Genomic DNA, 144,179 nt, shown 5'->3' with positions numbered 1-144,179 from the left:
GCCTTGTTTACAAGTTGGAACACTGGGATGTGAGATGTAATCTACACCTCCATTAGGCTGATATATGTAATCTACACCTCCATTAGGCTGATAGATGTAATCTACACCTCCATTAGGCTGATAGATGTAATCTACACCTCCATTAGGCTGATAGATGTAATCTACATTTCCATTAGGCTGATAGATGTAATCTACACTTCCATTAGGCTGATAGATGTAATCTACACCTCCATTAGGCTGATAGATGTAATCTACACTTCCATTAGGCTGATAGATGTAATCTACACCTCCATTAGGCTGATAGATGTAATGTACACCTCCATTAGGCTGATAGATGTAATGTACACCTCCATTAGGCTGATAGATGTAATCTACACATCCATTAGGCTGATAGATGTAATCTACACCTCCATTAGGCTGATAGATGTAATCTACACTTCCATTAGGCTGATATATGTAATCTACACCTCCATTAGGCTGATAGATGTAATCTACACCTCCATTAGGCTGATAGATGTAATCTACACTTCCATTAGGCTGATAGATGTAATCTACACCTCCATTAGGCTGATAGATGTAATCTACACCTCCATTAGGCTGATAGATGTAATCTACACTTCCATTAGGCTGATAGATGTAATCTACACCTCCATTAGGCTGATAGATGTAATCTACACCTCCATTAGGCTGATCGAAATCATCATTCTTTTGTTTAAGGATTTTACATTTGAGCGTCATTATTTCTATATAGGATACACTTTCTCGTTCTGAACTTCTAACGCGAGTGAGACGGTTGTGGCTGCATGACAATGATCCCAAGAGCAGCTGCTCAACTCCAATGCATTTCCACCTCCGACACCACCTAAACATCAGCTGGTGCGGGTGTTGGCTATCTTCAGCTACCGCCTGATCTGATTAAATCTAGGCTTTCATTTCTACACCATAGTGTAAAAAAACATGTGGGGTCCAAATCTCATCTCCGTGTACAGCATGGTTGAGCTCTTATTCTAATTACTGTATTTGTTTGGTTTTATCCATTCATTTTCAATAAGGTTGACTTGACCTAACGAACCAAAATAAACACATACGAATGTAATTTCTGCAGAGGTAATTCATGTCATTGAAAGTACAACTTGAAATTAGCCTGTTTGACAAAAATGAATAAGGTTGTGTTTTAGAGTCCATTTACTGCTTTGATTGTGTTAGGTAACATATTGACACACACATTGACTTGATCTTTCACCCCTGCATGCCATGCCACCTGTTAGAGCGTTGGCCGGCGGCCTGGGAGCAGCTCAGGTCATTAGGGCCATTCAGAAGAGTCAATGGAGGTTCCCAGGGGAGACTGTGGAGACTGGCCATTCCTGCACTGCACACTCCACTGTCCGCAAGGCTGATCCCCTACTATAGCGCGGAGCTGGCGGATGCATGCAGAGCCAAACCACTCTTGCATTTTGGAGGCCCTAAATAGGCGAGCAAACATTTTTAGTGGCCCACCTTTTGACTGGGGAGATAAGAATGTACGTTTAAAGTTAATTTCCAATTCCACACATTTTGCCATGGGGTAGAGAAAAGTTTTTGTTGTTGTTGCAGTTTTAAAGCAAGTTTTCTGCAGTTCTACCCATTTTGCCATGGGGTAAAGAGAAATCTTAGCAGATTTAAAGCAAATGTCCTACAATTCTACACATTTTTCCATGTTAATGATACCTGAGTGAGAGTGACTAACAAAATCAGTGGTGGCCCCTTGGAGGTCAGGGTCCCTGGGCACGTGCCTTGCGTGCCCGGTCCCTATTTGGCCATGACTAATACAAGTTTAGATAACTGGCTAGACTAACTTACCAATCTAAAAATGGTTAGCTAATTGAGTGACTGTCAGTGGCCCTAAAACCACTGTTGTGGATCTGCAGTTGACCTGTGTGTGTGTGTGTGTGTGTGTGTGTGTGTGTGTGTGTGTGTGTGTGTGTGTGTGTGTGTGTGTGTGTGTGTGTGTGTGTGTGTGTGTGTGTGTGTGTGTGTGTGTGTGTGTGTGTGTGTGTTTCAAATTATATCCACAGTGTGTCTTTACAGCCAGTTTCACACATGTATACACTCAGGAGAAACACAAACAGTCACAAAAATGGGAAAAGCATTGCTTTATTGTCTATTCTCAACCACACTTTATCCATGAATATGAAAAATAAAAGCAAGGTACCTTTGAAAAGAAGATTGATCAGTGTACTTTGATCAGTAGCAACTTTGAATCTTATGAAAGAACATTAATTATATAACTAGAACATTAGGGGAAGAATATGACCAAATAACGAATTCCTTTTGAAGGTATTTCTTTGTTTTCCTCTTACCAGTAGGCTATTGTCTGTTAAAGGCTAATGTGTATTAAGTCTAAAAGCAACTATCATTCATCTTCCATAATGCTTGGCTGTAAATTACAGCATTATCTCTGTAGACATGGATGAAGAGAAGAGAGTGGGGGTGGAAATAAAGAGAGAGAAGGATATAAAAAAATAAGAAAAGGAAAAATCCTTAGTCTGGGAAAGATTAGGCCCCTTCCAGTAGGGCCTGTCAGATTTATTTCCAACATCAAGGGCTTCTCTTCTCTCTCCAGCCCCATCCATCAGAGGCCTGTCTGGGGTTTATGTGTGGCCAGAGCCCTGGACTGGGGACGCTGGGTGAAGGGATGGAGGGTTGAGGGCTGGGGGAGTGAAGGGTTTAGGGGGTGGAGGTTTGGAGAGTGGAGCTGTAGGCTCCATGAACGGTTGCCAGGGTACCTGGGCTAGAGGCATCCTCCATCGTCTGGTATCCCAGGGTGCAACAGGAGCACCGGCCCCCAGTAAGTCACAAATGGAGGTGAAAAGCGGTGTCACCAAGATAAAAGGGGACTTCCCCACCCTCTGATCTGTGAGAGAAATGAAAGAGAGAGAGAGAGATGGAGGGTGAGAGAGAGAGAGAGAGAGAGAGAGAGAGATATGGAGGGTGAGAGAGAGAGAGAGAGAGAGAGAGAGAGAGAGAGATGGGAATGAGAGAGATGGGGAAAGAGAGAAAGGGTGGAAGGAGGGAGAGAAAGAGAGCACTGTATTACATGTCAATACGTCTAATTTGAAATTATTATTATAGATTGGGTTTGTAAAAAGGGATGTGCGTTCATTGTTTGGGGACAAGTCCCCTCCTCAAACAAACCCCTCCCCATCCCCCACCACTACCACACCCCTCGCCATGTCCCTCTGCCACCACACACCCCTGCCGTCTTGCTCTGTGTAACCTAGCAACTATTTAATTAAAATAGCATCAGCAAGGATAGGGCTTTTTTTCTTCCAAGCCCAGGATTTCCTCCAATCTCAGGGCTTTTCATCACAACGTGAATCAAAACCGTGACACGTCTGCAACTGTATAATATCGTTCATATTCCCTGCCTTCTTTGTTGCTTTGTTTTACCTTTGCCATTCTAACATGGCCACAGTTCGTCTTCTTCCACCATCTCTCTATACTTGCGTCATTGACAGGCCTATCTGATTGAATGCAGATGATGTCATACCCACACCAACAGCACATTAGTGGTGCAGGAGGCTTTAAAGGTGTGTGTAGGACTTTGAGCCACAGAGAACTACAAACAAGGCCTTCACCTCTCTTTCCTTTACTTGCGTATATCAAGAGCAATGAGGCACCTACCCATCCTCTTTTACCTCTATCTCTCTTTCTCTCTCTCTCGCTGTGCCGTCTCACTTGACCCTAAAAAAATGCCATTCACCACCTTCTGCAAATGTGCCAGGCTCGAGTAAGGCGGAGCAAAAAGTAGAAATGTAAAGGAGGTCCTTACATCGCCTGTGATGTCATTCAAACAGCATCCACCACTTCTATTCAGAGAAATAAAACAATGGGGCAAAATGTGGCTCAGGGCTGCCAGTGTGAACATCTCCATCTTTTCCCTTCTCCTCTACAGAGCCCATAGAGCCTACATATATAATGGAGACGCCTATGCATTCCATAGTGATGTAATAACAGCCCAGGCTTTCTCTCTGAATGTACTGTATTGTAAGTGTGCTTTTGTAGGATTTCCACCATTTTCTTCGAAGCACTTGAGAGGAACCTACAGTGTGATTACTAGGGTTTAGGGAAAAGTCATGGTAAATGGCTCTAATGATGCTCCCTCCAAATTGGTATATTATGGGGTTGACCTGCTCTCCAGGTTCACGCCTACCTTCTACCTTCTCCACAGTCTAATCTTCCCTCTTACTGTGTTTCCCACTCTCACCTCCTCCCACACTCACCCTGCTTCCAATTTTACCTCAAAACCTATTCAGACATTTTGATTCAAACACAGACACTTCAGGCCAATGAAAACGGAGAGAGTTTAAGAATTGTAAGGGATAAAGCTATGTAATACTTTTATATCTAGTATGCTCTGTGAAAATCTTTTAAAAACCAAATTCAGAGGTTGAGTCCATGCAAGGACACGTCTATTTAGTGTGATATTTCCGAGAGCTGGTATCAATGGATGAACATCCTGTTAAAGTGAAGCATATTCAAAAAGCAGGGGAGACATGGCTCTGACTTGTGTATGACATATATACTGCTTGTCTCTGGTTGCTTGTATAATTGTACAGTAAGGACAATGAACACGCTTTGTAATTGTGTAGCGATTTTTGTTTACTCCTGATTACCGTTGACATTCTCACTCTGATTCATACACACACACACACACACACACACACACACACACACACACACACACACACACACACACACACACACACACACGCGCACAATTCTGCACACATACACACGCAATCACGTACACACACACACACACACACACACACAATTCTGCACACATACACACGCAATCACGTACACACACACAATCACGCACACACAAACACATAAGCGAGCACAGACAAACACAATCACACACACACACACACACACACACACACACACACACACACACACACACACACACACACACACACACACACACACACACACACACACACATCCATTAATTACGCAATAAAACACTCATTACAGATGTGTAGAAAATCTGTTCTGAGGTAACATTTGAGTTCTTTCCCTCAGAGCATCATAATACATGTAGGCTTTTAATTGATTTGAAAATATCAAAATAGCATCATAGATTATTATTGTTGACCTTTGTCATTAGAATTACACACCAATATACTATTGCTATTTTGACACACAATACAAATACACAATTCAATTGATTTAAAAAATAAATGCATTAAAATACGCAACATCAAGGCAAATGTCATGTGAAATGTTTTTGGCATTTGTCCTTTGTTGTGTCACAGTGTAAATAATTATAGTAGGTCATGATAATGTAACGTCACATATTATGATGTTATATATATTGAGGATGTGTGTCTTATTTTCCCCCAAATACTACAATACATATTGAACATTGATGATGACCAAATTGTATGTGAATTGAGTGTTTTGAGCTTTGAAAGCAAATGCACAGTACTCACTGTATTTCATACATGTATAGACGCCTGTATTTGCTATACGCATGTCTGGTTAGTATCATTGTATCACCATGGCCACAATGCATGTCATCACCAGTTAAATATGTTAATCCTTCACCAGAGTTTATGTTCACAAAACCATTTGGCATAACGGCATGTGGTTTTGACATGAAAGAGGGAAAAGCCCTTAACATTTTATAATGGCACTTTACATTGGAGGACGAGCTAGAACAACATTTAAGTTCCTCAAAATGGGTCCAGAACAGACACCTGTGATAGGTTATGCTATTTTGTATTTTATACTTGCTATTTTGCATTTTATCCTTGCTATTTTGTATTTTTGTTGTTGGGAATACAGGGGGCACTGACTTGCCCTTAAGGTACATGGACAACATGTACAGTAGGTGGAAAAAGCTACCCCTAGCCTGTTTGACCATGGACACAACTGCATGGGTAATACTTAGACCATTTAAGACTATGGGGAAATGTATTTGTGATACATCTGATGTTTGTCTGTATTGAATGGCAAATAAAACATTGACATAAAAATCTCTGTGGTCCAAGAAGGGAGAAGGGGGTGGATGTTTACAGTACCAGTCAAAAGTTTGGACACACTCACTCATTCCAGGGTTTTTCTTTATTTTGACTATTTTCTACATTGTAGAATAATAGTGAAGACATCAAAACTATCAAATAAGTCATTACATTTTTGTAAATGTTTTTTTTTAATTTTTTTTATTTCATTTAACTAGGCAAGTCAGTTAAGAACAAATTCTTATTTACGATGACGGCCTACACCGGCCAAACCCGGACGACGCTGGGCCAATTGTGCGCCGCCCTATAGTACCACCAATCACAGCCGGTTGTGATACAGCCTGGATTCAAACCAGGGTGTTTGTAGTGATGCCTCAAACACTGAGATGCAGAGCCATAGACTGCTGCGCCACTCGGGAGACTTTTTATTAAATTTTATTTCACCTTTATTTAACCAGGTAGGCTAGTTGAGAACAAGTTCTCATTTGCAACTGCGACCTGGCCAAGATAAAGCAAAGCAGTTCGACACATACAACAACACAGAGCTACACATGGAATAAACAAACATACAATCAATAATACAGTAGAAAAATATATGTAGAACATGTGCAAATGAGGTGAGATAAGAGAGATAAGGCAATAAATAGGCCATGGTGGCGAAGTAATTACAATATAGCAATTAAACACTGGAATGGTAGAATGTGCAGAAGATGAATGTTCACGTAGAGATACTGGGGTGCAAAGGAGCAAGATAAATAAATAAATACAGTAAGGGGATGAGGTAGATTGGATGGGCTATTTACAGATGAGCTATGTACAGGTGCAGTGATCTGTGAGCTGCTCTGACAGCTGGTGCTTAAAGCTAGTGAGGGAGGTAAGAGTCTCCAGCTTTAGTGATTTTTGCAGTTCGTTACAGTCATTGGCAGCAGAGAACTGGAAGGAGAGGCGACCAAAGGAAGAATTGGCTTTGGGAGTGACCAGTGAGATATGCCTGCTGGAGAGTGTGCTATGGGTGGGTGCTGCTATGGTGACCAGTGAGCTGAGATAAGGTGGGGCTTTACCTAGCAGAGACTTGTAGATGACCTGGAGTATAAAGTGAGGGCCAGCCAACAAGAACGTACAGGTCGCAGTGGTGGGTAGTATACAGGTATGGGGCTTTGGTGACAAAATGGATGGCACTGTGATAGACTGCATCCAATTTCTTGAGTCGAGTGTTGGAGGCTATTTTGTAAATGACATCACCGAAGTCGAGGATCGGAAGGATGGTCAGTTTTACGAAGGTATGTTTGGCAGCGTGAGTGAAGGATGCTTTGTGCGAAATAGGAAGCATAATGTAGATTTAATTTTGGATTGGAGATGTTTAATGTGAGTCTGGAAGGAGAGTTTACAGTCTAACCAGACACCTAGGTATTTGTAGTTGTCCACATATTCTAAGTCAGAACCTTCCAGAGTAGTGATGCTGGACGAGCGGGCAGGTGATCGATCGGTTGAAGAGCATGCATTTAGTTTTATTTGCATTTAAGAGCAGTTGGAGGCCACGGAAGGAGAGTTGTATGGCATTGAAGCTCATCTGGAGGTTAGTTAAGACAGTGTCCAAAGAATGACCAGAGGTATACAGAATGGTGTCGTCTGCATAGAGGTGGATCAAAGAATCACCCGCAGCCAGAGCGACATCATTGATGTATACAGAGAAGAGAGTCGGCCCGAGAATTGAACCTAGTGGCACACCCATAGAGACTGTCCAGACAACAGGCCCTCCGATTTGACATACTGAACTCTATCAGAGAAGTAGTTGGTAAACCAGGCGACACCAGGCGAACAGGCGGTGATTGACAGAGTTGAAAGCCTTAGCCAGGTCGAAGAATACGGCTGCACAGTAATGTCTCTTATCGAAGGAAGTTATGATATCGTTTAGGACCTTGAGCGTGGCTGAGGTGCACCCATGACCAGCTCTGAAACCAGATTGCATAGCAGAGAAGGTACAGTGGGGTTCGAAATGGTCATAGATCTGTTTGTTAACTTGGCTTTCGAAGACCTTACAAAGGCAGGGTAGAATAGATATAGGTCTGTAGCAGTTTGGTTCTAGAGTGTCTCCCCCTTTGAAGAGGGGGATGACCACAGTAGCTTTCCAATCTATGGGAATCTCAGACGATACGAAAGAGAGGTTGAACAGGCTAGTAATATTGCAACAATTTTGGCAGATAATTTTAGAAAGAGAGGGTACAGATTTTCTAGCCCGGCTGATTTGTAGGGATCCAGATTTTGCAGCTCTTTCAGAACATCAGCTATCTGGATTTGGGTGAAGGAAAAGTGGGGGAGGTTTGGGCGTGTGGCTGTGGGGAGCGCAGGGCTGTTGACCTATGGGTAGCCAGGTGGAAAGCATGGCCAGCCGTAGAAATGTTTTATTGAAATTCTCAATTATAGTGGATTTATCGGTGGTGATAGTGTTTCCTAGCCTCAGTGCAGTGGGCAGCTGGGAGAAGGTGCTCTTATTCTCCATGGACTTTACAGTGTCCCAGAACTTTATTGAGTTTGTGCTACAGGATTCAAATTTCTGTTTGAAAAAAGCTAGCCTTAGCTTTCCTAACTGCCTGTGTATATTTGTTCCTAACTTCCCTGAAAAGTTGCATATCGCGGGGGCTGTTCAATGCTATTGCAAAACGCCACAGGATGTTTTTGTGCTGGTCAAGGGCAGTCAGGTCTGGAAAGAACCAAGGGCTATATCTGTTCCTGGTTCTACATTTTTTGAATGGGGAATGCTTATTTAAGATGGTGAGGAAGGCACTTTTAAAGAATAACCAGGCATCCTCTACTGACGGGATGAGGTCAATGTCCTTCCAGGATACCCGGGCCAGGTCGATAAGAAAGGCCTGCTCGCTGAAGTGTTTTAGGGAGCGTTTGACAGTGATGAGTGGAGGTAATTTGACCGCAGACCCATTACGGATGCAGGCAATGTGGCAGTGATCGCTAAGATCTTGGTTGAAAACAGCAGAGGTGTATTTGGAGGGCAAGTTGGTCAGGATGATATCTATGAGGGTGCCCGTGTTTCTGGATTTGGGGTTATACCTGGTGGGTTCATTGATAATTTGTGTGAGATTGAGGGCATCAAGCTTAGATTGTAGGACGGCCGGGGTGGTAAGCATGTCACAGTTTAGGTCACCTAGCAGCACGACCTCTGAAGATAGATGGGGGGCAATCAATTCACATATGGTGTCCAGGGCACAGCTGGGGGCAGAGGGTGGTCTATAGCAAGCAGCAACAGTGAGAGACTTGTTTCTGGAAAGATGGATTTTTAAAAGTAGAAGTTCAAATTGTTTGGGTACAGACCTGGATAGTAAGACAGAACTCTGCAGGCTATCTCTGCAGTAGATTGCAACACCGCCCCATTTGGCAGTTCTATCTTGTCGGAAAATGTTATAGTTAGGGATGGAAATGTCAGGGTTTTTGGTGGACTTCCTAAGCCAGGATTCAGACACGGCTAGGACATCCGGGTTGGCAGAGTGTGCTAATGCAGTGACTAAAACAAGCTTAGGGAGGAGGCTTCTGATGTTAACATGCATGAAAGCAAGGCTTTTATGGTTACAGAAGTCAACAAATGAGAGCACCTGGGGAGTAGGAGTGGAGCTAGGCACTGCAGGGCCTGGATTAACCTCTACATCACCAAAGGAACAGAGGAGGAGTAGGATGAGGGTACGGCTAAAGGCTATCAGGACTGGTCGTTTAGTGCGTTCAGAGCAGAGAGTAAAAGGAGCAGGTTTTTGGGCATGAGAGAATAGATTCAAGGCATAATGTACAGACAGGGGTATGGTAGGATGTGAGTACATTGGAGGTAAACCTAGGCATTGAGTAATGATGAGAGATATAGCCTTGACAGCTTTGCAGACTTTAGGCATTCCCTCAACCAACTTTACCTGGAATACTTATCCATCATTCTTGAAGAATATATGCTGAGCATTTGTTGGCTGCTTTGCAGCAATTTGACTATGAAGGCCTGATTCACGCACTCTCCTCTGAAAAGGTGATGTTGAGTTGTGTCTGTTACTTGAACTCTGTGAAGCATTTATTTGGGCTGCAATTTCTGAGGCTAGTAACTCTAATGAACTTATCCTCTGTAGTAGAGGTACCTCTGGGTCTTCCTTTCATGTTGTGGTCCTCATGAGAGCCAGTTTCATCATAGCACTTGATGGTTTTTGTGACTGCACATGAACAAATGTTCATAGTTCTTGAAATTTTCCAGATTGATTGACCTTCATGTCTTAAAGTAATGATGGACTGTCGTTTCTCTTTGCTTATTTGAGCTGTTCTTGACATAATATGAACTTGGTCTTTTACCAAATAGGGATATCTTCTGTATACCACCCCTACCTTGTCACAACACAACTGATTGGATCAAACGTATTAAGAAGGAAATAAATTCCAGAAATGTAACTTTTAACAAGGCACACCTTGTCACAATCGTGTGTATATGTGGCAGGGAAGTCAGGCGCAGGAGAATTAAACTTGGTAAAATGGAGTAATTAAAAAATTTAAAAAACATAACTCCAAAACCATAAATACAAAAGAAACAAATTGGGTACGAGGATCCGTCGCGCACCAAATACAAACAACACGAAACTGAACATAAAACAATCTCTGACAAAGACATGATGGGAAACAGAGAGTTAAATACACAACATGTAATGAATGGGATTGAAACCAGGTGTGTAGGAAGAAAAGACAAAACCAATGGAAAATGAAAAATGGATCAATGATGGCCAGAAGACCGGTGACGTCGACCGCCGAGCACCACCCGAACAAGGAGAGGCATCGACTTCGGCAGAAGTTGTGACACACCTGTTAATTGAAATGCATTCCAGGTGACTACCTCATGAAGCTGGTTGAGAGAATACCAATAGTGTGCAAAGCTGTCATCAAGGCAAAGGGTGACTACTTTGAAGAATCTCAAATATAAAAATATTTAGGTTTGTTTAACACTTTTTTGATTACCGTACTACATGAATGTGTTATTTCATAGTTTTGAAATATTATTATTCTACAATGTAGAAGATAGTAAAAATAAAGAATAACCCTTGAAAGAGTACAGTAGGTGTGTCCAAACTTTTGACTGTTACTGTAGGTGATGTCAAAACTAGAAGTAGTGTTTAGTTAATTCTGCAGAGAGCTCTACCAGGTATATTTTTATGGTATGGTTGTTCAGTCTAAATTCGTGACACAATAGGCACAAGTCAGTTTTTCTAAATAGATTGCAACAGTTTCCAGGTATGGACTGCAGAAGAGGAACAGAATTTGTTAGCACAGAACATCAGTACACTGGGTAAGTCTCTGAGAGATAATAATTTTGATATGGAAGAGCTTCAACCTTTAAAAATAATTTCCATTGATCAAAGTCAGCAATTTGAAATTTCAAACAAAATGTCCCATGACAGACCAAAGAACCAAAGCATTTAGCCCAAGTAATTCTACCTATATTTGAACAATGTTAATGGACACTATTTACACTTACTTGATAACCATGATAATGCGATCAATATCAAGCTTTGTAAAAAATATATATGAAATAATAATACCTGTCAATTCTATAGATAAAAACACTCATGTATTTGTGGAGTGGGCATTTACAGGCGACACAGAGGTATGTGGGAGAGAGCTTGGGCAGTTTGGAAGGTCCCGCCCCCCATTGGTCATCTCTTTACTTTGACACACGTCTAGTCTTGAAGACACATGCAACAATACTGTCTCTCCACTCCACAAACCTAACACGACTGGCTCAGACAATGTTGTGGCCTACGGACCATATGCTGTGCTTGCAGCCAGAGATGTGTCCTCTGCCCAAAGGTCAGTGGGAACAGGGAGCAGCCAGACCAGGTCTTGTAGGGTGAGGCCTAGCTCAGAGCTCCAGGGGGAATCTTTCAGAGACCCAGACATAACAGCCTGGTGAGGAGAAAAAAAGGAGAGGAGGAGAGAAGAAAGGAGAGATGGTCAAAAGTTCTGTTTTTGGTGGCAAGTTGTGTCTCGGCTTGTCAACAATTACACAAACAACTGTCACATCAGACAGAAATATTGGTTTATCACCCTGTGCACTTGGGCCACTATTCCCTACCCAATCCTCTCATCCCACTCAGCCCCATGCTTCAAAACCCTTTCACCTCCCCCATACACACACACTCTCATATCCCTCATTAAAATGCAGAACCCCTCACACCCCTGCCGCATACATTAATTAGCACTCTGGTAACAAGCTAGCTCCATTTATTCAAACCCAGAGCCCCTTACCATTCGTCTGACAGTGGTTAACAGCGGCTGAAGGCCCACAGGCTGCAGTGCTCTCTCCTCAGTGCCCCTGATTAAAAGGAGAACCCCTCGGACACAAACCTTTCGACTCCTTTCAACATCTCTGACCCTCAGATGATCCCTTGACCGGACCGTCAAGTGTACCTGTTTCCACGGGCTCCACCCCCATCCCATCTCTGTCCTCTCCAGTCTCCATGCCTCTCACCTCACGCCAGTCTAATCCAGCCCACCACCTCCTGCTCAATCTAATTGTCACTTTATATTCCCCACTAGACCCTTGTGGTTTTTATTTTCAGCTTAAGCCCTAATGTACACCGAACAAAAATATAAATGCAACATCCAACAATTTCAAAGATTTTACTGAGTTACATTTCATACAAGGAAATCAGTCAATTGAAATAAATAAATTAGGCCCTAATCTATAGATTTTACATGACTGGGAATATAGATATGCATCTGTTGGTCAGAGATACGTTTTTTTTAAAGGTAGGGGCATTGATCAGAAAACCAGTCAGTATCTGGTGTGACCACTATTAGCCTCAGGCTATTGATTGTGGCCTGTGGAATGTTGTCCAATCCTCTTCAATGGCTGTGCAAAGTTGCTGGATATTGGCGAGAACTAGAACACGCTGTTGTACACATCAATTCAGAGCATCCCAAACATGCTCAATAGGTGACATGTCTGGTGATTATGCAGTCCATGGAAGAACTGGGACATTTTCAGCTTTCAGGAATTGTGTACAGATCCTTGCGACAATATCATGCTGAAACATGAGGTGATGGCAGAAGATGAATGGAACGACAATGGGCCTCAGTATCTTGTCACAGTATCTCTGTGCATTGAAATTGCCATCGATAAAATGAAAATGTGTTCGTTGTCTGTAGCTTATGCCTGCCCATACCATAACCCCGTTGCACACTGTCTGCCATCTGCCCAGTACAGTTTAAACCGGGGTTCATCCATGAAGAGCACACTTCTCCAGCGTGCCAGTGGCCATCGAAAGGGGAATATTTGCCTACTGAAGTCAATCACAGTCAGTCACAACGCTGAACTGCAGTCAGGCCAAGACCCTGTTGAGGATGATGAGCAAGCAGGTGAGCTTCCCAGAGACGGTTTCTGACATTTTCTGCAGAAATTCTTTGGTTGTGCAAATCCAAAGTTTCATCAGCTGTCCGGGTGTCAGACAATCCCACAGGTGAAGAAGCTGGATGTGGAGGTCCTGGGCCGGCGTGATTACACGTGGGGGGGTGTGGGGGGGAGGTCTACTAAAAATTGTTTTAAGAAATGTTTTAATTGTTTTAAGAAGTTCATAATACAGATCACTTAGCTATTTGATTTGGAATTTTAAGACCCCTTTAAGACGTCCTCTCATTGTCAACTGCGTTTATTTTCAGCAAACAAAGGGGCGGTCAAAATCAAAAGCAACAGTCAGTATCTGGTGTGGCCATCAGCTGCCTTAAGTACTGCAGTGCATCTCCTCCTCATGGACTGCACCAGATTTGCCAGTTCTTGCTGTGAAATGTTACCCCACTCTTCCACCAAGGCACCTGCAAGTTCCCAGACATTTCTGGGGGGAATGGCCCTAGCCCTCACTGGGATTGAGATCCAGGCTCTACTCTGGCCATGGCAGAACACTGACATTCCTGTCTTGCAGGAAATCATGCACGGAATGAGCAGTATGGCTGGTGGCATTGTCATGCTGGAGGGTCATGTCAGGAGGAGCCTGCAGGAAGGGTACCACATGAGGGAGGAGGATGTCTTCCCTGTAATGCACAGCGTTGAGATTGCCTGAAATGACAACAAGCTCAGTCCGATGATGCTGTGACACACCGCCCCAGACCATGATAGACCCTCCACCTCCAAATCGATCCCACTCCAGAGTACAGGCCTCGGTGTAATGCTCATTCCTTCGACGATAAACGCAAATCCAACCATCACCCCTGGTGAGACAAAACTGTGACTCGTCAGTGAAGAGCTCTTTTTGCCAGAGTTGTCTGGTCCAGCAACGGTGGGTTTGTGCCCATAGGCGACATTGTTGCCAGTGATGTCTGGTGAGGACCTGCCTTACAACAGGCCTACAAGCCCTCAGTCCAGCCTCTCTCAGCCTATTGTGGACAGTCTGAGCACTGATGGAGGGATTGGGCGTTCCTGGTGTAACTCGGGCAGTTGTTGTTGCCATCCTGTACCTGGCCCGCAGGTGTGATGTTCAGAGGTACCGATCCTGTGCAGGTGTTGTTACACGTAGTCTGCCACTACAAGGACGATCAGCTCTTCGTCCTGTCTCCCTGTAGAGCTGTCTTAAGCATCTCACAGTACGGACATTGCAATTTATTGCCCTGGCCTCATCTGCAGTCCTCATGCCTCCTTGCAGCATGCCTAAGGCACATTCACGCAGATGAGCAGGGACCCTGGGCATCTTTCTTTTAGTGTTTTTCAAAGTTAGTAGAAAGGCCTCTTTAGTGTCCTAAGTTTCCATAACTGTGACCTTAATTGCCTACCGTCTGTAAGCTGTTCCACAGGTGCATGTTCATGAATTGTTTATGGTTCATTGAACAAGCATGGGAAACAGTGTTTAAACCCTTTACAATGAAGATCTGTGAAGTTATTTGGATTTTTACGAATTATCTTTGAAAGACAGAGAAGGTCTTTTTTTGCTGAGTTTATATATATATATACATATATATTTACAGAATGTTTTTTATTACATGTACAGTATGTCACGAATCCCGCCGAAGGTTGTTCCTCTTCCTGTTCGAGCGGTGCTCGGCGGTCGTCGTCGCCGGCCTACTAGCTGCCACCGATCCCCTTTTCTGTTTCAGTTTGTTTTGTCTGATTAGTCTCACCTGTTTCTTGTTTGGGTTTTGATTTGGGCTATTTAAACCGGGTATGCCCACCTGCTGTTGTGCGGACTTGTTTTTCTGTTCATGTGTGTGTGGATTCTCGTGGACTCTTTCCTCCGGACTGTTTGGTCCTACTTTTGGGCTCGTTAAGTGATGTGCCTTAGTGTTTGGCGTCACCGTTACTTGTTGTCCTGGAATAAACGACCACGATTGAACTACCTCTGCTCTCTGCGCCTGACTCCTCCACCCACTACTCCTTAGCAGCCGTGACAATGTACAATTGAAGTCGGAAGTTTACATACACTTTAACCAAATACATTTAAACTCAGTTTTTCACAATTCCTGACATTTAATCCTAGTAAAAATTCCCTGTCTTAGGCCAGTTAGGACCACCACCTTATTTTAAGAATGTGAAATGTCAGAGTAATAGTAGAGAGGAGGATTTATATCAGCTTTTATTTATTTCATCACAGAAATAGTGGGTCAGAAGTTTGCATACACTCAATTAGTATTCGGTAGCATTGCCTTTAAATTGGGTCAAATGTTTTGGGTAGCCTTCCACAAGCTTCCCACAATAAGTTGGGTGAATTTTGGCCCATTCCTCCTGACAGAGCTGGTGTAACAGAGTCAGGTATGTAGGCCTCCTTGCTCGCACATACTTTTCAGTTCTGCCCACAAATTCTTCTATAGGATTGAGGTCAGGGCTTTGTGATGGCCACTCCAATACCTTGACTTAGTCATCCTTAAGCCATTTTGCCACAACTTTAGAAGTCTGCTTTGGGTCATTGTCCATTTGGAAGACCCATTTGCGACCAAGCTTTAACTTCCTGACTGATGTCTTGAGACGTTGCTTGAATATATCCACATAATTTTTCTCCCTCATGATGCCATCTATTTTGTGAAGTGCACCAGTCCCGCCTGCAGCAAAGCCCCTGCACAGCATGATGCTGCCCTCCCCGGGCTTCACGGTTGGGATGGTGTTCTTCGGCTTGCAAGCCTCCCCATTTAACCTCCAAACACAACGATGGTCATTATGGCTAAACAGTTCTATTTTTGTTTCATCAGACCAGAGGACATTTCTACAAAAAGTACGATCTTTGTCCCCATGTGCAGTTGCAAACCGTAGTCTGGCGTTTTTATGGAGGTTGTGGAGCAGTGGCTTCTTCTTTGCTGAGCGGCCTTTCGGGATATGTCGATATAGGACTCGCTTTACTGTGGATATAGATAATTTTGTACCTGTTTCCTCCAACATCTTCACAAGGTCCTTTGCTGTTATTCTGGGATTGATTTGCACTTTTCGCACCTTTTTTCCGCTCTTTTCTGAGCGCTATGATGACTGCGTGGTCCCATGGTGTTTATACTTGCGTACTATTGTTTGTACAGATGAACGTGGTACCTTCAGGCGTTTGGAAATTGCTCCCGAGGATGAACCAGACTTGTGGAGGTCTACAATTTTTGTTTTTTTGATTTTCCCATGATGTCAAGCAAAGAGGCACTGAGTTTGAAGGTAGGCCTTGAAATACATCCACAGTTACCCCTCCAAATGACTCACATTATGTCAATTAGCCTATCAGAAGCTTCTAAAGCCATGACATAATTTTCTGGAATTTTCCAAGCTGTTTAAAGGCACAGTCAACTTAGTGTATGTAAACGTGGGTTCTACGAAGCTAAATGGAATTGCTTTAAGATGATCATACCAAGGATCGGCTGGCTTGCTGGCTGGCTGACACTCTCTCTCTCTCTCTCTCATTCTCTCTCGTTCTCTTTTTCTCTCAGGATGCATCTGTCTTGGGGATTTGGACAGGTGTACCTGTCCCAGATTCCATCTTTAGGCTCTTCCCAACAGGGTCGTCCCATTCAGAGCAAAACTTCTCATTAGCTGGTGCCCTTGAAAGACGTGGCACTGCATTTCAAATTCAGTTACACATTCTGTTTGAATGGGGGGTAAAGGAGAACGGCAGAGAGAAAGAGAGGGGGAAGAGAGAGACGGACTCGACGCAGAGAAAAAGAGAGAGAGTCTTCTGAGACTACAGTAATTTCATGCCATCATAGTTACCTTGGGCAGGAGACATTCTAATGGGGTTTCTGTGAGGAGCTCCTGTACAATAAAGCTTTTAAGAGATGAAAATGTGGTAGGCTTCCCATGCCACATAGTATTTCTACTTGAAATTGAAAGGTCTAAGCATAGTGAGAAATTGTAATATGTGGTGAATGTTATGGATTGAGTGAATTGAATCCACTATAATTTTAAGCAATTGTCTGTAATGGCTTTAATTGTGTGTGAATTGGAAGGGTGACGTTTTCAGCTAAACTTTCTATCATCTCTACGCACAAAGAGCAAAGCAGAAGACTATGAACAAACAGTTATTGGTCTGACAGTATAATAATCCCTCCTTGTTCTATTCACCCTTCCTGTAGCAGAGAAGCTGCAGATCAATGCTTCATTGATCAATGTACGAGGGCTGTGTCTGGGACCCATGGTACTACCCCGCTCTCTAGCTGGTCAAAACACCATCACAGCCATACACCTCTCTGCCCTGTTTTCACAAGCAGGAAAGTGGAATCGCCTTTACCCACTCAACCTTCCCCCAGCCCCCACAGAGTACTGTGCCCAGACATACTTGATACTAGCTCAGTGCCATAGTGGCACCATAGCTCTGAGCTGATTGGCGTTTGCTTTGGAACAACCTCCAGTCTATGGGCTGGTGGGTAGGTTAGGACCTGTCCCGGTTCATAATTGTCTTCAAGACTGCTGGTCTGAAACTCTCCAGCACATCTCCTAGCCATGAGCAGTGGCATTGTAGCCATGGCAGTCCTTTACCTCTGTCTCTACCTGTCTCTAATGATGCGGACGACTGTGCTATAATACAGCAGGGGGGAACTGGGTCTCTCCTAACGAGCACATTCTCAGAGAGAGGGTGGTCAGAGGTGGGAGGGCCAGGGAGGTCAAACAACACCACAGCAAGAGAGACGTTCCTTATTCTAGCCCTCCAAATGAGCTAATAACTGTGATTAGCTGATGCTACAGAAACCACTGAGGAGAGGGAGTCTTGGTGGCCCGCTGGTTCCATGGTGAATGTCCTACATCTAATAAAGCAGAAGAGGGGGTGTGTTAATAGGATTATTGCCACAGCTGTGATGCAGTCAAAGGAAAGAGGCGTAGCCAGAAGAAGTCCAAATGGTATACCAGTCAATTGTTACAGACCATACAGTGTAAAGACCTCCTGTACTCACAGATGGATTGTGGTAGTGACTGGCCGGCTGTTTGCTCTATGGCCACCCCTCTGTTGTTGAGGTGGATAGGAGTATTTATTGACCACCTGTCACCCCACCACTCCCCCTCAGCAGACCCCTTAATAAACACTTCAGAGGCCCAGGGCTGGTGGTCATGAAACCAAAGGATTAAGACCTTGTCTTTGCCAGACACCGACCTCAGATGAATGGGACCAGACTGTTGAAATGAAATGTTTATGGTGGTGGACAGTCTTGTTTGTAGATTTTCCTTTTCTATCTGACATGTGTTTGTATTTTTTTCATAATCCATTTAGACAAATCCATTTAGAATTTTCAGTCTTCCCATACATTGTGTAGCAGTTTGTTGGAGAGGGGTAGCTATCTCACTTTACCTGTGATGAATCAGTCATTTTAACAGGTAACAGCCTGGAAAATGGTCCTGACATGCTTCGATGTGATTTGATATATATCCTCTCACTGAATAGATGTACGCAAGTATTGCCAGTTATTAAATTCATTAATTGACTTCATTTTGATTGGCAGTCATGGAGATTGATTTCGGTACGTGTAAACTCTACTTTTCTTTTCAATATTTGGGCTATTTCCGATGTCAGTATATGTAACTATATACTTCATCTATTCTGTAACCAAGTACCAATCATGTTTGTCTATGGAGATTGCATGGCGGTGTGATCAATTTTATGCTGAAATAGCCGAATCCACTCATTTGAAGGGGTGTCCACATACTTTTGGAAATGTAGTGTCTGTTTTGTTTTGCTTAATCCATTCTATAACCAAGTGCCTGTCATGATGAACAATGCCTGTCATGATGAACAAATACATGAAGCAGATAATAGAGAAAGAATTCTCTTCAACCTAGACATTGATGTACATTTGTAGACGTATGCATGCTCAACCCTAATGGCAGTCAAAGGCTATTTTCTCCCCTTACGCCACCTCTCGTTGCTGCCAATTGAAAGCTACCTCATGGACACCCTCTACAGTAAGACTGACACAGATGAAAGCTAATAGGTTATAGTATGGAGGAACTGTAGAACATGACCACGGTAGCAGTGCGGGCGGGCAAGTGTTTGTGCCCCACGGCACACTACAAGGGTTGAAAGGTTCCCCCACATCTGCCAAGACACCGGGAGGCAGATACAGGATTAGCATCCTGTGCTCTCGCCGTAGGCAGTTGCTACCAGAGGCACACAGCTGCTCACACACACATACACACACAAAAAGCAGGGAAAACCCACACAGAACTCACTAAGTCTTTCCTCTGTCAGGTTTGGACTGAATTTGAAAGCAAATTGCCGATGGTGATTCCGGGAGGATATGTTGAAGCTGTGTGGGGTAATAATAGTTAGAATCAGCTTTATTAGAGGTACTAATGATTTAGATATATTATGATATAGGCCTACTTTACCTGATGATTTAAAGGTATTGATATATAGGCCAAGTGCATACTATGTCATTATATATACTGTATATGTATGTACTGTAGTTGTTTATATGGTTTAAGAAAAACAACTCAGTGAGCTCCTCCTATCCAACCATATACACACACAGTATACACACACACTGCACGCTCCCCGAGGACGTGAAAGCAGCCCAGCTGCAGTGTCCCTGGCGTTATACAGTAAGACTCAGGGGGTCTCCCAGCAGGAAACAGAAACAGACACAGTACAGTCTGCCTTACAATGAACCCACAAAGGTCATGTCAGTGCACAACAGATGTACAATCTTCATTTGATCACCCTGTAGCAGGAGAACATTACTGCAACAAAGGGAATTTAAAACTTGCAGTATATTTGAGGTTTAAAAAGGCTTCTAATGTTTTTACTTTATTTTCCCTTACGAATTTTTTTGTCAACACCTACAAAAATGTAAATTCATTATAATCCACATAATGATTCACACTTCCTGTTGCTGCGGGATTATTTTCCTGCTGTAGGAGACTGGCTCAAAAACATCTGCAGTTTTCAGGTAGCCCTGTAATAACTATGAAATTCCCTCACTGGGCAATATAACCGGTTATAACATTGTTATGGTAGGGTAGGAGTTAAGACTCAAAGAGGGCCTCCCAGGTGGCGCAGTGGTTAAGGGCGCTGTACTGCAACGCCACCAGAGACTCTAGGTTCGTGCCCAGGCTCTGTCGTAACCGGGAGGTCCGTGGGGCGGCACAATTGGCCTAGCGTCGTCCGGGTTAGGGAGGGGTTGGCCGGTAGGGATATCCTTGTCTCATCACGGCAGGGTAGCCTAGTGGTTAGAGCGTTGGACTAGTAACTGGAAGGTTGCAAGTTCAAACCCCCGAGCTGTCGTTCTGCCCCTGAACAGGCAGTTAACCCACTGTTCCTAGGCCGTTCTTAACTGACTTGCCTGGTTAAATAAAGGTTAAAAATGTTTTTTAAAGAATTGCGCACCAGCGACTCCTGTGGTGTGCCGGGCGCAGTGCGCGCTAACCAAGGTTGCCAGGTGCACAGTGTTCCCGTGACACATTGGTGCGGCTGGCTTCCAGATTGAATTGAGATTGTGTAACGGAGGACTCATGACTTTCGTCTCTCCCGAGCCCGTACGGGAGTTGTAGCGATGAGACAAGATAGTAGCTACTAAAACAATTGGATACCACGAAATTGGGGTAAAATAAAAATAAATAAAAAAAGACTTTTTTTCAAATCTGTGAATACATTTCAAGTCTTAATTGTACTTAACTTTGTATGCCTTGCTTTACTCCTTCTGATGTGTTGTCACTCTTATTCAAAGAGAGATATCAAATAAACGACCGAAACATTTCTCTCACTCTCTTTCCATTTACAGTGAGGGGCTCAGAGTAGCTGTGATTGAAAGTAACCTAGAATCTCTTTTAATGATTGCAATGATCCACAGAGAGAGCACAGGTAAAGTGCTTTTTATGAGGGGCCCCTATTCCAGCAGTCAGAGCAGTGCCGCTTCTATTCCACATCCAGCTTCAAAGCAAGGCTTCAAATCAAGCCAACGAGACTCCATCTCCTCTTATCTCCCACTGTATAGATCCTCCAGGGTGAGAGGGAGCACAGGGAAGGTGGAAATGAATGATGGGGGAGGATGTATTGCACCTACCCGAGGACACAGCGGAAGAGCCAAATTAGCTGAATATTAGGAAGGAGAGTTCCAGTGAGTTGTTAGAGGCCCGACATCACAGCTCTGTGCTTGGCGAGTCGGAGCGTTCAGTTCTACCTACCTCTCTCTGTCCATGTTCTTCCTTCTTCAGACAGACCCGGAGAGAGACTTTATAATGTTATTGTACCGTAGTGGAACCAGGTCCTTTCAGTTGGAGTCTGTACAGTACCAGTTCGATGTTAGATTTAGTTAGATGCTTGGTGTCTTTAGCTGATCCAGTTTCTGCTGTTCTGCCTGCGGCTTCGGAACCCAGACCTGTTCATCGGACCTGCTACCTTATCCCGGACCGGCTGTTTCCACTCTCTCTTTGACATTTACTCCTGAGGTGCTGACCTGTTCCACCCTCTATAACCACTGTGATTATTATTTGACCCTGCTAGTCATCTATGAACGTTTGAACATCTTGAAGAACTATCTACCTTTAATGGCCATGTACTCTTATAATCTCCACCGGCACAGCCAGAACAGCCTAGTTCCTCTCTAGGTGTCTCCCTAAGTTCCTGCCTTTCCAGGGAGTTTTTCCTAGCAAACCATGCTTCTACATCTGCATTGCTTGCTCTTTGGGGTTTTAGGCTGGGTTTCTGAATAAGCACTTTGTGACATCTGCCGATGTAAAAAGAGCTTTAGAAATACATTTGATTGATTGATGTTTTTGATAAGATGCCATTTTTGACAACATCATGGTTTTATGCACTTAAAAAAATAATGGTGACAAGTGCGCTGGAAACCTGTTCCAACAGACTTTAGGTGCAGTAGAGCACAATAGATGCTCGGAACAGGTGGTTTTATCTGCAAATTATGTTGACATTCCTTCTTAATTCGCATGAAAACTTTATGAAAAAAGGGTTTGAGTGAACAACCTTGTGGTGACCTTTGGAGGAAGTCAGGCACACCACTGCGTCCTTTGTGGGGCTTTTAATGCCCTCAGTCATTCGTTTATATTCAGAGTGGAAATTAAACAGCCACCTGAACAACTTTATGTGCCCTCGTAAATAAAGCCTAGGACTTCTAATACTTTTCCACAAAGGAGATTAATGTGTGTGTGTGCGTGTGGTGTGTGTGTGTGTGTGTGTGTGTGTGTGTGTGTGTGTGTGTGTGTGTGTGTGTGTGTGTGTGTGTGTGTGTGTGTGTGTGTGTGTGTGTGTGTGTGTGTGTGTGTGTGTGTGTGTGTGTGTGTGTGTGTGTGTGTGTGTGTGGTGTGCGTGTGTGTGTGTGTGTGGTGTGGTGTGGTGTGTGTGTGTTTGAGCGCGCGTGCTTGTGTGTTTGCATGTGTGTGTGTCTGCGTGTGACACGGGTGTGTGTGCTTGTGTGTGCGTTCTGTGTGTGTGTGTGTGTGTGTGTTTGTGTGATTGAGTGTGTGTGTATGCTTGCGTGTGTGTGTGTGTGTGTGTGTGTGTGTGTGTGTGTGTGTGTGTGTGTGTGTGTGTGTGTGTGTGTGTGTGTGTGTGTGTGTGTGTGTGTGTGTGTGTGTACACTGTAGATATCTGGTTATACTGTGCAAAGATGGGGGTAAAAAGTATATGCTGTTTAGGGTTAGATCCTTACTCAATTCTACTGGTGTTCCATTACTGTGTGATATATATCCTACTGGGTAACTACATCCAACTTCAACAGCCCCTTCTAGCTTACAACAAAGCATCTTGGGCCAGAGAAATCCAGCTGGGATTGGATTGAATGAATGAAAAATGAAAATGTCACCAATTTCATACCCGAAGATCTCAGATGGAGGCAGACAATGAATGTACATCAAAGGGGGATGCAGACCCCACAGTCTTCAAAAGGTACACTAAGAAGCACATTCAGGGTTATTAAATATATGAATATTGACAGGATCTCTCCTATTCGAGGTGAGCGGTAGCTCAGCTATCTCGGCAGATCCAAAGTGGGCAGAGAGGCGATAAGTACAGCCTGACACTCCACCTGTCTGGCTTTCACAACTGCCTTAATTGGCAGGCAAAACTCCAGGATGACTATTCCCCCCCAACATGTTCATTGGACCGAGCTGTTGCTGAGCCAATCACGATAAGTTTTGTTTGCCAAACTTGGAGATGTCCTTCAGCACTCAGACCCTATTCATTTCACCAAACAATCCCCTAAGAATTTAACTGGTGGGAAAACATCAAGCGCTTCAGTAATGGCAGGGGAACCTTGGCTGTCTGTGTGAATATTGACCTGTCATCAAAGAAGGAGCATACATATAAATCTCCACCCGGGTTTGGAGGCTCAGGATCAGGCTTTCGGGAAGGGAGAGGAGAGGAGGGAGGATGGGGGAAAGGATGAACTGGCAATGGCTGTCTATGGAGGAGAGATTACTCTGAGAAGCACAGCCAGCTAGATGGGTGTAGGAGGGAACACTAATCAAATCAAATCAAAATGTTTTGGTCACGTACACAGATTTGCAGATATTATCGCAGGTGAAGCAAAATTATTGTAAGAGATAATATAACAACAATATAGAGCAAATTTGGCTTAAAGCTATAAACTGTCTTATCTTTCATCTTATAATGGGGAAACACAATGATAGGATTGTGCTGATAGATTTGTGCTGTCTATTTACCACCAGAAACTGATTTTGGCACTAAGAACGCACTTAATGAGCTGTAAAGGGCTATATGCAAACAAGAAAATGCTCACCCAGAGGTGACTTTAATGCAAGAAAACTGAAATCCATTTTACCTCATTTCTACCAGAGGGTAGTGCGTACAACCCAGTTCATCACTGGGGCCGAGCTCCCTGCCATCCAGGACCTCTATACCAGGCGGTGTCAGAGGAAGGCCCTAAAAATTGTAGAAAGACTCCAGCCACCTAAAAGACTCCAGCCACCTAAGTCATATGTTCTCTCTGCTACCGCAAGGCAAGCGGTACCGATGCACCAAGTCTGGAACCAACAGGGCCCTGGTTTGGAGATGACATGTCCGTTCTATGAAATACAGTACAGTATATTACAGTACAGTATATTCCCAAATAAATGTATTTTAATTTCTCTGTTACACTGTGTGCACTGAACTGACATGCACGACTGTTGATGACACTCAATGTTCAGATGAAGGGAATTTAATAGTCAGTAATGCGCACCACAGCCAGCAGCACTCAACTCAGACAGAGCTGTGTAGCCAAATGTAGCTGCTGGTAAAGTCATTCAAAACCTCTATTGTATCACTCAGGATGGAACTTCCCAGTGCTACTATTTTTGCCAAGTAATGTTGTTATTAAAATCAGACAACCCCATAGTAGAATAGTTTACCTATTTACCTAGTCGGCTTGTTGTTGTGTTGTCACGCCCTGACCTTAGAGAGCCATTTTATTCCTCTATTTGGTTAGGTCAGGGTGTGATTTGGGGTGGGCATTCTATGTTGTCTATTTCTTTGTTTTTGGCCGAGTATGGTTCCCGATCAGAGGCAGCTGTCTATCGTTGTCTCTGATTGGGGATCATACTTAGGCAGCCCTTTTTCCCACTTTCTGTGTTGGGATCTTGTCTTTTTGTGTTGCATGTGTTTGCACTACTAGCTTTACGTTTGTTGAGTTGTTTCTTGGTGGAACATTTAAAATTAAAGGAAAATGTACGTCTACCACGCTGCACCTTGGTCTTATTCTAAAGACGAACGTGACAGAAGATCCCACCAATAACGGACCAAGCAGCGTGGTCAGGAGGACTGGACCTGGGAGGAAATCTTGGAGGGAGCAGGACCCTGGACAAGGGCCGGGGAGTATCGCCATCCGAAGGAGGAGATGGAGGCAGCGAAAGCAGAACGGCGACATTACGAGGAGTTATACCAACAAAGCAAGCACGAGAGGCAAACATGGGGGGGGGCACCGGGAGATTGGTGGTGTTAGGGTTTAGACCTGAGCCAACTCCCAGTGCTTACTGTGGGGAGCGTGTAACTGGAAGTGGGCATCCAGCAAGGACGGGATGTACCAGCTCTACCCTCGAGACCTCCAGTGCGCCTCCATGGCCCAGTTATGCGGTGATGCGCACGGTGTCTCCAGTGAGCATTCACAGGCCACGCTGCACCTTGGTCTCATTCGAACGACGGACGTACCATGTGTGTTCCATGCGAGATAAATATTCCTCTCTTGCGAGAGCCATAGGAGGAAACGTATTCTGACAAGCAGTCAATGCACAGCTATTAATGCAATCACGGGAAAACACTTTTGAAAAATATTTTGGAAAAAGTATTTTGAAAGCTTTTTTGGACGGCGATCCCAGTTTTACATTACTACCACGTTTGTTTATCTACTCCTTCAATTGTGCCATGCTTTTACAAATGCAGCAGAGCTCTTAATATACTTTGCATATATGTACATTTTATATACATTTATATACAATGATTTATATACATTTTTCTAATAATAATAATAATAACAATCAGGATGTTGTGTGCAATATGATAACCCCATGCTTCAGCCTATGTACATTTTATAGCCACTATGCTTCATCAGTTTGACTATAGGTGATAATGCTCATTGCTAATAGCATATCTGGTCATATAGACCATGCATGGTCTAATATCTTAAAATGATTTGGACATCATTTTTAAGAATATGTTATTGGGCCGATTTCTGGAGGTGGAAATTATATTTTAGAGGGTGTCAGCGTCATTTTATTTTCATACTCTCGCTCCCACGCGTAAGGGAGATAAGGGCAATGGCCGGGGGGGATGGGAGGTTTGAACAGGAAGCCATGGTTTTGAGCAATCTTCTGAACTTAAAATTGAAACAAAGTTTTGTTTTGACTTTTGTAAAAGTTGTGACCTGTTAAGTCGACTCGTTTTACTTTAGACTTTAGCAAGAACACAATTCAGCTGAAGAGAGAGCCAAGTAAATAGCTGCAATAGATCAGCAGATTGAATGTTTTGTCTGTGATTTGGATGAGTGGGAAAATTCTATCAAGTCAGTTCTTTATTGCCTGATACATTGGAAATGTAAAACACATTTTAGGGGTTTATAAAATGACACTCAGAAGTCAGCATGGCCTTAGGGATAAACAAACTGTGGCCTACATCAAAAGTTTCATCAAACTTCAGTCTGATACATCATAGTCCAGTCATTCAAATGAAGATTCCCAATTTCTCCAACCCTCCAACTTTCTATGATTCACTAATACAGTAGCCTGATACATTATACAACATGTTACCAATGAAATAGGACAGCAAAAGGTGATAAAACATGATCGTCCTGGGATACAGAGCGAGATCCTAGTGAGATCCTAGTATCTTTAATGTATAAAAACAAAATGGCTTCCATTCTTCAGTTGAAATAAGCACTACTGCTCTAAAGGGAAATGGCAAGGAACCTCTCCTTACACACATGGGAATGTGTCTCGCCCTCAAGTACTGTAATCCTTTTCCCCTCCATGGGAATGCGAGAGAATGTGGAAGGCAGGAGGGGAGGTTTTCTGCCGGCATCTCTCAATGCTAGCGAGTGCGCTCTGCTCTCAGATCAACAAAGCCCCAGTCACATACTGTATTATGTGTCGGCTCTACGTGGCTCCGCAAACCTGTCAGAAACCCTAAAATGCGAGTAAATTAAAAAAAGGATGACCATATCATGAGGTAGGAAAAAAAACGGTTATATTTTTCTGGTATGTAGACAGATGAAAGGTGATAATAGCAGGATAAAATGTTTTCTTTATTCATTTGTTGATGTATATTCATAATTCAATATCTCACTGTGTTATCTTCAAATGACGTCCTACAAGACTACACGCGGCATAATGCAAATGCCCATCTACTTATCAGGGTTGAATATAACAAAGAAGCAACTCACGGTGTTAATATTTCAAGATCATGATCTTCTGTATAGTAGCCATCGACATATTGCATAATATCTACATAAATATAACTCCACAGCCAAAATAATAGCATAAAACATTGTGAGAATAATCTAACAATGTCCTCTTTTAGTTTGTGGTTTCACCAGAGTCATAGAGCTATGACCGACAGCTTGTAATCAAAATGTCAGACAAAACAACTAAACAGTGTAAGTCTCAGTCATGTTCCTCTTTTCACATCTCAACCACACACTGTATTACTTTCACCAAAATGAAAGACGTGTAACACTTTTGTAACATGGTCTTAACAATGTCAAAATGTATCTTAACATCTGATATAACTTGTCATAATCAGTCATAATATGGTCATTACACTGTCATGACCCATATATTTACACCTGGCATGCTGTATACTGCATTATTTTACAGCTGGTTATGACACCTGTAGGTAGCCTAATGGTTAGATTGTTGGGGCGGCAGGTAGCCTAATGGTTAGATTGTTGGGGCGGCAGGTAGCCTAATGGTTAGATTGTTGGGGCGGCAGGTAGCCTAATGGTTAGATTGTTGGGGCGGCAGGTAGCCTAATGGTTAGATTGTTGGGGCGGCAGGTAGCCTAATGGTTAGATTGTTGGGGCGGCAGGTAGCCTAGTGGTTAGATTGTTGGGGCGGCAGGTAGCCTAATGGTTAGATTGTTGGGGCGGCAGGTAGCCTAATGGTTAGATTGTTGGGGCGGCAGGTAGCCTAGTGGTTAGATTGTTGGGGCGGCAGGTAGCCTAATGGTTAGATTGTTGGGGCGGCAGGTAGCCTAATGGTTAGATTGTTGTGGCGGCAGGTAGCCTAATGGTTAGATTGTTGGGGCGGCAGGTAGCCTAGTGGTTAGATTGTTGGGGTGGCAGGTAGCCTAGTGGTTAGATTGTTGGGGCGGCAGGTAGCCTAATGGTTAGATTGTTGGGGTGGCAGGTAGCCTAGTGGTTAGATTGTTGGGGCGGCAGGTAGCCTAATGGTTAGATTGTTGGGGTGGCAGGTAGCCTAGTGGTTACAGCGTTGGGCCAGTAACCGAAAGGATGCTGGATCGATTCCCTGAGCTGACAATGTAAAAATCTGTCATTCTACCCCTGAACAAGGCAGTTAACCCACTGTTCCCCGGGGCCATCATTGTAATAAGAATTTGTTCTTAACTGACTAGCCTAGTTAAATAAAGGTTCAATAAAAAAAGTGTCAAAACTCACATTTATTCAAATTAGTTTTTTTCTTGCCAAGAAGTTTCCTTTTGTTTGAAAGTCTGTTTCTTAAATCCTTTGTTGTTGTTGTAATGAATTCTTTACAGTCATGTTTTTTTTTTCATCATATTTTAATTAACTTGTAGAAAATACACCTTTACTCGGACTAAGAAAATGCACTTTATGACACTGTGAAGAAGCATTATGACCATCAGAATCATTTAAGCCAGATTGGCCTGTCACGTACACGCCCTTATATCAGTCATCAGTCAAAAAGAGGGCGTCTTGAGATCTGCTCCTGTGTTCATCCCAGTAATCAGCAACAGAGCACTGGGCTAGGTGCATGTCTGACATCAATGTAAGCATAACTACAATGATAATTTAATATGGTCAATTTCACACAAAAATATACAGCATAAACATACTGTTGACATGTAGGCTATGGTGTAATGGAATGTTTTGCCTTGTGTGGTAGGTTTTGACACTCTTATGTAGGTATCATAACCAGCCATAGAATAATGCAATATATGTCACAACAGGTGTAAATATATGTGTTATGATAGTGTTATGACCATATTATAACAGGTTATGACAGGTTATGTCAGCTGTTATGACATATGACATGGTTATGACCGTGTCATAATGTGCTATGACGCTGGGTGTCAAGTAAAGTGTTACCGAAAGTTGTATTTTAATCTACAGCATACCGTAAGTCACAAGTGATTCATTATTATCCAAAAATAAAAAAATACAAAGATCGTGAAACCCTCACTTGGTTTTTGTTGTAATACTATTGGCAAGATTCTTGAATCCAAGAGTCCTCTTCAAAATGGATTTTCCTATGAACATGACCCTCAGTTTTCCATTGGTTACTTGGAGATGTGCCAGACTAATCCGGATCCACGCCTCACAATAGCAATGACATCACCACAGCAGTGTCATCAGCATACATCTCTAGGGCCTTGGCAGTTATTCCACGTTTCTTCACTGGTTTCTCCCCGTTTCTCTCTCTCTCTATCGCCTACACACAACTTATTTATTTTCAGTCATATGTCTGTAGACACACAAACACCCACATACATAAAATAACCATCTGACCACACACAAATACTCTTACTCATACAAACTCAGTCCCCCCACTCCACTAACACACATCCACACACACACATACGCACACATACGCACACACATACGCACACACACACACACACACACACACACACACACACACACACACACACACACACACACACACACACACACACACACACACACACACACACACACACACACACACACACACACACACACAAAGCCCTTTGTGCTCTCTTCAACATCAGCTCTCCTCTTGGGGCCTATCCCATGCTCCAGACCCCTTTAGAGAGGCAGCAAGCCGTAAAATGACCCCATGCTGTCCCTGCTGGGCCGCGCCTGGTTACGCCTGTTTCCCAGGGATCCGCAAAGGGGCCAGCACCCCCCAGGCCCTCCTCTCAAGCCACACCACCTCCCAGGGCCAAATGCTACAGCGAGCTCCCCACCCAGGACAATGGGGGCTGGGGAACGTGGGAAAGAAATGTCATAGGCCTCTCTGACAGCAACGGTGCGACCCCCTGACCCCCAGGCCTGGTCCCATGTGGGTCCTTTATGTAAACAGAGGTTGGCCAAACAAAAGCATGCCTCTGTGTTAATTAGATTCATAACCCTTGTGAGGAGCTGTAGAGCTGAGGAGGTGAGTGAGGCTGTGTATGGACCACCTACTAGCTCATGATAGAGAGCTGTTCTGAATGTACCACAGAATGTCCTTATACCAGTCTGTGGAAGACTCCACTAATTGCAGACCATTTATCGATAAGAGAGTGATCTTGGCAACCCTGAGCCAAATATGTTTCCTATTGACACATAAAAGTTATACACACTAATTTGCTATCAAAAGTAATCAAAACTGAGAAGTCTTCATTTGGGTAAAACAAGGCTTTAGTCAACAGCAGTGATTCAAATGACAAAATTGAAGAAAGTACTATTTAATAGAGGGACAACAGCTCAAAAGCAGTGTGGTGTTTACAATCTAATTTCCTTCTAAACAGTCCTGGTCATTTAACCTCTGACCTTTGGGGATGTCCTCACTAATTCAGACCGCTGCCCTTTCCATATGGGAGATAGAGATGCAGGTCAAATAGGGATGGCCAGACAGTCAGTTGGGTTGGGGAGGAGGAGGAAGAAGATGTAACACCGATAGACATGCCTCCGTGGTGTGGGACGGTTGACCAGTCAACGGAAAGCGCGGTGGTCACTTCCCTCATTGACCTCTGACTTTGTGTCTTGTTGATGGGGTAAGCTCAAGTGAGAGCTTCATATCGGGTCATTTGTATGATGTCATAGTGGTTTTACTGGCGTGTCGTTGGAGCCTTCATACTACTGTGCTGCTTGGCTAGATAAGTCCTACTATTCATATTAACTCAATTGAAAATAAATCTAGCAATGTTTAACTGATTACTTGTACTGTTGGTGGTTTTTGTTGGAATCTTTCAATACACATTTTTTGTGTACTGAAATTTATGAAAAGACTTGATGTAGAAAATTGTAGTTATGGTTAACTGTATTTTATTTAACTAGGCAAGTCAGTTAAGAAAAAATTCTTATTTACAATGACAGCCTAGGAACAGTGGGTTAACTGCCTTGTTCAGGGGCAGAACGACAGATTTTTACCTCGTCAGCTCTGGGATTTGATCTAGCAACCTTTTGGTTAGTGGCCCAACGCTTTAACCACTAGGCTGCCGTGTATCCCACCTCTTGTTGAGCATTTGACAGACAGGCATCTTAACCATTGACCCTTAATGGTGGTATTATCACCAGTAGCGTGGCTTGAGACCCCAATAAAGCAGGCCACGTGTCAGCTACCCAGGTTCAGAGGTCAGCCCATTATGGCGTTGGACAGCGTGACGGTTGGCTGTCCCATTTATACACAATGGCCTTGCCTGTTTGCTCACGGCCCCAGACAACATCCCATTGGTAACCTCATCTGGACATCAGCACATGTCTGGGTCAGGTCACTGTGGTGGCTGAGGGTCAGAGGTCGTGACCTTTCCACCATGACCTGGTTCCCAGGGGGTCACGGCTATGGACTCCATGGTCAGTTAGTGGACATCATTAAACCATTCAGCCCGGACAAGGATGAGGAGAAATCCCCCCAAGGCATTGCTGATGGCTGGTTGTATGATTTCACCATAACATTAATTTTAAAAACATTGTGTAGAGGGAGGGGAATGAAGAGGGTATGGATGGACAGTCATTAACAATACAGTGTATTATTTGGGAATTTTAATACACTTTAATCTCAAAGAAGGTTAAGGTTAAAGATGCCAGGTGTAAATAGGGGCTGAAGGCACTACATTTCAGACCATGTTATATGTTAGGAACCCTATTGTACAGGATTGGATATGGGAATATTTTATATTAAGAGGAACACCCTCTCACATCATCATGTTGAACAAAATCTATATATAATCTATATCAAATCTATATAATAACCCAATTGTGGAGATCATCATAACCATCATCATCATCATCACATGCCCCAAACCACACTATGATGTACCCAGTTAGAACCTCCATGGACATAAATCTATATTTATGGGACTTTACAAGAATTTCACATGAAGATCCATCTTGCAAACAACGCCCTTCATCCAGTCACCCAACCTAAGTGTTCAGGTTAAAGACCAATGTCAGATTATGAGATGTGTGATGTCAGAGTTCGGTTTATAGAAGTAGATGTTCAGACAAATGATCGGATAAAGCAAAGGCTATGCTGCAGGACTGCTTTGCTAGCACTGACTGGAAAATGGAACCTTTATTTAACTAGGCAAGCCAGTTAAGAACAAATTCTTATATACAATGACAGCCTACCCTGGCCAAACCCAGATGAGACTGGGTCAATTTTGCACCACCCTATGGGACTCTCAATCACAGCCAGATGTGATACAGCCTGGATTCAAAACCAGGGACTGCCTCTTGCACTGAGATGCAATTGTCACATTCGTTATAAGGATCGGACCAAGGCGCAGCGTGGTATGCGTACATTCTTATTTATTTAAAGAATGAACACTGAACAAACTAACAAAATAACAAACCAAACCGTGAAGCTATATAAACGAGTGCTGACAGGCAACTACACATAGACAAGATCCCGCAAACACCAAAGGGAAAATGGCTACCTAAATATGATCCCCAATCAGAGACAATGATAAACAGCTGCCTCTGATTGGGAACCATATCAGGCTACCATAGACATACCAATCACCTAGACCTACAAAAACCGTCGACATACAAAAACTAGTGTACCCACCCTAGTCACGCCCTGACCTAACCAAAATATAAAGAAAACAGAGATATCTAAGGTCAGGGCGTGACAGTCCCCCCCGACCGCAAAGCTGAACCTATAGGGGAGGGTCCGAGTGGGCATCTACCCTCGGTGGCGGCTCCGGTTCTGGATGCAGGCCCCCCTCTTTACGCTGATCCCTCCGCCTTTGTAGAACCGGACCGCGGATCATCGCCGGAGGCCCCGGACTGGGGACCGCCGCCGGAGACCAAGGACTGGGGACTGTCGCCAGAGACCCCGGACCGTCGCCGGAGACCCCGGACTGGGGACCGTCGTTGGAGGTTCTGGACTGGGGGTCGTCGTTGGAGGTTCCGGACTGTGGACCGCCGTTGGAGGTTCCGGACTGTGGACCGCCGTTGGAGGTTCCGGACTGTGGACCGTCGTTGGAGGTTCCGGACTGTGGCCCGTCGTTGGAGGTTCCGGACTGTAGCCCGTCGTTGGAGGTTCCGGACTGTGGCCCGTCGTTGGAGGTTCCGGACTGTGGCCCGTCGTTGGAGGTTCCGGACTGTGGCCCGTCGTTGGAGGTTCCGGACTGTAGCCCGTCGTTGGAGGTTCCGGACTGTGGCCCGTCGTTGGAGGTTCCGGACTGTGGCCCGTCGTTGGAGGTTCCGGACTGTGAAACATCGCCGGAAGCTCTGGACTGGGAACTGTCGCCGGAAGCTCTGGACTGTGGAGGCGCAATGGAGGCCTGATGCGTGGGACCGATACTGGAGGTACCGAGCTGATGACACGCACCTCAGGGCGAGTGTGGGGAGGAGGCACAGGACGTACTGGACTGTGGACGTGCACTGGAGGTCTGGAGCGTAGAGCTGGCACAATACGTCTTGGTTGGGTGCTCACTTGAGCCCGGCAAGTGCGGGGCGCTGGCACAGGACGCACTGGGCTGTGCAGACGCACCGGAGACACAGTGCGCAGAGCCGGCGCAGGATATCCTGGTCCAAGGAGGTGTACTGGAGACCAGGAGCGCTGAGCCGGCACCATCCGTCCTGGCTGGATGCCCATTCTAGCCCGGCAAATGCGAGGAGCTGGAATAGAGCGCACCGGGCTATGAATGTGAACTGGAGACACCGTGAGCATCACTGCGTAACACGGTGTCTGACCAGTCACACGCTCCCCACGGTAAGCACGGGGAGTTGGCTCAGGTCTAACCCCTGACTCTGCCCATCTCCCCGTGTGCCTCCCCCCCCCAAAAAAAACACTTCCTGGAGCTGCCTCTCGGGCTTCCGTGCTAGCCGTGTCCCCTCGTATCGTCACCGTTCCTCCTGCGCCATCTCCACCTGCTTCCATGGCAGGGTCTTGTCCCCTGCCATAACCTCCTCCCAGGTCCAGGATGTCGTCCACTCATCTATCTAACGAGCTCAGGATGTCCACTCCTCTTGAACACGCTGCTTGGTCCTTTTGTGGTGGGATCTTCTGTCACGTTCGTTATAAGGATCGGACCAAGGTGCAGCGTGGTATACGTACATTCTTATTTATTTGAAGAATGAACACTGAACAAACTAACAACATAACAAAACGAAACGTTAAGCTATATAAACGAGTGCTGACAGGCAACTACACATAGACAAGATCCCACAAACACCAATGGGAAAATGGATATGATCCCCAATCAGAGACAACGATAAACAGCTGCCTCTGATTGGGAACCATATTAGGCCACCATAGACATACAAATCACCTAGACCTACAAAAACCCTAGACATACAAAAACCCTAGACAATACAAAAACTAGCATACCCACCCTAATCACGCCCTGACCTAACCAAAATATAAAGAAACAGATATCTAAGGTCAGGGCATGACAGCAGTGCCTTACACCACTACACCACTAGGGAGCCCCTACATGATGAGACAGCCTACAGGGAGGAGGGTCAAGAGCTTCAAGTTCCTCGGTGTCCACATCACTGAGGACTAACCATGGTCCTCTCAAACCATCACAGCTGTGAAGAAGGCATACCAGTGCCTCTTCTCCTTCAGGAGGCTGAAACGATTTGGCATGGCCCCTCAGATCCTTAAGAATTTTTACAGCTGCTCCATGGAGAGCATCCTGACTGGTATGGCAACTGCACCGCCATCGACCAGAAGGCCCTGCAGAGGGTGATGCGGACGGGCCAGTCATCTCAGACGTACATCCCATGCAGTGTCTGAGAAAGGCCAGAAAAATGACCAAAGACTCCAGCCACCCGAGACATGGCCTACTCTCCATGCTCTCGTCCGGCAGACGGTACTGGTGCATCAAGGCTCAGACCAACAGACTCCTAAACAGCTTCTATCCCCTTGCCATAAGAGTGTTAAATGGCTAACAACTATTTCTCCTACTCAAACCAACGCTGCTGCTAAAATGATTATTGATTAGATGTACTATTACCAGTATGCTGCTGTTCATTGATTATTGATTGCCATTACCATTAGTATCTATCTATTTATCTTGCTATATATTACCACTAGTATATTAGTTATCATAAGTATTAATATATTCCTACTACCAGTCACTTTTCGGACCTTGTTTACATAATATCCACCTACCACTCCGAAGCTTCCACTCTCTCTCTCACACACACACACACACACACACACACACACACACACACACACACACACACACACACACACACACACACACACACACACACACACACACACACACACACACACACTCACCACTTGTGCTGCTGCCATAATATATTATTATTTATCCTGCTACCAGTCACTCTATCCTAATCCCTCGCCTACATGTACATATCTACCTCAAATTACTCCAGTATCCTGGTGGTACTGAACACTGACCCTGTATACAGCTTCCTCTTTTATTTCTTATTTCTCATCCAAGTTAAGCATTTCACTGTACTTGTGCATGTGACCATAAACTTGAACTTGAACTAGCACACAACTATAAAATGGACTTTAGGTAACATCTATCCCATATGAAAGAGGAGAATGAGGAGAACGAAATACATTACAGTAAGCAACCTATGAGGGAGAGGAGCGGCCAGGGGGGATCCAGAGGTCAAGGCTTAAATGGCTGAGGTCAGATGGTCATGACCCCCTGTCTGGGGATCCCTTAGATCACTGAAAGGGTGTTGAACATGTGTACTCAGAATGGGAGATGAATTGGGATAGAGACAAGTGTAGGTTTTTTTCGGGGGGAGTTTGGCCATCGGGTGAGCTGTGAACGTGGACAATTGCTGTGTTAATCAAACCTGAATATGTTGGAAGTCCTAATTATTGAGTGGTTATTTTGATAAATACAGGACACCCCAACAATATGTTTGTTTTCAGAATTTAATACAATATCATTTAGATGTGGTAATGTCTTGTAGCCACTCCCCTACCTAAGTGTTGTCAGCCCAGACTGGTGTTGGTGCTGCATGGTGCTGGTGCTATGTCAAGGCCCTGTCTGTGTCCAGGCAGGTAGGGGCTCAGGCCCGGCCAGGTTAGCGCAGCGCACCGCTCTCTCAGCAGGCAGATTAGAACACGTCCCCCTGCAGCCCGCTTTCATCTACGGCCAGCTCTCCAGCAGAGCACAGACATGAGACAGATCAGCTTTCTAGATTTTTCCTCACCCCATCCTCCTCCTCCCTCTACCTCTGCTCATACAGAGAGGATAGAGAGCTGAGGCGCGCGGGGACAAACCTGGCGCCGTGAAAAAGGAGGAGGAGGAGGAGGAGAATCAGGGGTGGAGAAGGAGAGAGAAAAGAGAGAAAAGGAGAAGCGTGCATTGTGCTTTTCAAACGGATGGTAAATGATTTGGTGGGATTAGTTGACAATTATACGGTGGGGTTTAATCAATTGGGCCCATTCACAGTGTGGAGAGGGCTGATCCTGCAGTACAAAGGGTCTGGCCGTGGGGGGGGCGGTACCTGAGAAAGCACTGGCCTGGTGTAAGTAGCATGGGGCACACTCCCCTCTCTCACACGGCATAGGAGCATATGGCCCCGCTCTGAATTTATTAGCTGGCGGATTAAAGGCAATCCCAGAGCCCTAAGGGCCCCCCTCCTAAACCCTTGTCACCCCCAGGAGTAGGGTTGACTGACAGGGGACATTGTGTGAGGTACCCAGCTTGTCCCAACCCTTACTTACCCTGTCACATGCTCCTGTTTGATGAGGTTATTTGGAGGAGAAACCTGGTTCTGACCAACCATCTACATCAGTGGTCACCGACCTTTTCCTAGTCAAGATTACTTTCTGAGCCAAAATGCAAGTCGAGAGCTACCGCTCAGATATACTTTTAATGTTAATTAAAAAATGTAAGCCTATGCAACATTAACCTATTCAAAACAGTACTGTAGAAATGAGGTTTGTGTAGTTGGCTATTGGCCCAACACATTATCACTGCATATTGGCTTTGCTTGAATTGCCTTGCCAATGCATTGTTGTTCGGACCAATTAAAAAAATATACATATTCCAAATTTGAGGTAGGGTATATGATCGGATGTGAGCATACATTTAAATAATTCGCTTTTTATTTTAATTTTACTGGGCTGATGGTGCCTGCAACTGATGGTCAGTCTCAGTGGAGGGAGAGAGCAGCAGACTGAGGGTTCGCCTCTCAGAATCCCTCCACTCTCTCTTTCCTCCACTGACATTGACCAAAAAGGGACACCGTCTTCCAGCTGATGGCATTATTTCTGCCTCATGCACAAATTAATGTTGTTACTCATATGAACAGAGAAAGTGAAATATTCCTTGATATAAAAAACGAAACAATCCGCTAACAATAACAAGCCTATAAGCCTATAGATACACTTTCCTACACATGAATTGCTGCTGCAGTGCTTGTCGTAGCACTGAGTGGAAATAGGAAGAACGCGCTTTTTATGGCTTATAAAAGTGGTGAATACAAAGTGTTGACAGTTCTGAGTAAAAACTTAAACTCAGTCATAAAATCAGCAGCTCTTTGCTGTTTTCGTTGACATTCTCTCTAGTCATGGTTTTAAAAGTTTTGAAATCTCACAGTATGAACTTTGCTTTCTTGTACGCCTGCTATGTTACTGCAGACACGGTAATCTAAGACATCTGATTGGCCAGCGGTAGGCTTATAGTGCACTTGATTTGCTCTCCTGCCCCGCCGGGAAGGCAAAGTTTGTACCTCCAGACACATGAAACAGTTCAAAACGGGAACACATCTCCTACCAGTCACACAGGGCAGCTGAATCGGGTGCACCTACCGCCAACAGCGTGAGACAAATAATAAAAGAACAGGAACGCAAAGCTACATCCATCATGTCTGAGGACTTTGTTTTGTGTTCTAAATGTCTCATTTATTCATACAAAACCTAGAGTTTGTACTGTATTTCAACCTTTTTCTTAAAAACATGTTGTACCTAGAGATTTTATGCTGAGAGGACTAAGTGCACCTGAATGTGCCCACTGATTATCCCTCTGGATATGAGGGCTAATTAACATCTCATTGCTGCTCACCAGGCCTGCTCAACATGGGGACTGCAAGTAGAGAAAAGGCCTAGTGGCCATGGGGTTGATTATAGGGCCATTATGCACCGTTGTATTTAGTGACTAGCTGAGTAAGGAATTAAGAGCTTGATGGGAGCAGGGAGGGGCTTGGTGCTGGAGGGAGTGTGGGTCTGTGTAGCAGTGTAGCAGTGTAGGGTCTCTGACAGGAGCTTTAGCTGAGGGAGGTCACCCGGTAGCCCCTGCCTGGCCTGTCTGAGTATTCATGGGGAGATTTGGTGAGAGGGGAGCCTCCTCTCTAAGACCTCATTTGATCTGGAGAGTGGCAGGTGATCCTCCGGCTCTTTTTGTGTGGCACCGCGGGGGTCCTTGACCCTGGCGACCTCCCTTACCTGGTGCCTGTCAGCACACCTCATTAAGGGGGAACAGAGGGGCTAATACAGCCTTCGGTGCCCACCCATAGTGGAGCTACACCCGGTCTCACAGGGTACAGAGTCACTGGGTCAGCTACACACTGTGACAGTGGGGATTCTTGGGACCTACTCTGCTAATCCCCTCACACACTGTGCAGACCCAGAAGTCAAGGCAGAGCAGAGAATGCCATCCTCCTGGTTCTTAAAACAGGATTACAGGCCCAGCAGGGGTGGGTCTTCAGGAGCCAGGACTCACGTCGGAGACCACAGATAGATCATACCTAAGACTACAGAGAGGACCTTAAAAAGGGACAGAGGTGCTCAGCAATCTCCCCCATCTCCTGAGACCACCTGTGACCTCTGACCTCTAATACACTACCCACCACAGCCCCACAAGACTGACGGCCAGTCACACCTTTTTCAAAGCGTCCATTTTGGGGCCGTCTCTGCTAATGTCTAGAATCCTGTGCCTGTGTCTTATGGTTGGTTACCTCCGGGTGTTTGTTCACTTCCAAGAAAAAGGGCTCGTTAGTCGAGCACTGAGCGGTTGATTTTTAATGAGAGGTGAATTTCTCTTCCCCCACCCCCTTTTTCTCAACAGGTGCTTTCTCTATATCTTATCTTTAAAACCCCTCGCTGGTGTTCATGTGTCTCGTCATTGCGAAGTGAGCAACGGCTCCTTAGAGAGGCTGGTGTCTTTGAGCGCCATTGATAAATGCTCTTTGAGGACAGGAGAGAAGCAACAACACTTTACATACAAAGCAAAGAAACCCTGTTTTCTACACAAACAGTAATGCCATGGAAGAAAATTGCCTTGGTGGCAGTTCATATTAATGGACGTAAATGGCCCCCTAATGGTCAAGTCTTTTCTCTCACAATCCACCGCCAACCACCTGGGCTCAATCAGTTGCTTGTGTGTTTTGCATATCACCACCGTCTTTCTTGACACTACCTCACCTTTCCAAACACTTCGGGAATTCAGTATCGTTAAAAGCATTTCTCATGACAAAATTTGCCACGATATGGGTTATGCTAGCTATTTCAAGAATTAATAAAAAATTAATAAACATGGCATGGCAGATGCATTCAAATCATATCTTAAAAGTTATCTTTAAAATGTCAAATGTAGGCTAGATATTTTATTCCTCATTGGAATTGATGGTCAGCAGCATGCCTAATAAGACATAACTGAAAATGGCCTTGGATATGCTTACAATGATTGCAATGCTAAACCAATTGCACACTGTAGTGCATTTAGCTTAATGGGAGTGGATGATCATAATGATAACCATTGGCAGAGTTTGAATACATCCACACACGTTAACATAACAGATTAGCTTAATGCTAAACCTTTGGTTAATTTGGCTGCATTTGCTGCCATCAACGGCTTAAACCTGGCAAGAATCCATCTCTCTCGTCATAGTTCTCTCGCTCTCTCTCTTGCTAACTATCAGAGCCCAGTCAAATCGAGTTAGCTAGTCAAATCTGGTTAACCTCTCTTTAGCGTCGACCACACTTTTAATTCAGAGCCTCATTTCATCAGCACCATGCCCGGACGTGTCGGCATGCCAACACTGACTTTCCTGACCGCGGCACTGATCCGTATCTGGCAGGGTCAGCCCGGATCAGGATAACGGCCCAGTTTTTGGGCCATAGGATGTGGGTATGTGATGAGGAGAGGAGTCACTGACACTCCTGACACTCCTTCACTGTGACATGTGTGTTCAGAGGTCCCCACACCCTGTCGTCCCCCTCTGTGTCACTTCGGCTGTCACTGGGGGTGGATTGTGTGACAGTGTATCCCTGTTTGTGCTCCCATGGAGTGGGGTGGAGGGGGTGGCAGGGGCCATGTCCTGGCTGCCAGTCACTCCATACAGGGTTGGGCCTGATGGAAACACACACACTCCCCCACCTCCACCATATCGTCCTCTCTTCACCACCTCGCCTCCTGCCCCAAGTCACTCTGTGATAGGTCTACTCTCAGGCTCTCCCATTACTCAAAGTCCACCTCAGCTGGTGACCAAATATGTGCATGACCAGACACGTGCCCAAAGACAACAAGGACGGACATACACAAGTGCACGAGTGAGCGCACACACGCACGCACACACACCGTTATCTCACCGAAAGCCTGTTGGCTACCGCACCAGTCCATTTCCATTGGAGAAAAATGTCGTAGTGAGATACATTCAGGGAGCACATGAAGGAGAGATACTTATTCTCTCTGATGTTGATACTCTCTCTACTGTTGCCTTAGGGCACCTTCACCTCAGCAGGGACTAATAGCAAATCAAAGCATAAAGGGACTCATATAGGGCTTTAAGGCTATGCAATAAGCACTGGTTTAACTCACCGTGACACACAACAAGCACGACTACTGTCAAACCTTCAGCCTACAACTCATACAACATTCTTTTGATACAGCCATGGCTTCCATACAGTATGTATATGTATACAAATTAACTTCACATCCACCACAATGGATTTAGAATGAAGAATATCTTGCCTCGGCAGTCTGTAAATTCCTTTGAGACATGACCAATGCAAAAGTCACTCACAACACTAAACCTGAGCTGATTTGGCTGATAATTGTTAAAGCATGGGCATATAGGATGTACACATTGGAGCTTTATTTCATGTATTTCTGATTAATCTAGATTTTCCTGTTTCATATTTAGCTAATTACTGTGATAAAGACACAGGCACAACGGTGTCAGCCAGGTCACCCACGATACAAGTCAGTATTCGACATCCTTCCATGTCTGAGGACGGTGGGAGATGACGTGGAAACGGGTCACTAGGGGCAACAGTGAGCGTTGTTACCTTCAAGTAGGTTTCTGTTTTGCTAGGGCGTTGTGGACGGGCATGGTGGATGGGTGTAAGCATCTGCCTCTGGTTAATGCTTAAACTTAGCCTTAAACATTTCAAAATTTGATGTTTGGAAGAACTTCTAAATGTGAAGTTTGAGAAACATGGATGAACATCTAATTCTGATGTGAGACTGTGTGAGCTAGTTGAATGTATATCTGTCTCTTGTGCGAAAGGTTGCATGTTTGAATCCAGTGACAGAATGTTGTTTTAGAGATTTTTCTTTTAAGCCTAAACTTATCCCTAACCTTAAGATTTGGTAGTTAATGCCTAAACTTAACCCTAACCTTAAAAATTCTGAGTTATTGCCTAAACGTATTAACCTGAAACACTTTGAAATTTGACATTTGTAAGAACACGGATGAAAGTCCAATTTTGACATGAGTGTGAGAGCTAGTTTGATGTGTATCTGTCTCTTAATGCTGTATTGTTCTACTCCTCTTCATAAATACATTGTGGGTGGGTGGATATTTGTATAACACCTATGTGTAAAGATGTGTAAATGTGTACATGCACGTATGTGATCAATGGTGATTAATTCAAGCATACCACCACAAATAATGGGAACTAGGGTTGTAGAATTCGGGGAACATTCAATAAATTCCCTGGTCTTCCCAAAATCCCGGTTGAAGGATTAACAGAATTTATTGAAAAAATTGGGAATTTATTGAAAGTTCCCGGAATTCTACAACCATAATGCAAACACACATTGTCTTACATCCTGTTCATTGAGTTAACAGAAGTAGCTCCAACCTGAATCAATACAAATACCACAATCAATTATAGTCTTTAAAATAACTGGAGGCTACTGAAGCTGCAGGTGTGAGTCATGCATGCAGAGAGACAGCGTAAGGTGGCCTGTGAGTCTCAACAACATGAGTGGGTGGAAGAGGAGCAGAGGGTAGATAGTTACAGTGTCCGGGAGGCTCCAAGGCCTTGGTGTAGGTGTAAGTCTCTGAGCGTGCGCCTGTGTGTGTGTGTGTGTGTGTGTGTGCGCGTATGTGTGTTGAATTAAGCGAGCTGCAGGGTCTGAGTGTAGGTGTGGTACCCTAACTCTTCTCTGATAACTGCGTAGGTTGTGTTAAATACACTTCAGCCACATCCCACAGCCACTTTACCATACAAGATTTAGCCTGAGGGGCCTCTTTCTCTGACTCTCCCCCCATCTCTCTCCCTCCTTCACCTCATTTTCAAACACGTATATTTCCTCTGAAGGAGGATGCCTAACCCCTTTCAATAGTACATCTTTCCTTTCCTCACTTTATTTTGCAATACAGTATGTTGCATTCCTTTGCAGCCTAGTGCCATTGTGAAAAATACATGAATCCACTAAATGGAGGAAACATCCTCTAGTGGGATTGTCTATTATTTACAACATTATCACGCCAAAGGTAAAGCTAGTTAATATCCAATTATCTATAAGATGTCCATCCAAATAATGTCTAGTGAAATGAAACTAACTTCAATGTATTTCCTAACAGCATAATTAAGATGTTGGTTAATAATTAGTAATGATGTGATCAAACTATTACAAAAGCACACACAGACAAATCATAGTCCCATTACATGTATTGATTATAATTCACATTATTCATATTGATTCAGCAATTGAGATGTAGGCCAATGTTAGGCCAATGTTAGGTCAATGCACATGGGCTTCTGTTGTTGGAATAGGGAAGGAGCTATTTAATTGTTGAAAATGTTCACTCGTAGGCTACAGTACAAATTACCAGGTTTTCATAATAGCATTTTAACTCTGCATATTATCAATCCAGATACACATTGTAGTAATGCATGAAATAACTGGTATGATTTTATCATTTTGTAAAAGCTATTTTAGCATTGATGAGTGATGCAACGTAAAATTCAAAAACAAAGATTGTATGCAATAAAGGGAGAGATCTGCTATAGCACAGAATGTGATGGATGTGATCAGCAGATAGAATAAGGTGGTTTTGATCAGGAATTTCCCCGGGATAATTGTCAGGATTCACTGTTTGGAAGATGACTGACAAAAGGAACAATTTGACACTGGTATTTGTTGGGGAAACATGAATATCTGTCAAACCTCCGTCAAACAAAGAAATGTAATATTTATGGATTTTTGAGGAATCTCTCTCTAGACAGACATAAATACACACACACACACACATCCTTGTTAATAGCCACATTATTGTTATTTTATTGTGTATTTGTTTTTCCTTTAGTTTATTTAGCAAATGTGTATTGGTTGGTTAAGAGCTTCTAAGTAAGCATTTGACTGTTTTACTATTGTATTCGGTGCATGTGACAAGTAAAATGTTATTTGATATTGATTCAGATATTCACAAATATGCTAAATGTGAATGTTCTGCATAAATGTATTAACATGTAAAAATGCTTGTTTACATAACAATGACAAGTGTCCTCTAAAGTCATCTCCTCATAACGTGAGTTTCATCAAAGCAACACCATATGGTGTCTAAGATCATCCTAATTCTGATCCTAATAGGAGGCAAATACAAAAATCACACATTTCCCTGAAATTAAATTGAAAGGATGCAGCCACTGAATATAATCTCCAGTATGTATTCAGATCCTTCTCTATTCCCTTTAGTGGCAAAGAGAGAAAAACACACCAGAACCTGAACATTCTTCAGTTGAGTTAGATGAATGACAATTTGCAAATGTTGCTAATTTTACAGTATCAGCCCAACTGGAGAGCTGCTCACTTTCAGAAATCATTCATTACAGAAGCTGATTAAAATGTATAATTTAAATGTGAAATCACTTTTTAGATTTTTGCCTATATATGGCAACCAATGACAACCCCTATGGTAAATCTTATCAAATTAAAGCTCAGCAATCTTTTACCCTTGGCTTCACTTATTCATCGCTATTTCCTAAACTTGCACTTTCTCTTGGTATCCAGCAAACAATGAACGTGTGCATTTGAGAGTGTTGCATAAAAACACAGGATTACAAAAATACTAACTGAGCCGACGGATTCATTTTTTCATTTTTAAAAATGTATTTACAGACAAATTAAAGTCTTCCTGTGAATTTGTTATTTTTCAGGCTATATACACCCCGTTGTCTATAGAAACATTGTGTGTGACATTGGATTGTGAGAAATGATCTACATAATAATGAAAAATATATATATATATAAAAGAAAGAAACTACAGTGAGAAACTACTCTTTTCCTGAGCGGGGGGTGGGGTTCATTCTTGTTTGGGGGTTCTGGCACAGGGTTTTTGTTGGTTTTAGTTTTTCACCCTCAATCAATACCTAACAGGAAGAGCATTAATCCGGTTTTTCATGTGGCGGTACAAGAGGTGGGCCGGAGTATTGTCCACAATTGAAAGGCTGGCCGGAGGACCGTCCTCTGGCGTTTCTTTACATTCACCTGCTGGGCCCTATTCGGAGAGAAAGGGACAGGGGAAATGAATAAAGACCACAGGCAAAAGGGTCCGTTAGACGGGACTGTGGTTTAATGAAGGGCTACTTGTAATCTCCATAGTGGCCCACAGTGCTGGCTGTTTGTACATCTATGAAAGCTTCCCTCTCTCTTTCCCATGGCTATTCAGACCCACAGAGGACCTGAGACAAAACCAACAGGGCTGCCCATAACATAACTATGAGCTAATGATATGCTACTCTAATATATGAGAGAGAGAGCGAGAGAGCGAGAGAGCGAGAGAGTGAGAGAGAGAGAGAGAGAGAGAGAGGGAGAGAGGGAGAGAGAGAGAGAGAGAGGTGGGTGTCTAGGGGGAGTGAGAGATAGATCAATGGTTAATTGACAAGTAGAAAGACATATTTCTGATCAAAAGTGTCAAACCTATTCTTATCATACTGTGATTCTTTAACATAAATATTTGTAGGTTTTCATGACATTCATAGCAGACATATGGATTGATGTAAGCTATAAACTTCCTAATTTCTGCATGGCCATTATTAACTTCTATGTTATCCATAACCATATACACCCCACACTGGAGAAATGTTCCGGTAAAAGTTGACAAATGCGTCCTTGCATTCCTTTACAAAGAGTATTGTCCAAAGCATCAGGCACCCACACAATAGTACTGTGACACCATCTAGTGGTTATGAAATGTAATGTAGTTATCACTAACGCTGGGTGACATCTGCCTTTGTGGAGGTGCATTATCACACATGCACACACAAACAACAGGAGGTTGGTGGCACCTTAATTGGGGAGGACAGGCTTGTGGTAATGGCCGCAGTGGAATGTGGTGGAATGGTATCAAATACATCAAACACATGGTTTCCATCTGTTTGATGTCATTCCATTTGCTCCATTCCAGCCATTATTATGAGCTGTCCTCCCCTCCGCATCCTCCAATGACACAAACACACACACACTTTTAATGAATTACTGACTGGCTGAATACCCGTGGCACGAGGTGGTTGGAGTTGTCAGCAAAGCAGCATGACAGAAATATGATGCCAAGTTTTCAAACTACCGGCAGTTTCTTTGAGAAGATATATAAAGCGATATGTGCATTTGAACAACACCATATATACACCTATTTCAGTTTTGAACAGATTCGTCATGAATGAACTAGTGCACCTGAGAGACGCAACAAGTATGTAGATGCAAGATTTGAAAACACATGATCTAATTATATACAGTGCATTGAAAAAGTATTTGCCCCCATCCTGATTTCTTATTTGTTTTGCACATTTGTCACACTTAAATGTTTCAGATCAAACAAATGTTAATATTACACAAAGATAACCCAAGTAAACACAAAATGCAGTTTTTAAGTGATAATTTTATTTATTAAGGGAAAAAGCTATCCAAACCTTCATGGCCCTATGTGAAAAAGTAATTGCCCCCTAAATCAATAACTGGTTGTGCCACCCTCAGCAGCAACAACTGCAATCAAGCATTTGTGATAACTGGCAATGAGTCTTTCACATTGCTGTGGAAGAATTTTGGCCCACTATTCTTTGCAGAATTGTTTTAATTCAGCCACATTGGAGGGTTTTCGAGCTGATGGCCAGACATTCTCCTTCAGGATGTTTTGGTGGAGAGCAGAATTCATGGTTCCATCAATCACAGCAAGTGGTCCAGGTCCTGAAGCAGCAAACCAGCCCCAGACCATCCCACTACCACCACCATATTTGACTGTTGGTATGTTCTTTTTCTGAAATGCTGTGTTACTTTTACGCCAGATGTAACGGGATGCACACCTTCCAAAAAGTTCAACTTCTGTCTTGTCAGTCCACAGAAGATTTTCCCAAAAGTCTAGGGGATCATCAAAACGTTTTTTTTTTGCCAAAAGTGAGACAAGCCTTTATGTTATTTTTGGTCAGCAGTGGTTTTTGCCTTGGAACTCTGCCATGGATGCCATTTTTCCCCAGTCTCTTTCTTATGGTTGAGTCATGAACACTGACCTTAACTGAGGCAAGTGAGGCCTGCAGTTCTTTAGATGTTGTTGTGGGTTCTTTTGTGACCTCTTGGATGAGTTGTCGCTGCGCTCTTGGGGTAATTTTGGTAGGCCGGCCACTCCTGGAAAGGTTCACCACTATTCCAATGTTCTCCATTTGTGGATAATGGCTCTCACATGGTTTGCTGGAGTCCCAAAGCTTTAGAAATGGCTTTGTAACCCTTTCCAGACTGATAGATGTCAATTACTTTGTTTCTCATCTGTTCCTGAATTTCTTTGGATCGCGGCATGATGTCTTGCTTTTTGAGATCTTTTGGCCTACTTCACTTTGTCAGACAGGTTGTATTTAAGTGATTTCTTGATTCAACAGATCTGGCAGTAATCAGGCCTGGGTGTGGCTAGTGAAATTGAACTCAACTTTCCAAAAAATGTGATTAACCACAGTAAATTCATGATTTAACAAGGGGGGGGGGCAATTACTTTGTCACATAGGGCCATGAAGGTTCAGAAAGCTTTTTCCCTTAATAAATAAAATTATCACTTAACAACTGCATTTTGTGTTTACTTGGGTTATATTTGTGTAATATTAACATTTGTTTGATGATTTGAAGCATTTAAGTGACAAATGTGCAAAAAGAAAAAGAAATCAGGAAGGGGGAAATACTGTTTCACAGCACTGTATATAGCTAGCTAACATAGTGTCACAAAGCATGATGCACAAGCCAGTTAACTTTCATTCTGTAATAACTTCATATTTCTGAGTCAGACACTAGTTTAGAAAGACTTGAAATTGGCATGGGAGCTAACTAGCTAGCAAGCTACCAGCTAGCTATACCTAGTTTCTTATCAAATGTGGATAAATGAATCACTTGACCAAAAAACCTACCAAACTATTTCTCAATGTTTCTCAAAATTACTGTAGCTGGCTAGTTAATTTGATCATGATAAAATTGGCCATGCTTTTTTGTCCTACCAGCTCCCCAAGAAGGTTCTAGCTAGTGTAACCCTCTGTCCTTCGAGTCTTGTTGGGTGTATACTGAACAAAAATATAAACGCAACATGTAAAGTGTTGGTCCCATGTTTCATGAGCTGAAATAAAAGATTCCAGAAATGTTCCATAAGCACAAAAAGCTAATTTCTCTCACATTTACACACAAATTTGTTTACATTCCAGTTAGTGAGCATTTCTCATTTGCCAAGATAATCCATCCACCTGACAGGTGTGGCATATCATGAAGCTGATTAAACAGCATTATCATTACACATGTGCTCCTTGTGCTGGGGACAATAAAAGGCCACTCCAACATGTGCAGTTTTGTCACACAACACAATGCCACAGATGTCTCACGTCTTGAGGGAGCGTAAAATTGGCATGCTGACTCCAGGAAAGTCCACTAGAGCTGTTGCCAGAAAATGTCATGTTAATTTCTCTACCATTTCTCAACGTTGTTTTAGAGAATTTGGCAATATGTCCGACTGGCCTCACAACCGCAGACCACGTGAACCACGACAACCCAGGACTTCCAAATCCGGCTTCCTCACCTGCGGGATCATCTGAGACCAGCCATCTGGACAGCTAATCAAACTGTGAGTTTGCACAACGGAAGAATTGTTCCACAAACATTTAGAAACCGTCTCAGGGAAGCTCATCTACATGCTCATCGTCCTCACCAGGGTCTTAACCTGACTGCAGTTCGGCCTCACAACCGACTTCAGTTGGCAAATGCTCACCTTGATGGCCAAGTGGAGAAGTGTGCTCTTCACGGATGAATCCCGGTTTCAATTGTGCCAGGCAGATGGCAGACAATGTTCATGGCATCGTGTGGGCGAGCGGTTTGCTGATGTCACCATTGTGATCAGAGTGCCCCTTGGTGGTTGTAGGGTTATCACAAGGGCAGGCATGAGCTACAGAAAACGAACACAGTTGCATTTGGTGCAAATTGCGATGGCAAATTGCGATGGCAATTTGAATGCACAGCGATACCATGACGAGATCCATTTATCCGCCATCATCACCTCATGTGTCAGCATGATAATGCACGGCCCAATGTTGCAAGGATCTGTAAACAATTCCTAGAAGCTGAACATTTACCAGGTCTTCCTTGGCTTGCATACTCACCAGGCACGTTACCCATTGAGCATGTGTAGGATGCTCTGGATGAACGTGTGCGACAGCGTGTTCCAGTACCCACCAATATCCAGCAACTTCGCAAGGCCATTGAAGAGGAGTGGGACAACCTTCCACAGGCCACAATCAACAGCCTGATCATCTCTATGCGAAGGAGATGTGTCGCACTATATGGGGCAAATGGTGGTCACAGTTTTCTGATCCATGCCCATACCTTTTTTAAGGTATCCCAAATCAAATCAAAGTGTATTTGTCAAGTGCGCCGAATACAACAGGTGTAGACTTTACAGTGAACTGCTTACTTACAGGCTCTAACCAATAGTGCAAAAAAAGGTGTTAGGTGAACAGTAGGTAAGTAAAGAAATAAAACAACAGTAAAAGGACAGGCTATTTACAGTAACGAGGCTATAAAAGTAGAGAGGCTACATACAGACACCGGTTAGTCAGGCTGATTGAGGAAGTATTTACATGTAGATATGGTTAAAGTGACCATGCATATATGATGAGGGGTTGGCAGGTGGTGGGTGGCTGGACACAATGCAGATAGCCCGGTTAGCCAATGTGCGGGAGCACTGTTTGGTAGGCCCAATTGAGGTAGTATGTACATGAATGTATGGTTAAAGTGACACTGCATATCTGTGACCAACAGATGCATGTCGCTATTCCCAGTCGTGAAATGCATAGATTAGGGCCTAATGAATTTATTTAAATTGACTGATTTCCTTATATGAACTGTAACTCAGTAAAATCTGAAATTGTTGCATGTTGCGTTTATATTTTTGTTCCGTGTAGTTGTCTGGTTTATCAGGTCCCAGACTCCCATGACTGTTATGATTATTTATTTACAAGTTCATTACAATTATGTTTTTGCTTTTACGCCATCTGTACCTAATAGAGCAGATCTGGTCTGACATGCGGAAGTGGCGTCTGGCGCAAGACACTCATTGGGAGGGAGACTAGAGCAGACCCAGAAGTTCTGACTGAATGGACGCACAATTGAGCACCCAAGGATGATCCATTTACTTTGTGCTGTTATAATTTATACTATGAAATCCTGCGATTTCATTGGGGCAGTTCCTCCTCATAGCAAATAGCTGGCAAAACAATCCAAGCAATGTTCGCAAGATATGCTATGCACCCACAGAGGCAGAATTGCTGCTGCTGACTGTCACTGACTGGCAGAGTAGTAACCAAACAGCTTGTTTTGAACAAACAGGAAACAGGAAATTAACAGGAAATTGTACTCATTTACCACACTTTTATGAGCATTTAAAACATAATCTATGAATTACATACATGTAGTAACCAAAAAAGTGTTAAACAAATCTAAATATATTTGTTATTCTTCAAAGTAGCCACCCTTTACCTTGATGACAGCTTTGAACAGTCTTGACATTCTCTCAACCAGCTTCACCTGGAATGCTTTTCCAACAGTCTTGAAGGAGTTCCCACATATGCTGAGCACTTGTTGGCTGCTTTTACTTCCCTCTGCGGTCCAACTCATCCTAAACCATCTCAATTGGGTTAAGGTCGGGTGATTGTGGAGGCCAGGTGATCTGATGCAGCACTTCATCACTCTCCTTCTTCAGCCTGGATGTCTGTGCTGGTTAAGTGTGCTTTGAATTCTAAATAAATCACAAACAGTGTCACCAGCAAACCATCCTCACACCATCAGACCAAAGGACAGACTTCCACCGGTCTAATGTCCATTGCTCGTGTTTCTTGGCCCAAGCAAGTCTCTTCTTCTTATTGGTGTCCTTTAGTAGTGTTTTTTTTGCAGCAAGTCAACCTTGAAGGCCTCATTCACGCAGTCTCTTCTTAAGAGTTGATGTTGAGATGTGTCTGTTACTTGAACTATGTGATGAATTGATTTGGGCTGCAATCTGAGGTGCAGTTAATTCTAATGAACTTATCCTCTGTAGTAGAGGTAACTCTGGGTCTTCCTTTCCCATGGCGGTCCTCAATAGAGAGTTTCATCATAGTGCTTGATGGTTTTTGAGACTGCATTTGAAGAAACTTCCAAAGTTCTTGACATTTTCCGGATTGATTGACCTTCATGTCTTAAAGTAATGCTGGACTGTTGTTTCTCATTGCTTATTTGAGCTGTTCTTGCCATAATATGGACTTGGACTTTTACCAAATAAGGCAATCTTCTGTATACCACCCCTACCTTGTCACAACACAACTGATTGGCTGAAACACATTAAGAAGGAAAGAAATTCCACAAATTAACAAGACACACCTGTCAATTGAAATGCATTCCAGGTGTGTACCTCATGAAGCTGGTTGAGAGAATGCCAAGAGTGTGCAAAGCTGTCATCAAGATAGAGGGTGGCTATTTGAAAGAATCTCAAATATAAAATACATTTAGATTTGTTTAACACTTCTTTGGTTACTACATGATTCCATGTGTTATTCATAGTTTTGATGTCTTCACTGTTATTCTAAAATGTAGAAAATAGTAAAAAATAAAGAAAACCCCTTGAATGAGTAGGTGTGTCCAAACTTTTGATTGGTACTGTATATATATATATATATATATATATATATATATATATTAACCCCCTAGTGTCGATGTCCGCCTCAGAGAAAATCGAATTAGCATAATAAAAAAATCCTCCTTGAAATCAGTCTGTTTAAAATAGAAATACTGTATCCGTAAAGGCTCAATCTCTGGCTGCTCAATCCACCGCATCCGCCAATGTCAGACCATGAGACGAGAAAGTATGTTGTGTCCGAACGGTTTGGCCTACAAACTATGTATGACCACTATATTGAAAGATGAGACTCTCACGAAAACGTACATGCCGGTTGTTTTGATCTAGGACGCTCGCTCAAGCTTCACAAGACCAGCCGGTACCAGTTAAAAAAAAATATGTAAGTATATATGGAAATAGTTTAGTGTGAAAATAATGTGTTCAATATTTGGAAAAAGAATGATAATTATAATTTCCTGATATTTCTTATATATATCTCAGATATAGTACACACTTCAAAACAAACTTCCTATAGGCTAATAGCAGTAAGGCCAAATTCAATATTTCATCAAATAATTAATTTTTTATTTTTTATCCCGTAATGGTGTCTGTCGTAAGATTCTAAATCAAATAGCTAAATGTCTTTGGTATGACCACCTTAAAACAATTCACCAATCACAAGTGTGGCAGTGCCCCAATGGGCGGGCACTACTTACAGAATCAAATAGCATACCATTTAAGGGAAAAACTCTCCTCAATACGCAGAAACACAAAGCCTTTGCTATTGAGCGTGCACGTGGTGTGAGAATGAGTACTGCCTGTATCAATGTAGCCTACAAAATGCAGAAATAATGTGTAACATACATTTTTCTAAATGTAGTAGTAGGCCAAAAACAACTGAATTGTCTCAAATATGGTCAAATCAATCTGTGATACCTTGGAATTGTTTGAACCAAATCAAGCAATTAAGCAGAGCATTGTTGAATTGGACTTTAAGAGGACATTATAGAATTGGTGGACCTATTAGTGTCATAGGTTAAATCAAATTGTCTTTGTAGTTAGTGAAAGGGATAGGCCTACTTTCAAAGCCTACAATAATATGGCATATGCACATACCTTATTTTATTTAAATAATTCATTAATTAATTTATTCCCTCATTCCCAGATGATCGGAACAAAAATGATGACAATTATGCTTCAGTGTGCTCTTTTTGGAAATTAATATCATTCTAAATCCCTGCATGAGCAACAGACCTCAGATAGAAGCATTCAATTAAAAACGGATCTAATAAAATATGCATTGTATTATATGCCAGTTTAATAGACCATATGCTTAACTTGGTCCCAGGATATCATATGTTGTTGTTTAACTTGTCTCAGTCACGTCAAACTCCGATCTTTTTAGGTGTTCACTAAAAGGTTAGGACTTGCATTTGCAACATTTATCAAATAAAATCGCCAAACTTCTAGTGTTTTTAAAACAATTCAAGTGTTCTATAAACGTAGCATTTGTCAGGGAAAACAGGGAACTGGTGACTTTGATGGCTGATTATTTTTGTTGAAGTCCCTGGAAGCCTTCATACGTGTTCAGTGGGGAATCGTCACTGACAATTTAATGCTTTCAGATGTGAGGGAGAAGTTATTTTCAGATGTGAGGGAGGGGTTATTTTCGCATGTGAGGGAGAGGTTATTTTCAGATGTGAGGGAGAGGTTATTTTCGCATGTGAGGGAGAGGTTATTTTCAGATGTGAGTGAAAAACAATTATGTGATTATAGTGCAGCACTTTAGCCAATCAACACCCAGCTTCTAAACCTAGAATAAAAAACGTGACTAGAGACTCAGGGTAGTCTATACCCTCCATATACAATATTATAAAATACTGTAACCTAAATATTGAAAACAAATGCATGTATGTCATGTCTTAGTTTAGCCTAACTATTTAAAACTGATGGTATTAGGACACGCCTAATACTAGTCTTTTATTTTTTGCAAAAATAAATCTAAGCTTCACCACATGGAATACAGCAATTACAATATCAGACAGAAGTACCCTACACTACAGACCAGTGGAGGCTGGTGGGAGGAGCAAAGGAGGACGGGCTCTTTGTAATGGCTGGAATGGAATTAATGGAACGCTATCAAACAGATCAAACATTTGGAAACCACATGTTTGACTCCGTTCCATTAATTACATTCCAGTCATTACAATGAGGCTATTCTCCTATAGCTCCTCCCACCAGCCTCCACTGCTACAGACACATGGAACACATATGGCTTGTTAATTGCCGGGAATTTGAAGTATTGATATGTCATAGCAATAAGGCTACACAAATGATTCTCATGACAATTCAAATAAGGATAACAAAATGTAGCTCTAACAAAAGGTTTTGCTTTATATTAATATGCGTGTAGATATGCAGATAAGGATGTCAGGATAAGCCTGCAGCAGGCCTACTCTACCTGGCATAGGTGGGGGATCAATCATCGCTATGCGTTATTAATAGGCTAATCAGGTACTGTAATTCATCAACCAAACAATCTCTTAACACAGAAACTGCTCTTTTCGAACACTTGCATACCGAGGTTTTCAAATAATATATTTCTGAATAGATTTTCTCTGCACTTGGATATGCCCTTCACGGTTTGGCTTCCTATTGTCTTCAAGCCAAGTAGCCTATATCCCGACTCAATCTCCATTCCAGTACTAGCTACTCATCTACAAGAGGATCCTAATCAAGATGTCTATATTTATTTTGAATCAAAATAGTGAAGAAAACAAAACCACAAGGAAAAGGACATAGGTTGCATAGCCTACCAATACTCTATCTTCATTCAGTCAACCTTGTGGCTCTTCCCAATGGATCCTCTCCATCTCTCCATATCTCACACACACACGCACACACACACACACACACACACACACACACACACACACACACACACACACACACACACACACACACACACACACACACACACACACACAAAGAACACTGCACAAGCAGGTCGTACATTACTCAAGCAGTATGCTTGGGCGGTATACCACCTTTACATTTGTCCACAAACATTATTTTGAGTATGTTTACAAATACCACATGGTGCAAACATGGTGGCGATCCACTGTTGAGCAGCACAGGAGAGATGATTAAGTTACGCTTGAAATTCACGACTAATGTGTGCCAGCTAAATATCTTTGAACTATAAGTTTGCTCCAGCTCAGAGCTTCAGCTATGCATTTGGTTTGCTAACTTGCAGATACCGCCCAATCCTATCAAGCAACAGCCTACATGCATCCATGTTGTGAAATGGGCTGGCTATTTGGAAAGGTGCGGACATGGCACTTTGATATAAAGGGTAATTTGGGAGACTGTAGGGGCTGTGTACTGTGAAGGATTGGACTGTAGGGGCTGTGTACTGTGAAGGATTGGACTGCAGGGGCTGTGTACTGTGAAGGATTGGACTTTAAGGGCTGTGTAATGTGAAGGATTGGACTGTAGGGGCTGTGTACTGTGAAGGATTGGACTGCAGGGGCTGTGTACTGTGAAGGATTGGACTGCAGGGGCTGTGTACTGTGAAGGATTGGACTGCAGGGGCTGTGTACTGTGAAGGATTGGACTGCAGGGGCTGTGTACTGTGAAGGATTGGACTGTAGGGGCTGTGTACTGTGAAGGATTGGACTGCAGGGGCTGTGTACTGTGAATGATTGGACTTTAAGGGCTGTGTAATGTGAAGGATTGGACTGTAGGGGCTGTGTACTGTGAAGGATTGGACTGCAGGGGCTGTGTACTGTGAAGGATTGGACTGCAGGGGCTGTGTACTGTGAAGGATTGGACTGTAGGGGCGGTGTACTGTGAAGGATTGGACTGCAGGGGCTGTGCACTGTGAAGGATTGGACTGCAGGGGCTGTGTACTGTGAATGATTGGACTGCAGGGGATGTGTACTGTGAAGGATTGGACTGTAGGGGCTGTGTACTGTGAATGATCGGACTGTAGGGGCTGTGTACTGTGAAGGATTAATTACAGGGGCTGTGTACTATGAAGGATTGGACTGTAGGGGCTGTGTACTGTGCAGGATGTGACTGCAGGGGCTGTGTACTATAAAGGATTGGACTGCAGGGGCTGTGTACTGTGAAGGATTGGACTGCAGGGGCTGTGCACTGTGAAGGATTGGACTGTAGGGGCTGTGTACTGTGAAGGATTGGACTGTAGGGGCTGTGTACTGTGAAGGATTGGACTGCAGGGGCTGTGTACTGTGAAGGATTGGACTGCAGGGGCTGTGTACTGTGAAGGATTGGACTTTAGGGGCTGTGTAATGTGAAGGATTGGACTGTAGGGGCTGTGTACTGTGAAGGATTGGACTGCAGGGGCTGTGTACTGTGAAGGATTGGACTGTAGGGGCTGTGTACTGTGAATGATTGGACTGTAGGGGCTGTGTACTGTGAAGGATTAATTACAGGGGCTGTGTACTGTGAAGGATTGGACTGTAGGGGCTGTGTACTGTGCAGGATGTGACTGCAGGGGCTGTGTACTATAAAGGATTGGACTGCAGGGGCTGTGTACTGTGAAGGATTGGACTGCAGGGGCTGTGTACTGTGAAGGATTGGACTGCAGGGGCTGTGTACTGTGCAGGATTGGACTGCAGGGGCTGTGTACTGTGAAGGATTGGACTGCAGGGGCTGTGTACTGTGAAGGATTGGACTACATCTTTCTCCACTTTTCACTCGGGATGGAGAAGGTCTGAGTGACAGAACACAATATGGGTCTTCAGCCTGTGTTCACACACACACACACTCACACACACACACACACACACACACACACACACACACAACCTTGAATCACGGTCTCTTACGCAAACATTTCTAGTAGGTCTACAGCTAACATTCACACCCTTATGGCTCCATTCAAGAACAAAATCAGAAACATTGCCATAGCGAATTAGTCTTCCGGGTGAATATGTTGAAAAATTCCATCCAATAAATTCTCCATTTGTATATCTGAGAGGGGATTCTTGAGTGCACACCAAACCATTGTCAACCAAGGATGACTCTATTAGACTTATATTAGACTGTGGCCCATGTGATTTCAGCAAACCCTCAAGTCAGTCTTTTGATTGAATCCTGAAATGAGTTGAAATGTGTGAAATATCCTGCCAATAGGTTGACAAGAAAAGGCTGGCTTAGGGCTTCTTAACATTCCTTTAGGATGTGAAAATAAAAGACTGGCCTTGGGGTTCTTAACATTCCCGTTTGGATGTGAAAATAAAAGACTGGCCTTGAGGTTCTTAACATTCCCTTTAAGGATGTGAAAATAAAAGACTGGCCTTGGGGTTCTTAACATTCCCTTTAAGGATAGGATAGTTAGGGGGTGCATTGAGGTTGTAATTTAATTTAGGACCAGTTAGGTAATAAAGTAATAATTAAAAGCCAGCTATTAATTCTGCTATTTTGGATGGAGGTATGGATGGATGCATGTGTTTCCAGGGGAGAGGAGTAGGGCTGGTCTCCTGCCTGTTTACTATGCACCTCACACAAAGTCGGCCTGTGTTCCTCATTTAGTTACTGTACAGCTGGGGAGATGGCACACAGCGTATGCAAATGTCTCTGGATTTGAATGGAGAGGAGGTAGACACAAAGCTCAATTAGGGAGAGGGGTGGAGGGGGAGTGGTGGCTGTCTGAGGGGGAGGGGAGAGAGGGTGTTTAATGCCAAACTGGCTGGCTGGAGAAACATACACACTCAGGCACAGAGATACACATATGCATTACGCACAAACACACAGATACACACACACACACAGGGAGACACACACACAGGCATACTCACAATGTTGACAATAACTCAAAATTATTCTGATATTCAACATAGTGTGTACATTCTCAGACCAATGAGATTGGAGACAATGTATGTGGAATAACACAACTAAATAAAAAAATGTATTCACGCAAATGGGTTTCATGATTGATCAAGCACAGGTGCTTACACTGTACCAGTGTAATTCCATACAAACACTCTAGTGGTGATCAGTTCTGCTCTTGGGGGTGCTGTATGCCAATAGTCACCTGACACAACGCCTGTCCTTAGGAGAGCTTCTGACATCACCACAGCCACTCATGGTCACCATGGCAACTACTGCATCAATGGTGGGTGTGGAAATTAAAAAGGGGTGGGTATCATGGGGAGCAATAATTAATATTCACATGAAGGGAATTTAAATAAGGAAAATAAGGAATTAACTGAGTGTGTCTAAGGATTAGGAATTGATACATACTATACACAAAGCATAATTTCATACCAATCTCAAACAAAATGGTATATCATATTCTGCCTCAATGACCACTACAAATAATTGAATGGCATCCAATAATTCTGAGGAAAATGAAGGACAACCATGTAAACTACAACAACAAACCCAAAGATAGGAACTCATCCTTTCCGTCTGCACTCTCATCATCATTATCATCATCATCAACCTGCTCAAATCCTGGTCCATAATAAATGCAGAATTCATCACTGCCACCACCACAATCATCACCACCATCATCATCATCACCACCACCATCATCATCACCATAACCATCATCACCACCTCCACCACCACCATCATCATCCTCACCACCTTTACCATCACCATAACCATCATTACCACCACCATCATCACCACAACCATCATCACCATAACCATCATCACCACCACCACCATCATCACCACAACCATCATCACCACAACCATCATCACCACCTCCACCACCCCATCATCATCCTCACCACCTTTACCATCACCATAACCATCATCACCACCTCCACCACCCCATCATCATCCTCACCACCTTTACCATCACCATAACCATTATCACCATAACCATCATCACCACCACCACCATCATCACCACAACCATCATCACCATAACCATCATCACCACCTCCACCACCCCATCATCATCCTCACCACCTTTACCATCACCATAACCATCATTACCACCACCATCATCACCACCACCATCATTCCTGTAAAATGTTTCCTCATAATAACCCTAACACTGACTGGGTCCACAACATGAGGCTGATTGGTCGAGTATAGGTAGCTAGTCGACCCTTTGTACATGGTAACCACCTTACAGAGGACATGTAGCTTGTTTAGAGAACACTTAGAGCTTCTCCATGCATAAAGAATAAAAAACAGTAGGCTAGTTGTTGACGTGCTCATTTCAATCATATAAAACATATATTAAATTTAAATAGATATCCTTTAGGCTCTGGTATTCAGTTTTGTGGTATATATAATGCTAGTAAAATATGTGTGAATCAATAATTCGGATAGCAATATACACTACAATCAAATCACGATGACAAGATCACAAAAAGCAGCATCACACTAAAGTATAGCCAACAAGGCACTACCCATTCCCCACTATCATTGTTATGTCGTCAGTTGACACTCAAATTTGTGCTAAAATAGTATCTCATTCTCTATGTGAGACTCTGGAACCAGCACTGTCACTGCCTCAAGCTTTTTATATGAAGAAATGTTTTTACATCATGCAGCACAGGCTAGAGCAAACGCAGTTCATTTCCCACTAAATGAGAGTAACTCAATCAGGGTATTGCTCAGATCATTTGGCTGATGTGGTGATGCCAAAGCAACCCTGCGTGATTTCCCACCACACAGTCTGTCAGAACACATAGATACTGCCTTTAGTCACACAGACAGTAATATGTAGAAGACTCTCGCTCGCTCTCTGTCTCTCTCACACACAGACACACACAAACACACACACAGTTTTATGGTATAATTCTAGTAAAAATATGTCAATTTATCCCTGTGATAGCTCACACACACACACACACACACCCTCCTGTCAGTCAATGTGTGTATTAATGATTTTGTTGCACAAAAATAAGTTACACACAATTATAATACAAATAGGGAAACTAGGCATCACGATGTTAGCAATAGGAAATTGTATAGATGTATGCTATATGACTTGACACAAAACAGAGAGTAAGCTCATCATTGTTGTTTAGTCTGCTAAAATTTTAAATTCAAATGTTCCTCTAATTTCTCACTGCTGAATCGTGCTTGAATAGGGGTAATGCAACCTAAACGCATAGCTGCATGTTATCAAAAACAGAACAACCACCTAGAAGTGAACACTGACACACGCTTGCGCGGGCGCACACACATGCACGGACATACGCGCAAACACAAAATAGACTATAAAACGCTGCTACGGGCTCATCAATAATGCATTGCACTTCATGTTTATGCAATACACAGTGGGGTGGGTGGGGGGGGGGGGGGGGGGCGAGCAGTGGGTGCAGTAGATACAAGCTCCCTACATATCACGCCATACTAAAACCATATCTGTAAATAAAACGCTCAAACGTTAAAGTTTGAATATTTACCGCCGATTGAGAGCGCGTGCAAGAATGATGAAGACAGAAAAGTGAGTTTCACATAGGCCTACCTTTTAAAGCATTTCCTTTGATGTGGTTTATGCAGGCTTTAAGGCTTCATGATAACACCGCACACAGGATATACAACTGTAGTGCCATGGTGATATGTAAATGATTGGCTCTCGCTGAAGGCAAGTATATTTATTATTCATAAATTACTAATGTTTATGCAAATTATGGTGTACGGAATGACTGAGTAGAGTGGGGGTTGGGTTAACCTTTCATTCTATTATAGTAAACATTTTATTTAAATTTCTGATTTTCCTCTTTCAATGCATACCTTTCTCAGATACAATCAAATGAACCAATTTTGCATATATTGCTTTGACTGACTATAGGCTAATTGATTTCCGTTTTATGTTTAGTCTATAGCCTATAATTTCAGTTGGGAAGGATCTGACAAATAAGCAAATAAAATTGTTCTCCAAAAGAGCAAGACTAGGCATCCTCAAAAGAAAATAAAGTAAAATGGAACATTTATTGGAATAATAAAAACGAATCACTATATGCTGATAGACAGTGCCTAACAACAACTAACCAATCCTCTTAGCTGATGCTAAGTTTTTGCCCAATTGAATAGCCTACCACTGGGTATGTTAACTTCTACTTTAGCCAAGAAGATAGTTTTTGTATGTATCCACACCTACCAATCTTTACATTTTTACCATTCTTCTTGGCTTCTCTCTCTCTCTTTCTGTGTCCTTTACAAAAAAAGATTGCCGTTTTGAAACTACAGTAAAAGTGCAGTCACTGCAGTCGACTGTGGTATTTTGGACGCAGTTATTGCAGAATAACTGCAGTGTACAGCAGGTACACAGCTAAATTACAGCAGGTACACAGCTAAATTACAGCAGGTACACAGCTAAATTACTGCAGGTACACAGCTAAATTACTGCAGGTACACAGCTAAATTACTGCAGGTACACAGGTAAATTACTGAGAGAGAGAGAGACAGGGTAAGGTTTAAGAGGACTGCTCTAGATGTAACATAGTAAATCAGGCACACTCCAATTAGTATGGTACTGTATGTTAAGTTTGGTATGGAATGTATTCATTTGTGGACGTCCATCATCCATTTCGTACGATTTGTTGCAAATTACAATTTGTTTGATATGTTATGAATTACAATTCATATATGTTTAGAATTTGAAAAATGTTGTCGCTAACGTTAGCTGGGGCAAGGTGGCCAGTGGTGGAAAAAGTGCCCAAATGTCATACTTGAGTGAAAGTAAAGATACCTTAATAGAAAATGACTCAAGTAAAAGTCACCCAGTAAAATACTACTTGAGTAAAAGTCTACAAGTATTTGGTTTTAAATATACTTAAGTATCAAAAGTAAATGTAATTGAAAAAATGCACTAAAATATCAAAGGTATACGGGAGGCGAGCACACTGCAACACTCAGACATAATTTACAAACGAAGCATGTGTTTAGTGAGTACGCCAGATCAGAGGCTGTAGGAATTACCAGGGATGTTCTCTTGATAAGTGTGTGAATTTGACCATTTTCCTGTCCTGCTAAACATTCAAAATATAATAAGTACTTTTGGGTGTCAGGGAAAATGTATGGAGTAAAAAGTACATTATTTTCTTTAGGAATGTTGTGAAGTAAAAGTTGACAAAAAAATATAAATAGTAAAGTACAGATACCCCAAAAAACTACTTAAGTAGTACTTTAAAGTAGTTTTACTTAAGTACTTTACACCACTGTGGGTGGCTAACACTTGCGTTAGCAAGGTGGCTAATGTTACCTAAGCAGCTAACATTAGCTAGGCTATGTGTTAGGGCTAAGGGTCAGGGTTAGCTAACATGCTAAGTAGTTGCTAAGTTGCTAATTGGCTAAGATGCGAAAGTTGTCCGTGATGAGATTCGAACACATCTTCCAATGTGGTTGCTCAGTGGGAGGGATGTCCTTTCTTCCAGCTTCTGTCATTCTGTGCGTATTATTTTTGTTTATTCACAATACAAAATGTTCAATAACTTACCTACATTAGACATGTCTAACAAAACAAAACTAAGGTTTAAACAAGAAAATACTTGTAAAGGTCGTTGTTGGTGGAAGAAGGTGAGGACCAAGGTGCAGCGTCGTATGTGTCCATGTTTATTCAATGAACAAATAACAAAACTAACAAAGAGAACGACCGAAAACAGTTCTGGCTGGTGCAGACACAATGGAAAACAGGCTACCTAAATATGGTTCTCAATCAGGGACAACGATTGACAGCTGCCTCTGATTGAGAACCATACCAGGCCAAAACACAGAAATAGCATATCATAGAAAAACTAACATAGACAACCCACCCAACTCACGCCCTGACCATACTAAAACAAAGACATAACAAAAGAACTAAGGTCAGAACGTGACAGTACCCCCCCCCCAAAGGTGCGGACTCCGGCCGCAAAACCTGTACCTATATGGGAGGGTCTGGGTGGGTGTCTGTCCTCGGTGGCGGCTCTGGCGTGGGATGTGGACCCCACTTCACCATAGTCCTTGTCCGCCTCTTAGCCCGCCTCCATGGCCTCTTAAGAACAGCGACCCTCGCCGCCAACCTCGGACTGGGGACCCAAGCCACGGGTCCCGAATGGACGGGAGATTCCGGCAGCATCGGACAGGCGGGAGATTCCGGCAGCATCGGACAGGCGGGAGATTCCGGAAGCTCCGGACTGGAGGGAGACTCCGGCAGATCCAGACTGGAGGGAGCACCTGTAGGAAGGAGACGGAGAGACAGCCTGGTGCGGGGGGCTGCTACCGGAGGGTTGGTGCGTGGAGGTGGCACCGGATAGACCGGACCGTGAAGGCGCACTGGAGCTCTCGAGCACTGAGCCTGCCCAACCTTACCTGGTTGAATGCTCCCCGTAGCCAGGCCAGTGCGGTGAGGTAGAATAGCCCGCACTGGGCTGTGCTGGCGAACCGGGGACACCATGCGTAAGGCTGGTGCCATGTACCCCGGCCCTAGGAGACGCACTGGAGACCAGATGCGCTGAGCCGGTTTCATGGCACCTGGCTCGATGCCCACTTTAGCCCGGCCGATACGAGGTGCTGCTATGTATCGCACCGGGCTACGCCTGCGCACTGGGGACACCGTGCGCCTCATGGCATAACACGGTGCCTGCCCGGTCCCTCTCTCTCCACGGTAAGCACGGGGAGTTGGCTCAGGTCTCCTGACTTAGCCACACTCCCCGTGTGCCCTGCCCCAAGACATTTTTGGGGCTGCCTCTCGGGCTTCCTTGCCAGCCGTGTTCCCTCAAAGCGCTGGCTCCCTTTACCTACTGCCTCCGCTCTCCTGGCTGCCTCTACCTGTTCCCATGGGAGGATATCCCTTCCAGCCAGGATCTCCTCCCATGTGTAGCAACCCTTGCCATCCAGAATGTCCTCCCATGCCCATTCCTCCTTATAGCGCTGCTCCTGCTGCTGCTGCCTGTTACAACGCTGCTTGGTCCTTTGGTGGTGGGTGATTCTGTAACGGTCGTTGTTGGTGGAAGAAGGTGAGGACCGAGGTGCAGCGTGGTATGTGTCCATGCTTATTCAATGAACACGTAAATAACAAAACTAACAAAGAGAACGACCGAAAACAGTTCTGGCTGGTGCAGACACACAACAGAAAACACCAAACAATCACCCACGAAACACAATAGAAAACAGGCTACCTAAATATGGTTCTCAATTAGGGACAACGATTGACAGCTGCCTCTGATTGAGAACCATACCAGGCCAAACACAGAAATAGCAAATCATAGAAAAACGAACATAGACAACCCACCCAACTCACGCCCTGACCATACTAAAACAAAGACAAAAGAACTAAGGTCAGAACGTGACAATACTAAATACATACAAAAAATATTTTTTTAATATAAATAAACAAAAAAATATCTCAAATAAAAATATATTTTTTAAAAAGAATGACAATTCTAGTGTAATTGTATACACTCAGACAAAAATCTCATTATACTGATTCAGGAAGATGTTATTCTTTTTGTTATTTGTAACAAGATGATTAAGTTCAATCAAAAAAAATGTAATTTTGTAATAGAATTCTGGAATTTTTGTTTGTGTATAAAGCAACAATAATAATAAAAGGCACAAGAATTTCAATGGTGTTGTTATCATTGCAATAGTAACATATCCTTCATGTCAAAACCATGGGTAGTGTTCAAAAAGGTAAATAATTCTTCTGCAAGGTTTTCACAAAAATCTATTACAGTTTTTACATTCATAGAACAAGTGAGTCAGATTCTTTTTAGCAGAAAACGCAGATATCATCAATAGCCACAAATTGGGAAACATAGAATTACATGGATATATCTTATGTTGAATCTTAAAGTGCAATTCCTTAAATTGGTTTGGTAAACAATATTTGTATGGCATCAACCAAGCTTTTTTTTCCAGACAATGTCCTGATTGAGTGGTGTCTTACTCTTTAAAATACATTACACAAATTCTTGATATTTGAGAATGTAACTGAATGTACTTGAAAAATATGTATTTATTCTTAAAATACTATACATGCTTTATATACTGTAATTATGTAATATAATTTATGAACAAAAACATATTTTGCAACACATTACTGCAAGATATCCATTTGTCCACCCTGTTACGTGTACATGGATAACAGGGTGGACAATAACAGGGTGGACATTTTGAGAAAAAATGTGCAACTATGCTCCAAGTGATTGTGATGAAGCTAGGATAATGGCTGCCACTTGAAAAGGAATTTGCATTGTTTGACAAATATATTTTGAAATTATGAAATTCGATTAACGTCTTTTGTAATTTTCCTTAACCAGGGTGGACATCTTATGCTTTCCCACATCTTAACACCAAAATATAATGAAAATGTAATAGTATGAAATCTTGATACTCACCAGGTTCACCACAGTTGTTTTCCCGCAAAGGAAGTGACGTAATTTCCTGTTTGTGATCTCATTGTAGAAAATATACAGTGGGGCAAAAAAGTATTTAGTCAGCCACCAATTGTGCAAGTTCTCCCACTTAAAAAGATGAGAGAGGCCTGTAATTTTCATCATAGGTACACTTCAACGATGACAGACCAAATTAGAAGAAAAAAAATCCAGAAAATCACATTGTAGGATTTTTTATGAATTTATTTGCAAATTATGGTGGAAAATAAGTATTTGGTCAATAACAAAAGTTTATCTCAATACCTTGTTATATACCCTTGGTTGGCAATGACAGAGGTCAAACGTTTTCTGTAAGTCTTCACAAGGTTTTCACACACTGTTACTGGTATTTTGGCCCATTCCAACATGCAGATCTCCTCTAGAGCAGTGATGTTTTGGGGCTGTTGCTGGGCAACACGGACTTTCAACTCCCTCCAAAGATTTTCTATGGGGTTGAGATCTGGAGACTGGCTAGGCCACTCCAGGACCTTGAAATTCTTCTTACGAAGCCACTCCTTCGTTGCCCGGGCGGTGTGTTTGGGATCATCGTCATGCTGAAAGACCCAGCCACGTTTCATCTTCAATGCCCTTGCTGATGGAAGGAGGTTTTCACTCAAAATTTCACGATACATGGCCCCATTCATTCTTTCCTTTACACGGATCAGTCGTCCTGGTCCCTTTGCAGAAAAACAGCCCCAAAGCATGATGTTTCCACCCCCATGCTTCACAGTAGGTATGGTGTTCTTTGGATGCAACTCAGCATTCTTTGTCCTCCAAACACGACGGGTTGAGTTTTTACCAAAAAGTTATATTTTGGGTATATAGCAAAGTATTGATATAAACTTTTGTTATTGACCAAATACTTATTTTCCACCATAATTTGCAAATAAATTCATAAAAAATCCGTGATTTTCTGGATTTTTTTTCATTTTTTTTCTGTAATAGTTGACGTGTACCTATGATGAAAATTACTACAGGCCTCTCTCATCTTTTTAAGTGGGAGAACTTGCACAATTGGTGGCTGACTAAATACTTTTTTGCCGCACTGTATTACCCACCACTGCGACCTGTAGGCTCTCCTTGGCTGGCCCTCGCTTCATATTCGTCGCCAAACCCACTGGGAAACAAGACAAGTCGCCCATGGGCATACACTACCCGTAGGTAAACTTTGTTAAATACACTAGTTAGAACTGGGCGGACCACCCACTGTATTTGTTTTGGTTAGTTAGCTGTTGTTGAAATAGGCTAGTCTAGCTTAGGGGTGTTTTTGAATACTTATTATTTATTTCATTGGGTCCAGCTCAGCCCCTTTTCCTGCTCCCCCCATTACCGTGTGTTTTCCAATAAACCCCGAGTTTGACTGCAGATTTCAGTTGTCATGGTTATTTCGTTCTCACTTTTACTTTGTCACTATTATAAATTGCATGAGTTATGTTACGGGTCTCATTACCATCCCCCCCCTAGACTGTCGGACCGAAAGGGATTCGTAACACCTCCCTAATCTTACTTCATTTGCACATACTGTGTATAGACTTTTCTATTGTGTTATTGACTGTACGTTTGTTTATTCAATGTTTAACTCTGTGTTGTTTGTGTCCAACTGCTTTGCTTTATCTTGGCCAGGTCGCAGTTGTAAATGAGAGCTTGTTCTCAACTAGCCTCCCTGGTTAAATAAAGGTGGAAAAAATATATATATACTGTATGTGGCAATGTCTTATTTCTGTCCTACATGTAGTGTTGGTACATGGAATATTCCTCAACTGCATATCATAAATTGCTATTGTAAATAGAAGTATTATGTTCAACAACTGATATTTTCAGATATTATTCTGACAAACACACGTTTGTGCTTACAATTCATTCTCTATTGTCATAGATTTGGTGGGCACTGTCATCTGTGATCTTTGTGATATGACTTTCTTTAAGCACGTACTGATGAAAGCGTCACTTAATATTTTTTTCTTAAGTCTACAACACTACATTTTTTCACTCTGATAGGTTTGGATCCTTTATGCTACTTTTATTATTGTCCTGTAAATGGTTCAGTGCCTATAATTTAGGCTGTTTGTAGAATGGGGCATAAAGGAAATTACCACTATTACTAGATTATAGTGATAAGGAAAACAGCATACAAATTTGGCCTGTGTATCATTTGCCTATAACTAATCAGAATTCCATTATGTTTACATAAAATTTTTAAAAAAAAATACTTCAAAATGAGAAGATCCTGCCATGGAAAAGACAACTGGGTGGACATAAAGTGGAAAGGAGGGGAAATACCTCACACCATGCAGCAGGACACCTTCAGCTGCGGGGTCTTTGTAATGCAGGTTTGATAGTTATATTTTCAATAATGAATGGTTGGCTGTTATGTGACAATTAGGTCAAAAGCTATTTTATTCTTTGGTGTAGATGGCCAAGGAAGTTGCACAGAACTTCCCCAACATCCCCTCCCATGGAGCAACTGCGAAAAGAAATGGCTGAGGATATACTAAATGTCTGGTATGTAATGACATTTAATTCAAAGTAAATGTAAATTCTTTATTTTTATGTAGTTGTAGTATTTTTAACCATATGTTCAGTTCATGCCTATGATTTCAGAGTTCAACAAAGCCAACAACTGCTTCATGTGTGCCACTGATAAAGAACCTGGATGTGGCCCAAAGACTGACTTGGTTAATAAGTTTATTTAACATGTTTATAATCGTTTGACAACAGTGACTGCGTGTAACACATGCAGCTAATTTGTCATTCATCAAACTGCATTGATATTTGATATTATTTATAAGGTGTTACTCTTTGTTTTGATTGAATGTTTTGCATGCCAACGGTGGTTCCATGTGCTGTTCCTAGGAATGAAGACAGAGTAAAGAACAGAAACTGGAAGTGCTGTTTTTGTTGTTGAAATGTATGCTATACCCCATCCACACTAAAGAGGCTCTGAAATGTACATCAAACAGGGATACAGATAAAGTTAACATTGCAAAATGTTTCATACTTATTTGAAGTTAGTGTCTGACATGTTTGAAAAGATTAAAGGTCTACAATTTCTGTTTAATTTGTCAATATAACATTTTTATTCATTGGTTTACTGGCCACCATTACTGTGGTTACATGTTCAGTATATGTATTGACCAGCAAACACACTGCAGCCTACCTCACTAGCTCACTCTCCAGCCCTGCTTTGGACAATTCTTAGCATGACTCCCGTACTTTGCCCTTTTCCTTTATGGTTGATATTAACGACGAAAGGAGATATTATCTGTCTCTCTCCTATTGTGTACCGCTGGAAAATAAGTACTTAGAACTACCAATTATTATAGATAAATATTAAAGAAAAGGGTAAACACAACACTGGACTGAACCCCCTAATTGTCAAACGAATATTAATGTACAACAATATAGAATATACATGACTAGAGGTTAATTCCACTGCACGCTTCTTAGGTGTGTAATTGACATGATCAAGTAGCTTTTGACATCTGAAACGATGAAAAATGTACGATACACCGCATGATTTTACAGTACAACAACAAGAGTGCGCACTATAGAAGGATAGTCAGTGGACATTCTGAACCTTGTTTGAAGTCATTAGGTCACATGACCAAGGAGCTATTACAATTTTAATTCTTGAAAAATTCATGTCAAATCTTGTGAGATGAAAATGGACAAACTAAAGGGTGTGCAATATGGAAGGGTAGTCAGTGGACATTCTGAACCTTGTTTGAATTCATTAAGTCACATGGCCAAAGAGCTATTGAAATTTTACATTTTGAAAAATGTATGTAAAACGTGTGAGATGAAAATAGACAAACTAAAGGGTATGCAATGTTTAGGCCCACTCAGTGGACATTCTGAACAATGTTTGAAGTCACTAGGTCACATGACCAAGGAGCTATTGAAATTCTAAATTTTAAAAATTCATTTAAAATCTTGTGAGATAAAAATTGACAAACTAAAGGGTGTGCAATATAGAAGGGTAGTCAGTGGACATTCTGAACCTGGTTTGAAGTCAGGTCACATGACCAAGGAGCTATTGAAATTTGAATGTAAAAAAAGTTTGTACTTCTAACTAATTCAACGAGGAATACAACATGCTGCTCACATTTCCACATATTTATTAGCTTTGGAAAGCTAATTAATGTCCAAATCGTGAAAATAAGACCTGTGCAATGTTGTGCGCTATTTTTCCAACATCATGACACTTATTTGGAGTCTGTGGCTCAAGTGGTTTGAAAACGCGAATATCCTACTTGAAACTGTTTTTTTTTTACCTCGGTGAATTAAGATTATTTTAGAGCTACCATGCATTTGGGAGACCCAGTCCAGTTTGCTTCATTGAACTATCTAATAACGGTTTCAATTTTACAGGCAATGTACTGTCCCATACTATTTTTGGTGGCTAAAGAATTTGCTAGCTTGCTAGGTAACTTACCTTGAACATGTCATGTCTGGTGTCAGTAGCTTCGATTCAATGACATCCTGACAACCTACATGTTCTGTTATGTGCAGAGCTTTACCATGTTTCACAATAGCTCACAGAGAAAGTTCTGGACATTCGACAATGAAGAAAGTATGAAACTGAGATATGAACCCAACCGGGAAATATTGCAACAAAATGCTCACCAGTGGGAAGGTAAAATGATTTGTAGCATGTTACAGTACATGTGATAATGAGTCACAGTGTCTAGTTTTTTTTTTGCACTACAACTTTATGATTATATTTGCCACCTCCCAACGTTGTCGTCTCTCATCCTTTCCTTTATCCCTTCCTTTAAAAAGCCTGGGGTTAGTGACTCTCATGAGGAGTAGGTCCTCTTCAGGCACTATGAGAAGAGACTGCTTGACTTCTGTAATGCTTTCAAGCCTGTGATGCCCAAGTCTGTTGTGGTATGTGTGGTATGTATTTTGTAAAGGTACACCTAATCACTCATGGAAATATACTGCATGTAAACTGAGAGAATCTGTAGGGACTGAATGGGATGCATAGGATAAGGCAGCAGTCATCACTGGTTATTTGGACTAATCAAGATTTCGCAGTTGTTGGCATCTTTTGAATGTTTAAACAGAAGGAGACATTATGCCCATAACTTGCAAAGAGAGAAGGTCTCCATCTCTTCTCTTAACATGGACCCAGAACTTAATTGAGCAGCTGACCAATTATGTGAGTCATTAGTTCTCAGTTAACAGACATTAGGTTACACCGTAAATCTGACCTAACCAGTTTTATGTAAGAGATTAACATTGCAATCATCAACAGGGTACAGCCATCATGTATTTCCGGAGATTTTACCTGAACAACTCACTAATGGAATACCACCCCAGAACAATCATGCGAGTGAGTAGTCAAGGGCTTGATTTTGACTAGTACTCCTATATTGTTATATTAAGAAATACAGTATATAGGCTCCTCTGATTACTTCTTTTCAGGTAGCTACAGATACACTTGATTTCTGAACTAACCTCCATGTCTCTCTCCTCCTCATGCTCGCTTCACAACTTTTCCTTCCTCTGCTCTATTGTTTTGCTAACTTCCCACTCTTTTCATCCAACCTCTTCCCTGGCTTACCTCTTTTTTTCTCTCTTTCAGGCTGACCTGTGCCTACCTGTCCTGTAGGTGGATGACTTTAACGTGTCCAGCACCCAGTTTGTGGGGGATCTTGTGCAAGAGTGCGGCCGGATAGGAGGGCTCTGGAGCAGATCTTGGAGTATGTGCTCCTTCTCATTCAGCAGCTCAACTTCCACCTGGTGCTACACACCATTTACAGACTGATGGAGGGCCTGCTCATAGACCTCAAGGTGGGTGGATGGAAATGGAGATACTTACCAGGTCATTGAAGCTCAGTAGAGATACAGCAGATGAACATAACCTAATGAAGTGTGTTGCTGAGATTTAATGACCGATTTTGTGGACTTGTAGGTGTGTTAAATCTGTACGAATAGAAAACCAAGCAGGTTAGGCTTCAGATAACAGCCCTGTATTGGTGACCTTTACCTCAGACAAGACACCCTCTTCTGGAGAACCCAGAGTCTCTGAGGAAGAGTGCTGATGACTTCCTGAGTCGGGCCACCCTGACGGACACTGGCCTGCTTTTTCCCCCATCTGAGATCGCCATGACGGCCATCCTGAACAGTGCGTCGCAGGCCGGCCTCAGCATGGAGAGGTAGGCCAGCACCAGGGCTCTGTTCTAGACAAGAGCATGGCCCCGTTTCAGGGGATAAGGGCTGAAATGGAATGAAGCCCTAGCCAACATGGCCTCGAGGACTGCAAGTGGCAACTAACATACTTTCATAGTGTATTGTAAAGCAGGGTAGTATTCTCACGTTTTCATTCAATGCAGTAATCTATTAAGTTTCAAACTAGTTTTGTTTTCCACTTTGTTATAGCTATCTGACAGAATGTATGGGACTGAAGGAGGACAAAGAGACTCTCTTAAAGATGTACGATGCGATGATTCCAATTCCAACCACAAGGTGGAAAGCTTGATCAAAGTTGACTGCAAATCAAAATTATACAAATGCTATTCATGGTGTTTCACAGACAATAATTTTCTTTTTACACAGGGATAAAAACTCATGAAGAAGCATGAATTTCTGAAACAAGAGGTGAACGCTTACAAAATGAAGCTTTATTTATTTATTTTTTTACCTTAGTTTGGTAAATATTTTCTTAACTCTTCTTGAACTGCACTGTTGGTTAAGGGCTTGTAAGTAAGCATTTCATGGTAAGGTCTACACTTGTATTCGGTGCATGTGACAAATAAAGTTTGATTTGGAGAGGGCCCATGCTGACTTTGGCACAAACGCCAAAGTGTATGTTCGTAAACACGGAGTATACAAAACATGCTCTTTCCATGACATAGCCTGACCAGGTGAATCCAACTGAAAGATAGGATCTCTTATTGATGTCACTTGTTGAATCCATTTCAATCAGTGTAGCTGAAGGGTAGGAGACACAGGATTGTGACAGGATTTAACATAAAGATGTTAGAGTTGAGACATGGATTGTGTATGTGTGCCATTCGGAGGGTGAATTGGCAAGACAAAAGATTTAAGTGCCTTTGAACGGAGGTATAGTAGTAGGTGCCAGTCATATCGGTTTGTGTCAAGAACTACAACGCTGCTGGGTTTTTCCACACTCAACAGTTTCTTGTGTGTATCAAGAATGGTCTACCAACCAACCAAAGGACATCCAGCCAACTGTGGGAAGCATTGTAGCCAATATGGGCCAGCAGCCCTGTGGAACGCTTTCGACACCTTGTAGAGTCCATGACCTGACGATTGAGGCTGTTCTGAGGGCAAAAGGGGGTGCAACTCAATATTAGGAAGGTGTTCCTCATGTTTGATATACTCAGTGTATTGAGTTAATGAATTAATCTGTCGGTTACAAACACATGCAATTGTTGCATTGCGCAAAAAGAGTATACTTACATGGGTGCACTACCACAACTGGGGAGGTAGAAATGATCAGCTGACTTGAGTAACATGTTCATTTTGTGTGATAGGAATGGCTGTCAGGTAAGGAGAAGATATTCTGTTAAAGACCACTTCAGAGTAAATAGTCTTGCACAAATGAAGCAATACCTTTTGCCAAACATACTAACAGTTTTATTTAGCCAGGTCAAACAAGAGAAGATGCAAAAGATTCACAGTTCTGTCTATCAGGTAGAAAAATCTAAAATGAACACATCCACTATATGAAATGAAGAGGAAGCAGAACAGTTACATTTGTACATTTTGAAGAGAGGAGTTGTGTCACCCATATCGATAGTCTAGTCTATGAACACTTGAGTCAGGTCTGTGTAATCTTCAGTGCATCTAAACTGAGAAACTACAGGTTATCGGCTCCAAGTCTCTAACTTTGAGCTGTTTGGAAAAGCAGACTATGGTTGAACAAAATCAACCAGTTCTCATCCAAATGACAGGGCGGTAAATCTGGGCTTGGCCTGCACAGAAGTTCTCTGTATGATCTTGGTTAGTGTATCGCCAAGGAAGGTGGGTTAGTGAGGGTTACATTGAAGTTGCAATTATATGAACGCTTCTGTTGATGAGCCCAGGCTTAAAAGGGAAGATTTCTCAGTTCCTTTAGTTTCTCAGGCCCAGACATCAGGTTAGTTTCACAGGTTACAAATAGGTCCTACAAACTGTTAAGCTATGATACAAATATGAACCTATAGTACAACTCCATTTAGCAGTCATACACAAACACTGGTTTTGTCATATAAGCCTAAGTGTATCCTATCAACAGGTAAAGCAGCTTATAAAATATATAGCTAGTAGCTTCAGTGATGTGTATATGTACATATACACTGCTCAAAATAATAAAGGGAACACTTAAACAACACAATGTAACTCCAAGTCAATCCCACTTCTGTGAAATCAAACTGTCCACTTAGGAAGCAACACTGATTGACAATAAATTTCACATGCTGTTGTGCAAATGGAATAGACAACAGGTGGAAATTATAGGCAATTAGCAAGACACCCCCAATAAAGGAGTGGTTCTGCAGGTGGTGACCACAAATCACTTCTCAGTTCCTATGCTTCCTGGCTGATGTTTTGGTCACTTTTGAATGCTGGCAGTGCTTTCACTCTAGTGGTAGCATGAGACGGAGTCTACAACCCACACAAGTGGCTCAGGTAGTGCAGCTCATCCAGGATGACACATCAATGCGAGCTGTGGCAAGAAGGTTTGCTGTGTCTGTCAGCGTAGTGTCCAGAGCATGGAGGTGCTACCAGGAGACAGGCCAGTACATCAGGAGACATGGGGGAGGCCGTAGGAGGGCAATAACCCAGCAGCAGGACCGCTACCTCCGCCTTTGTGCAAGGAGGAGGCACTGCCAGAGCCCTGCAAAATAACCTCCAGCAGGCCATAAATGTGCATGTGTCTGCTCAAACGGTCAGAAACAGACTCCATGAGGGTGGTATGAAGGCCCGACGTCCACAGGTGGGGGGTTGTGCTTACAGCCCAACACCGTGCAGGACGTTTGGCATTTGCCAGAGAACACCAAGATTGGCAAATTCGCCACTGGCGCCCTGTGCTCTTCACAGATGAAAGCAGGTTCACACTGAGCACATGTGACAGACATGACAGAGTCTGGAGACGCCGTGGAGAACGTTCTGCTGCCTGCAACATCCTCCAGCATGACCGGTTTGGCGGTGGGTCAGTCATGGTGTGGGGTGGCATTTCTTTGGTGGGCCGTACAGCCCTCCATGTGCTCGCCAGAGGTAGCCTGACTGCCATTAGGTACCGAGATGAGATCCTCAGACCCCTTGTGAGACCATATGCTGGTGCGGTTGGCCCTGGGTTCCTCCTAATGCAAGACAATGCTAGACCTCATGTGGCTGGAGTGTGTCAGCAGTTCCTGCAAGAGGAAGGCATGTTGCTATGGACTGGCCTGCCCGTTCCCCAGACCTGAATCCAATTGAGCACATCATGTCTCGCTCCATCTACCAACGCCACGTTGCACCACAGACTGTCCAGGAGTTGGCGGATGCTTTAGTCCAGGTCTGGGAGGAGATCCCTCAGGAGACCATCCGCCACCTCATCAGGAGCATGCCCAGGCGTTGTAGGGAGGTCATACAGGCACGTGGAGGCCACACACACTACTGAGCCTCATTTTGACTTGTTTTAAGGACATTACATCAAAGTTGGATTAGCCTGTAGTGTGGTTTTCCACTTTAATTTTGAGTGTGACTCCAAATCCAGACCTCCATGGGTTGATAAATTTGATTTCCATTGATCATTTTTGTGTGATCTTGTTGTCAGCACATTCAACTATGTAAAGAAAAAAGTATTTAATAAGAATATTTCATTCATTCTGATCTAGGATGTTATTTTAGTGTTCCCTTTATTTTTTTGAGCAGTGTATATACACATACAGTACCAGTCAAAAGTTTGGACACACCTACTCATTCCAGGATTTTTCTTTATTTTTCCTGTTTTCTACAATGTAGAATAATAGTGAAGACATTAAAACTATGAAATAACACAAATGGAATCATGTAGTAAGCAAAAATAGTGTTCAACAAATCAAAATATGTTATTCTTCCAAGTAGCCACCCTTTTCCTTGACTCTTGGCATTCTCTCAACCAGCTTCATGAGTTTGTCACCTGGCATGCATTTCAATTAACAGGTGTGCCTTGTAAAACGTTAATTTAAGGAATGTCTTTCCTTCTTAATGCGTTTGAGACAATCAGTTGTGTTGTGACAACGTAGAGATGGTATACAGAAGATGGTATTTTACTAAATAGGGCTAAATCCAAATTATGGCAAGAACATCTCAAATAAGCAAAGAGAAACGACAGTCCTTCATTACTTTGACACATGAAGGTCAGTCAATCCGGAAAATGTCAAGAACTTTGAAAGTTTCATCAACTACAGTCGCAAAAACCATCAAGCTCTATAATGAAATTAGCTCTCATGTGGACCGCCACAGGAAAGGAAAACCCAGAGTTACCTCGGCTACAGAGGATACGTTCATTAGAGTTAACTGCACCTCAGATTGCAGCCCAAATAACTGCTTTACAGAGTTCAAGTAACAGAAACACATCTCAAAATGAACTTTGCAGGAGGAGACTGAGTGAATCAGGCATTCATGGTCGAATTGCTAAAAAGAAACCACTACTAAAGGACACCAATAAGAAGACTTGCTTGGGTCAAGAAACATGAGCAATGGACATTAGATGGGGGAAATCTGTCCTCTGGTTGGATGACTCCAAATTTGAGATTTTTGGTTCCAACCGCTGTGTCTTTGTGAGACACAGAGTAGGTGAACGGATGATCTCCACCGTGAAGCATCGAGGAAGTGGTGTGGGGGTGCATTGCTGGTGACGCTGTCAGTGATTTATTTAGAATTCAAGGCACAATTAACCAGCATGGCTACCACAGCATTCTGCAGTGATACGCCATCCCATCTGGTTTGCACTTAGTGGGACTATAATTTGTTTTTCAACAGAACAATGACCCAACACATCTCCAGGCTGTGTAAGGGCTATTTGACCACGGAGAGTGATGGAGTGCTGCATCAGCCTACCTTGCCTCCAATTGAGATGGTTTGGACCGCAGAGTGAAGGAAAAGCAGCCAACAAGTGCTCAGCGTATGTGGGAACTCCTTCAAGATTGTTGGAAAAGCATTCCAGTTGTAGTTGGTTGAGAGAATGCCAAAGGTGTGCAAAGCAGTCATAAAGGTGACTACTTTGAAAATATTTGTTTAACACTTTAGTTACTACACGATTCCATGTGTTAGTTCATAGTTTAGGTGTCTTCACTATTCAACAATGTAGAAAATAGTAAAAACAAAGAAAACCCTTGAATGAGTAGGTGTCCAAACTTTTGACTGGTACTGTGTGTGTGTGTGTGTGCGCGTGCATATATGCCAGTGTGGACTGTAAGCGGCCATTGTGGAGATAGGAAGAGGTTGGGTTGTAAAATCAAGTGAAGTAGTGGTGTGTAGAAAGGGAGTTAAGGCTTTCTTGGATCGGTGCTACATTAGATTTCCCTGAAGGTCGTTGTTATCTCTACGGTGCTTTGGCTAGCCCCTGACCAAAGGTCCTTCAGGAAGGTTCCACTGTTGACAAGGAGGCTAAATGTGTAGGGACCTCAAGGGTTCAAGTCAGGACAAAGGCCAAGGCAGTCAACATACAGGAGATAGTCCAGTTTATAGTTCTCTGTAAGATATACAACTCTGCCATGTAGGCCAAGTCTTCAAAGTGTCCTCTTGTCTGATTTGGCCCTCAAGCTTGAATATAGTTCAGGTTAGCATTGGGTAAGGAGTTACTCATTATTTCACCAGTGTCTGTTCAAGGGCTTTGGGACTGGCAAGAGATTCCCAGATCCAGTCAGTCACGTTCCCATTGCAGGACTCAGTTGGCCATAATGGATCATAATGTCCAGAAAGCTACATGCTCAATACAAAACCACCTAGCTTTTCGGTCCAGCGCTCCATGCCAGTACATGGCTGACTGACTGACCTCGTCCCATTGGTAAAAATCACATTACCTGGATGATGGCAGCCAATGCCATGATGGTGCACTCAGTCCTGCAAGACAAAGTGCACACTGTTGAGGACTGTACATCAGTTACATCTTAATGCCATTTATTGACCATGCCACCATAACCCCTTACACATCCACCCTGCTATGAACTCTGGTCGGTCACGTCACAGTGTTTACCATGGAGCTGTCATGACAGATGTACACTAGACAACGGCGGGGGGGGGGGGGGGGGGGGAGATGTGCATGACTTGAAGGGATGATCATGAGGTGCAAACAAGGAAAACAGAGGTTCTTAAAAACGTATTCCAGCAGACTTAACTCCATGATTGACATTGCTTCAGTCCAGTCAGTTAAAGCTTACAGCTTACACAGGTCAACAATACTACATATACCACCCGATTGTGCACTAACATCAGAAAAAGTACAAATATATATTTTCAATCTTTTTTACAGGAAAAGAAAGGATACGAGGATGATCATGTAGTGAAAGAGCCCCAGATGACAGAAGTTGTGAGTCAAAACCACTTCACATTTTTGCTACCAGTGCCTCATGATTTACAGGTCATTAAATAGCTCTGTTTAATAGGAGCGGACTGATGAAGATCTGGATGACCTATGAATGACGCAAACAATGTTTTTGTTTTTCACCCAACCCCGTTGTCACTGAAGGACTGTCAGCAATACTGGCCAATAGTCTCACAGGTCTACCCAATGTGTGCAAGATTCAACAACGAGAGAAGATTTAGATATTGTGTTATCTTTGAGGCCATACATGATGCTTTTTCAAAAGGTCTCTTCTTCTGTAAGATACATGTTTTATTGGGTGTCAACTTTGAAATGCAAATGTGTTTTTAAATTACTTATGTAGTAAAAATGTGTATATTCCATGGGCATAACATCACTAGGCTCGGAGCACAGTGAACTTGCCAACATTCATTTGCCATACTTTAATACCCATTTTTGAAAAGTTATGATACAAGGCTGCTCTTAAATCTCAAACCTGGGTTTCTAGGTCATAACACAGAGCAGACAGCCCTGAAGGCACTTTAACAATCACTAATTACCTGGGGAAGAACGACTCCATTATCTACTTAGAAAACAACTTTAATAAGTGCATGCATGTCTGATACAATCTGTACTATTCAAAGATTTACTGCTGTAAACATTAACTTTATTTGTATTTATTCTGCATCTTGTCTGGCATTGAGAAGTTAAGGAAGAGTGAACCAAACAATCAAAATGTGATACAATTGGAATAAAATAAAATAAAAAAAAGTTTCAACTATATACTCATGATTCCAGCAAGATTTTTTTTTTAATAGATAAAATAAAACATACTTTCTGCAAGAATCTCCAGACAAAAATACAGAGAAAGAACCCCCAAATACTGGAGACAAATAGAAACGCTAGTTTCAGCACTTTGTGGACATTGTCACAACCATAACAGTAAAAAGCATTACAGGGTCGACTGTAGCTTCTTCATGTCAGTTGACTTTCCTCATATTGAGCAGGGAGATCGATATACTTTGGCAACCTGTGCTGTGTGGAAAAACATGTCTTGGGCATGTGAAGCTTTACTTTGAAATCAAATCTTTGACCCTCTTGATGAAGGGGAATGATACGCATACATGTACCCAAGTCACAGAATCATGAACACTGTTTTCAGAAGAAAAAAAACACATTCACTGTGCATACAGCAGTCTGGTGCAAGTTGAGTTTTTTTTGTTTTGTTTAGGTACTGCGTTGGTTCGGTTTTCTGCTGCTTTCATTGCATAGCTCTTCTGGCATGGGCAATGTGGTGGGTGGGACTGTTGTAGGAGGAGATGGGAGATGGAGGGGTGCCATGGTAATGATTGGAGCATGCTGGGTCAGGTCCCCTGTGTGTCTCTGTGCAGGGAGACAAAGGGAGAGAGCAAGAGAGAGAGGAGGAGTGCTGTACTACCTGTTGCTGTTGGACATGGCATATTGATCTTGTTTCTGCTGAAGGAGCTCAGTGATGGCCAGCAGTTTTTTCAGCACGTGCTACAAAGAGAGTAAACAAGCGAGACAGAGCCATGGTTTACAAATCACGACGACATGGCATGTTTCTGTTACTACTGTCATATTAAAAGGGGAAATCAGCTGTTGTACCAATAAAGTGTACACCCTGCCCGTTTTGCTAAAAAGCAGAGGGATAGCCTGGAGAAATGTAACCACTAAAATTCAGACACGGATACAAGGAATGACCATCCGTGATAACATGGTTAAAACTATAATGTTGATTTGAGGCTATATAGTGTTTGTTTACATTTGCCTTGTTTACACACATTGGAGTGAAATAAGCTTAAATGTTTTGGGTTCTGATGGGGTATGACAGTTGAACTAAGCTCATGAGGAATGTGTAAGTTACGATTCCGCTCTTGCCGAGGGTGATTCCTTGATCCACCTCTATGTAGATGACACCATTCTGTATACATCTGGCCCTTCTTTGGACACTTAACAAATCTCCAAACGAGCTTCAATGCCATACAACACCACTTCTGTGGCCTCCAACTGCTCTTAAATGCAAGTAAAACTAAATGCATGCTCTTCAACCGATCGTTGCCTGCACCCGCCTGCCCGACTAGCATCACTACTCTGGATGGTTCTGACTTAGAATATGTGGACAACTACAAATACCTAGGTGTCTGGCTAGACTGTAAACTCCCCGTCCGGACTCATATTAAGCATCTCCAATCCAAAATTAAATCTAGAATCGGCTTCCTATTTCACATCAAAGCCTCCTTCACTCACGCTGCCAAACATACCCTCATAAAACTGACTATCCTACCGATCCTCGACTTCGGCCATTTCATTTACAAAATAGCCTCCACTCTACTTAGCAAACTGGATGCAGCCTATTACAGTGCCATCCGTTTTGTCACCAAAGCCACATATACTACCCACCACTATGACCTGTATGCTCTCGCTACATATTCGTCGCCAGACGAGTTCAAACAGGTGCAGTTAATACAGTTAATGAGTGGAGAACAGGAGGGCTTCTTAAAGAAAAACTAACAGGTCTGTGAGAGCCGGAATTCTTACTGGTTGGTAGGTGATCAAATACTTATGTCATGCAATAAAATGCAAATTACTTACTTAAAAATCATACAATGTGATTTTCTGGATTTTTGTTTTAGATTCCGTCTCTCACAGTTGAAGTGTACCTATGATAAATTACAGACCTCTACATGCTTTGTAAGTAGGAAAACCTGCAAAATCGGGAGTGTATCAAACACTTATTCTCCCCACTGTATCTCCCTCACTAATTTTAAGCATCAGCTATCTGTGCAGCTTACCGATCACTGCAGCTGTACACAGCCCATCTGTAAATAGCCCATCCAACTACATACCTCATCCCCATAGTTTTATTTACTTTTTTGCACACCAGTATTTCTACTTGCACATCATCACCTGCACATCTATCACTCCAGTGTTAATTTGCTAAATTGTAATTACTATGGCCTATTTATTGCCTTAACCCCTTACGCCATTTGCACACACTGTACAGACTTAATTTTGTTATTGACTGTACGTTTGTTTATTCCATGTGTAACTCTGTTGTTGGTGTCACACTGCTTTGCTTTATCTTGGCCAGGTTGCAGTTATAAATGAGAACGTGTTCTCAACTGGCCTACCTGGTTAATAAAAGGTTGAGAAAAAAAATTCAAGAATCTATTTAATTGAGAAATCCCAAAATGGGTGAAACAGATTGTCCCTTTAACATAGCCGTTCTAGCCTTTCAATCACTGGTTAAATACACTACATGAGCAAAGGTATGTGGACACCTGTCGAACATCTATTCCAAAATCATGGGCATTAATATGGAGTTGGCCCCCACTTTGCTGCTATTATAGCCTGCACTCTTCTGGGAAGGCTTTCCACTAGATGTTGTGACTTGATTCCATTCAGCCACAAGAGCATTAGTGAGGTTGGGCAGTGATGTTGGGCGATTAGGCTCATCTCAGTCGGCGTTCCAATTCATCCCAAAGGTGTTCGATGGGATTGAGGTCAGGGCTCTGTGCAGGCCAGTCAAGTTCTTCCACACATCTGTTAGATGTCCAGAATGTCATTGTATGCTGTTGCGTTAAGATTTCCTTTCACTGGAACTAAGGGGCCTAGCCCAAACCATGAAAAGCAGCCCCAGACCACCTCCAAACTTTACAGTTGGCACTACGCATACCAGGCAGGCAGCGTGCTCCTGGCATTTGCCAAATCCAGATTAGTCTGTTGGACTGCCTGATGGTGAAGTATGATTCATCATGCCGGAGAACACATTTCCACTGCTCCAGAGTCCAATGGCAGCAAACTTTACCCCACTCCAGCTTGGTATTGCGCATGGTGATCTTAGGCTTGTGTGCAGCTGCTTGGCCATGGAAACCCATTTCACGAAGCTCCCGACGAACAGTTCTTGTGCTGACGTTGTTCCAAAGGCAGTTTGGAACTTGGTAGTGAGTGTTGCAACCGAGAACAGACAATTCTTATGCGCTACGCACTCGGTAGTCCCGTTCTGTAAGCATGTGTGGCCTACCACTTCGCAGCTGAAAAGTTGTTGCTCCTAAACGTCTCCACTTGACAACAGCAGCACTTACAGTTGGCTAACTGACTTGTTGGAAAGGCGGCATTCTATGGCGGTGCCATGTTGAAAGTCACTGAGCTTGAAAGTAAGGCCATTCTACCGCCAATGTCTATGGAGATTGCAAGGCTGTGTGCTCGATTCTATACACCTGCCAGCAATGGGTGTGGTTGAAATAGCCAAATCCACTCATTTGAAGGGGTGTCCACATACTTTTGTATATATAGTGTACATATCTACCTCTATCACTCCAATATCCCTGCACATTGTAAATATGGTATTGGAACTGACCCTGTATATAGCTTCTTCCTTTCTCGTGTTCTTATTTCTATTTCTCGTGTGTTTTTATTCTACCCTGCTATTTGTAGTAATGATGATTAATGATAATGATTACTGCATTGTTGAGTTTTCAGCTTGCAAAAGCTTGCAAGAAAGGCATTTCACTGTTCTAGTGCATGTGACATTAAAACTTTACACACCTGCTGTGCTCCCCTCTCATTGCTCAAGGTGCGGAGGTCGTCTGAGTGTGAGACACAGATCTCATGCAGGGCAGCAAGGTCACGGGACAGGTCTGTCCTAAAGTGCTCTGTAGCTTCAGGGAGGTCAGGGACATTCTAGAAAGGACACAAATGCACACACATTAATGTCGTTCCTAGACATTGGGAGAGAATTGCTATGACGTCTACAAGTACCTAAGAGTTCCAATGATGTCTAAAGGAAATGAAAACAGGTAACCTACACCCAACTCATCCAAAAACATGATCATCCTATGTTTGTTGTTTTTGATGAAGGGGTTCACTCCCTCCATGTAGGGCTCCTGGATTGAAAAGAGGAACACTCCATTACTTTCTGACATACAGATGGTAGAGTTATGAATGGGCGAGTCTGTTTTGCATGGCCCCATGTCCTGGGTAGGTGGAGATTTCACTTGAGCCCAATGGAATGGTCTGAAATGTACAAACTCCAGCCCCCACGCCATGCCTAATAAACTCTCCCAATATTATAACTACTGTTCCGTGAACCAGATACAACACAAAGCTGTGAAGGATTACACTTTGGTTTGCCTGTGCTTAGATGACACATGGATAGAAACGTCCCCACACTGAAAAGCGTAGGAGCTTTAAGGAGGTCTTACCTTAGCACCAAACTCTACCAGGTTAGCCAGGTTCTGGACAGACTTGGCAACCAGAGTGAGGGTACGTCCCGCTGTTGCAGAGGGAGGGTCTACACAAAAAAAACAATTGAACACACACGGATATTAAGTAATGTATGGACATCATACTGTTCATTCCAAGCTAAGCAATAATCCATTTCTGAAATACATCGAAGGGTTAACTTTTTATGGCTGCAGGGGCAGTATTGAGTAGCTTGGATGAAAGGTGCCCATATCAAAACGGCCTGCTCCTCAGTCATAGTAGCTAATATTTGCATATTATTATTAGTATTAGATAGAAAACACTGATGTTTCTAAAACTGTTTGAATGATGTATGTGAGTATAACAGAACTCATACTGGCAGGCAAAATCCTGAGTTGAAATCAAAAACAGGAAGTCAGAAATCTGAGCTTGTATGTATTCAGAGTCCCCAATGAAATCCCCTTGAGATATGAATGATGTTGCACTGTCTAGGGGTTCCACTAGATGTCAACCATCAATAGAAATTATAATGAGGCTTCTATGTTGTTGTGGGAGTGAATGAGAGCAGAATATATCAGATGTCCATCAAGCAGCCATTTTGTGATCGCGCTTTTTCCTCATGGTAGTCACTTGCGTTCCATTGCTCACGAACACAAGAAGGAATACTCCGGTTGGAACTTTATTGAAGCTATATGTTAAAAACATCCTAATGATTGATTCTGTACTTAGTTTGAAATGTTTCTTCGACCGGTAATATCACTTTTTGAAATTTTTGTCCGATATAACGCTGACCAGAATTAGCATTTGGATATGTATACCAAACGCTCTAACAAAAGGTATTTGGACATAAATAATGGACATTTTCGAACAAAACAAATATTTATTGTGGACCTGGGATTCCTGGAGTGCTTTCTGATGTAGATCATCAAAGGTAAGGGAATATTTATCATGTAATTTCTTGTTTATGTTGACGCCATCTTTGCGGCTGTGGTGTTTTTACTTTTGAGCGCCGTCTCAGATTATTGCATGCGTTTCTTTTTCCGTAAAGTTTTTTTAAAATCTGACACAGCGGTTGCATTAAGGAGAGGTATATCTATAATTCCATGTGTATGTATTATCATCTACATTTATGATGAGTATTTCTGTTGAATGATGTGGCTGTGCAAAATCACTTGATGTTTTTGGAACTAGCGAATCTAACACGCCAATGTAAACTCAAAGTTTTTTTTATATAAATATGAACTTTATCAAACAAAACATGCATGTATTGTGTAACGAAGTCCTATGAGTGTCATCTGATGAAGATAATTCAAGGTTAGTGATTAATTTTCTTTGTTTCTGGTTTTTGTGAATGCTATATTTTGCTGGAAAATGGCTGTGCTTATTGTGGTTTGTAGTGCTTTCGCTGAAAAGCCTATTTGAAATTGGACACTTGTGGGATTAACCACGAAAATAGCTTTAAAATGATATAAGACATGTATGTATGTTTTATGAATTTTAATTATGAGATTTCTGTGGTTTGAATTCGGCGCCCTCTATTTTCACTGGTAGTTGTCATATCGATCCCGGGAATCGGGATTGCAGCCATAACAGGTTAAGCTCACCAGTGATGATGTTGAACATTCTTGGGTTGAGGATGGCAGGACAGATCAGTCTCAGGAACACAAAGCCACTGGAATAGCCAAACAAGAAATCAGTACTTCAAATCAAAATTGTATTCATCACATGTAGAACTTTGTTAAAATGTTCCCAATAGAGCTCCCCCTTGACCAAGGGCTTCACCATTCCAATTCTATGCGATGCCTATACATGAGGATTTCAGATCGCAAAGTAGAGTTATGGTGTCTATCGTTAGTTACCTGACCACCCGGGTTCTCATAGTGGTGTTGGGCCATTTCTGCTGCACTGACTTCTGTAGACACCCATAGATATATCGTAGAGTTCTGAAAGGGTCAATGAGAGAGAAAATGTGAATACTGGAATGTGACTTAAATATACTGTATACACATCAAACTACCCTTTGGAGCTACTTTCATGTTTTCAGTTAATTTGTTGGTTTGTCCGATGACATAAATTGATTGTACAACAGAAGAACGTCATGATATAAGGTTCAAACTATGGAAATGGTTTCTTACTGGCAGTGTATATTTTACTGGCAGAAAATTAATGGCGGTGGGTGGTGGTACTCTAACCCAATGTTACTTTTCCCTAACCTCAAACTATACCCAACCTTATTCCAAAACCTAACGTAAGTGATTTCGACCCCTATGCCTAAACTTAAGTTTGTGTTCTGCTGGTCGAATATACACTTCCTTACTTATTAGGGTTGGGCCGATGAACGATGTCATCGGGTGTCGACAATGATTGACAGCCATCATCGATGGGGACGTCATCGTCGATGACAGATGAAAGCCTATTTACACTTGACAAAGCAGAACAGTACAGACACAGTGAAATGTTTTAATTCTAGTCAAATGATCAACTGGGATTGATTAGTCTTTTTGATAGTCCAAATAAACGAGTCACGATATGACTAAAGTTCGTATATCACCCAACCCTTATATCACATGTGGATGGTTCCCGTGTTAGTTTGTTGGTATATGCACCGTGGACGTGGTGTGTGTGCTTACGGGGGCAGGATCTCAGCCGCCATGAAGATCTTCTCCACCAGCTCAGACAGGATTAGGAGGAGGTGGGCCAGGTTCAGATGCACATCCTCGTTCTTCTCCAGTTTGGAGGGGTTCAGCTAGAGGGAGGGAGGGAGAAAGAGATGTTTCATCATAGACATACACTGAGTGTACAAAACATTATGAACACCTGCTCTTTCTATGACAGACTGACCAGGTGAAAGCTATGATCCCTTACTGACGTCACTTGTTAAATCCACTTCAAAATCAGTGTAAATGAAGGAAAGGTTTGAGGCTGTTCTGATGCAGAAGGCGGTGCAACTCAATATTAGGAAGGTGTTACATGAGACCTCTTCTTTCACTAGAGTAGGATTTGATGTTGAAAGCAACTGTACAAGATCAATGTTAAATGTCACAGTGTGTAATGCCCTCTGTCCCAGAAGAAGAGAGATTCAGAGTCCTGCGGGATCACAACAGAAACTGGGGAATGCCAAGCAGGAACCAAAGTTGAATCTGTGTCATGAGTTACTGTTTTGTCTTCTGGGTAGCCAAAGTACTAATATGATGTTACAAATGCAGAGTGCTCCATTCCACTCAGGAGATAACATGAATAAATAGCTGGGTTGGAGGCCACACGCTTCTCAGCTGAAAGAGTTGTGACTAACGTAACTTTACAGATGTTGCCCAAACTATTTGACAAGCCAAAACAGATACAGTAGATAGAGCTTGGGCTAAACAAAAACAAGGCTACCTCTAAGTATGAAAAGCCTTTCTGCATAAATAGAAAGTGTGTGTTTACCTCGCAGGACTGCTTGCTCTCCATGATCTTGAGGATTGTATCTTTGAGGGCGTGGTGGACGAAGGGTGTGGCCGTGGCCTTCATGTACTGCTCCATCAGCGTGCTGGCCAGAGTGGTCGCTCGGAACAGGGTTGTCGCCTCGTCTGTGAAACGTCAGAGAGAGCGGACTTCTCGTCAGCCAACGGTGTGTGTGTCTGTCATAGCTTTCATGTTGAAATCATACTAACACAATCTGCCTCCAAGCATCTACAAATGGAGATACTTCAGGATGATAAAGACCCAGCCAAAGGGAAATGCTATGTCACTAAAATAGAATGATGTCGCTAGAACAATAGAATATCTGTAAATATTCATCTCAATACCCTCCATGTTGATCTCTCTGTCATTGAGTGTCCTGAGTAAGGGGGCCTCTGTCTTCTCGTGTCTGAAGATGCGCAGCAGGATGCTGGCCAGCAGGGTGCGGTCCTGCCCACACACATGGGCCAGAGCATAGATCACATGGAACTCCTTCAGCAGGATCAGCTGAGGGACACGGACAGACAGACCGAAGGACAGACTAGGGTCAGTGACACGATGTAAAAACAAGTGGGCTATCATTTTCCACTTATCTTTTCCAGGACACGTACTCTGCACATCACAATACACTATGTAACCAACTGCTGATCCTTGTTTTGGATGTCTCACTGAGTATGTGTATTAAATCAAATTGTATTGGTCACATACACATATTTAGCAGATGTTATTTCAGGTGTAGTGAAATGCTGGTGTTTCTAGCTCCAACAGTGCAGTAGTATCTAAAAATTCGAAAAACACAAATCTAAGAAAAAAAATTGAATTAAGAAATATATAAATATTAGCTTGAGCAATATCAGAGTGGCATTGACTAACAAAGTAGAATAGAATACAGTACATATGAGATGAGTAAAGCAGTATGTAAACATTATTATAGGGACTAGTGTTCCATTATCAAAGTGGCCAGTGATTCCAAGTCTATGTAGATAAGGCAGCAGGGTTGTGTAACCAGGTAACTGCAAATCCTTGTTTTGGATGTCTCACTGAATGTGTGCTGGTAATTATACCTTTGTTGGAGCTGGAAACAAGCCTTTTGCTGCACCTGCGATAACATCTGCAAAACTGTGTACACGACCAATAAACTTTGATTTGACTTAATCCTACATTGATGAAATCATGAATCATCTTCATTAGTAGGGCATGTCTGACCTCTTTGAACTCACTGTACTCCTCCTCAGGCATGATTTTCTCCATGGAGTAGCGGGCTCGGACCCTCAGAGAGCCCGGCTCGATGCCCTTCAGAGGCACGTGGGAGCTCAGAGGGAACCACTCGTCTATCATCTGGCCCTTCTGTAGGCGGCTCAGCTGGCAACGCATGAACACTGAGGCAGAGGGAGAGAGAGATGAAGATTGAGTGGAACACAGGGGCACTAACACACTGCCGCAAGTCATTTCTCATATCGATATGGAATGGGATTATAAAAGGAGAGGGTTTGAGATGTCTAGTCCAAGTAGAACGGTGACTCACAGATGTCACTTTCTTTGCTCTTCTTTGTCTTATTGCTCAGGCTGATTTCAAACCTGTTGATTTCACTCGACAAGTCACTGAGGGGAATACAAAAAATGTCGGTCAATGTAAGGAACATGATAGCTAATCATTGTATCAATGCAATATTATGGACATATTACTAAGTGCAGTGAGAAGTTATGGTATAAGTTAAAGTATATGGAAGCCAAATACAAATGTCCATTTCACACTAAATTGCCATTGAATGGAGTTGTAATTGGGACTGACTCAAAGATGAACTCTTCTGTGAAGACGGGGTTCTGACCCTCTCGGGGGTGGGTCTTGGCCACCTGCACATTGTTCAGGTAGATGTTGCAGTAGGGGTTGGTGAAGTGCTTCACAGGCAGCTTGTGGGCCTCCTCCACATACAGGACCAGGCTGCTCACCTGATGGGACACACACACCAGGACGACAGACAGTCAGGGTTTCTGATGCCTCAGCTGGCTGGAGTAAGGTGCATGGAACACCACAGTAGCGGGTTTGAATCTCACATTGGGTCACAGACAAGCCACTTTGGATAATGGCATAATATCAAATGAACATCTTGGTAAACAATCTAAAAAATTAAAAAATATGATTGATGCATAGGGTTTGTTCTTTGGGAAGTTGAGGCCCAACTTGCATTTCAAGATTCAATACTGTATTGCCAAATCAAACAAATGTGTTATGAATTTGATATACTATGCATACATGTGGCAAATGCATTTTCTGAAATGCACAATGCAAACAGCATTTGACTGGAATTGCCAGTGTTTGTACCTGTCGGAGCCTCTTGTTGGGAGTGGGCTGGGTGGGTTTCCTAAGGTTACTGCAGAACGTGTGCAGACATTTCATCCAGTCCTACAGAGAGGAAAGAACACTGTAATACTAAAGAAAGGTGTGATTGGGACAGAACATCCAGACAGACAGACAAACAAAGAGGGATCGGTACAAACCTGTGCCTGTTCAGGAGTCTCGCCAGCGAAGTAGAATATGTACTGTTCCTCACTAAAGTGCTGGACCACAACTTGGAAACAGTTTGGTCTGCAAACAGGACAGCCAGGCATTACTGAACAAGTACGTGCCCAATCGAATGTATCCAATTGATCAAATTCAGACTGCGGAGAACTAAGTACAAAACTCAGCACAACACGGCAACAAAAATAAAATAAAAAATACATTTGACATTTTGCTCTTATCCAGAGTGAATTACAATTAATGCATTCATCTTAAGAGAGCTAGCTGAGACAACCACATAATATCAGTTGTAGTAAGTACATTTTCCCTCCGTAAAGTAGCTATTGTTATTTTGCAATGATTCATTCTTGTCAATGTCCACTCAGATCAACGTGTGTCTCACCTGCCAAACAGACTGTCGTGCACACCGTACACGGAACACACACTCAGGTCAATCAGACCTTTGGGTTTGGTGGCTCTCTTCTCACTCTCAAAGTAGATGAGCTGGGCGTCGTTCCCCTCCAGGATGAAGTAGAGGTTCTTCCACCGCTTACCTTTGCCTGGAGATGGTGAGAGGGTTAGGGAGGATAGGAGAAGACGTCAGGTCAATTTCCAAATTCTCTCTCATCTGCCTGCACTTCTTCACTCCCTCAAGTTTATGGAGGAGTTTACACCATATTTAACACACTAGTCCTTTCCTTTTAAATATGGGGGGGGGTGGTATACCAGTGACCACTTCAGGGAGAAGTAAGAGTAATGGAAACAGGCTACGGTCTAGATTACATTTGTAGACATTTGAGGTTCCATTCTCTGTAGAAAAATCAAGAAAGTAAAAACATATTGGTACCTTTGTTACCAACTCAGTGGCCTTGCGGTTAGGGTTTCTGCCCTGAGATTGGAAGGTTGTGAGCAGAGTCATACCAAACAAACGGGACCTGATGAGTCTCTACTTGGCACTCAGCATAAAGAAGATCGATTGGGGCGGCAGGGTAGCCTAGTGGTTAGAGCATTGGACTAGTAACCGAAAGGTTGCAAGTTCAAATCCCCGAGCTGACAAGGTACAAAATCTGTCGTTCTGCCCCTGAACAGGCAGTTAACCCACTGTTCCTAGGCCGCCATTGAAAATAAGAATTTGTTCTTAACTGACTTGCCTAGTAAAATAAAATAACACACATTTACACATTTAAACTCAGTTTCACAATTTGACATTTAATCCTAGTAAAAATGCCCCGTCTTAGGATCACCACTTCATTTTAAGAATGTGAAATGTCAGAATAATAGTAGAGTGATCTATTTCAGCTTTTATTTCTTTCATCACATTCTCAGTGGGTCAGACATGCACTCAATTAGTATTTGGTAGCATTGCCTTTGTTTAAACATTGTTTAACTTGGGTCAAACACTTCAGGTAGCCTTCCACAAGCTTCCCACAATAAGTTGGGTGAATTTTGGCCCAGTCCTCCTGACGTAACTGTCAGGTTCGTATGCTTACTTGCTCACACACGCTTTTTCAGTTCTGCCCACAAATTTTCTATAGGATTGAGGTCAGGGCTTTGTGATGGCTACTTCGATACCTTGCCTTTGTTGTCCTTAAGCCATTTTGCCACAACTCTGGAAGTATGCTTGGGGTCATTGTCCATTTGGAAGACCCATTTGCGACCAAGCTTTAACTTCCTGACTGATGTCTTGAGATGTTGCTTCAATAATATCCACATAATTTTTCTTCCTCATGACACCATCTATTTTGTGAAGTGCACCGGTCCCTCCAGCATTAAAACACCCCCACAACATGATGCTGCCACCCCTGTGTTTCACGGTTGGGATTGTGTTCTTTGGCTTGCAAGTCGCCCCCTTTTTCCTCCAAACATAACGATGGTCATTATGGCCAAACAGTTCTATTTGTTTCATCCGACCAGAGGACATTTCTCCAAAAAGTACGATCTTTGTCCCCATGTGCAGTTGCAAACCGTAGTCTGGCTTTTTTATGGCGGTTTTGGAGCAGTGGCTTCTTCCTTGCTGAGCGGCCTTTCAGGTTATGTCGATACAGGACTCGTTTTACTGTGGATATAGATATATTTGTATCTGTTTCCTCCAGCATCTTCACAAGGTCCTTTGCTGTTGTTCTGGGATTGATTTGCACTTTTCGCACCAAAGTACGTTCATCTCTGGGAGACAAAACGCCTCTCCTTCCTGAGCGGTATAATGGCTGCGTGGTCCCATGGTGTTTAAACAATAGTACGCGGTCATCTTCAGGTGTTTGGAAATTGCCCCCAAGGATGAACCAGACTTGGTCTACAATTGTTTTTCTGAGGTCTTGGCTGATTTCTTTAGATATTCCCATGATGTCAAGCAAATAGGCAGAGTTTGAAGGTAGGCCTTGAAATACATCCACAGGTATACCTCCAATTGACATCAATTAGCCTATCAGAAGCTTCTAAAGCCATGACATAATTTTCTGGAAATTTCCAAGCTGTTTAAAGGCACAGCATCCTGACTGCTTGCATCAATGACAATGCCAATTGCTCGGCCTCCATCCGCAAGGCACGACAGAGGGTAGTGCGTACGGCCCAGTACATCACTGGGGCTAAGCTGCCTGCCATCCAGGACCTCTACACCAGGCAGTGTCAGAGGAAGGCCCTAAAAATGGTCAAAGACCCCAGCCATAGATTGTTCTCTCTACTACCGCATGGCAAGCAGTACCAGAGTGCCAAGTCTAGGACAAAAAGGCTTCTCAACAGTTTTTACCCCGAAGCCATAAGACTCCTGAACAGGTAATCAAATGTCTACCTGGAATATTTGTAATGTGTGCCCCCCAAACCCCTCTTTACGCTGCTGCTACTCTGTTTATCATCTATGCATAGTCACTTTAACTATACATTCATGTACATACTACCTCAATTTGGCAGAACAACCACACATTGGCTAACCGGGCTATCTGCATTGTGTCCCGCCACCCACCACCCCCTCTTTTACGCTACTGCTACTCTCTGTTCATCACATATGCATAGTCACTTTAACCATATCTACTACATGTACATATTCAAATCAGCCATACAAACCGGTGTCTGTATGTACTTTGCTACTGTATATAGCCTCTCTTTTTACTGTCGTTTTATTTCTTTACTTACCCATTGTTCACCTAATACCTTTTTTGCACTATTGGTTAGAGCCTGTAAGTAAGCATTTCAATGTTGTATTCGGTATTCGTGACAAATAAACTTTGATTCTGACCCACTGGAATTGTGATGCAGTGAATTATAAGTAAAATAATCTGTAAATTACTTGTGTCATGCACAAAGTAGATGTCCTAACCGACTTGCCAAAACTATAGTTTGTTAAGAAATTTGTGGAGTGGTTGAAAAACGAGGTAATGACTACAACCTAAGTATGTAAACTTCCGACTTCAACTGTACCTTTGTTGAATAGGAGGTAGCCTTTCTTGACAATGTTTTTGTAGAACGCATCTTTCGTTTTCCGTCTGATAGTGTTATAGATCTCCTTGCCGTCCACCAACTCTGAGAGCACTTGTTCCTGGTGCTGAAATACAAACATGAATGTCAATAAAACAACACAATTAAATTAAATACATGTAAATCTATAGCCTTCTCAAAGTGATATGATAGGGGTTGCACAACTATGGAGGTCTCTGAACTCAGGCTTACCTGCACCGAAACAGCATCTTTCAGGTTGTAGCCCTCTACAATCTGCTCCTTCTTATAATGGTCCACAACGTCATCAACACTGTCAAAGAGAGAGAGATAGAAAGAGAAGAGACTGAGCACAGCAGTTATTTCTACTGACCAGTGGTGACCATCATAACGCTTCAGACTTAATAGTATTTAGTACTTTCTGTATAAGCTACATTTCTATGTGGGACTGTAAACCTGGATATCACAACATCTTTATACAATTATAGGTAAGGCCACAGGGTTTTCCTAACCAGTTATTTTCTATTGAATGCCTGCCTCATGGTTGATGGTTACTGCACTGGGAGACAGTATGAGCCCCCGTCACACATACCTGTTATAGTACCTCCCCCCCATCATGTACTGATTGTTGGGGGTGGGGCATATCTTAAACCTTTGGATGTTCTCATTAGTGCGAAAAAACAGTGAGTAATCCCCGGGTGTGTTGTCTGACGGCCGGACCAGGAAGCTGCACACTTGACCAACTAAATGAAAGAGAGCGAGAGAAACTCACTGATATTGTTGGCATTAACATGTTTAGTATTGATGTTTTACTACCAATACATTATCGGAACATATATTTCGGCAACAGAACATTTTGTTGATAACAAGAGCACATAGAAATGGGAATGTAACCCCCACTGTGCAGAGAGAGTATACCCATCATCAGAAGGTTATAGTGAGGATCATGTAATATGTAAAGTATAGTGGTACCTGTCATCAGAAGGTTATAGGCCTCCTGTTTGCGGATCTTGCCGTGATACCAGCTAAAGACAGGATGGACCATTGGAGAGTGTAGAGGGAAAGAAAACCGACAGATCAATATGTGCTGGGTTAAAAAGGGGCAGTGAGGGGTTTCAGAAGGGTCGGATCAGTCAAAAATGATGAATCACAACTTGATAGATCCTGTTGGACTTGGCCAATTGTGACATCAGATAGTAAACTTAGTCTGAATTAATTAACTGAAAAAATAAATTGATGCTTGATTTGTGAAATGTATTTTTCACATTCTACAGTCCGTCTTCGGGAGGCTGGCAAACAAAATAAACACACCTAGATATACAGCCGGATTGTGTTTGTATCAGAGTCCCAAACTACATCATAGACTTCACTGAGCCGCATGGATGCAAACATGGACTATGTCAATGTCACTGACGACGTATGCTGTATACACTAGAGGTCGACCGATTATGATTTTTCAACGCTGATACCGATTATTGGAGGACCAAAAAAGCCGATACCGATTAAATCGGCCGATTTTTACTTTGCAATAATGACAATTACAACAATACTGAATGAACACTTATTTTAGCTTCATATAATACATCAATAAAATCAATTTAGCCTCAAATAAATAATGAAACGTGTTCAATTTGGTTTAAATAATGCAAAAACAAAGTGTTGGAGAAGAAAGTAAAAGTGCAATATGTGCCATGTAAGAAAGCTAACGTTTAAGTTCCTTGCTCAGAGCATGAGAACATATGAAAGCTGGTGGTTCCTTTTAAAATGAGTCTTCAATATTCCAAAGTAAGAAGTTTTAGGTTGTAATTATTATAGGACTATTTCCCTCTATACCATTTGTACCATGCGCTAACTAGCTAGCCATTTCACTTCGGTTACACCAGTCTCATCTCGGGAGTTGATAGGCTTGAAGTCATAAACAGCGCAATGCTTGACGCACAACAAAGAGCTGCTGGCAAAACACAAAGAAAGTGCTGTTTGAATGAATGTTTACATGCCTGCTTCTGCCTACCACCGCTCAGTTAGATACTTAGATGCTTCTATGCTCAGTCAGATTATATGCAACGCAGGACACGCTAGATAATATCTATTACTATCATCAACCATGTGCAGTTAACTAGTGATTATGATTGATTGATTTTATAAGATAAGTTTAATGCTAGCTAGCAACTTACCTTGGCTTACTGCATTCGCGTAACAGGCAGTCTTCTTGTGGAGTGCAACGAGAGAGAGGCAGGTCGTTATAGCGTTGGACTAGTTAACTGTAAGGTTGCCAGATTGGATCCCCCGAGCTGACAGGGTGAAAATCTGTCATTCTGCCCCTGAACGAGGCAGTTAACCCACCATTCCTAGGCAGTCATTGAAAATAAGAATGTGTTCTTAACTGACTTGCCTAGTTAAATAAATAAAACATTTTAAAAAACGGCCAAATCGGTGCCCCAAAATACAGATTTCCGATTGTTATGAAAACTTGATATCGGCCCTAATTAAAAATCGGCCATTCCGATTAAATCGGTCGACCTCTCGTATACCCCACACTCCCCTTCACAACAGGAAAACATATGTTGGATAGAAGATATTGTAACCATGGGTTGCGTGCAGAGGCAGCCAGAAGGTGGGGATATAATGAACTTCCAATTATATTTTTAGATAGCCTATGAGCCATTTTAACAAATGAATCTCTCCTATTGAGTTGATGTTCTCTGTGTGTGTGCGTGTGTGTGTGTGTGGGGGGGGGGAATAAAAATAAACTTACACTTTGCCCTCATGTGGGTCCTCCTCCCGTCCCTGAAAACAAGAACAATGTCAGTTCAACCAATCAGTGGAGCAGTTATGACAAATTTAAAAGACAGAAAATATTTATAAAATGGCTACCATTGCCACTTGGGTTAAAAAAAAAATTAAAATGTAACGTTTAAAAAAAAAGGTTGAAGGCGTTTTCAAACGGCAAACCACAACAGTTTCCCAAATGGTACCATATTTACTTTAGTAGTGCACAACATAGTGTACCGTTTGGGGCAGAATGAATAGTGTCTGGTTAGGGCTGAACTTAAGCCTTTAACTCACCACCTCCTCCACTAGATCCTCTACAATGAGGCCCTGCTCCTCTGTCCTCACGTTGGTCACCCACATCCAGCCGTCATCCAGTTCATTGTGAACGATAAACATGTCCCCTTTCAGGAAGCTGACGGACAGGAGAGGAGGAACAGGTCAATGTTTTGCTACACATGTACTTACACTTGTATCTCCTTTTAGACAAAAAATAACACTGTTTTCCTCAATAATGATTGTCTATTTAGTTAAGAGATCTAAAGGCTGTGGGGGTTCCTTGAGGCTTTACAGCTAATCGCCGACTGAACTAGTATGTGGACACCCCTTTAAATGAGTGTATTCAGCTATTTCAGTCACACCTGTCAGGTGTATAAAAATGGAGCACACATCCATGCAATCTCCATAGACAAACATTGACTGTAGAATGACTGAAGAACTCAGACTTTCAACGTGGCACCGTCATTAGATCCCACCTTTCCAACAAGTCAGTTTGTCAAATATCTGCCCTGCTAGAGCTTCCTCGGTCAACTGTAGGTGCTGTTATTGTGAAATGGAAACATCTAGGAGCAACAACGGCTCAGCCGCGAAGTGGTAGGCCACACAAGCTCACAGAGCGAGTACTGAAGCATCTGCAAGCAACGTCAGCACAAGAACTGTTCAGTCAAGAGCTTCATGAAATGGGTTCCCATGGCCGAGCAGCTGAACACAAGCCTAATATCACCATGCTCAATGGCAGCACACACCCTGTCGGCTGGAGTGGTGTAAAGCTTGCCGCCATTGGAGCAGTGGAAACACGTTCTCTGGAGTGATGAATCACGCTCCACCATCTGGTAGACAGACAAATCTGGGTTTGGCGAATGCCAGGAGAACTACCTGCCCAAATGCATGGTGGCAACTATAAAGTTTGGTGGCTATTTCTCATGGGTCGGGCTAGGTCTCTTTGTTCCAGTGAAGGGAAATCTTAAAGCAACAGCATACAATGACATTCTAGACATTTCTGTGCTTCCAACTTTGTGGCAACAGTTTAGGGCAGGCTCGTTCCTGTTTTAGCATGACTATGCCCCCCGTGCACAAAGTAAGGTCCACACAGAAGTGGTTTGTCAAGATCGGTGGAAAAACTTGACTGGCCTACACAGAGCCCTGACCTCAACCCCATCGAACACCTTAGGGATGAATTGGAATGCTGACTGCGAGCCAGGTCTAATCGCACAATATCAGTGCCCGACCTCACTAATGCGCATGGCTAAATGGAAGCAAGTCCCTGCAGCAGTGTTTGGATGTAGTAGCATTAATTCACCACAATGTGTCTCCTTTAAGCTACACACCACTGTAAAGAAAGATTGCATGGTTCTATCCAGTCAGCTAAGACTGAGCTAGCAGTATCTCTGTGTTAAGGCTTGGATTCAGAAAGACGTTTCTCATGATCTGACAAAGAATAGCCAGACTCACCTGTTAGTGTGCTGGGTCTTGCTAAATGACAGGGAGAGGTCTGTTTTTGTATTATTCGGATGATGTGCTTGTCAGTCCTCTCCAACAAGGCACTCACATTCCATAAAATGTGTCTTTGTAGGTTTTACCTGATCTCATCGGTCTCTGGCACTTTGGTGTATGGAAGAATGGCTCTCACTCGCCTCCTGTCCTCTACAGGCTACACACAAGCACAGACAGACACAAGCACACTATTAAAAAACTGCACTATTAACCAATGCTTCCAATAAAATCTTCAAACCCTCCCCTCAGCAATCTAAATGAAAATATTCGACTAGACAACCTCCAGGACACCTCTCATTAGTATTTTCCTGGCTTCTCGCTCTCTCGAGATGGTTATGAAATATGGCCTGGGGTGTAGGGGAAGTTGGGACAGATATCTCCCAGATACAGTGTCTTCAGAAAGTATTTCATACCACTTGCCTTGTTCCACATTTTGTTGTGTTACAGCCTGAAAACATTTTTTATTAAAATAGATTTTTCCTCTCTCACTGACTATGTGGATTTCTGCCCACTTGTCAAAACAAGCACAATGTCTAATCTGGACATATTTTAAAATGTTGTATTTTCCTTTTTGCATTTAGCCATTTCTTTCTAGAAGCATTATACTGAACTACTATATTATTCTACAGCTCCTTTGTTAGCAGTAAGCTACTGTTTATAGTTCATGCCCAGTTTTGTAGGAAAATGTTTGTATGGAAAGATTTGTATAAATTGGTTCCACACATAAATGTGGTTATTTTCCTGTCTCTAGCCTACTAGAGTGAAATGTTATTTGCATTTTTTTTTAGTATTACTTTAGTGCTTTGTTGCAAACAGGATGCATATTTTGGAATACTTTTTATTCTGTACAGGCTTCCTTTTCACTGTCAATTAGGTTAGTATTGTGGAGTAACTACAATATTGTTGATCCATCCTCAGTTCTATCACAGCCATTAAACTCTGTTTTAAAGTCACCATTGGCCTCATGGTAAAATCCCTGAGCGGTATCATAATTCTCCGGCAACTGAGTTAGGAAGGACGCTTGTATCTTTGTAGTGACTGGGTGTATTGATAGCCCATCCAAAGTGTAAATAATAACTTCACCATGCTCAAAGGGATGTTCAATGTCTGCTTTTTAAATGTTTACCAGATCTTTACCTTTTAACTAGGCTAGTGAGTTAAGAACAAATTCTTATTTACCTACCAAAAGGTCTCCTGCGTGGACAGGGGCTGGGATTATTAAAAAATAAGACAAAAACACATCACGACAAGAGACAACACTACATAAAGAGAGACCTAAGACAACAACCCAGCATGGTAGCAACACAAAACATGGTACACACATTATTGGTTACAGACAACAGCACAAAGGGCAAGAAATTAGAGAAAACAATACACCACGTGAAGTAGCCACAACTGTTAGGTTACCAATAGGTGCCCTTTTTTGCGAGGCATTGAAAAACCTCCCTGGTCTTTAGGGTTGGATCTGTGTTTGAAATTCCTTGCTCGACTGGGGGACCTTACAGATAATTGCGTGGGTGGGGTATAGAGATGAGGTAGTCAAAAATAAAATGTTAAACACAGAGTGAGTCAACTTATTTAAATTATGCAAATGTTTACTCCTGAACTTATTTAGGCTTGCCATAACAAAGAGGTTGAATACGGATTGACCCAAGACATTTACGTAAACATTTCTAAAAACATAATTCTACTTTGACATTATTGGGTGTTGTGTAGGCCAGTGACCCCCCCCCAAAAAATCTAAATTTAATACATTTTAAATCCAGCCTATAACTACTAAATGTTAAGTCAAGGGGTGTGAACACTTTGAAGGCACTGTACATTGAATATGTAGGGGGGAAAAAAAGTCTTACCTCTTTCTACTCTTGAGTGTAATGGAATCTTACCTCTGGGGGAGCCACGGGTGATAGCAGCTTTTCACCTTTCAGCAGGCAAGACACATAGCTGTAATAACCAATCAGGTCCGACAGGGACGAGAACCGGCGCCCGCCAATGTAATAGTCTCCACACATGGCGATTATCCTGTAAACATGCACAGATACACAGAGCACAATATCAAATTGATTCACTAAGCAAAATGTGCTGTGTGCAGAAAATATTAAATATGAAAATAAAGGCCTAAATTCAATTGTCAGTTTGAACAATTAAAATCAGCAGAAATAAGTATGCTACACTTTCCATAAATTCTACTCAAACCATCAAAAAGTACAAGAGCAGAACAGCACAGTGCTACAATTAGTCCCACTTGCCCTGGGATCTGTGAAACAAAAAGGAGAACAGATGCATTAAACTATCATGACTCAACTGATTATAGTCGGGTGTGAAATTACTCAAGTAATGATGACAATGGCATGATTAAAGTCTTGGCGAGCCAGCTAACAGTGGGGAGCCTAGAATAATCCTTCAGTCGCAGCCCATCTGTTGAGCAAATCTCTGTCTGACTAATGTACAGTAGATTAGACACCATTCAAGGACATCTTCCCATGGTTAGGCTATTGTTTAACCTTGCCTTCCTAATACCATTCCACAAGGGTTTCCAGCATCAACGCTATCATGTCTCTAAAGAAATGCTGTGAATGAGATGCCATCATTTCCCCATACGTTATTCAGTCGTCTATTGAAATGCTTGGTGTTGATCTGGTCCAGGCGCGGGTGATGTCATGAATGCAGGCCGGGCCTTATCGACAGATATATCGAACTGGAATGAATACAGTTGAATGTACAGTGCACACACCCTGAAGGTATTAATAAATATGCCATTTAGCAAACGCTTTTATCCAAAGCGACTTGCATACATTTTACGTATGGGTCATCCCGAAAATTTAACCCACTACCCTGGCATTACAAGTGCTATGCTCTACCAAATGAGCTACAAAAGGACCCCACAGTATTGTGGACACAGAGCCAAGATAGGGCAGACAGAACTGCTATTTGTGGATGGCTGCATGCATGTTCTGACTAACATCACTCTCACAGCCATCCAAAGCACTGGAGACACCCAGAAAACTTCACACACCAGGAGTGCTGTGAAAAGGTCATTTCTTCTCCACATTTCAGTAGATGCGAGTGGGTAGTGTTGTCAGGGGCTAATGTCTGATGGAGACACAATACTAAGATAAGGGGGTGGTATTTTTTTAAAACACCTTTATTTAACTAGGCAAGTCAGTTAAGAACAAATTCTTATTTACAATGACGGCCTACCGGGGAACAGCGTGTTAACTGCCTTGTTCAGGGGCAGAACAGATTTTTACCTTGTCAGCTTGGGAATTAAATCCAGCACCCTTTCGGGTTACAGGCCAAACGCTCTAACCACTAGGCTACCTGAGCCCCAAAAGGTAATGAGGGGATGGAGGTAATGTCCTGCCTGCTGGTAATCGGAAGCATGGTTGCCGAGCCGTCCACCCATGCACCCCTCTGTCAAAGACAAGTCTCACCTTCACCCACACACTTGCCCCAAAGGAGCCAGCAATGGGATCCTGAATGTTATGTCTAACATCTGCATTGGCTCACTTTCTGTTCTGTGATGCAGGCTGTTAGAGACATGGTGGCTAAGGCTATAAACTTAGACTCAGTGGTTTGTGCAGTATTCATAGTGTCTGTATCTGTAACCCACAGGGATAGGTCAAGGGATAGTGGTTCATTTCTTGTTTGGGTCTCGAGCTGAAAAAGTTTAAGAACCATGGGACTACAAAAAAAGGTTTGTAGCCCACGATATACAGGTCATGGAGACTTCTGTGTCTGTGCGATTGACCTGCGTCATGACTAATGCATTGTGAATTAATTAACTCCGTGTGTGTGTGTGTGTGTGTGTGTGCGTGCGCATGCTTTGACTGACCTGAAATGGTTGACCACGCTGGTCAAGCTGAGGAAGGACAGGACAAAGGAGCCGGGACGGCGGTCACTCTCCCTGATGAGGTAGCTGCCAGGAGTCTTGGCCTGCCGCAACCGCTCCTCAGCAATGGTCCGGTCCAGCTTCCCATGGTACCACCTAAAACAAAGGGAGGGATGGGCATCGTCAACCTTGGATACCTAGGCCTACATGTACACCATTTTGCCCTCTGTATTCAGCTCGCAATATTACACTTTTTTTCTCTCTCTGGGAGACATTGTCAACACTAAGGCTGTGTTCTATGAAGCATACCACCTGAGAGAACTCGAGCGGGGAGGGACATACACACAGTAACACACAAAGTATTTATGTAGGCTTGTTGCACAGCGTGACATTAGCCAGAATGTGATTCAAACACTTTTTTATTCAAAAACAAAAGTGGAACACTTTTCTGTGATGCAAAAATAATCTTCCTAATAGCTGTGTAAGTTCAAATTTGGTTCACTTTGTAAAACAATATCACTGAATTTATGATTAACTGTGCTGCAGTGTCATTCATAAATTGACTTACCACATTCATCCAAACACCCACTCCATTGTTCTCCCCATCCATCATTAGCTTAGGCTATTCCATTCAGTCACATGAACGCTTTCAGTTCCCAACATCTCAAACCATTCTCAGTTTGTTACAGTCATCCGCTCCCACACAGACTCAATGGAGTCACATATTCAATGAACATTTTACTCATTGGTCCATCATTAGTAATCCTTCAGTGGTTAACACTCATTCATCCAGGTCTCCTAAAAATAAAATTAAAAAAAGGTCTGAATCAAGAGTTTTATAAATTAGACCATTTCTTTACTAATCCTCATTCATAAAACCATAACAACCACACAGGGATTCTTTGTGCCTGATTCAAGGCAAACAAATAGGCCTAGCCTGCTGCTCAAAATAACCCTGTACTCGGCTGGGTCTGTTATGTTATAGTCTTGACTGGGGACTAGGCTTTGTTTTGGGGTTCTTGGTCTCGCAGAGATCGTAGTATACGGCCTTACTCTTGGACTTGATAGAATGCTCTTGTCTAGTCTACATAAAACTAGATAAGACTAAAATGCCAGCAAACTATGCTAGCCAAAACAAGGAGGGATCACCACTATTCATGTTATGCGTTTAAAAGACACCACTGAGTTTGAGTGTCTAGGACTCTAGGGTCAATTCTCAAGTCAACAGCGAGTGTGAGCATAACATTATATTGACATCTTCTGAAATATTAAGCTAGTAAGAAACTGCAGCAAGATTTTACCCTCTAGTCTACCTATATAGAGCAGCCACTAAAACAGGTGTGAGGAGAGTGGAACGGAGCGTAAACGACAAAAGCTTTTTAAGCTTCAGCCGCACCATTAAAAGCAGGCTGCTTTTTTAGTCAAACAGAAGCTTTTCTACAACTGGTTAAAGTTTCACAGGTCACCGACTTAACGTTCCCGCCAGATGGGTGAAACATTTACACATTGGCCCAGATTTTGGGCTAACACCACAGAACAGGGGGGAGATGAATGGGTTGTCACAGTTATTTTCAAACAAGACTAAGTGCTCCCATCTGGTTTAGAGCAGCAGGGGTATGCTATTGTAATTTTTGTTTAAATGATAGCGATGAAGTCTGGTATGGGGGTAGGTGTGCTGTGGACGGGGAAAAAGGCCAGTGGCGCTCCTGGGAGGGGGTTAAGAGACTGGCAGGCTAAAGGTTTTGTTTGATGGAGAGACTGAGGAAGACAGATGTGAGAAGTGAGCGTATGATTGAGAGACTGCTAAATAGTTGACATATCTGGATTGACCCTTTTTGCACTAACTCCTTTGACTCATCACATACTCTGCTGCTACTGTTTATTATCTATCCTGTTGCCTAGTCACTTTACCCCTACCTATATGTACATATCTACCTCAATTAACTCATACTGGTACCCCGTCATGTATATAGGGGCATGGATACATCAGTCAGCATGGAGACTGACTATAGTACAATGCCTACAAAAAGGGGGGTGGTAGATACATGTTGGCCTGAACCAACATTATTGCTGTTGAATTGGATGTTCAGGTCTTCACTTAGCATCTTTCCAACATCTGCTTAAACTAAAAAGGTGTATATATTGAAAAGATGGGTTTATCAAGTGTCTAAGCAGGCCTAAGCCTACTGTAAATTTCAAACTCTGAAAGAACTGCTGAAATTGATTCATGATTATTCTCATTTCAAATGCATATTTCCTAGTGTATAGAGAACCATATTATTCACCCAACATTTGCATAGAGCAAATATCCTGCCCGTCTCGATCTGAAACAACGACAACACAATAACAGCAGAGGAAAGAGTCTGATCCAGGGGTGAGTCATTTGGTGTTTGCCTACGCACACAGTCTGCTTTGTAGCTCGGGGTCAAAGAATATCAGCACAAGCGGGGTTGTGATTCCACTAAAGACGCAGCAGCTCCAGGCTTTTTTCCTCTCCATCTCCACTGTTGGTCACGGTTGTTTCTTTCATTATTTATTTATCCAGCAACTATTAACCCCTCAGCCTGTAAAGGGAACAACACACGGCTTGCCAACACATGCATTACCTGCACCATGAGATATGTGCACAGAGCATCCTCTCATCATCATATTTTACAGGCCAGAAGACAGTGGGGGTTCCATCCGGAGGAAGCAGAGAGCGAGAGCTGTGCATGGATTGACTTCCTTATTAAACCTTCCAGTGAGGATAGGGTCAAAGGATTGCTCTATAAAAAAGGTCCACAGTAATCTCAGTGCTGCTGTGCAGATTCACAGGGAGTGGAGTGTTAATGCTAATGCTAAGGCAGGTCTTCCTGAGCGGAGCTGTACTGGCCAGCTGTGGCTTGGACAGACGTCCAGGTTTGCTAAACTACATTGTAGCTGCACTGGAGAGAATTTAATTGCCTTAGATCAGAACTGTCTGTATAGCTGTTATAGTCACGATGGTGGCTGTGTGAGTAGAAAGAGATGGCTGATTAGCCTAGGGGCCAAGGTGTGAATGTTTTTTGGGCTAATTTTCTTGCATACATTCTAAAAGTGCAACTCTTGCAAATATTAGATTATTATTGAATAATTTCAGTGTTCCTTTTTATAGTGTTAGACCGATGCTTGTCATATTTTTCATTGCAACACCAGGCATAAGTGTTCCACTCCCACCACGTCTGAAACCGCTTGTGTACGTAAGTTTATTCATTGAGAGATGAGCGCGTAGAAACACTTTCCATTTGCCACTTAAAATTAAAAATGTCTATAAATATTCCACCAACCTATGTGCAGTAACCAGCTAGAAGTTACTCAAGCTAAAGCATAGTTATTTTCAAAGCAACAAAAGCATGGAAACTAAGCAATGTTTTATCAAAATTAAGTTGTTACACCCTATGACAATGCAGTCCTCACTAATGTACAAGCTTATTTTTTATATAGGTGTAAATTAGAGCGTTTTGGGGGATAGGGGAGGCCAGGGTTAGCCAGGGTGTTGTGATGAATGGGGTATGAACATAAACCATGACAGCAGCGATAGGACACGCTGGTTTTATCAGCCTGAGGAATGCCTCATTGTGTCAGTGCATGAATCAAGAGCAGCACAATGAAGCTCTGCTCTGGCTGTTCCTACTGGCAGCTACTAGTTTAACCCTTAAGCACTACTCTTAAGAAAAAAAAATAAGCCTAAAATAAGGCTGCTCTGTATCCTACATACTGTGCACTAAAAGAACAAACTAAACTTGTCAACAATAAAACTGACTGGTCATGCAAACATGACTGTCCTTCACCTAATAGGCTAGGTAAAAAGCAAAACAAACCACCCACCCACCCACACAGTGGAAGCAGGCACTCTCCTCGCAGAGTCTAGGCACCCCTTTCTCACAGGAAGCACAGGTACAGGGAGTTACATCACATGACAGCAGGCAACAGAGGCTCCTTCACTTCAACAACATGATAGAGGGCCTCCATTTCCAGCATGTGACATATGCAGCTGGCACGAAGTGAAAAAGCAAGACTAATTTAATGCAAAGTCAGAAATTCACACCGCTCATGAGAAACAGGAAGAGAGTTGGGTAGATTTAGTGTTGAGGACTAGATGGGAGGCTCCTATCTGAAACCCACAGAAAGCTTCACACAGCATAGTGCGGGCAGACAGAGTTAGTGGCTGCTGTAATGACGTGTCTTGACAGTTTCGGAAGGAAACATAGCAAGCTAATTATTTAAAATTCTCCGTTTGAGTCAGTGTGTATCGCATATAGCCAGTACGCTACAGTGTATCCTGAGAGGATTAACCAATACAAAATGTTTTTTTCCCCCTCAATTAGCTGAGTGAAGAATATAACAGTTTTCACCTATGAAACCAATGTGCAAGAGCATTCAGGGCAATATGAACAAGCTGAAACCCTGCAATTCTCTCAAAAGTATTTCTGAAATCTATATAGCACAAACAGACTATTGCATTAGATTTGCTGACGTTCACCATAGCAATTTTCAGACCATTCAGAGTGTTCCATTTGGACTGACAACCTGTGGAAGGGTTTCTGCCACAGGAGGCTACAGGCTGAGAACTGTAATTTTTCATTAAAAAAACTACCTCCCTCCGGAGCTACTGAGATGGTGTCTAGTCACATGCAGCTTTAGTGAGGCACATCAAGGTTCACCTCCGACTAAATGTTTTAGGTGTAAACAGACCTAGCTTATATTTTCACATCAAATATGGCCATGTAAAAACACTAGCATTTAGGCTACCCGATTTCATTAGACTACTCACTGAAAACATTATTTGGCAGGACCAATGTGAGATTCCTCTACAGATGGACTTACACAATGATATTATTTGTAGTTCAAAATAGCCACTTTGAAGGAAGAGGTTTCAAAATTATTTTTTGGGAAAGTATTTCACAGCTTGAACCCTCAAATTGTGCCAAGGGAAACAAGCAAATAGCCTATCTATATACCATGTACTGTCTTTTCCCTTTCACCAGGCTCCTCAAATCAAATTGATGAATTAGAAATGCATCTGTGTTTGAGCATTCAGGACATGACCTCTGGTTAGCCCTGGACGGATGGAGTGGAGGGCAGGAAGGAAAGAGGGACAGGGACCTCTCGATTTCCAAGGGCTACATCTCTAGGGCTGAGAGGGCAGACTCAGCTTGTTAATGTTCGATTGAGGAATTCCCATTTCTCTCTGGCTCTAGTTCTCGTGTGCATTCCCTCTCCTGTTTTTCCCCCTTCCTCCTCTCACAATGGATGCCACCATGCTAAAATATCTCAGAAGATGTCAAGTCACTCCTTATCAGCGTCAACAAGTAATGAAACTGCACCACTTTAGATCAGCGATGCGCCTCAGCTGAGCTGTCAGCGGTCATGAGGGGAAAAGAGCCAATCACGCTTTCCCCCCACGAATGGGATTGTCCTCCTTAACTGGTACCCACTAGGTCTAGCAAACATATAGCCTAGAGCTGAGCAAAATGCCTGCGATACGTGATTAATATGGTCAGTGTCAATAATATTTGGTTTATCATCCAATCTCTAACATTGCCTATTTCAATTTATATTAAACTTCAACTGTTTTCTTTAGTGGTCATCAATTTGAGTTAGGAGTTTGCTTTATTCAAATGTAAAATAAAAGTTTTTCATGTGCAATTTTCTAAAAAACAAAAATGTGATATTTGGAGCCATATTCAAATGAGATGGGGATAATGTAGCTTGTCATAATATGAATGAAGACTAGAAAAACTCAAAGGAGCATCAAGTTGTAAGTACAGGAGGAGAACCTAGGGAACACATGCTACATCATTATATAGATCACAATTTGTCTACATCAATGGAGCCAATTAATGTGGACTCCAACAATCGATCAATGAAATATAGAATCATAGCATTAACTCACCCAAACAAAAAGCAAAGCCTTACAAATTATATTTAGGGGAATAAGGGATGGGTAATTCCAAGAACCCTACTCTGTCTGGTAGAGATGAATAACAAAGAGATTGTGCATAATCATGCACCTCAGTCTCCTGTCCTACCAGCCTGTTAGGAAAGTAAGGAGGGCTGGATGGCTAGGTGCCACACTTACGCGGAGTTCGCTCTCTGCTGCATCTCCTGGTCTGTCCCGCTCTCTCACAAGGAGTTCCCGCTCCACTGATGCTGATTGTTCTGCTGCCGAGGAAAACGTTGAGTTGGAGTGACTAGGGTCTGAGTGCTCCAGTGCGGAAAGCAATGCAAACACAACTCTAAATCCATCTGTGCCATGCTATGAACCTGCCGCCCAGGTAATGTAATCTCCGTACTCTAGGGTCAGTAAGCAGCAACCAAAGGAGGAAGAGGGCTACTGGAATGGACCTCACATAATATGCTGGAAGTGATGCTAAGTGATTTAAAAAAATATTCTGATCAGTTGTCCAGTTTCCTTAATCGTCTAAACACTGAGGGAAGAGGTTTGTCTTACAGGATGAGGAGGCTGAGTCCGTCTGCTGTTTCAAGCCAAGCAGAAAGGATGAATCTCTCCATTTCCCTCGCTCTCTGGAGCCTAAAATAAAGCCACGCATCATGAGCACGCAGCCTATAGGTTTAATGAGAAGTGGGGCAGTGGGGGTAAGGAGTGGTATCACACGAGTGAGGTTGCATGGCAACAACACACATAATCCCATGACCTCTGGGTGCTTATGTTAACGGCTTACATGCAATCACACCTGAAGCTAGCGGTGTGCATGGTTCAAAACACACTCACCCTGAAATTCTGTATTGGTTACAAACCCCGGGATTATTTAGGTAAACCTACAAAACGCCACAGCTTCAAAACACTGCATGGATTTATGCACTAACCAGACCCTTCAACTTGTCTCTAACCAATTTTTTTTGTTTTTACTTTCCAGTGGGGAAAAAGGGAGCAGCTGTGAAAATGCTCTATTTTTCTTCACACATGGAATGTCACAGCTTGCTACCCTCAGTCAGAGCGAGAGAGTGACAGCACACGGACTTGTTTGACGCACACTAGGGATGGGCATTTGAAATTAGTGATATTTTTGGGATATATTCAGATAATTGAAACATGTGTTTTAAAGAAGAAGAAAAACTGGGGGGGTGGGTAAACTTCAATGGAGAATTGCTCCTGCAACTCAAGAGCCGATCTGCTGAAACAAGCAAAGTGCAGCACAGGGGTGGGGGGAGGGGCGAGAGAGGAGTAGGGGCCGGTGTGTGGCATGGAAGTAGAGTGCCCGTCTTGACTGCATCAAATCATTGACTTTCCTAGTTAAATAAAGGTTAAATAAAAATAAAATAGTAAAGCTACAGTAGCCAGCTAAGTTAACCAGCTAGCTAGCTAAAGTAGCAAGGCTATTTTGCTGCACTCCCCAGCCAATGTCGACAACAATGTCTACAAGAACTCCAGCCTACTCCTCATTTAGCCAACTTAATTACAATTTAAAATTCCATTTTGTATTTATTAGAAATCTCCCAGTTCACTTGCTACACAGGGATCTTCTGACTATATCGCTGTTTTGATTGGCCGACAACACAGCTACATTTACATTTAAGTCATTTAGCAGACGCTCTTATCCAGAGCGACTTACAGCTACACGTATGAAACGTATGTAGGTAACCAGCATGCGTTTCATGATTTATTTTTATACACACTAGTCTTGGACAATATCCAGATTTTCATATTGTCATACCGTCCTCAGTAATACTGTAATCGCACACACGGGGCGCTAAAAAGGCCCCCAAAAAAGCCCCTCGGGCCTCAATTACCAGAATGCTAACAAAATTGGCACAAACTAATAGCGACATCAGATTCGGTTAGTTAAATGCTAACTAGCGAAAACAGAACAAAATAGAAAAACGCAACATGTAAAGCGTTGGTCCCATGTTTCATAAGATGAAATGTTCCATATGCACAAAAAGTTTCTCTCAAATTTGGTGCACAAAGTATTTACATCCCTGTTAGGTGAGCATTTATCCTTTGCCAAGAATTCATCCACCTGACAGGTGTGGCATATCAAGGAGCTGAATAAACAGCATGATCATTACACAAGTTGACCTTGTACTGGGGACTATAGAAGGCCACTAAAATGTTCAGTAGTGTCACACAACAACGCCACAGATGTCTCAAGTTGAGGGATTGTGCAATTAGCATGCGGCCTGCAGGAATGTCCATCAGAGCTGTTGCCAGAGGATTTAATGTTCATTTCTCTACCATAAACAATGGTGAAGGCGGCTTCAGAGAATCTGTCAGTACGGCCAACTGGCCTCACAACCCCAGACCACATGTAACCACGCCAGCCCAGGACCTTCACATCCGGCTTCTTGACCTGCGGGATCGTCTGAGGCCAGTCATCCGGACACCTGATGAAACTGGGTTTGCACAACCAAAGAATTTCTGCATAAACTGTCAGAAACAGTATCAGGGAAGCTCATCTGCGTGCTCGTCATCCTCACCAGGGTCTTGACCTGACTGGAGTTCGGCATCGTAACAGACTTCAGAGGGCAAATGCTCACCTTTGATAGCCAATGGTACGCTGGAGAGGGTGCTCTTCACAGATTAATCCCAGTTTCAACTGTACCAGGCAGATGGCAGACAGCGTGTATGGCGTCATGTGGGCGAGCGGTTTGCTTATGTCATGGTTGTGAACAAAGTGCCCAATGGTGGCGGTGGGGTTATGGTTGTTGTCCTGGCAGTGTGGCCTCCTCCCTATAGGCTACCTAATCATTGTTGGTGATCAGGCCTACCACTGATGTGTCATCAGCGAACTTAACGATGGTGTTGGAGTCGTGTTTGGCCACGCAGTCGTGGGTGAACAGGGAATACAGGAGGGGACTAAGCTCGCACCCCTGAGGGGCCCCAGTGTTGAAGATCAGTGTGGCAGATGTGTTACCTACCCTTACCAACTGGGGGTGGCCCATCAGGTAGTACAGGATCCAGTTGCAGAGGGAGGTGTTTAGTCCCAGGGTCCTTAGCTTCGTGATGATCTTTGTGGGCACTATGGTGTTGAACGCTGAGCTGTCAATGAACAGCATTCTCATATAGGTGTTCCTTTTGTCCAGGTGGGAAAGGGCAGTGTGGAGTGTGATTGAAATTGTGTCATCTCTGGATCTGTTGGGGCGGTATGCGAATTGGAGTGGGTCTAGGGTTTCCGGGATGAAGGTGTTGATGTGAGTCATGACCAGCCTTTCAAAGCACTTCATGGTTACCGACATGAGTGCTAAGGGGCGGTCGTCATTTAGGTAGGTCATCTTTGCTTTATTGGGCACAAGGACTATGGTGGTCTGTTTGAAACATGTGGTTATTACAGACTTGGTCAGGGAGAGGTTGAAAATGTCAGTTGGTCCACGCATGCTCAGAGTACACTTCCTGGTAATCTGTCTGGCCCCGCAACCTTGTGAATGTTGACCTGTTTAAAGGTCTTGCTCACATTGCCTACGGAGAGGGTGATCAGACAGTCATCCGGATCATATCAAGCAGTATAGTCTTGAACACACCGCCCATAGTCAACTATCAACTTTTAATTTCCAGCAAGGGACATTAGTTTTTTTACTCACATTAATTCACACAACATACATTGGCATAATTGTCACTAATTGACACTGGTGGAGGGTGAAGTCTTTAGAGCCCAGTCTGAATGTTGCCCCATATCCATCACAGTGCCCACACGGGAAACAGATATACAACCGTATGGTTGCTAATCAGATTCCCTGGAATAACACAAACCTACCCAGAGCTTTTGACCCATTTATATCAGAGGGCTATTAGAGTTCCAGGGGCTTTGCTCCTCCTCCAAAAATGACTAGTAATCATGTCCCATCTGATTTAATTGACAATGGGCTAATGAGGGAAGAACACCCTGAGGATTGTTCTCTCGCTCTCAAACTCAGAGGAAGTGTTTCAGTGTAGTCATACGTTTGATTAGTCATAGTTAGGTCAAATATTCAGTAGCTAAATGTGTTTGTTCTGTGACAATGGAGAGTAAAAGTTCTGAAAAGGAAGGATAAAAAATAAAATCCCAAACTATTGTAGAATGCCTGAAGATCCTGTGGAGGCCACAATGAGAAGCTCAGAAGTCTTGAAAACAGGATGCAGGAGATAAAAAGGCAGGCCAGTGTGGGTATGGAGGGGCATGACAGAACATTCCATAACATGCAGAAAATGCATGGAAACTGTATGCCTTATCAATGCAGTGTTTGACCAAATATGAACATTACCATTATTGCACTGATGTATGCATTTAGTTTGCAAGACAAAAAACATAAGACAAAAACATAAGAATGTAGCTACAACCGAGAGGACTGTCAACCACCATCCCGGCATTTAGTTTTAGAGTGGTGTCGTGGCTTTTCAGCATTGCAGCAATTTCAAAAGCTTAGGCCAAGGAAATTAGGCTACATTAATAAGGTTCTCATAGACCCAAGCTAATTCTAATTGTTGGGATCACCACTCAGCAAATCTGTGTAATTACTGAGACTTTAAAATTAAAGTGTGTATTGTTATAAAAAAGAACTGTAGTATTTGGCTCTAAAGATAAGCGGCTGCGTCTCAGCAAAGGGATAGGTATGTAACTTTATCCTCGTGCAATTAGGAATTCCACCAGTGCCAACTTTCAAAAAAACAATTAGGAAGCGTGGGTGCTCAATTAGCACTTCACAAAGAGACATTTTCATGACCAACTGCTTATCTGGTGTTTTTTTTTTTGGGGGTATGACTAAATCCGCTAATCTTCGTGGAAACAGAATCAGCAGCTTGTTTCGAGGTACCCTGTTTGTTTTAGCTCAGGCACTGGGCTGGCGTGAATGAGTCTGCTGCTGGTTGCGTTGCTCTCCCTCTCCATGGCATTCTACAAAGTGCTAAGTTAAGCACCTCTAAATGAACATGAGAATTAAAGACTATAGCTTCTGACAGTCTCCAGGGATGATGAACCTATGCTGCAAATACCAGGTCACCTCAGAAGTGGCCTTCTATGATAACATTTTAGCAAGACATTCTCCAGTGAAGTATGCCAGGTATTGTATTTACTCATCACCAGCAATACTGGTAAAAATGTAGGCTATTGGGCCTACACTAAATGAGTTTTCAAATGTGTTTATTAAGATACCACACAATGGGTTGATTTAACCTCACCAAAAGTGTGTTAATTTCACTGACTCTTGGGCTATGCACCGTGTACTTGACTGACTGCCTTTAGAATCAGACTATGTATCATCCATGGGACGGCACCACTGCTTCAGACAGTCACCCTGCCAAGGATCCAGTCGACAGCCCTCTGTCACAGTGGATCACTGCCACATGTGGAGGAGACCTGCATCTTAATTGGGTCATCATTTAAACTGTCCTCAAGGGTGGTCCATTAGGCTCCCAGGGAAGTAAGGGTATGCAGCTCTGAGTGTGACATTGTAAAGTGTCACCTATGGACTTGTGTGTAGATGGTGTGTGCATTCCAATTAGCGAATTAAAGCATTAGCTAAAGTGTATTAGGGCCTCAACTATAATGTGTCAATGAAACTGCTATATTTTGCTCTGTAGTGGATCTGTGGTGATAGGCTTCATTGAAAATAAATATAAATCACTCAATAGGAAAAATGACTTGATACGAAACTGTTTTGTTCTGGTATTTGGTGTTATATATGACAAGATGAGGTGGGGTAATTTGTAACCACTGGCACAGCATCTCACACCACATGCTAGTTTGCAGCAGCCAGGTCACCGCAGCTCAACCAACACACACCATATTAAGATATACAATACCAGATAAAGAAGAGGAACTTGTGTTGCATCAGATTCCAATCATGTGAAATGTCTCACATTGAGTCAGTGCAGTGGACTGATGAGTGGCTGGTTAATATATATAGATATATATTTTTTTAAACACCTCACTACCCAGGTTTCCATCCAACCATGTCATGCAGATTAATTACCTGACTAGGGCTCCAAATACAAGTTAGGAGCACCAGAAAATACCTATTTAAAAATATATAATTTTTAATTGATATACAGCCTTTATTGGGCCGATATCAATTAGTTACTTTTGAAGCAGGCTGTGCCCTAGAACCTAATATATAACTGTAAATAGTACATCACTGGGGCTAAGCTGCCTGCCATCCAGGACCTCTACACCAGGCAGTGTCAGAGGAAGGCCCTAAGAATTGTCAACGACCCCAGCCATAGACTGTTCTCACTACTACCGCATGGCAAGCGGTAGCGAAGCACCAAGTCTAGGACAAAAAGACTTCTCAACAGCTTTTACCCCCAAGCCATAAGACTCCTGAACAGGTAATCAAATGGCTACCCAGACTATTCGTATCATGCGTGTATCCCCTCAACCCCTCTTTTACACTGCTGCTGCTACTACTACTCGGTTTATATATGTAGGTATGGTTATCACTTTAACCATACCTACCACATACATACTACCTCAATTAGCCCGACTAACCGGTGCCGGTATAAAGCCTCGCTGTTATCCTTCACTGTTTTTTTATTTGATTTACTTATCTATTGTTCACCTAATACCTATTTTTTTTTACTTAAATTGCACTGTTGGTTAGGGCCTGTAAGGAATAAGTTCACTGTATAAGGTTGTATTCGGCGCACCTGACAAATAAACTTTGATTTGAAATACATTTGTTTATTAGGAAAGGTAAATTGTTAATATGAATACCTGTCACAGAAATTAGGAAGTCATTTGTGGAATATTAGGGTTTCTATATTATGTAAAAATAACTATATTCCTATTGAGATACATTACATAGAAAAAATGTAAATGTCAGGTTTGTGATGGGAACGCATTTTATATTCATGTCTATGATCATTGGTCTCCGGAAGAACAAGCTATACCTTTTGCTTTCTTTCTGTGCCCGCAAATGTTTGCATATGCTGGTAAATGTACCAGGTTGTTAGCTAGCCAGCCAGCCAGCCAATGAGGTAACATGACTGAACAAAGTATAAACAAACAGTTAACGACACGCAAGTAGTTTTAGAACAGCACACATGGTTTATGAATATATTGAATCTGCACTTTTTTTTCTTCTAGTGCACTCTGAGAAAAAAAAATTATGAAACAGCAAAGCCTTATTACAACAATTATAAAATCTGAGATTTTACAGTACACCCAAAATAAAACTCCTGGTCGCACAGCAAAATATTTAGTTAAAGAAAAATTGGTTGCACTATATATCTGACGAATTAAAAAAAGACTGATGGAAACAAGAAATGTCAGTACAATTTAATAAAATGTTGACAGAATGTTGTCCTTCAACATGGTGGGATCTTTTAGTTAATTAGGCGAGAAATGGCATTGGGAATGCCTTAATGCTCAAATATTGATATAATAGCCATCATATTAAGGTAAACTTGGAGTCACGTGAAGATATGTTGTCAGGTCCTCCCACTAAAGATTAAATAAGTTATGAGTCCCTTCACAGGGTGATGAAAGTCCACAGTGATGAGCATGATGCTCCTTTCCAATAGAGGAAATTATTTTGGTGACACGATGATCAGCTGCCATTTGACAAATCAAAATTCTCACTTATCATAATAATTCCCAATGTAGGTTAGTCTACCGGTACTATTTGAGAGCTGTTGGCTAGAACATATGTGCCAAGACCAGAGTGCATATATGCTATTTAACACAACAGTTTGTTACAAAACTAAAATAGGTAGTGTTGAAAATGCAATGGAAACACATTGAACTTTAGATTTTTATTCAGGACATAACTTACGCAACAAAAGTACCTTCTATGCACTAAATCATCACGCAATGCTTTATATCCACAACAAGTCAGTTTGGTGGAAACACACCACTGGTGGGAAAGTGCATGTTTTCTTTATGCAGATTTTAGAATAAGTGCATGAAAATCTGTCACCAATTGGATGGAAACCTAGACATTGTGGAAAACGGGGGGGGTGATAAGAGGTGGGGATCCATAAGAGGTGATTTCACACTCCAGACCCAGTTATTTCCATATCTCACAGCGTGAGGCCAGAAATGATAAAGCTCAGCACTTCACTAATGAGACTGACAAAAGCGAGTGCCACACACACACTACAGAGATATATAGGTTAATATGATTGTGTAGGGAAACCCAATATGTTTAATCCCCCACAATGGATAGTCCGCAATGATTACTGCAACAACACTGACACAAAAGCCTGCAGCAGCAGACATTGGCTACCCTTACTCAGGAGCGGGATGTGAGAGGAATTATTATTCCATTAGAAAACATTTCCATTGAATATGGTTATGACCACATGATTGTGTGGTTAAAAAAGAAAACCCTAATTTGTGGCCAGAACAATGAATATAAAAATATTTATTGAAAAGTGCTGGATAGATTTCAAATCTGCTACACCTGCCGCATTACAATGATTCTGGGAATTACAGTATCAGTCAAAAGTTCAGACACACCAACTCAAGGGTTTTTCTTTATTTGTACTATTTTCTACATTGTAGAAAAGTGAAGACATCAAACTATGAAATAACACATACGGAATCATGTAGTAATATTTTTTTTTTAAGTGTTAAACAAATCAAACTATATTTTCTATTTGAGATTATTCAAAGTAGCCACCCTTGCATTGATGACAGCTTTGCACACTCTTAGCATTCTCTCAACCGGCTACACCTGGAATGCTTTTCCAACAGTCTTGAAGGAGTTCCCACATTTTCCTTCACTCTACAGTCCAATTAATCTCAAACCATCTCAATTGGGTTGAGGTTGGGTGATTGTGGAGGCCAGGTCATCTGATTCAGCACTCCATCACTCTCCTTGGTCAAATAGCTCTTACACAGCCTGGAGGTGTGTTGGGTCATTGTCCTGTTGAAAAACAAATGATAGTCCCACTAAGCCCAAACCAGATGGGACGGCATACCGCTGCAGAATGCTGTGGTAGCCATACTGGTTAAGTGTGCCTTGAATTCTAAATAAATCACTGACTGTCACCAGAAAAGCACCCCCACACCATCACCCCTCTTCCTCCATGCTTCACAGTGGGAACCAAACATGCGGAGATCATCCGTTCATCTACTCTGCGTCTCCCAAAGACAAATTTGGACTCATCCGACCAAAGGACAGATTTCCCCCGTCTAATGTCCACTCTTGTTTATTGGCCCAAGTATGCATCTTCTTATTAGTGTCCTTTAGTAGAGGTATCTCTGCAGCAATTTGACCATGAAGGCCTGATTCACACAGTCTGCTCTGAACAGTTGAGATATGTCTGTTGCTTGAACTCTAAAGCATTTATTTGGGCTGCAATTTCTGAGGCTGGTAATGAACTTATCCTCTGCAGCAAAGGTAACTCTGGGTCTTCCTTTCCTGTGGCAGTCCTCATGAGAGCCAGTTTCATCATAGCACTTGATGGTTTTTGCGACTGCATTTGAAAAAATGAAATGTTCCAGATTGACTGACCTCCATGTCTTACATTAGTGATGGACTGTTGTTTCTCTTTGCTTATTTGAGCCATATTCTGTATACCAACCCAACCGTACCTTGTCACAACACAACTGACTGGCTCGAACGCATTAAGGAAAGAAATTCCACAAATTAACAAGGCACACCTGTTTATTGAAATGCATTCCAGGTGAAGCTGGTTGAGAGAATGCCAAGCGTATGCAAAGCTGTCATCATGGCTCGCTACTTTGAAGAATCTCAAATATAGTTTGATTTGTTTAACACTTTTTTGGTTACTACCGGATTCCATGCATGTAATTTCATAGTTTTGGTGTCTTCACTATTATTCTAAAATGTAGAAAATAGTTTTGTTTTTTTAAGAAAAACCCCTTGAATGAGTAGGTGTCCAAACTTTTGACTGGTACCATATATTGCATTCATAATTGTATACAAACAAACTGGCTGAGTTGGGAGAATAATCTAACCTGTAGGTATGCAAATATTTCTCTACATTATGAGATATGGAAATTGTTTTCAGGATAGGTTCATGCATTATTCACTACATGGCTAGATTGATGATAAACAGCCTGAACCCCCTCGTTCAATTTGACTGCCTACCTGCCATTTGGGGCATGTTATAAAACTGCAGTATTCAATAATTTGAATAGATACTAGAGCACTGGTGGTGGATGCATCAAGAAGGAAATATACCCAGGACGGTTCAATAAAACCCTCTTTTAGATTGTTAGCTAGGTGTCAATGAACAATAGAACAATTTGAGTGAATATGAAAAGTCCTTACTGGTTAGTGGGCGGCGCTGAGAGCGGGAAGACCACCTCCTCTTCCTCGTATTCTGGTCCATCCTGCATCTCGCTTTCATCCACAGTGCCGAGTCCCCCGTAGCCTGTGGGCAGCAGAGGTGGTGGTGGTAGTGGGGGGAAGACACTGGGCCCGTCTGGACCCGACGAGGTGGGTGATATCCGGCTGCCGGGCCCCTCTGAGGTGGGGGAGTAGCACACACCGCCAATGGTCCCTGAGCTTGTTCCTTGACAATTTGCGTGTCCACCACCACCATTCCCTGTAGCGGACAAGACTGGTCCGGTAATATCTCCTCCAGATACGGGGTAAATCATACTCATATCAGGGAGGGCGTCCGGGGTGGTGTTCGACTGGTAGCGGGAGTTTGGTGCTGATCGCTGGCCAAAATCAGTGACCCGCACTCTGGTCTGATTGGGATAAAACGGAAAATGGGCCGTCTCGGGGCCTCCGCCGCCTGCCACCCCTGTCGAGACAGAGCCCGTGTCTTCACTACTGGCCTCCGCAGCTATCATTTTAAGGAAAATGTGTAGAGGGGAATATGTCAAGAAGGGAACCTGCCCTCCCCCTCTAGTCTTGAAGCACTCCTTCACTGTTCGGGTTATTAAAAACACCACCAAAGTTTATTGGAAAACAACACGTTTAGTCAGCTAGCTTAGCTAACGTTAGTCGCTAGCAAAACGCTACTGTAGCTAGCGAACACCGCTCACTCACTAGCTAACTAACGTTAGCTACTGCAGAGACACTTGATGAGTTCTGGCTAAGTCTTCATTGTTTCATGAATTTAAAGTTCAGTGAGAATTTATGTTTTGAAAATAACGTTTAAATACCTTAAGGGAAAAGCAGATGTCGTATTTATTTCCTTTTTCCTTGTCCTGCCTGCTCCTTCGGCAGCCAGCAGCCCACTTGTCAGGGAGTGTTGTTTTATTGTCACTGCCTGTGTTAAATCCCGTATTTTTGCTTTTGTTGTTTTGTTCCTAGGGAGTTCCCAAACGGTCTCCTCTGTCACCTGAGCCTCTGGTGGACTTAATTTACCCAATGTAGCCCAGCAGGTGAGAAAATTACAGCAATTCTTTCTTGCGTAACTTCTCTTTTCTTTCTCGATTACGGGGCTGGTGGCTTGCTGCCGCCGATGTTAGTTCGCTCCCTCCCTCCCTCTTCTCGCTTGGCGCGTGCTAGCTCACGCGCAGGCCCAGCCAAGCGAGTACCGAGTAAAACCACGACACGAGCTTCACCCATGATATCTGGCATTGTATCCTATCGGTGGTAAAGAAATCTGAAAGAGGTAGTTGTACTATTCAATTTACTCTATTATATTCCGTTTTTAATCCAGAATAGAATAGTTTATTGTTTTCAGGAGGAAATTATTTTCCACACGCTTATATCAAACAAACAAACCAACCAACCAACATAGGCAATAATTAAGCAATAAGGCCCGAGTGGGTGTGGTATATGGGCAATATACCACGGCTAAGGGCTGTTCTTCGCACGACGCAACGCGGATTATCACAAACCCCCGATGTGCCTTATCGCTATTATAAACTGTTTACCAATGTAATTAGAGCAGTAAAAATAAGTGTTTTGTCATACCTCTGATATACCACGGCTGTCAGTCAACCAGCATTCAGGACTCGAACCACCCAGTTTATACATGAAATGTAGGCCTACTGGTATTTTTATTTTATTTAACCCTTATTTCACCAGGTAAATGGACTGAGAACACATTCTCATTTACAGAGATGACCTGGGGAATAGTTACAGGGGAGAGGAGGGGAAGCCTAGTCTTTTCAATAAGACATTTTGTCAGAAGTATCCCCCCAAATCTATAAATGATTAATATCTCAAAATCTAGAAATTATTCATATTTGTATTTATTATTATTGTTATTATTACCTTCTGATTTGAAACACAACCAAGCTAGCACATTTGGTTCATTGGAAGTTGTGGGAACGTGCGTTTTTGGATTCTCATTGGTTCTGGGAACGAAGCCATACGTTTCCTGATCGATAAAACATAATGTTTTTTTAAACGTTCTGAGAACGAAAGTAAAAATGTAGCCTCTTATGGGAACTTTCATTTTTAGGTTGCAGGGAGTTTCTGAGAACGTTTTACTATGTTTTTTTTCCTGGGAAGTTTTATTAACGTTCTGATAATTTTTTCATATATTATTTGAAGATAATCAAATAGCATTCTCAGAACATTCTCTAAATGTTGTATTTGTATTTTTTGTATTTATAAACCATCCCCATTAGCTGCTGCCAAGGCAGCAGATACTCTTCCTGGGGTCCAGCAACATTAAGGAAGTTATATACACAATTTAAAATATTACATTTTATAACCCTTTACCCAATACATGTAGTGTGTTCCCTCAGGCCACTACTCCACTATCACATATTTACAATACAACATCCATGTGTACATGTGTGTAGAGTGTGCCTTATCATGTGTATGTGTGTCTGTACCTGTGTGTGTGTGTGTCTCTTCACAGTCCCCGCTGTTCCATAAGTTGTATTTTTTTCAGTGTCTTTTTACATCTGATTCTACTGCTTGCATCAGTTACCTGATGTGGAATAGAGTTCCTTGTAGCCATGGCTCTATGTAGTACTGTGCGCCTCCCATAGTCTGGACTTGAGGATTGTGAAGAGACCTTTGGTAGCATATCTTGTTGTTCCCAAACTTTTTATAGTCCCGTACCCCTTCCAACATTTAACCTCCAGCTGGGTACCCCTTCTAGCACCAGGTTCAGCGCACTCTCAAATATTGTTTTTTGCCATCATTGTAAGCCTGCCACACACACTATATGATACATTTATTAAACATAAGAATGAGTGTGAGTTTTTGTCACATCCTGGCTTGTGGGAGGTGACAACAAGCTCTTATAGGACCAGGGCACAAATAATAATCAATAATTTTGCTATTTATTTGGCCATCTTACATATAAAACTTTATTTGTTAATCGAAAATTTTGAATAACTCACCTCAGGTAAATGAGAAGGGTGTGCTTGAAAGGATACACATAACTCTGCAATGTTGGGTTGTATTGGAGAGAGTCTCAGTCTTAAATCATTTTCCACACACAGTCTGTGCCTGTATTTAGTTTTCATGCTATTGAGTGCCGAGAATCCACTCTTACATAGGTACGTGGTTGCAAAGGGCATCCGTGTCTTAACAGTGCGACGTGCCAAGGCAGGATACTCTGAACGCAGCCCCAATCCAGAAATCTGGCAGTGGCTTCTGATTAAATTACATTTTACTGAACTGCTTGTTGCAATTTTGATGAGGCTCTCTTGTTCAGATATCGCTAAGTGGACTGGAGGCAGGGCATGAAAGGGATAACGAATCCAGTTGTTTGTGTCATCCGCTTCAGTAAAGTACCTGCGTAATTGCGCACCCAACTCACTCAGGTGCTTTGCTATATCACCTTTGACATTGTCCGTAAGCTTGAGTTCATTTGCACACAAAAAAAATCATGTAATGATGGATAGACCTGTGTGTTGTCCTTGTTAATGCAGACAGAGAAGAGCTCCAACTTCTTAATCATAGCCTCAATTTTGTCCCGCACATTGAATAAATCTTATTTTTTCTCAATTTCCGCCTGAATGACATGCCCAAGGTAAATTGCCTGTTGCTCAGGCCCTGAAGCCAGGATATATATATAATTGGTACCACTGGAAAGAAAACCATTTGAGGTTTGTAGAAATGTTAAAATAACACAGGATAATTTAACAAAATAGATATGGTAGGAGAAAATCCATAGGAAAAAAATCAACCAGATTTTCTTTGTTGAGAGACCATCTTCTTAGAATGTCAAGTGTAAGTTCATATTGAAAATTAGCTCCCTGGATGCAATTCCTATGGCTTCCACAGGTTGTCAGCAGTCTATGTTTAAGGTTTCAGGCTTGTAACTTCAAAAGCGAATAAGAAATATCAGTTTTAGTACAGGGACACAGTCTTGGAAATTTGTGTTTGCGCGCGCCATGAAGACAGGACGCACCTGCTAAAATCGGTTTCCTATTGAACATACCTTGTTCTCTAAGAAATATTATAGTTTGATTACATTTTAGGGTATCTGTGGAGTAAATAGAAACTTATTTTGATTTGGGGAAACAAAGTTTAGGGGTAGATTTTTGGATTCCTTTCTCTGCATGTTGACCGAGTGGATTACTCAACTCGATGGCGCCAACTAAACATACTTTTTGGGATATAAAGAAAGATTTTATCTAACAAAACGACACTTCATGTTATAGCTGGGACCCGTTGGATGACAAATCAGAGGAAAATATTCAAAAAGTAAGTGAATATTTAATCGCTATTTGTGAATTTATGAAACTTGTGCCGGTGGAAAAATATATTGATGTGGGGCGCTGTCCTCAAACAATCGCAAGGCATGTTTTTGCTATAATAGTTACTGTAAATCGGAAAGTGCAGTTAGATTAACAATAACTTAAGCTTTCAACCGATATAAGACACTTATATGTACCTACATTTTTAATATCCATAATTTTAAGATGATTTATTTGAATTGCGCTCCCTCCAGTTTCACCGCTAGCTGGACACCTATCCCAAAAAGGATAAAGTTGCTGAGAGTCCCTGTAATCCTAGATTCAGATCATTCAACTTGTGTCGTCGACAGGTGCATGTGTAGTACTGCTGGTAGTTTTCAAGCAAACTGAATGAGCAGCAGCTACGTTTGGCTACATACGGACCGTTAGTGGAATTCCCACGAGAGAGTAACGGTTAATGTGATTGGATGTTCATTATTTGATTAGGCTACCTGTATTTGACATTGTGTTGTTATTTCCCTGAACACTAGATGGTTTAATTTCATTTTTGGCAGTGAAACGAGGCTACTCAGGCGAGAATAAAACCTCACCCAAATGTATAGCCCCGATGGAAAATATAGATGGACTGTTTGAAAATCTGAAGATTTTTTTTTTTTGAAAAACATTTTTTAAATGTATTATAAAAAAGTGAATCACATTTTTATTTGACGTACTCCCGACGGCATTGCGCGAACCCCTGGGGGTAGTCATTGTCTCCTCCACTTTGAGCCATGAGAGATGTACACGCATGTTATTAACATTAGCTCTCCGTGTGCATTTAAGGGCCAGCCTTGCTTCCCTGTTCTGAGCCATTTGTAATTTTCCGAGGTCCCTCTTCATGGCACCAGACCATACGACTGAACAGTAGTTCTGGTGCGACAAAACTAGAGCCTGTATGACCTGACTTGTTGATAGTGTTGTTAAAAAGGCAGAGCAGCGCTTTATTATGGACAGACTTCTCCCCATCTTAGCTACTGTTGTATCAACATGTTTTGACCATGACCGTTTACAATCCAGCTTTACTCCAAGCAGTTTAATCACTTCAACTTGCTCGATTTCCACATTATTGATTACAATATTTAATTGAGGTTTAGGGTTTAGTGAATGATTTGTCTCAAATACAATGCCTTAGTTTTTGAAATATTTAGGACTAACTTATTCTTTGCCACCCATTCTGAAACTAACTTCAGCTTTTTGTTAAGTGTTGCAGTGATTTCACTCACTGTAGTAGCTGATGTGTATAGTGTTGAGTCATCCGCATACACACAGGCTTTACTCAAAGGCCGGTGGAATGTCATTAGTAAAGACTGAAAAAAGTAAGGTACCTAGACAGCTGCCCTGGGGAATTCCTGATTCTACATGGATTATGCTGAAAAGGCTTCCATTAAAGAATGCCCTCTGTGTTCTGTTAGACAGGTAACTCTTTTTCCACAATATAGCAGGGGTTGTAAAGCCATAACACATACATTTTTCCAACAGCAGACTATGATCGATAATGTCAAAAGCCGCACTGAAGTCTAACAAAACAGCCCCCACAATCTTTTCATCAGTTTTTCTCAGCCAAACATCAGTCATCAAGTGCCATGCTTGTTGAATGTCCTTCCCTATAAGCATGCTGAAAGTCTGGTTGTCAATTTGTTTACAGTAAAATAGCATTGTATCTGGTCAAACAACTTTTTCAAAAAGTTTATTAAGGGTTGGTAACAGGCCGATTGGTCTGCTACTTGAGCCAGTAAAGGGGGCGTTTACTCTTATTGTGTAGCAGAATTACTTTAGCTTCCCTCCAGTCCTGAGGGCACACTTTCTAGTAGGCTTAGATTGAAGATATGGCAAATACGAGTGGCAATATCGTCCACTATTACCCTCAGCAATTTTCCATCCAAGTTTTCACTTCTTCCACATTCACTTTACAGAAGAAAAAATTGCAATGCTTGTCTTTCATAGTTTGATCAGTTATAGTTTGATGTGTATTGTCAGCATTTGTTGCTGGCATGTCATGTCTAAGTTTGCTAAGAAATCATTAAAAGTAATTGTCAATATCAGTGGGTTTTGTGATGATTTAATGAATGATGGAGCTGAGTTAGCCTTTTTGCCCAACATTTCATTTAAGGTTCTGCAAAGCTTTTTACTATCATTCTTTATGTAATTTATCTTTGTTTCATAGTAAAGTTTTCTTTAGTTTAGTCACATGGCTTTTAATTTTGCAGACCTGCACAAGTCTCCTAGCCAGTTATGGAGGACTAAAAGTCTGCTGAACATTCAATGCCAAGATTTCGGGAGGGCACAGGGACAGATATTATGGGGTGTTTGTTGGTGTCAAGCAGAGACCCAATCTGTTCTTAAAAAAAATGTATTTCAACTTTTTATTCAGGAACTGAGACATTTCTCACCATTGAACTGCCCAATACAATGACCAGAGAAGGGGATGGAGAAATCCACCCATTCCTACCCCTCACACAATTAGTTCAATCTTTCACGGGCCCACGAGAAGTAGGATAGCATACACCCTGTGCTCCCAGTGATAGGTCCAGACCTCCCACAGCAGGCAATGCCCTGTCAGATCCAGATGACGCCATTGCTGGAGTCAGCGTAGTTGGAGTCAGCACAACCGTCGCAGGCACAGGCAGTCCTAGTGATGAAGGCTCAGGTACAGTAGATCAGGCACCAGTGCAGCGAAGCTATTCCTTATATCAATCTGCTCTGAATCTCTTGCAGACGCTGAATCCGCTTAGCAGCATGCTGCTGCCTTCAGTTTCCACAACTTGTGACATGGGACCTGCGCTGATTGGAATAATCCTCTTGCTGATCTCCATCTACTACACTACAAGTTGGAGGAGGAGAAGCAGATGGAGACAACTTCGTTGGCAGACAAGTTCCAGGTAGCACAGGCCATTCGGATAGGGACAGATGACAAGGAAGGGATACATCCATCAGGCCCGAGCGTCGACCAGCCAAAGGGGTTGAGAACGAGAAAGTTACAAATATGTTTTCCCAATAAGTTTGTGCAGAATTGAAATTTGCTTTCTAAGGATAGCCACCTCATTTCTGTAATCCTCTGCAAGCAAACAATTGCCGCATTGGAACTCTGGATTGTCAACCCTGTCCCGAACAAGAGCGTAATTAACACAGCTTTTACAGCGCTGGAAGTGTTTTTGTTAGCTATTCCAGGTGAAGCGGGCTCCATTGCAACCTTGCTGGGTAGTTGGTAGCAGATGTTAACACAAACATGAAAAAAAAAAAAAAACGTTTATAAACAACTGGCCGAAACAGCAGGTCGAGGCACAGGAGGCATCTGAGTTTGTGAATGTTTTAACAGAAATGTCAAGGTTATTTGGAGGTTTTTGAGTAACTTCCTTAAAACTTTCACTGAATGTTTCAATAAGACTTTTAAATGCACTGCTTTAATAACTGTTTTGAACTCGAAGCACAGATAGGACACATGGAAATGAATTTGCTTAGGCATTAGTATGCAAACACATTTTTTTGTGACACAGCGTCAGTGAGATGAAAAGCTATGGGCCCTGTTTCAGAAAACGGGTTTCGTGAAAACTCAGTGGACTCACAGTTGAAGGAAACTCTGGGGTTTCGGTTTCAGAAAGCAAATTCAGATTAACTCAGAGTCAGTGTTACTATGGCAAACACACTCTGTAAAGTTAACCTGCTCGCTGGCAGGTTGTCTTCAACTAACCCAGAGTTTCTCCTCCTCTTTAGCTGAAGCCTGCAGACTGAAGAAGGTGTCAGACATGGCGTGTCCTTTTCTTGAAGAGCCAGTTGATATTGAAGCACAAATACTCCGCAGAGTAATGTGACTCTTGCACTGAAGCGTTTACTGTACACATTTGTGGTGTTCCCAAGTCACAGACCCACACGACTCAGAGTTCTAGGTATCAGTCTAAGCAATAATTTATTTAGTATGAAGCTTGGGGACTTGAAGCACTAATCAGTTAATTTGATATATTTTAGGGTTTCCCGGTGTGATTGGCTGCATAGATGGTACTCATATTCCTACCACAGCTCCTTCAGTAAATGAAGGAGATTACGTGAATAGGAAGTCTTTCCACAGCATTAATGTGCAGGTAGGCCTCAATAGTAGCCTTAAGTATTCCAAATGAAATATACTTCACAATACAGCTACTACAACTAATTAGTGTTCTGCACTGTGAAGATCATATGTGATGCAGCCTATATCATCAGCAATGTGGAAGCAAAGTGGCCTGGGTATGACTCGCACGTTTTTGTGATTGTACACTGACCGCTAGATTTGCCCATGGTGAGTTATACATCTGTGTCCTATTATAATACATTTTGTTTCCTCCTATTGCAACTGAAAATGTAAACTTGTATGATCATAGGAGAATTTGATGGTTACCTGCTCAGTGACAGAGGGTACCCCTGCCAGCCCTTTTGCTGACCCCTTACCCTGATCCTGAGCCCATCCCGCAGCAACGTTATAACTTGGCTCACTGCAGGACACGAGCCAGGGTAGAGATGACCATTGGGATGCTCAAGGCCCAGTTCCAGTTTCTTCGTAGGCTCAGGGTCACCCCACTAGCCTGTTCAACCTCTCTTTCATGTAGTCTGAGATTCCCAAAGATTGGAAAGCAGCTGCGTTCATCCCCCTCTTCAAAGTGGGGGAGACACTCTTGACCCAAACTGCTACAGACCTATATCTATCCTACCATGCCTTTCTAAGGTCTTCGAAAGCCAAGTCAACAAACAGATTACCGACTATTTCGAATCCCACCATACCTTCTCCGCTATGCAATCTGGTTTCAGAGCTGGTCATGGGTGCACCTCAGCCACGCTCAAGGTCCTAAACGATAACTTAACCGCCATCGATAAGAAACAATACTGTGCAGCCGTATTCATTGACCTGGCAAAGGCTTTCGACTCTGTCAATCACCACATCCTCATCAGCAGACTCGATAGCCTTGGTTTCTCAAATGATTGCCTCGCCTGGTTCACCAACTATTTCTCTGATAGAGTTCAGTGTGTCAAATCGGAGGGCCTGTTGTCCGGGCCTCTGGCAGTCTCTATGGGGGTGCCACAGGGTTCAATTCTTGGACCGACTCTCTTCTCTGTATACATCAATGATGTCGCTCTTGCTGCTGGGAAGTCTCTGATCCACCTCTACGCAGACGACACCATTCTGTATACTTCTGGCCCTTCTTTGGACTCTGTTAACAACCCTCCAGACGAGCTTCAATGCCATACAACTCTCCTTGCGTGGCCTCCAATTGCTCTTAAATACAAGTAAAACTAAATGCATGCTCTTCAACCGATCGCTGCCTGCACCTGCCCGCCCGTCCAACATCACTACTCTGGACGGTTCTGTCTTAGAATATGTGGACAACTACAAATACCTAGGTGTCTGGTTAGACTAAACTCTTCTTCCAGACTCACATCAAACATCTCCAATCCAAAGTAAAATCTAGAATTGGCTTCCTATTTCGCAACAAAGCCTCCTTCACTCATGCTGCCAAACATACCCTTGTAAAACTGACCATCCTACCGATCCTCGACGACGTCATTTACAAAATAGCCTCCAATACCCTACTCAATAAATTGGATGCAGTCTATCACATTGCCATCTGTTTTGTCACCAAAGCCCCATATACTACCCACCACTGCAACCTGTACACTCTCGTTGGCTGGCCCTCGCTTCATACTCGTCACCAAACCCACTGGCTCCAGGTCATCTACAAGACCCTGTAGGTAAAGTCCCCCCTTATCTCACCTCGCTGGTCACCATAGCAGCACCCACCTGTAGCACGCGCTCCAGCAGGTATATCTCTCTGGTCACCCCCAAAACCAATTCTTACTTTGGCTGCCTCGCCTTCCAGTTCTCTGCTGCCAATGACTGGAACGAACTGCAAAGAAAAAATCTCAAACTGGAAACACTTATCCCCCTCACTAGCTTTAAGCACCAGCTGTCAGAGCAGCTCACATATTACGGCACCTGTACATAGCCCAAACTACTACTGGTCCCCTACTGTATTTATTTAGCTCATTTGCACCCCCATTATTTCTCTACTTTGCACATTCTTCCACTGCAAATCTACCATTCCAGTGTTGACTTTTTTACTTGCTATATTGTATTTACTTCGCCACCATGGCCTTTACCTCCCTTATCCCACCTCATTTGCTCACATTGTATATAGACTAAATTTCTCTACTGTATGTTTGTTTTACGCCATGTGTAACTTGTGTCGAACTGCTCTGCTTTATCTTGGCCAGGTCGCAATTGTAAATGAGAACTTGTTCTCAACTTGCCTACCTGGTTAAATAAAGGTGAAATAAAATAATACATTTAAAAAAGGGTGTGTGACATGTTGTGGAGAATCACACATTAGAGAACAATGTCCTACTCAGTGAATGATCCTGACCACCCCGCTGACGCACGAGATGGAAGAGCAGTCAGAGGCACAATATGCTGCCATCATTTCTGATTGACCCATCACCTCCCCAGTGTCAAATAAATACAGTATTCCTTTTTATGAAGTCTTCTTTATTTTCTGCAAGTACAAATGCAGGACAGTAGTTAATATTTTTTATGTTGTTCAAACATAAAACTGATTTTCCAGCAGTTGTATTTCTATTTTTATCTTTTGCATCTGCAGCCTTGTGGTCAATTTCTAGATTTCATTTTTCAATTTGTTTCTCTAAGTACACCTTGCACAGTGGTTTCACACAGAGCTATAGGAACACAAAAAATGACATTAAGTTTCACAGTGCCAGGTCTACTTGGGTTCATTGTAAGTCATGGGCCAATGCTGAACAACATCTTACTGAGGTAAGTTGAACCATGGAGGTGGATGGACCCTCTTCCTCATTGTAATTTACAGAATTGCTCTGCCAGAGAAAAATAAGGTGCAAGTTCAACTATGGTAGAACACTTTCAACAGTTAGCTGTTATTTAAGGTGTAAACCTCAAAAGGCCTCACTGTATTTTCCCCCTCTTTGTTGCAGCTGACAAGGTGTCTTCATCATCCTCCTGTAATGAAAATGAACCATTTTGGGGTTGTACTATAACCCATTATGAAAAATCTGGAGGGTATTAAGAGTACTTAAAACTGCATGGAGGTCAGTTACGGCAGAAGGCTCCAGACAGTTAAATAATAACTTTACCCAGAAGTGCCCCACCTAATTTGAATTTAGTTTTTACAACAGTGTGCAGGTCACATCAATTTTTCAAATATGTAATACTGAGTCACCTTAAAATGGATTATGATATCTGAACTAATAAGAATCTGAAAAAGTAACAGTTATGATATCAATTATGTAACAATTATGATATCTGAACAACTAAGAATCTGAAAAAGTAACAGCAGTCAATTACAAATAATTGTACCGATACAAGAAACTCAGTGTGTCAAGTTATGTCTAAGATGGTTGGGAGCGTCACTGAGGTAACACTGGCAAAAGGATGAATGTACATATACCGTTAATTTGAATAACTAACATTTTATGTAGGCCTTTTTAGGGGGTGGTTGGGTCAGATGAGCTTCCTCCAGAGACACCTTCAGCAATAGGTCACCCACGGTTTTGATTGAGGGCCCCCACTGGTTTTTCATCCCTCAGCCTTTTTTGTATTGGCTATAATGGAGGTCAAATCTGTCCAGTAAGCACACATTTGGAGACTTGTATAAAAGGCATTTATGTGTTACTTTTAACTAGACAATATTAAATACTTGGTGTTGGGATGGCTGAAAATTTCACTTTTTTTGCTTAGAAAATTTCACTAACTACTTAAAATATATCACATGTTGAATGTAATCTCTAAATGCTGTTTAATTCGGTAGGGTAGGCTAAACATCAATTGCTTGTAATGAAATTACACCTTACCTGTTTGAAGGAAATGTTTATATTTCATATTCAGTTGTTGCCAAGTACATTTTGTGCCTTTTGGGTTGCACCTGCACAAATGTTAACACACACACACTATAAATGTTGAATAAGTGGAACACTCGAGATAAAAATAAATCAATGAACACTCACGCATTGACTCGGTCAGCAATTTTCTGCCACGCCAGCTCACATTCTTTTTCTGCTGCTACTGTATTGTTTTTTTCTTAAATATATACTCATATTCCGCATACACATTCATTAATATATAACTCCACTGGGGAGAAGTAGGAGGTTTGAGCCCTTTTCTCTCCTGTTTCCATGATGAATCATGTTATCTGCGTTTTATTGACCAGGGCGTTTTATCTCCTCATGCGTGTACTTTACTCAGGGTTAACTTAACTCAGAGTTGATTGAACTCATTGTTATCACCTGTTCTGAAACTGAAAACTCTTGAGTTTGACAGCTCAGAGTTAGTCAACCCAGAGTTCAGGTTTAAACCTGCTTTCTGAAACAGGGCTCTGATCTTCTGTTGTCTATCGATGGAACTAGTCCACTGCAACACCAGGATGGAGCTAGCATACGCATAGAAAACGGTTCATTAGTCTATTCAAACAGACCCCATTTCAAAGGAAACAAGCACTCATTAATATCAGATGTGGCCAATTTAAGTGTGATCACACCTGAACACACTTAAAGCTACAATCACTTTTTGTGCGACCTGACCAAATTCGCATAGAAATGTGTATTAAAAATGTGTGATCTGTCATCGAAAGCCAGTCTTAGAAGTGGTAGATCTGTTCTATGTAAGCAATTTCATGCTTAAATTTTATTTTTTAGTCTTTTACTTTCAGTTTTGAACTCCAGCTTCAAACAGCTAAAAATACAATATTTTTGGTTATGGAAAATATATTTCACAGCGGTTTAGATGGTACAATGATCCTCTACACAATCACTGCTTGTTTTGTCACATAAACTATTAGAATTTAGAATCTGAATGCAAAATAACCATAGGACAAACACACTCACCAAGCTCTAAGAAACATATGGTTCTCAGAATGTTATGTGCTAGCTGGTTATGGTTCATGTGATATGAGGGATGATGGTCTTTACAAAAATCAGTAACATTGCTATCATGCTTTATGGCAGTTGTCATCAGGTGTTACAGATAGTAGACTACAAATATCTGTTGAGCTTGAGGATTATTTTTTGAATTTGCATTGATATTGTGTTCCTCATCTTTCCTTAAAAAAAGCTGCCATCTTAGTGAGTTTCTCTTTCATTGTTTTTGACAATTTGAGCTTCCCCATTCACTTTGACCATGCCTGAGTGGATGTTTCCCGATTTGACTAACAAAGCATAAATGTAATGTAGTCATGGGAACCGGGAAGCTGCTGCCTGTGCATCTGTGTGTCATCTTATTTAACCCGTGCTTTGATCTGATAGTACTGCAAACTCCCCCTCTAGTCATCCTTCTAATGACCATGTCAATACACATTAGCTAAATGTCTGAGTACCATGTCGTTTAGGTTATGGCCATGCACTTAATTACGTAGGCCTGAACATTAGGCATCAAAAACATGCTCTATCTAAAAAATGTATTTGACAAACCATGCTGTTGAGGTTCAGAAACCACATTTTCAGTCCTCAATGTCTGACGTGATTATGTTTACTGCCATCATCTAGACAATGTTTTGTTTCAAATAACCCCTCAGCAGCAACTAGGCTAGTCCACCATACTTTCTCAGACACTAGGCTGTTTTATCAATTTAACTTTAGAGTGCCGTAGATCTGTAGAAGCATAGAGGAGCTAAAAGGCCAAGTGTGATTAATTTTGACAGGAAGTGCAGGCCAGGTGTGAGGTGACATCGAATACCTTTCTCACCCGCAAGGCGGGTGTGATTGGCCTAGTGGCATACACTGTGCGACGGCCACATGCTAAGTTGGAGGAAGTTGCCTCAAGACACTGATCTTAGGGCAGTTTTGTGCCTTTCTCCCGAATAGTTAAGAATAGGATTTGGGTAGGTAAGCTGTTCTTTAATCTGCAACTTTTACCCGGAGTGACAGGCTTCAGAAGTGGGCGGTGGCCTCCTGTGGCGCTCCTCTCACCACTTCCTGTTGTGCCCTCTGGGCTTCTGTCTACCATGACCTTTCTTCCCACCACCACAATGTTGCTGCTCTGTCTGAGAGCTACTGACACACATACAGCATTAAGCATGTCTTGGTGTCACCACTCTTTTCATTGCTAAAGGTTCATTGCTAAAGGTTTTCTCTCTCTTTGACTCAATTTCTCTGTATCCCTCGTTCTCTCATCTCTCATTCCCCCTCAGAGAGAGAGCGAGAGAGAGTAAGTACTGGGTGACACTTTTTGGAGAAATGTTTTTTGGTCTGATGAAACAAAAATAGAACTGTTTGGCCATGATGACCATTGTTATTTTTGGAGGAAAAAGGGGGGCGCTTGCAAGCCGAAGAACACCATCCTAACCCTGATGCACGGGGGTGGCAGCATCATGTTGGGGGGTGCTTTGCTGCAGGAGGGACTGGTGCACTTTACAAAATAGACGGCATCAAGAGGCTATATTAAAGCAACATCTCAAGACATCAGTCAGGAAATTAAAGCTTGTTCGCAAATGGGTCTTGCAAATGGACAATGACTCCAAGCATACTTCCAAAATTGTGGTAAAATGGATTAAAGACAACAAAGTCAATGTATTGGAGTGGCCATCACAAAGACCTGACCTCAATCCTATAGAACATTTGTGGGCAGAACTGAAAAGCGTGTGCGAGCAAGGAGGCCTACAAACCTGACTCAGTTACACAAGCTCAGGAGGAATGGGCCAAAATTCCCCAAATGTATTGTGGGATGCTTGTGGAAGGCTACCTGAAATGTTTGACTCAAGTTAAACAATTTAAAGGCAATGCTACCAAGTGCTGTCTCGTCCCCTGCTTCTAGCCCCCTGCCGTCTCGCCCCCTGCTGTCTAGCCCCCTGCCGTCTCATCCCCTGCTGTCCTATCCTCCTGCTGTCTCGCCCCCTGCTGTCTCGTCCCCTGGAGTCTAGTCCCCTGCTGTCTAGCCCACTGCTGTCTCGTCCCCTGCTGTCTCGTCCCCTGCTGTCTAGCCCCCTGCTGTCTAGTCCCCTGCTGTCTAGCCCCCTGCTGTCTCGTCCCCTGCTGTCTCGCCCCCTGCTGTCTAGTCCACTGCTGTCTAGCCCCCTGCTGGCTCGTTTCCTGCTGTCTAACCCCCTGCTGTCTAGCACCCTGATGTCTCTCCCCCTGCTGTCTCGTCCCCTGCTGTCTCGTTCCCTGCTGTCTAGCCCCCTGCTGTCTAGCCCCCTGCTGTCTAGCCCACTGCTGTCTAGCCCCCTGCTGTCTCGTTTCCTGCTGTCTAGCCCAGTGCTAGCCCCTGCTGTCTAGCCCCCTGTTTTCTAGCCCCCTGAGTTTTCCCCCTGCTGTATAGCCCCCTGCGGTCTAGCCCCCTGCTGTCTCCCACTGCTGTCTAGCCCCCTGCTGTCTATCCCCCTGCTTTCTCCCAGTGCTGTCTAGCCCCCTGCTGTCTCGCCTCCTGTTGTCTATCCCAATGTGTCTATCCCCCTTCTGTATCCCAGTGCTGTCTAGCCCTCTGCTGTCTCACCCCCTGCTGTCTCACCACCTGCTGTCTCACCACCTGCTGTCTCACCACCTGCTGTCTCACCCACTGCTGTCTTGCCCTCTGCCATCTAGACCCCTGCTGACTCGCCCCCTACCGTCTTGCCCCCTGCCGTCTCGCCCCTGCTGTCTAGCCTGCTGCTGTCTCGCCCCTATTGTCGGGCCTCCTGTTCTCTAGCCCCCTGCTGTCTCGCCCCCTGTTGTCTAGCCCCCTGCTGTCTCGTCCCCTGTTGTTTAGCCCCCTGCTGTCTCGCACCCTGCTGTCTCGCCCCCTGCTGTCTCGTCCCCTGTTGTCTAGTCCCCTGCTGTCTCGTCCCTGTTGTCTAGCCCCTTGCTGTCTCGCCCCCTGCTGTCTCGTTCCTGTTGTCTATCCCCCTGCTGTCTCGCACCCTGCTATCTCGTCCCCTGCTGTCTCATCCCCTGCTGTCTCTTCCCCTGTTGTCTATCCCCCTGCTGTCTCATCCCCTGCTGTCTCGTCCCCTGCTGTCTATCCCCCTGCTGTCCCGTCCCCTGCTGTCTCGTCCCCTGCTGTCTCGTCCCCTGCTGTCTATCCCCTGCTGTCTCGTCCCCTGCTGTCTCGTCCCCTGCTGTCTATCCCCTGCTGTCTCACCCCCTGCTGTCTTTCCCCTGCTGTCTATCCCCCTGCTGTCTATCCCCCTGCTGTCTATCCCCCTGCTGTCTCACCCCTGCTGTCTCACCCCTGCTGTCTATCCCCCTGCTGTCTATCCCCCTGCTGCCGAGATCCCTGCTGTCTCGTCCCCTGCTGTCTCGTCCCCTGCTGTCTCATCCCCTGCTATCTAGCCCCCTGCTGTCTCGTTTCCTGCTGTCTGGCCCAGTGCTAGCCCCCTGCTCTCTAGCCCCCTGTTTTCTAGCCCCTGATTTCTCCCCCTGATATATATCCCCCTGCTGTCTCCCAGTTGTAGCTAGCTGCTGTCTCCCAGTCTGTCTATTCCCCTGCTGTCTATCCCCCTGCTTTCTCCCAGTGCAGTCTAGCCCCCTGCTGTCTCGCCTCCTGCCATCTCGCCCCCTGCTGTCTCACCCCCTGCTGTCTATCCCCTGCTGTCGAGATCCCCTGCTGTCTATCCCCCTGCTGTCTTTCCCCTGCTGTCTCACCCCCTGCTGTCTATCCCCCTGCTGTCTCGCCCACTGCTGTCTAGCCCCCTGCTGTCTCGCCCACTGCTGTCTAGCCCCCTGCTGTCTCGCCCACTGCTGTCTAGCCCCCTCAGCTCTAGCCCCCTGCTGTCTAGCCCCCTGCTGTCTCGCCCACTGCTGTCTAGCCCCCTGCTGTCTCGCCCACTGCTGTCTAAGCCCCCTGCTGTCTAGCCCCCTGCTGTCTCTCCCCCTGCTGTCTAGCCCCCTGCTGTCTCGCCACTGAGAGGGTTTGGATGTTCACGGGACGTTGTGAAAAGATATACCACCACTCAGGAGGCCATGGCCACCTCTCCTCCCATGGGTCAACTAGGGAGCCCTGAATGTGTTCATGAGTAAAGAAGGCATCGGTTTTGTCTTCCCTCTGTAACACAGAAGGCCAGTGAACTGTAAACCCGACAGCTTGATTTGACAAGCCCCCATGTAGAAGCCAGACAATTTTCTGATGCACGCACGCATGCACACACGCACACACAAATTCAATGCATCAACATGCACAACAAATAGATGCTTGAATGGACAACAAAGCCCCATGTATTTGTGGCTTGCACTTTGGCTAATGCTCCAGCAAACATGGTGAGACCTGGCATCCCCCAGGCCACCATGTGTAGTTTGGCCTGGTTTGGTGGTGTAATCTGGGGTAGCATAATCAGGATTTCCTATACCTGTGCCTGCGTGGTTGTGTCCTGTAGAGCCTCCCAGGTTGAAGATAATTAGATTCCAGGCAGGATCTGGCTAATCACCTTTCCCTGGAAGACGGACTGTGTGGAAGAGGACCAACACCTGCTGAGAAGTGGAGAACTCTCCACTCATTCTCACTGATGGATAGAGGAACTCATGAGTTAAAACCTGGAAGGGGTTAGTAGAGACTGAGAGAGCAGGGTGGTTGGATTCTGACAGGCAGCCAGAGGGTATGTGAAGGAGTGCGAGGGCAGACAGAGTTACCGTTCTGCTCTGTTTCACAGGAACTGGGTTGTCAGATGTGAATGGGCACTGATTTGAGAGTAGCAGGAGCTTGACAGTGCAGAGATGTTATCATTCATATTCAACACTGTATCAGAAGGCTTCATTCAGCAGACCTCTCCATTAAAGACATTTTGAAGCACCATTCAAGGTTGATTTCCATGGAATGGTCTCAATAGTAGCTACTACCAAGCAAAACATCCCTGGGATGATCCAGCTGGTGCATGGCAGAACTCAGTTAAGACTGGCAACATTCTGACATTCATCATACACTCTCTGGCATGTCTCTGACATCCTTCATGTCTGTTTTAAGTGCCTAGGTAAGTGGTGGACATCTGAAGGGGAATCCTCTATACACACAATGACACATCGTCTCCAAGCCTCTGGACCGCTGCCCTTGTCAGTTGCCTTATCCTCTCTAAATGAATGGGGGGCACCGGCACCAGGACACTGAATAATTCAGTCCATTAGCATAACACTTTAACAGAGACTGAGTGACGCACGAGGGTTGGCGTGAGAGAGGGTTTTTAGGGAGGAAACGACTTGGTTCTTCAACATTACTGTCCAGGGACCTATAAAAACGTGCCATGTCCAATGTTAACCGCCTGCTTAAAAATAAATGCTATGTGCACTTTCGATTACAGAATGAAGGAGTGCTATGAAACTTTAATCAGTAGGCTAGTCCTCCACCGACAAACGCATATGGATGAGTTCCTTCGATGTGTGTGCTGAAGAAGATCGTGCAAGGACAGATGGACATGTTCAAAAAGCCACTCTCACGCATGTGCGTGCGCACACACACACAAACACACACACACACAATGGCTCTCCGTCATGCATCCATAGCATTACATCTTACCTTCACATCCTGTTTGCTCATTTTTATCTTCATTGTTCATTGCCAAGACTGCTTTTGTTACCTACCGAAAGCAGAAAAGTATACTCAGTTAATACTCTACTACTGTATTCTCTACTACTGTACTCTCTACAAAACTCCACTACTGTATTCTCTACAACACTTTACTACTGTACTCTACTACTGAACTCTACTACTGTACCTTCTACTACTGTACTCTCTAGTACACTCTACTACTGTTCTCTCTTCTACACCCTACTACTGTATTCTACTACTGTACTCTCTACTACACTCTACTACTGTACTCTCTAGTACACCCAACTACTCTACTCTCCACTACTGTATTCTACCACCGTACTCTCTACTACAGTACTCTACTACTGTACTCTCTACTACACTCTACTACTGTATTCTACTACTGTACTCTCTGCTACTGTATTCTCTACAACACTTTACTACTGTACTCTCTACTACACTTCACTACTGTATTCTCTACTACTGTACTCTCTACCACTCTTATCTACTACTGTACTCTACTACTGTACTCCCTACTACTGTACTATACTACTGTAATATACTACTGTACACTCTACTACTGTAATCACTACTATAATATTCTACTGTACTCTCTACTACTGTACTCTCTACTGCACTCTACTACTGTACCTGCTACTACTGTGCTCTCTTCTACACTCTACTACTGTATTCTACTACTGTACTCTCTACTACACTCTACTACTGTATTCTACTACTGTACTCTCTGCTACTGTACTCTCTAGTACACTCAACTACTCTACTTTTCACTACTGTATTCTACTACTGTACTCTACTACTGCACTCTCTAGTACACTCAACTACTCTACTCTGCACTACTGTATTCTACTACTGTACTCTCTACTTCATTCTACTACTATACTCTCTGTATTCTACCACTGTACTACCTGCTAATGTACTCCCTACTACTGTACTCAACTACTGTACTCTACTACTGTATTCTCTACTACTGTATTATCTACAACACTCTACTACTGTACTCTATACTACACTTTACTACTGTACTCTACTACTGTATTCTCTACAACACTTTACTACTGTACTCTACGACTGTACCTGCTACTACTGTACTCTCTAGTACACTCTACTACTGTTCTCTCTTCTACACTCTACTACTGTATTCTACTACTGTACTCTCTACTACACTCTACTACTGTACTCGCTACTACTGTACTCTCTAGTATACTCAACTACTCTACTCGCCACTACTGTATTCTACTACTTTATTCTCTACTACAGTACTATACTACTGTACTCTCTACTACACTCTACTACTGTATTCTACTACTGTACTCTCTCTGCTACTGTATTCTCTACTACTGTACTCTCTACTACTGTACGCTACTACTGTACCTGCTACTACTGTACCTGCTACTACCGTACTCTCTAGTACACTCTACTACTGTATTCTACTACTGTACTCTCTAGTACACTCAATTACTCTACTCTCCACTACTGTATTATACTACTGTACTTTCTACTACAGTACTCTACTACTGTACTCTCTACTACACTCTACTACTGTACTCTCTGATACTGTATTCTCTAAAACACTTCACTACTGTACTCTCTACTACACTTCACTACTGTATTCTCTCCTACTGTACTCTCTACTACTCTATTCTACTACTGTACTCTCTACTGCTGTACTCTACTACTGTTCTCTCTACTACTGTACTATACTACTGTATTCTCTACTGCACTTTATTACTGTACTCTCCCCTACTGTACTCTTTGCTACTGTACTCTTTGCTACTGTACCCCCTACTACTGCACTATACTACTGTAATATACTACTGTACTATACTACTGTACTATCTACTACTGTAATCAGTACTATACTCTTCTACTGTACACTTTACTACTGTACTCTACTACTGTATTCTCTACTACTGTACTCTCTACTACTGTACTCTCTACTGCACTCTACTACTGTACCTGCTACTACTGTACTCTCTAGTACACTCTACTACTTTACTCTCTTCTACACTCTACTACTGTATTCTACTACTGTACTCTCTACTACTGTATTCTACTACTGTACTCTCTACTACACTCAACTACTCTACTCTCCACTATTGTATTCTATTACTGTACTCTCTAGTACACTCTACTACTGTACTCTCTTCTACACTCGACTACTGTATTCTACTACTGTACTCTCTACTACACTCTACTGCTGTATCCTACTACTGTACTCTCTACTACACTCTACTACTGTACTCTCTACTACTGTACTCTCTAGTACACTCAACTATTCTACTTTCCACTACTGTATTCTACTACTGTACTCTACTACTGCCCGCTCTAGTACACTCAACTACTCTACTCTCCACTACTGTATTCTACTACAGTACTCTACTACTGTACTCTCTACTACACTCTACTGCTGTATCCTACTACTGTACTCTCTACTACACTCTACTACTGTACTCTCTACTACTGTACTCTCTAGTACACTCAACTATTCTACTTTCCACTACTGTATTCTACTACTGTACTCTACTACTGCCCGCTCTAGTACACTCAACTACTCTACTCTCCACTACTGTATTCTACTACAGTACTCTACTACTGTACTCTCTTCTACACTCGACTACTGTATTCTACTACTGTACTCTCTACTACACTCTACTGCTGTATCCTACTACTGTACTCTCTACTACACTCTACTACTGTACTCTCTACTACTGTACTCTCTAGTACACTCAACTATTCTACTTTCCACTACTGTATTCTACTACTGTACTCTACTACTGCCCGCTCTAGTACACTCAACTACTCTACTCTCCACTACTGTATTCTACTACAGTACTCTACTACTGTATTCTCTACAACACTTAACTACTGTACTCTCTACTACACTTCACTACTGTATTCTCTACTACTGTATTCTCTACTACACTCTACTACTGTATTCTACTACTGTACTCTCTGCTACTGTATTCTCTACAACACTTAACTACTGTACTCTCTACTACACTTCACTACTGTATTCTCTACTACTGTATTCTCTACTACTGTACTCTCTACTACTCTATTCTACTACTGTACTCTACTACTGTACTCCCTACTACTGTACTATACTACTGTAATATACTACTGTACACTCTACTACTGTAATCACTACTATACTACTCTACTGTGCTCTCTACTACTGTACTCTCTACTGCGCTCTACTACTGTACCTGCTACTACTGTGCTCTCTTCTACACTCTACTACTGTATTCTATTACTGTACTCTCTACTACACTCTACTACTGTACCTGCTACTACTGTGCTCTCTTCTACACTCTACTACTGTACTCTACTACTGCACTCTCTAGTACACTCAACTACTCTACTCTGCACTACTGTATTCTACTACTGTACTCTCTACTTCATTCTACTACTATACTCTCTGTATTCTACCACTGTACTCCCTGCTAATGTACTCCCTACTACTGTACTCAACTACTGTACTCTACTACTGTATTCTCTACTACTGTATTCTCTACAACACTCTACTACTGTACTCTCTACTACACTTTACTACTGTACTCTACTACTGTACTCTACTACTGTACCTGCTACTACTGTACTCGCTAGTACACTCTACTACTGTTCTCTCTTCTACACTCTACTACTGTATTCTACTACTGTACTCGCTACTACTGTACTCTCTAGTATACTCAACTACTGTACTCGCCACTACTGTATTCTACTACTTTACTCTCTACTACAGTACTATACTACTGTACTCTCTACTACACTCTACTACTGTATTCTATTACTGTACTCTCTCTGCTACTGTGTTCTCTACTACTGTATTCTCTACTACTGTACTCTCTACTACTGTACGCTACTACTGTACCTGCTACTACTGTACCTGCTACTACCGTACTCTCTAGTACACTCTACTACTGTATTCTACTACTGTACTCTCTACTACTCTCTACTACTGTACTCTGTAGTACACTCAATTACTCTACTCTCCACTACTGTATTATACTACTGTACTTTCTACTACAGTACTCTACTACTGTACTCTCTACTACACTCTACTACTGTATTCTACTACTGTACTCTCTGATACTGTATTCTCTAAAACACTTTACTACTGTACTCTCTACTACACTTCACTACTGTACTCTCTACTACACTTCACTACTGTATTCTCTCCTACTGTACTCTCTACTACTCTATTCTACTACTGTACTCTACTAGTGTACTCTCTCCTGCTGTACTCTACTACTGTTATCTCTACTACTGTACTATACTAAGGTATTCTCTACTGCACTTTATTACTGTACTCTCCCCTACTGTACTATACTACTGTACTCTTTGCTACTGTACCCCCTACTACTGCACTATACTACTGTAATATACTACTGTACTATCTACTGTAATCACTACTATACTCTTCTACTGTACTCTCTACTACACTTTACTACTGTACTCTACTACTGTATTCTCTACTACTGTATTCTCTACAACACTTTACTACTGTACTCTCTACTACACTTCACTACTGTATTCTCTACTACTGTATTCTCTACTACTGTACTCTCTACTACTCTATTCTACTACTGTACTCTACTACTGTACTCCCTACTACTGTACTATACTACTGTAATATACTACTGTACACTCTACTACTGTATTCTACTACTGTACTCTCTACTACACTCAACTACTCTACTCTCCACTATTGTATCTACTACTGTACTCTCTAGTACACCCTACTACTGTACTCTCTTCTACACTCTACTACTGTATTCTACTACTGTACTCTCTACTACACTCTACTACTGTATCCTACTACTGTACTCTCTACTACACTCTACTACTGTACTCTCTACTACTGTACTCTCTAGTACACTCAACTACTCTACTTTCCACTACTGTAATCTACTACTGCCCGCTCTAGTACACTCAACTACTCTACTCTCCACTACTGTATTCTACTACAGTACTCTACTACTGTACTCTCTACTACTGTACTCTCTAGTACACTCAACTACTCTACTTTCCACTACTGTAATCTACTACTGTACTCTACTACTGCCCGCTCTAGTACACTCAACTACTCTACTCTCTACTATAGTACTATACTACTGTACTCTGTACTACACTCTACTACTGTATTCTACTACTGTACTCTCTGCTACTGTATTCTCTACAACACTTTACTACTGTACTCTCTACTACACTTCACTACTGTATTCTCTACTACTGTACTCTCTACTACTCTATTCTACTACTGTACTCTACTACTGTACTCCCTACTACTGTACTATACTACTGTAATATACTACTGTACACTCTACTACTGTAATCACTACTATACTATTCTACTGTACTCTCTACTACTGTACTCTCTACTGCACTCTACTACTGTACCTGCTACTACTGTGCTCTCTTCTACACTCTACTACTGTATTCTACTACTTTACTCTCTACTACACTCTACTACTGTATTCTACTACTGTACTCTCTACTACTGTACTCTCTAGTACACTCAACTACTCTACTTTCCACTACTGTATTCTACTACTGTACTCTACTACTGCACTCTCTAGTACACTCAAATACTCTACTCTGCACTACTGTATTCTACTACTGTACTCTCTACTTCATTCTACTACTATACTCTCTACTACACTCTACTGCTGTATTCTACTACCGTACTCTCTGTATTCTACCACTGTACTCCCTGCTAATGTACTCCCTACTACTGTACTCAACTACTGTACTCTACTACTGTATTCTCTACTACTGTATTCTCTACAACACTCTACTACTGTACTCTCTACTACACTTTACTACTGTACTCTACTACTGTATTCTCTACAACTGTATTCTCTACAACACTTTACTACTGTACTCTACTACTGTACTCTACTACTGTACCTGCTACTACTGTACTCTCTAGTACACTCTATTACTGTTCTCTATTCTACACTCTACTACTGTATTATACTACTGTACTCTCTACTACACTCTACTACTGTACTCTCTAGTATACTCAACTACTCTACTCACCACTACTGTATACTACTACTTTACTCTCTACTACAGTACTCTACTACTGTACTCTCTACTACACTCTACTACTGTATTCTACTACTGTACTCTCTGCTACTGTATTCTCTACTACTGTATTCTCTACTACAGTACTCTACTACCGTACTCTCTAGTACACTCTACTACTGTATTCTACTACTGTACTCTACTACTGTACCTGCTACTACTGTACTCTCTAGTACACTCTATTACTGTTCTCTATTCTACACTCTACTACTGTATTATACTACTGTACTCTCTACTACACTCTACTACTGTACTCTCTAGTATACTCAACTACTCTACTCACCACTACTGTATACTACTACTTTACTCTCTACTACAGTACTCTACTACTGTACTCTCTACTACACTCTACTACTGTATTCTACTACTGTACTCTCTGCTACTGTATTCTCTACTACTGTATTCTCTACTACAGTACTCTACTACCGTACTCTCTACTACACTCTACTACTGTATTCTACTACTGTACTCTCTGCTACTGTATTCTCTACTACTGTATTCTCTACTACAGTACTCTACTACCGTACTCTCTAGTACACTCTACTACTGTATTCTACTACTGTACTCTACTACTGTACCTGCTACTACTGTACTCTCTAGTACACTCTACTACTGTTCTCTCTTCTACACTCTACTACTGTACTCTCTACTACACTCTACTACTGTACTCTCTACTACTGTACTCTCTAGTACACTCAATTACTCTACTCTCCACTACAGTATTATACTACTGTACTTTCTACTACAGTACTCTACTACTGTACTCTCTACTACACTCTACTACTGTATTCTACTACTGTACTCTCTGATACTGTACTCTCTACTACACTTCACTACTGTACTCTCTACTACACTTCACTACTGTATTCTCTACTACTGTACTCTCTACTACTCTATTCTACTACTGTACTATACCACTGTACTCTCTACTACTGTACTATACTATTGTATTCTCTACTGCACTTTATTACTGTACTCTCCCCTACTGTACTATACTACTGTACTCTTTGCTACTGTACCCCCTACTACTGCACTATACTACTGCACTATACTACTGTACTATACTACTGTACTATCTACTACTGTAATCACTACTATACTCTTCTACTGTACTCTCTACTACACTTTACTACTGTATTCTCTACTACTGTATTCTCTACTACTGTACTCTCTACTACTATACTCTCTACTGCACTCTGCTACTGTACCTGCTACTACTGTACTCTCTAGTACACTCTACTACTTTACTCTCTTCTACACTCTACTACTGTATTCTACTACTGTACTCTCTACTACTGTATTCTACTACTGTACTCTCTACTATACTCAACTACTCTACTCTCCACTACCTTATTCTACTACTGTACTCTCTAGTGCACTCTACTACTGTACTCTCTTCTACACTCTACTACTGTATTCTACTACTGCACTCTCTACTACACTCTACTACTGTATTCTACTACTGTACTCTCTACTACTGTACTCTCTAGTACACTCAACTACTCTACTTTCCACTACTGTATTCTACTACTGTACTCTACTACTGCCCTCTCTAGTACACTCAACTACTCCACTCTCCACTGTCTACTGTATTCTACCACTGTACTCAACTACTGTACTCTAGTACTCTGTAATACTGTGCTCTCTACTATTCTACTATCTAATACTATATTCTACTACTTTACTCTCTACTACTCTACTCTCTACTACTGTACTATACTACTGTACTCTCTACTACACTCTACTACTGTACTCTTTACTACTTTACTCTCTACTACTGTACACTCTACTACTGTACTTTTTACTACTGTGCTCTTTACTACTGTACTCTCTACCACTGTACTCAACTACTGTACTCTAGTACTCTGTACTACTGTGCTCTCTACTATTCTACTATCTAATACTATATTCTACTACTTTACTCTCTACTACTCTACTCTCTACTACTGTACTATACTACTGTACTCTCTACTACACTCTACTACTGTACTCTTTACTACTGTACTCTCTACTACTGTACACTCTACTACTGTACTTTTTACTACTGTACTCTCTACCACTGTACTCTAGTACTCTGTACTACTGTGCTCTCTGCTATTCTACTATCTAACACTATATTCTACTACTTTACTCTCTACTACTCTACTCTCTACTACTGTACTATACTACTGTACTCTCTACTACACTCTACTACTGTACTCTTTACTACTGTACTCTCTACTACTGTACACTCTACTACTGTACTTTTTACTACTGTGCTCTTTACTACTGTACTCTCTACTACTGTATTCTACTACTGTACTCTCTACTACACTTTGCTACTGCACTCGCTACTACTGGACTCTACTACTATACTATCTACTTCATTCTACTACTGTATTTTCTACTACTGTACTCTCTACTACACTCTACTACTGTATTCTACTACTTTTATCTCTACTACTGTATTCTACTACTGAACTCTCTACTACTCAATCAATCAATCAAATGTATTTGTAAAGCACTTTTTACATCAGCCGATGTCACAAAGTGCTGAATAGAAACCCAGCCTAAAACACCAAACAGCAAGCAATGAAGATGTAGAAGCACAGTGGCTAGGAAAAACTCCCTAGAAAGGCAGGAACCTAGAGAG

At 42.5% G+C, this 144,179-nt stretch overlaps 2 protein-coding genes, 2 long non-coding RNA genes and 1 pseudogene across 10 annotated transcripts; 3 read left to right on the top strand and 2 right to left on the bottom strand.

The window, feature by feature from the left end:
• The first annotated feature begins 69,481 nt into the window (after positions 1-69,481).
• LOC115111301 (cyclin-H-like) lies at positions 69,482-77,577 on the top strand (annotated as a pseudogene).
• LOC115111300 (ras GTPase-activating protein 1-like) lies at positions 71,570-117,832 on the bottom strand. Of its 5 annotated transcripts, none has more exons than XM_065011425.1 (28): positions 116,627-117,832; positions 100,433-100,585; positions 98,484-98,619; positions 96,684-96,754; positions 95,122-95,239; positions 94,811-94,842; positions 93,028-93,080; positions 92,648-92,798; positions 92,290-92,368; positions 92,041-92,164; positions 89,033-89,189; positions 88,629-88,716; positions 88,453-88,533; positions 87,922-88,079; positions 87,655-87,731; positions 87,336-87,508; positions 86,477-86,636; positions 86,115-86,257; positions 85,319-85,434; positions 85,006-85,110; positions 84,548-84,631; positions 84,293-84,360; positions 82,688-82,776; positions 82,292-82,369; positions 82,032-82,166; positions 76,963-78,980; positions 72,392-72,471; positions 71,570-72,252 (listed from the first exon to the last, which is right to left on the bottom strand). In XM_065011425.1, exons 1-26 carry the CDS (start codon positions 117,154-117,156, stop codon positions 78,897-78,899), a joined length of 3,243 nt encoding a protein of 1,080 aa, XP_064867497.1. In that variant the 5' UTR covers positions 117,157-117,832; the 3' UTR covers positions 71,570-72,252; positions 72,392-72,471; positions 76,963-78,896. The 5 variants fall into 5 exon arrangements, with proteins under 5 accessions (XP_064867497.1, XP_029493075.2, XP_029493076.2 ...); XM_029637215.2 differs by having other exon boundaries at positions 72,392-78,980; positions 116,627-117,233; positions 117,472-117,832; XM_029637216.2 differs by having other exon boundaries at positions 72,392-78,980; positions 116,627-117,107; positions 117,472-117,831.
• Positions 117,833-123,532: 5,700 nt separating this feature from the next.
• LOC135565271 (uncharacterized) lies at positions 123,533-127,891 on the top strand. Its single transcript, XR_010461465.1, has 2 exons — positions 123,533-123,842; positions 124,675-127,891. It is a non-coding gene; the product is annotated as an uncharacterized LOC135565271 (long non-coding RNA).
• LOC115110979 (uncharacterized) lies at positions 127,753-129,151 on the bottom strand. Of its 3 annotated transcripts, none has more exons than XR_003860718.2 (4): positions 128,962-129,151; positions 128,809-128,879; positions 127,908-128,577; positions 127,753-127,815 (listed from the first exon to the last, which is right to left on the bottom strand). It is a non-coding gene; the product is annotated as an uncharacterized LOC115110979 (long non-coding RNA). The 3 variants fall into 3 exon arrangements; XR_003860717.2 differs by having other exon boundaries at positions 127,753-127,957; positions 128,426-128,577; XR_003860716.2 differs by having other exon boundaries at positions 127,753-128,577.
• A 2,287-nt stretch (positions 129,152-131,438) lies between these two features.
• On the top strand, positions 131,439-133,254 carry LOC135565099 (uncharacterized). The gene is made up of 3 exons (XM_065011134.1): positions 131,439-131,442; positions 131,792-132,201; positions 132,781-133,254. Exons 1-3 carry the CDS (start codon positions 131,439-131,441, stop codon positions 133,252-133,254), a joined length of 888 nt encoding a protein of 295 aa, XP_064867206.1.
• The last annotated feature ends 10,925 nt before the right edge of the window (positions 133,255-144,179 follow it).

The sequence above is a fragment of the Oncorhynchus nerka genome, linkage group LG27 (assembly GCF_034236695.1).
Source record: "Oncorhynchus nerka isolate Pitt River linkage group LG27, Oner_Uvic_2.0, whole genome shotgun sequence".
Taxonomy (NCBI): Eukaryota; Metazoa; Chordata; class Actinopteri; order Salmoniformes; family Salmonidae; genus Oncorhynchus; species Oncorhynchus nerka.
The sequence above is the reverse complement of the archived record's forward strand: the minus strand, read 5'-3'. Positions and strand labels throughout refer to the sequence as shown.

Coding starts and splice junctions, on each gene's coding strand:
- LOC115111300 (XM_029637214.2), bottom strand. CDS start 117,156: ATGATAGCTGCGGAGGCCAGTAGTGAAGACACGGGCTCTGTCTCGACA. Junction 96,755..98,483: donor CACCCGTGGCTCCCCCAGAG/GTAAGATTCCAT, acceptor GCTTGTGTGTAG/CCTGTAGAGGACAGGAGGCG. Junction 93,081..94,810: donor GACCCACATGAGGGCAAAGT/GTAAGTTTATTT, acceptor TCCTGTCTTTAG/CTGGTATCACGGCAAGATCC.
- LOC135565099 (XM_065011134.1), top strand. Junction 132,202..132,780: donor GTTTCCTGCTGTCTAGCCCA/GTGCTAGCCCCT, acceptor CCTGTTGTCTAG/CCCCTTGCTGTCTCGCCCCC.